Source organism: Hippopotamus amphibius, chromosome 1 (genome assembly GCF_030028045.1).
Source record: "Hippopotamus amphibius kiboko isolate mHipAmp2 chromosome 1, mHipAmp2.hap2, whole genome shotgun sequence".
Classification (NCBI taxonomy): Eukaryota; Metazoa; Chordata; class Mammalia; order Artiodactyla; family Hippopotamidae; genus Hippopotamus; species Hippopotamus amphibius.
In genome coordinates, this window is record NC_080186.1 from 144,849,591 (window position 1) to 144,993,769 (window position 144,179).

Sequence of the window (144,179 nt, forward strand, 5' to 3'; positions counted from 1 at the left end):
CTCTTTAGCACCAACTCTATAGACATTAAAATTTTTTTAAATTAATTAACCAGAGTGACTGGATTTTTCAGGTTGATTACCTTGTTTTTTTAACAAAGGAAACTACCCTCTTTGAAGAGGGTATTATAATTTGGTGACTATAGGCAGAGGCCCAGAAATGTGCAATTAGGAAGAAGTTTTCAGCACATTTTTTGTCCTTACCTGCCAATTAATAGCAAAGACTAGGCCAGCCAAGCCCCAATTGCTAGATCTCATTCTCAAGACTGGACAACCAACCTGCTCATTTCCTTCACTTAAAATGAAGGAAAAATGCAACATATTTCCAAAAGTCAAAACTTCATTCAAGCCTCAAGACGCCTCACCCTTGAAAATTAAGGGTGCCACTGTTAGACTATCAACCTAGATAATCATGAGACATGCAAAGACCAAGTGGATGAGATCCAGAAATCCATAAAGTTGAAAGAGGTTGGAAGATATCAAAAGATGAGAGAAGTTGGTAAGTCTGCACAGGTTAACAATAGAAGCCACCGTTTTTCAGAGTCAGGCACAAAGTCTAATATGAAGTAAGCACTGATGTTAAATGAAGGGATGGATGGATGGATGGATGGATGGATGGATGGATAGACAGAAAGACAGTGAGTTAAGAAGAAAACAATTGACATCTGATCTCAAGGAGGAAAATCCTAGAAGTGGGAGTGGTAAAGGGGTAGCCTAGGTACCCTGATGGGGACCACAATCAGAAGTTGCTGAGAACACTGCTAATGAATGCTGTCCCCTAAGGGACAGAGATACTTTACCAGAGATCTAGTAAGGCCTAGACTCACAGATAAGCTCTTATTCCCCAAGTGAACTTACAGAGAGTACTCCTAGGCCTGGCCAAAGCTTTGACCACTCATCAGTATTTCCAACAAGCACTGCCAACTTCTTTAGAAATGTGTCGAAAGATCTCCACTTTCTGAACCAGAGGGACAGGATGTTTCAGCTTAATCCTCTCTGGAGGCCTGAGATCTCACACCAAGAACATGGTGTCTTGATTAGGCACTCACTGAGACAAAGTGAAGCCAGATGGATGTCTAGCATGCCAGGTACGGTCTATGGGGGAACAGAGGTCTCTTACTTAGGCCCAGTAATTAGAAAGTGGGTCTGATACAGGAGAAAGAACACTGGGTGGGAAGTTCTGCTTTTAGCGTTGCTAACTCCAAAATCAGGCCAAAAATACCAAGTAGGACAATTCTTTTTGCAACCTCTCTTCCCCACTTTCTCTTCTCTTTATTGTGCTCAGAATCTGTTTCCAGGCACCTTTCCTCACTAAACATCCCAGACATTCCTTACCGTTGACCAGCTCACAACTATGTAAGTACTTAGCAGCATTAAGCATTTTGCATTCATTGCTTCATTCATTAATGACAACCTGGTAAGGGAGACAGCATAATTATTCCCATTTAGCAGATAAAGAAACTGAGGCTTGGCAAAATTACATCATTTGATTAAAGGTAACCTCACTGATGTTGAGGTTTCACATCTGGTCCTCCGCCTGCCTTGCTTGCCTTTTGTTTTAATGGACCCCCTAGTACCTAAAAGACATGACCTTCTCTCCAGCCTGTCAGGTTTCTATTCACCCAACTAATGACTCATGGCTTGCCATGCTCTGCAGACTGGTAATGAATATCAAAGTATTTTATAAACCATAACAAACCATATAAATGTGAAGTCTTATTTTACTGTGAGTGTGTGAGAGAGAGAGAGAGAGAGAGATGCATTCATCTCTGCTTCTGTCTGGTTTCTGACTTGTTACTTGTAGTCATCTGAAATTCAGACTCCCTAACTAGAGTAATGCCCACCTCCTAGGCTAGCCCACATACACTTGTAATATGCCTGTGTGCTCCCAGACCTAGCCCCTTTCAAATCTGGAAATGACCTGAGGCCATTTCTGTGCTAGACCCAAGGGTGAGGTGCTGCCTTGTTTTTGGAAATTCTTTATAAAGCATCCTCTTTTCCAGCATTCTATGACTCCCTCATCTGTCCCTATGTCCCTCCCACTGAGTTCCACTGCTGTTCAAATTGGTCTCATATGCACTCCTTTAAAGCTTGAAATTGCCTTTCCTACCATCTCCCTATATCAGCAACAACAAAAATGTCTATTATGTCCAAGGAAAACAGCCACATAATCATAGCTAATACTATTTGAACACTTATCAATACAACATTCCTCACACTGGGCTAAGCATCTTACACATAGTATCTCATTAAATCCTCACAATATTTCTGCGAGATTTCTACAATTGTTATCTCCATTTAATGGGCGGCAGAACTGAGGTCAAGAATGTGCCTGAAATCACACGTGTTAAGAGGCAAAGCCAAGGTTTAAATCAGATCTTACATATGTTTCCAAAACCTCATGCTCTTAATTAGTATGCTATTCTCAACAATATGAGAGAGAATTTTTTTTTATTCTCTGAAATGAATGAAGGCTTTCCAACTCTTCCAGATTCACCAGGAGTTTCCTATAATCTCCAACAGTGTCCCATCCTGACTCCCAGGTCAAGCATATTCCCAGTGGGGAACCACACATAGAACAGCCTATGCCCACTCTTTGTGTCAGCCTGAGACTTGGTTGAAGGTGTGGTGAAACAACAGTTCCCTGATCACCGATCCATGCAGGATGGCACACAGCTACTGTCAGAGATCATGGAACAAGAGGACACTTAGTACACCTGAAAGAAGGGAACTGAGTGCAAGTTGATCTTCCGCATGAAGGAGAAGCACGTTGTCGTTTGTTTTCCCTCAATAGGGCTCATTTGCTTTCTGGATATAGGAACTCAATATTTAGAAACCAGTGTCTTCCATTCCAGACTCTAGTGCACATTTCAGTACTCCTTCAGCCCATCAGGACATTCCTTAAGTGATGGAAAATAACAAAGTCACTCAGGTTAGAGGAATGACATACAGTATTTGCATTTAAGAGTATTTGCTTCAATTCAATTGACACAAGCTATTGTTATGAAGTCTGATCTCCTAGGTTAAAATTCCTGCTTTGTCAATGTTTTCAGCCTTTCTAAGCCTCGGTTTCCTTAGCTGTCATGAATATCAAATAAAATAATGCAAGTAAATTGCTTAGCCCAGACTGACCTTCACAGGTAGGTAAAAAGTACACTCAGATGCTAAACCAAAACAAAAGAAAAATAGTAAGAATATATAAATCAAGCCAATGAGTAGGGGAGAGAGATCATGGATGGCCGAGCTGTACTTCTCCAACTTATCTGTCACAGCCAAAGGAAAAAATATATATGGGAAATTAAATAGCAATGAAGAGAAAAATGGTACGAAGCTCACATTTTCCTAGCCCTCCTAAATGGAACTGGGAGTCAAGATGGAGCCTCTGCGGAGAGGCCAGGTCTCTGAGTTGGCATGTTTATCTCCCTGTCCCTGCAGGTCAATGGTAAGCATGAGGCCTGCAGGCAAGGAGGGGAGTGTCTCAGCCTAGGTCAAGAGCCTGGTCTCTTAACCCAAGTCTCTCCTTCTTTCGAGAAGGAAACTCAAGAAGGAAATGAATAAGTAAACAGAGGAGAGGATGGGGTGGTGTGAGTTAGCGGAGAGTATGCAAAATGTCTGAGTGTGCTTTCAATAGAAAAGAAATCTTTTGAGCCTACATACCAGATATCTCTGCCTTGAATATGATTTAGGACAATCACATTGCATAAAACAAACAAGGAGAATAAACAAACCCAGAGCTGTGGAACACATTCTTTTACAGAGTCCAAGAACATCTCCCATGGCCAGTTCCTCAGGGGCAGAAATCTTAGCATTTCACTGTTTGAGGGCCCGTGAAACCTCTGAGCAAGGCACAACTCGTTTCCGGGCTCTCTCTATTACAATTCCTTCTAATTTAAAATTTATAATGAATGTGAACAATAATCAGTTTGTAAATACTGTTTTTAAGTTCACTAGAGCTTTGCCGAGATACTCCTTCTAGGTAACAAGTATGTGGCTCATTACTCTCTCATTAGCAAGATAGAAATAAAGATGAAAAAAAAAGGAAGAAAGAAAAGAAAAAAAACACCCTCTCCAAAGATATTGTTGGAGTCTAATTGCCTGCAAGGAATTCTTAATAATGTTTACTAATGCCTTTTCAGCCTTGCCAATTTTATAACGCTCATTCCAGATTCCAGGTGTGACGTCTGTGATCCCTGCTGTGATCTTAGCTAGTGAGTTTAGACACCTAGAATAGCAGCTTTGGAGAGTTTTTAGCCCCATCTTATGTCCCTAGGATGCAATCACACCCACTGGGGCTTTAGAAAGCAAATGTGAAGCTCTGGCATTTTTATTTAAAATGAAATATCTAATTGGACAGGGACTGCTGTCTATCTACACAAGACACGACACCATCTCGACCTGGCTCACTGAGAGCAAGGCTCCAAGAGAGGACCTTTTGCTAGACATTACAAGTGGCTAAAAAGTGTTTTTTCCCCTATCTCCTGGAAAATCTGGTTGGGCAGATTATTCTCTTGTTTGAAATACAGATTCTTTGTTTTTAATCTTATTTGGTGTTCTGGAAATCCAAAAACAAATGGTTTTACAGAATCTATGCCAAACATTAGTTTCTTGATTCTCACCACTATTAAAGCAAAGGATGGCAAGAGGACTCAAAAAGAAACTACAGTAATTTGGAATGGGGTGGTAGTGGGTGAAGCAAGGATTGTTTGTTTCCCTTCTAAACAACGTATGATTATTTAGGAATAATATTTAGGAAATAACTCACTGACCTTTGCAAGAACTTCGCATGTGAAGACACCAAGGCAGGGAATTTGTAAATTCCCTGCAGGTGAGGGACCATACCTATTAGAGGTTTGTCCTCATTATTCTGTTCTAGTCCATCCCTACTCTTTCCAAGCCACCTTTCTGCCTCTTTCTCCTGTCCTCTAAGCAGTTGAAATGATATTCCTTAACCTCATGAGGGCGAGGCTGAGATATGAAGCTTTTGTTTCTGGAGTTAAATATGAGAAGCAACTTTGAAATGGACTTACTCCATTTCCTTTATGCTGGTAATCTCTGTCTCTTTTAGTTTTATAATAAGGAGGAGGAAAGGGGGAGGTGCATCACAGCTCCATCAAAACTCCTTGCAACTCTAGCGTTTAAAGAAGAACTTTTGATATTGACTTGTTTGTATGAGTCTGCTGTTGATTACATGGGGAAACCAAGCAGAAAACTGTGAACAAGTTCCCCCAACAGGGTTCATAAAACAAGATTGAAAAAGATATAAGAAGCCATAATTTCAAAACCACCAAGCCAAAATCAGGCACTATTCCCAGATCTGGGGTCCATTCCTCAAATAAGCCAAAGCCTCCAACAGACAAGTAAAAACTCCTTTTAGCCTGGGAGAGTAGACGAGTCTTGGACTAGGGTTCAGGAGTTTTGGGTTTTGCCATCAACTAGCTATGTGATCTTAGGCAAGGTGCTTGGACTCTCTGAGCTCCAGGGTTTGTTTTGTTTTGTTTTGTTTTTGCGGGGGGAGGTGGCCGCTCTGTGTGGCTTGTGGGATCTTAGTTTCCCCAACCAGGGGTTGAACCCATGCCCCCTGCAGTAGAAGCGCATAGTCCTAACCACGGGACCACCAGGGAATTCCCTGAGCTCAAGTTTTAAGTAGCTATAAAATGAACGTTTAACTTAAAAAGTGGGAGAATTTTGAGTCCTGGCCCCACCACTTCTTAGTTGTGTAACTTTAGGTACATTACTTAACCAAAGTGCCTCAGTTTCCTGACTTGTGAAAGAGGGATAACTATACGACTTCCCTTACAGGGCTGTTGTGAGGATTAAAGGAAAAATAATACAGGTAAAGGGCCTAGAATGGTGTCTACAGTGCAACAATCAACAGACTTTGAGTGCTGCTAACAGGTGCAGGAAGGACAAACCAGTTATCTCAGCTGATTCTGGGCAAAGGCTCCTGATATCCTAGCCTTATTACTAATTCACTTCTGTAAGGATTCAGAAATCCTGATCCCTGTCTCTATGAAGAAGAATTTGTACCTGCTCCTTTTCCAAAACCAAAGTTTTACTCCAAATTCCCAGTCCACACTTGGCAAACACCAACTCTTGTCCTGGCCTAATTGCCTTCAAAGGCTCTCTGCATGCTCCTTTCAGAGAGAAATCTCTAGTTCTGAACTGGCTTTTACATTTCATTAGCTGTATGGTCTTGACCAAATCATTCAACTTTTTGATCAATTTCTTTTTCTGGAAAAAAAAATCATAAAATCAGCATCTGGCTTGGTTCTAGAGATGAACAAATGGAGATAATAATAATAAAATACAACTACCATTTATTGAGCAACTACTTTGCACCAGGCACTGTGCTAGAAATTTTACATATATTTCAATTAAATAATCCTCACAACAACCCTAACAGGCAAGTAATAAAGAGCACTGTCTTCCTCAGGTCAAAATCCTTGAAGTCATTCTTGAATCTTTACCCTTACATTCTTCACCAATTTATAAGCAAATCTTGGCTCTACCTTAAAAAAAAATAGATACAGACCATTTCTCACCAATTCTACCTCCACCACCCTAATCTCACCAACCTGCCTGTACACTGCAGTAGCCTGCTAACCGTGGCCCCCAGTCTCATCTGTTCCCCACCAGCAGACAGAGCAACTACTTTAAGGATATAAGTCAAGTCATATCTTTTCCCTGCTAAAATCTCTCCAACAACTGTCTGTCACACACAGAATAAAACCAATTTTCAAGCATAGCTTATAGGTTAGCCTCTGCTAACATTTGCAGGGGCCAGGGCAAGAATTCAAAGGATGATCCACATACCACATTCTAAATTTTTTTTTAATTTTAAATCAAGATAACAAACTGTTTAAGAAATCTTTTCTATCTATTTGATAAATATATGAAATAGTGAAACCTAAAAATATGTGTAAATCTATTTTTAAATGACTAAAAATATAAATCTATGGTTTTTAAATACCTGAAAATTGGCAAAATACTAAAAACTATTCATTTTCATTATTATTATGCATTTTGGGTGTTTTCTTGACATACTAGCTATGTTTGGATGAAAAATATGTAAATAACTGAAAAATTATTATCCATTCATTCCATATTTTTTCTTGCCTTAATATCAGCAAAATTAATAACTATTATTATAATCAAGATTTTCATATAATTTATGTTCTATTAATAGAAATGATCTAAATATTAAAATGTAATTTTATTCAAAGTATATTTGAATAAACTTTCATGAAAAATTTTAGTTAATAGAAATTAAAGTCAAAATGCTTACAATTATTTTCAGTATGCAAAAAGCTATTTTTATTGTAAAATATTCCAAATTATCTACTAACATTAAAAGGCAGAATGTTATCTATATTAATGAATGTCAATATTTTAAATCAAATTATTTAAATAAGGCTGAAATTTATTTACTTTTTGAAAATTTAATTAAATCCTAAGTAGTTTTATAAAAATTAAACTATTTGCAATTCTAGACTGAAGATTCATCTAGTTGCCAATGTAAAGATTCAGTATCAGGGCTTCCTGGTGGCAGTGGTTAAGAATCTGTCTGCCAATGCAGGCGACACGGGTTCGAGCCCTGGTCCGGGAAGATCCCACATGCCATAGAGCAACTGAGCCCGTGAGCCACAACTACTGAAGCCCACGCACCTAGAAGCCTATGTTCCACAAGAGAGGCCACTGCAATGAGAAGCCCATGCACCTCAATGAAGAGCAGCCCCCGCTCGCCACAACTAGAGAAAGCCCGCACACAGCAATGAAGACCCAACACAGCTAATAAAAAAATACATAAAAGATTCAATATCACATCACACTTCACACTTTTACCACTAAATGTACATAAAGATATTACACAAATTTAAGAGTAATATGAATTTTTTACATTACAAAACATTCTTCAGCCACCATATGCAATTGTATTCATGAATAACACATTTTGGAATATGAAGAGAAGCAAGAAAATAGATGCTTGACACTATCGGGAAATAATTTTGCACTTTACTATGCAAAAATTTTTTGATATCTGAAGTATCTTAGAGGAAAAATTGATCAAATCAATTTGTCTTTTATTTAAATACTTCATCGACTCAAATCCTTTCCAAATTCCAAATCAAATCAGTGTCTGTTTCCAAGGTCAGCAACAGCACAACCTTCAATCAAACCTTTACGGCTTTTGGAGGCAGTGACCTTCTGAGGACAAGGGCAAGTGTTCCTCTGGGGCCTGAGTGGTGTTAGTTACAAGGGCGGATGTTTAGGGTCTGGGTTGCTCTATGTTAACACTGGGCACTGAGTGACAAGGGACAGAGGCCTATGTGTTTGTTAGTAAGTTTTGCTTTCTGTGACTATGGTGTTCAGGACCCTCTAACGCTCTCGCCTGGGAGTGAGGGTAATACTGCCTACAAGGTCCTGTATAATGTGGCTCCTGGGTACCTTTCCAGCCCATCTCCTGTCACTCTCTTCCTCGATCATGCTGATTCAATGAACTCTGCCTTCTTGCAGTTCCTTGACCACAACATCCATGTTAACACCTCAGAGGATTTTCTGTCTCCTGTGTCTGGAATGTCCTTCCCCTGGATATTGGTGCAACTCACTCCCTCAGGACCTCATGTCTCTGCTCAAATGTCACCTTATCACAGAGGCCTCCCCTGACCACATTATCTAAAGCAGTACCTTTATCACTTACTATTCCCAAGCCCTACTTTATTTCCTACTTCACAGTAATTATCTACCTGACATTAAATATACTATTTATATCTCTATTGCCTGCTTTTGTCCCACTTTTGTTCACAAAATGCAGTATAGTACATTTTCAGTAAATGTTTGGTGTGTGGGAGGCACTCAATAAATATGCTGCCCTGTGTCCTTCTTGCTTTTGGGGCGGGGGGGTGGGGGGTGGGTATTTTTAGGTGGGATTTCTCAATCTTGAGGAAGAATTAGTTGTAGTTTCTCAGACATTTGAAAACAACAGAGATATACTGGTGTCGTCTGACCTACACCCCCAAATGAGGGACAGAAGACAGAGGTGACATAGCATCTCAAAGTCACAGGAAGAGAGTCCATTACAATGGCTATATTCTCTAAGACCAGTTGCCTTTTGCAAGTGATCCACACATCTGGGTGTTACCACTGTTGGATCTAGTTATATGACTCCCTGTACCCTGTCCTCCACAGACATACCGCTTTCTGTTGTAAGAAAACTGAGGTCAGCTCTCTTGCTGTCTACATTCTCCTTTTTCTTTTTCCTACCACTTATTGGAGCATCAAGCATATGCCAAGCACTGTGCTTAGTACTTGCCATCCTTTGTCTCATTTAACCTTAACATCCAACATACAAGCAGCTATCACTGAAATCCACAGAGGAGGAAGGTGACATTCAGAGAGAGAACTTTTTTTCAAGGCTAGTAAGTAGCAGAGGCAGATTTCTAATACAGTTTTGTTTCCCTCCGAAGCCCATGCTCTTAAACCACTATGTCTTCTGCCTCCTCAAATTCATCTAGACTCTTCAACTAACATTCACCAGGCACCTTCTAACGGAATGCTGTGGTAGGTGCTATGGGGGACACAAGAATAAAAAGATGCAGTCCATATCCTTAAGTTGCTTTACCCTACAAGGAGAGGCAAGAGTCTCGTATACCAAACCAAGAACAAAAACTACAGTATATGAATTCTTGGCAACATGAATGGTATGGACAATAGGTGCTTTAGATAGGAAAACAACAGTGGACTTTAGAAAGATGGAGAAGTAAAGAGAAGTGAACATTTGAACCTAACCCTAACGGATATGGCAATCCAATAAAATACTGCTATTTGTGCAGGGATACATGTGTAGATGATGTTTCTATTCATTTGTATATTTACTGCACGATATTTATTGATGTCTTACCATGTGTCTGTCAATCTGCTGGGTGCTTGGCAAACTAAAATAAGTGCTTTGTAGAGGAAAATTAAACGGCCAGGGAAGAGCACAGATCTGGGCTCTGTGAGGAACAAGAGGCTGCCTTCCTGGCTCCAAAGATCCCATTAGGAAAAAATGTGTTCAGCATTCTTTCTCTATTGCCTGGAGTATGAGAACACTTTGTAATCAGGAACCCCTAAGTGGACCCTGGAGAGCATCCATCCAGTACCAGGTCAGATTTCAGTGGTGGCTCTTCCTTCTGACTCCCCTGGTAAGACAAACTATAGTGGTCAAAGGAGCAGGCTTGAATCCTGGCTTCAACCCACAGTTGTGGGTTCCTGGGCAAATGACTTACCTTCTCTGAGCCTCGTTTTCCTCAATTATAGAAGAGGGAGGATAAACCTTACTTCACAGGGTGCAGCGAGGATTAAATGAGGTAAGACCTGTAAAAATGCTGGTATAGAGTTAGAGCCCCCAAAATTAATCGTTCCTTTCCCTGCTCCATTTTTTCTGGAAAATAGTTTCTTGCTTTCTGAACAAGGAACTGTTCAGTGTAAGGAACAGTGGTCTGACTTTTTTCTGAAGCTCTAACTTTACTGAATTCACCCACTCCTTCCACCTGCTTCCTCTGCAGCATCTCACCACCCTCCGAGCTCTCTCCAAACACATTTCCCCAGCCCCCAGCCCACTCCCACTTGCCTTCATCTTTCTCCCACATTTAAAGCTTCGGCTTCCCTATCCAGGATAAGAATCTGCATGGAGTGTCTCAGACGTATTTAAACTTGTGTAGCAAAATCATTATAACAGGGCAATCCTCTGCTTTCCCCCCACAATAATCAGGCTCCCTCATTGGGATAAATGACTTGGCCATCAGGTTTATAGTTTACCCATTTGGGAACTGGATTATTGCTTCATAAAACTGTGTTACATGGTACTATTATCATTTAATTATGTTGCCTAAATTTAAAAATTTTTTAAATTAAAAAAAAAAAAAAAAGGATTGCCTTTTGGAGCACTGGTCTCCAGCACCACTTTAAGTTTATTGGGTACCTGGGTTCTTCAGGAAGCTGATTTCTCCAGCACACTTCCTGGCTTCAAATATCTTTCAGGGTGGAAGGTCATTCTGTTTGGCACACTTTCCTTTGCCAGGCACCACTCCTAAAGGGGTAATCTGATCTCTACTTAACATGCTATTTTAAATCCCCCAGAAAATTGTGCTAGACTATATGGCAATATTTTCCTTCCCAAAAGTATTATGTATATACATAACTAAATTCTTGATGGGCTACATGATTCCTCAAAAGGGCACCTATGGAAATTATTCTTCCATAATTATATGATAAATTACCAGTAGTTCCCCTTAAAGATGCATCCTTTTGGGTTAATTTATTTTGTCTATTACAATGCAATGGGCCACATAAGATGTCTGAGGTAGAACGGAGTAGTTGGGAGTACAAAAGAAACAAGATTTGCCTTGAGTTGGTTACTGTGGAGGTTGGCTGGTGGCATTTAGGAGCTCAATACACTATTCCCCCCACTTTTGTATAGGCTTGAAGTTTTTAAAAAGCTATTGCCCTGGGAAGGATAAAAGGGTCTGTTTCATTTACATTTTAGTATTAATTAATTTATCAGGTCTGGTAAGATCCTTCAAGAGATAATGCAAATAAGGGGGATGGGAAAGTGAAGAATGAAAAGCTTTATGCCCAGCTCCGCAAGACTGCCCTGTTTCAGTTCAAATGTGGGTTATACCCCATGGAACAGCTGGTAAAGTATGGCCCCATGAACTGCGTAGAATTTTGGAGGTGAGGGAAGTCAAGAAAGATTTGAATAGCTGGGTACTTCAGGCTGTTTGAAGGAGAGGTAGAATTCAGATGGACCTAAGAAGAAAGGAGAATACTCCAGAAGAGGAAGGTGAGGTAATGAGAACAGCACAAACTGTTTCCGGCATTGCTTCCTAACCGGTCTCTTGCCCTCAGTCTTGTCTCCACACTCCAGTCACTGTAATCTTTCTAAAACACATGCATGATCTTCTCTTGATCCTACTGAAATTCCTCCTGATTTTCTCGTTGCACTCAGAATAAAGTCCCAAATCCCTGGCACTGGCTACAAGGCCTTGTGTGTCTGGTACCTCTCCCTCCAGCCTCATCTTGCATTCTTTTCTCCTCACTCCCTTCTCTTCACCCACAAAAGCCAGAAAATACACTAACATTTTAATAACAGCTCTCTTGGAGTCATTGGTTTATGGGCAATTTCTATATTTCTTTTTGCTTACCTTTCAGTTACTAAATTTTCTACAATGAACCAAGATTATGTTTTTAGTAATAATAATTTTTTTAAAGCCTTGAAAGCTGTATGAAGGGAAGTGGTAAAAGAGGCAATTTTCTCAATAATGCAGGAGGCTTTAGAGAGGGCAGGTAGGATAAGGGCTAACTGTGAACAGGAGACACAGAGCTGCAGCAACGAAACAGTCCAGTAGTGACAGAAGTCAGTCCTGAAGGCAGACCTCAAATCTCCCTGGAAGCACAGCATGACTGTGGTAACATGTAACATCTATTCTTCTGAAGAGCATGTGGAAATAAAGGTGAGAAGAGTTAAAGTACTTTTTGTTGTTTTTATTTGGTTTTATTTTATTTTGGTTTGGTTTTCTAGCTTGAAGATATTTCAATATGTTTGCGAGTGAAGGCAGTATTCACTAAAAGCACTTGCCCTCTCTGTCTACATCATGTGTGGCTCTTCAGTTGTTTGAGGGATGATTTTAAGGTTAGGAGATATTTCAAACAAACTTTGTTTTCAACAAACTTTGGCCAGGTTCCATCTATTTAGTAAATACATATCCATAGATGAAAACATCATGAGGATTAGTGGTTGGAAAAGGTCCACCTACTATCAACAAATGATTCAAGTCCCACTGGCATCCAGCCTGCTTCACTACTTATTGTTACTCTCACCCTATTTCCTTTCAGCCTCTGGAACTCTATATTGATGCTACCTGAAAACACGGTTCCCAGTGACCCCCTGGAGTCTTTTCAGTCCAGCTTACAATGATTCAATGAGCTAGGGGCTGGATAAATACATATTTTCAGAGAGCATCTCCCAGTGGTCTCAAGAGCTGGAAAGGGTTATTTAATTACATCATAAAGAGGCCAAAGAAATCGATGCTTGGTATCTTCAAGCTACATGGCACTTGAAGAATTAGCTAGCCCAAAGTCCACTTTTAGGGAGGGAAATGGAGCCACAGTGGGTAAAGGATCTGTCCAATGGCCCCACAAATAGATGCTGAGCCAGACTTGAGAACTCAGGTGCTCAGATTCTCAATCTAGTGCTCTTTCCATAAGCAGTCATTTTACTAACAGTGCTCCTGACCAAAACATCTCTTCCCTAACCCTCCAGAATTACAAACTCCCTTGGAAAATGGGCTTGATGGAGTTATTTTTAGTATTAGAATTTATTATTTTAAAAGAAGTCTTCAAAAAAAAAAAAAGCTGCCTTGATAATGATAAACAAGGCCTTAAGCCAAATAAATTTCCAAGCATTGTCAGAACCAGAGATACCCCTTAGTGTTATCTGTCCAGGCACTATGTTATGTATACCAATGAGACCTATATACTTCATGCAGCAAAATGGGAGTTGACATTAGCTAATTATTGTTTTTAACAATCTATTGGCCAGCATAGCCACTTCTGTTTGTTTGGGTCTTTTTTTTTTTTTTCCCTGTAGCTTTAGATTGCCTTGGAGCTAGATCTCATGCTCAGGTGCAAACAGCTGGCTGCGGGATAGCCTCCCTGTCCACCTGCCCAAGTGGAGTGAGAAGAGTCTCCTCGCTGCAGGCGGGGGTAATTCTGCCTTAGGATACCTCCCTAGTTCCTTTCCCTGGCTCCCTGCAGCTGTTTCTAAGATGCCCCCCCCCACACCCGCCCTTCTAAGTCTTGGGCCCGCTTCTTAGGAGCTAGCCTTTCTTAACCCCATACCAACTTCTCTGATGACCCAGTGATATCATGAGGTCAGTGCAGGCCATAAAACCACATAACTGGCTCCAAAGGAGCAGCCCTGAACTCCAGAAGATCAGGGGATTTACAAATCCTGACAGGGATATGAACCTGACTCAGAGGGTAGGGGATGTGCCTTGACTTTGTGCACTTTTTTTCTTTTTAATTGGCCTTGTTATGACACAACCCAGACATTCAGTCACCGTAGAGACAGCGTAAAAGTAATGTGATGAAACTTCTGTCTTTTAAAGGGTGAGTGAATGCATTTTAATAATTAAGTAAAAAAAAAAAAATTAAGTTACCAGGGCTTTGATGAGAGAAAGCCAGGACCTCAAGAGCAACATGGTCCCAAACTCATAAGCAGGACTTCAAAATAAGTTAGCCCCATCTCCTATCAATTTTGCCCTTTCTCCCCCATGAATTCAGCCAATTCCAAAGCCCATTGCTCAACGAATGGAGACTGTGGTTTGGATAAGAGAGTCTGAACACTAGAAGGCTCAAATGTCAACCTGAGTCAGTTCAGTACAATAGAACTAAGCGGCATCAAGATTTCCCACTAAAACATAGTTAAACCTGACTTTGGGGGACCCACCACCAGGTGCCAGTAAATCAGGACAAATAATCAAATACCTTCAGTCATGGGGATGGTGACTTTATACCCAGATTTATTTGATTTCATGTAGTTCTATTATTTTCAGTAAATCAACGGATTCCCAAATTGTATCTAGTGTATATGCAAACATGAACTGGGAAACAGAATGGTAAAGTGACTAAGTTAACAGACTTGTGAGTTGGAAAGACATGTCATTTATAAGTTTGGACCCCAGTGAAGTCTATTAACTTCTATAAGCCTTGTTTTCCTCATCTGGAGAATAAACATATTCCTAATACTTACCTAACAGGACTGTGGGGAAACTAAAGGAGAAAAGTCATGTAAAAACCTTAAAACACTACTTCTTCATTAAATAAATCACTAAATAACTAAACATGAGTTTCTTTTCAAAGCTTTATACCTTTGTTAAAAATAAATTCACAAGTCAAATAACTCATAACTATTTTTCTGACCACCTGATCTAATGTTTAGTTTGGAAAACAGTCACAGTAGACACAGACAACTGGAAGAAACAGGACAAAAAATGTAAATGACTCAACAATGCTCTCCTCTGTAAGTACATCATTCCTGTAAGACTCTAAATCCATTCATCAATGTCTTTTTCTACTTATAAAAATATAATGCCATAGAGTTTAAGAACAAATCAACAAGGAAAGAGAAGAACTGAACACAGGTCAGGAGAACTTGACTCTAAGCCAGCCCGTGTCACACTCTATGGGAAACCTTGTGGCCTCCTCTGTAAGATAAGGGCTTTGGAATGTACCTGAAGGTCCTTTTCAGCCCTGTTGTTCCAGTGACAGCTATTTCAGTGATTCAGTAAGACATAAACAGTAACAGAGAACTCCGACAACAGACAGTGGTTCACTTCTGCTCCTTGCTATATAGAAGGCCACGTGCAAGATGACAAACAAGCATCCAGACGAACAAGAGACTGAGCAGGGTGGAGCTGACAAACTCTGCAAGGCATGCTATTCCATCCTCAGGATGGTAGCGTCCTGGGTTAAGTTTACGAAGGCAGTAGCTAACCCTGCAGCCAGTCCCTCTGTCTCAGAGATAAGGGCCTCCACATACCTATTAGCCCAAATCCTTGACCACGTGAAGTACCAACAGTAAAGGAAATCCTGGCTCTAATCAGGGACACCAGGCAAACCTCATCAATATATGAGAGTAAGTCCTTAGCTTGTTGCAACATCATTGCTCCTGGAAATAAAGCTGGCATCAAAATGTCTTCAAATGTAATGCAGCCATGATGCAGCCCTTGAAAGTATGGCCAAAGAAATGCTTCTCCTGATGCAATCCTCAACCATGAACCAATAGCAATCATCATCAGTTCATCACAACACCAAGGACCCATGAGATCTCAAAACCCTTCTAAATACCAGTCAATCTGATGCACACAGGATTTAAAACCTATTTGTTACCATCAACGCAATTTTAAGTTGGACATAATTTTATACACACACACACACACACACACACACACACACATACATATCATGAAATCAATCGTTTTTTAAAAATGCTAAGGTTATCTCTGCATGGTAGGATTATGTCATTTTTAAAATTTTACTTTATTACATTTTCCAAATTTTCTACAATAGGCTTGTATTACTTTTACATTCAGAAAAGAAACAGTTTTAAGAGAATTTAGTTTTTTTTCAGATCTTTATTGGAATATAATTGCTTTAAAGTGTTGTGCCAGTTTCTGCTGTACAACAAAGTGAATCAGCTCTATTTATACATACATTCCCATATTCCCATTAAAAAAGCACCTCGATTACTCACTCTTGAAGGAAGACCACCAAGCTTCTCCGCTCATTTGTGAGACTAATTTGAATGAACTGAATGCTGTCTTGAATTTGCTTCTGTGAAATATCATCTATGACAGTTTAAATCAAAAAGCAGGGTGATATGGTTGAAAAAACTGAAAATCAGAAGGCCTAAATTCTAACCCTAGTTGTCCCCTAACTAGCTGGAGATTGTGAGCAAGTTATAGCTTCTGTGGGCCTGAGAGTATGGGACTAGAATCAAATTACCCATGTCCAAATTCTGCCCCACCAGCTAAAAAGCTGTGTGACCTCAGGCAAGTGACTTAACCTCTCGAAACTCAGTTGTCAATTCAGGAACAGAATAATAATTTTCCCTGCCTGGACTGCTGTGACGATGAAATGAGATAGTCTGCATAGGCCTTTAGCCTCACACCCAGCACTCTGAAAGTGCTCTAAGAACATTAGCTGGAATTGTTATTATTACCTTTCCCGTCCCAAAGCCGAGGGAAAGCTACCATGTTCTGGAGAGGGGCCTTCCACAAGGGCAAGTGTGTCTCTGCCTTTCAGTGCTTTCCCAGAGGCTTAGTCAGTTCTTCACCACAGAAGCCCAAACTCTCTACCACAGCCAAGTTCTGCCTTTCGTTGCCATTCATTTATTTCCCACTCTCCTCCCCAAACAGCCTTTAAGATCTGCAGTCACCCTGGGGGCCAGGAAGGAGTAAAGGAAAGCATGTGTTGCCTGCAGACATCCATAGAACATCAAGATGACCTCCTCTACCTTTCAAAGAAATGGTTTGTGTGTGGCCCAAGACAAAGGGAGCACTGTTGACTTTTATTTGTCAGAGACTATCTCGGATTCCCTGAGTTTGTTTGATGAATTGTTTTGGGTAGATAAAATAGCCCTGTTCCCACTCTCCCTGATTCTGCCACTGAGAGCAGATTAACAAAAAATGTGCTCTTCACATCAGAAAATGCAGCCCTACAAAAACAGTTCTTGAGGGAGAACACTTTTTTTTTTGTCTCTGCTGATAATTTTCCCACGCTTTGTGGACAGCCCAGGCTGGCCTGAGCTCGGGGTCACCTTCTCTCATCTGGAAGCACCAGGAGGACATAGGGCTGCAGACCCTGCACAAGGTTTGCAGCTAATGCTGGAACAGATGGGCCCAGGAAACCCATAGGAAATGCAGAAGACTGACTCCCACCCTCTGTGAACCATGAGCCTGCAACAGGAGAGGAGGGATGAGAAGGACCTTTGGCTGCAGGAAAGCAGAGCCCAGAGAAAGCACAAAGAACAGTGGCCAAAGCCTGTATAGTCCAGGGGTTCAATGCATGGGCTTTGGAGTCAGACAGACCTTGGTTCTCATCCCAGCACTGACCCTCACTCAGGTAGGTACCCTTGCTGAAACTCAGCCACACAAGACTTGATCTCACAAGACTTGTTGTGGGACCCAAAGAAGCTGATGTCGATCAAACACCTGAAGGGTGAAAATTGTGGCTTTGTTAATAATATGTTCACCCTTGAGTAGGGGCCCCTCTCTAGAGTAGGAAACACTTTACCATTATAGCAGTCCCGAAAAGAAAACCCCATTTTCTTTACACGGGGTTTAAACAGAGCCATGGAGAACCAATGCAACCCTTGCACATGCTTACTCTGTAATTGTAGCTGATGTTACATTAAATTATAAAAAGCTTTTGGTTACTGAGCAGTACTATGGACCGGGAACCATTTGAGGTGTTTTTCAAGCATGCTCTCATTTGAACCTTAGATAAACCATTATAATAATAAGTATTATTATTATTATCCTCATTTTATACAAAACTGGGTCTTAGAAATTTGCCCAAGGTCAAAGGCAGAGCCAAAATTTATCTATGCACATACATGATCCATTTCATACACCTTACTGGTTGGAGTCACTGAAGACTCCAATTCTTTTCTGTGAAGAAATGTTGGGATGGCCTTTTATCACATTACATTAGCCCTTAATCCATGACCAGACTCACATCGCACTCTTATGCCATGCCTTCAGTTGGGACCTACTGAAATGACTATAAATCATATTGAAAAGTTTCTCCACCCAAGTCCTGAAAACCCTTTATTTTACATAATCATTCAATGATACACCTCAAGGACCTTCAGAGATCATCACTCAGTGCCCTCCTTTCACAAATGAGAAAACAAGACTCAGAGGTGAATTGACTACAACAAAGACACACAGCTAGGTCCCAGCCCAGCCTAGTCTAGAAAAACCCAGCTATCCAAATTCCTCACTACCATTTTGTGCAGTCACCTTTCACCAGGGTTAACGGTACAGTTGGTATTCCACTTTCCATCCCTCATTCCCAATGTACGTACCCATGTGACAACAGGGGAGCCTTCACCGGAAGTCTGACAAGCTGACACCTGCCACCCATGAGAATGCCCACTTTCCAGCATCACCCATAGCTGTCCTAAGGATAGGCCATCCCTCTCTTCTTCCCACTCTATTTTTGCAGCCTATCCTCACCCTCTTGTTACCCCGTTGGGACCATACTTAACCATCATGCTAAAGCATAAATCCACTGTGGATATTTATCTTCTTATCTACAGGCTTTTGCCACTGGGTTCTGTGATATAAGGGTCATGAAGAAGATGAGTGTCCATTTATTCATTTAGTAACAGGACTGGGCTGTGTGCTGGAGTATAGTGAAACACCAAATGTGAACCAAAGCCCACTAGGAGACACAAATATTAAACAGGCAAGCACACCAACAAATAAAGTAATCGTGAGAATGCAATGAAGGAAACCAAACAGGGTGCTATGGAGACACTAATAGGAGAGATTCACCTAGTATCAAATACTCAGGACAAGGTCTCTCTGAGGGGGTAAGCTCTGAGCAGATGCCTGAAAACTGCTTGAGTTGTCCATAAGAAAGCACAGATACTTCTCATAATTCTGTCCCTGGTCTCCATTCCAGGTTTCAGCTTGTCCCAAATCATGTTTAATATTTTTAATTATAAAAATAAGATATATTCATTGTAGAGCATTTAGAAACTCAAAAAAAGATAAAAAGAAGAAAACTTAAACTGCCCACACATACTCCTATTATTGCTAACTGGTATATATATGCACACATAAACATATATATAATTATAAAAAGGAAACTTTTATTATTGAAAAATGTGTGGATGGGGTACAAAAAAATGCAAGGCATAAAAACTGGTATAATAAAAATTAAGTCACTTTTGCACTCCTGCCACTACCACCCCCAGATTTATTCCACAGAGTAACAGTTTTTTATGTGGACTTCAAAGATTTTATATATATATGTATATATATATATATATATTTTTTTTTACATAAAATGGTATCATTCTATAGACCCTATTCTGCTCCTTGCTTTATCATTTAACTATATCCTGAAGAAGCAAATATAATCCTTATTCTTTTTTAATGACTATTATTTTTACATAGCTAAGATCACTTTGTATAATAATCTTGCATCCTGCTTTTTCACTTCATATTACATCATTAAAAATTCTTACTTCATTTAAAATGACTTTTGGGAGCCACGGGAGGCAGGGGATATGGGGATATATATGTAAATACAGCTATTCACTTTGGTGTACCTCAAAAGCTGGTACAAGAGTGTAAGCAATTATATTCCAATAAAGAGCTTAAAAAAACATGACTTTCAAAAACTAAAACAAAAAATTTTAATGACTGCAAAACATTCCACTCTATGAGTAAACCATAATTTACATAAACACTACCTGATTATGAATATATGGAATATTTCAGAAAATTTTATTAATGGCTTGAAAGAACAGTATGCATAAAGCCTTTACTGTGTTTCTGTACTTACAGAATCTTGAATTTATTTCTATAAAAATTTATTGAGACTTCTCATGAACACAGCATTGTTCTCTAGTCTACTGCGATACCAAAGACAGATATGATGTACATATTAATATTGTTAAGAATAAGAAGAATATGCACTGTGCTATAAACAAATGCTCTTTGGATGTTCCCATCTCCAGGTGGCCTCGATCAGCTCTGCTCTAGGAGCAAGACTAACACTTGTTCTTGCTGTTTTTGCTGTCTGACTTGTTCCTCCCAAAACTAACTTTGCTCACCAATAGTGATAAGATAAAGAGCATCGAGGGCTCAGAGAAGGGAGCAAAGGAGGCCACCTGGCCATCTGAGATTCTAAGACTGGGTCTCCTTCTGTTTTAGGAAAAATGTGTCCTCCATGTGACCGAGAGGGTTCTGCATTAAGGTAGAAGGCTAAAACCTAAGGTTGTAATAAAGTGTCCCTTTATCTAGCCTTTTTAGGGGCACATATCTTTTGGGAATCTTGCTGGGATTAGTGGGGAGTAGCGAGAAGAGACAGAACTTGAATGCCTAGCTAATAATATCTCCACTCGACAGTTCTCTATCCACTTGTACATAATTACTAGTTCAGCATATATAAATGTAGGTTCTGGAGCCAGAGGGTCACTACTTCCTAGACAAATTATTTAACCTCTCTGTGGGTCCAATTTCTTCATCATTAAAATCGTAATAATAATAAAACCTACCACATAGGACTAACGTGAGAATTTCTTGAGTTAATTTCATGTAAGTAATTTAGAACTATGCCTGGCACATTAGAAGTACTCAGCAAATGTTTATCATTATAATTCACAACAGGTGAAAAATGAAGTTGAGTGCTAAAGTTAAAAAAAAAAACCACATATTAAATTCCAACAGCATGGTTTCTTTTGCTGTGCAAAAGCTTTTAAGTTTCATTAGGTCCCATTTGTTTATTCTTGATTTTATTTCCATGATTCTAGGAGGTGGGTCAAAAAAGATCTTGCTTTGATGGATGTCATAAGAGTGTTCTGCCTATGTTTTCCTCTAGGAGTTTTATAGTATCTGGACTTACATGTAGGTCTTTAATCCATTTTTGTGTATGGTGTTAGGAAGTGTTCTAATTTCATTCTTTTACATGTAGCTGTCCAATTTTCCCAGCACCACCTATTGAAGAGGCTGTCTTTTTTCCATTGTATATTCTTGCCTCCTTTGTCAAAGATAAGGTGCCCATATGTGCTTGGGCTTACCTCTGAGTTCTCTACTCTGTTCCATTGATCTTCCTTTCTATTTTTGTGCCAGTACCATACTGTCTTGATCACTGTGGCCTTGTAGTATAGTTTGAAGTCAGGAAGACTAATTCCACCATCTCCATCTCTCCTTCTCAACATTACTTTGGCTATTTGGGGTCTTTTGCATTTCCATACAAATCGTAAGATTTCTTGTTCTAGTTCTGCGAAAAATGCCATCAGTAATTTCATAGGGGTTGCGTTGAATCTGTAAATTGTTTTGGGTAGTACAGTCATTTTCACAATATTGATTCTTCCAATCTAAGAACATGGTATATCCCTCCATCTGTTTGTATCATCTTTGACTTCTTTCATCAGTGTCTTATAGTTCTCTGCATATAGGTCTTTTGCCTCCTTAGGCAGGTTTATTCCTAGGTCTTTTATTCTTTTTGTTGCAATGGTAAGTGGGAGAGTTTCCTTAATTTCTCTTTCTGCTCTTTCGTTGTTAGTGTATAGGAATGCAAGAGATATCTGTGCATTAATTTTATATCCTGCTACTTTACTAAATTCATCAATTAGTGCTAGCAGTTTTCTGATAGAATCTTTAGGGTTTTCTATGTGTAATACCATGTCATCTGCAAAGTGACAATTTTACTTCTTTTCCAATTTGGATTCCTTTTATTTCATTTTCTTCTCTGATTGCTGTGTCTAAAACTTCCAAAACTATGTTGAATAATAATGGTGAAAGTGGGCAACTTGTCTTGTTCCTGTTCTTAGAGGGAATGCTTTCAGTTTTTCATCATTTAGAATGATGTTGGCTTTTGGTTTCTCACATACGGCTTTTATTATGTTGAGATAATTTCCTTCTATGCCCATTTTCTGGAGAGCTTTTATCATAAATGGATGTTGAATTTTGTCAAAAGCTTTTTCTGCATTTATTGAGATTATCATATGGTTTTTATCCTTCAATTTGTTGATATGATGTATCACATTGATTGATTTGCATATATTGAAGAATCCTTGCATCCCAGGGATAAACCCCAGTTGATCATGGTGTATGATTTTTTTTAATGTGCTGTTAGATTCTGTTAGCTAGTATTTTGTTGAGGATTTTTGCATCTATATTCATCAGTGATATTGGCCTGTAATGTTCTTTTTTTGTGACATCTTTGCCTGGTTTTAGTATCAGGGTGATGGTGGCCTCGTAGAATGAGTTTGGGAGTGTTCCTCCTTCTGCTATATTTTGAAGAAGGCAACCCTCAGAATGGGAGAAAATACTTGCCAACGAAGCAAAGGACAAAGGATTAATCTTCAAACTATATAAGCAGCTCATGAAGCTTAATACCAAAAAAGCAAATAACCCAATCCACAAATGGGCAGAAGACCTAAATAGACATTTCTCCAAAGAAGACATACAGATGGCCAACAAACACATGAAAAGATGCTCAACATCCCTAATCATTAGAGAAAGGCAAGTCAAAGCCACAGTGAGGTATCACCTCACACCAGTCATTATGGCCATCATCAAAAAATCTAGAAACAATAAATGTTGGAGAGGGTATGGAGAAAAGGGAACTCTCCTGCACTGTTGGTGGGAAGGTAAGTTGATACAGCCACTGTGGAAAACATTTTGGAGGTGCCTTAAAAAACTAAAAATAGAACTAACATATGATCCAGTAATCCCACTCCTGGGCATATACCCAGAGAAAACCATAATCCAGAAAGAAACATATACCGTAATGTTCACTGCAGCACTATTTACAATAGCCAGGACATGGAAGCAACCTAAATGCCCATAAACAAATAATGGATAAAGAAGACGTGGCATATATATACAATGGAATATTGCTCAGCTATAAAAAGGAATGAAATGGAGCTATATGTAATGAGGTGGATAGACCTAAAGTCTGTCATACAGAGTGAAGTAAGCCAGAAAGAGAAAAACAAATATTGTATGCTAACTCATATACACGGAATCTAAAAAAAAAAGAAAAAAAAATGGTACTGATGAACCCAGTGACAGGACAACAATAAGAACGCAGATGCAGAGAATGGACTAGAGGACACAGGGTTGGGGGGGGGCGGGGGACGAAGGGGAAGCTGGGACAAAGTGAGAGAGTAGCATAGATGTATATATACTACCAACTGTAAAATAGATAGCTAGTGGGAAGTTGCTGTATAACAAAGGGAGATCAACTCGATGATGGGTGATGCCTTGGAGGGCCGGGAGTGGGGGGAGTTGGGGGAGGGAGGGGATATGGGGATATGTGTATAAATACAGCTGATTCACTTTGGTGTACCTCATAAGCTGGTACAAGAGTGTAAAGCAATTATATTCCAATAAAGAGCTTAAAAAAAAAAATTCCAACAGCAAGACAGAAAAGGCCCAAAAGGAATCAAATACTTCATAAAATCAACTGTAAATAGTCAACATTTCTCAATATATTATTTGAGCATGGGATCAGGGGAACAAAGTTAGAATAAAGTAGTGAAGCTTTGTTTGATATGTTGAAATATTAAGACCAAGGACTACACCAAGCCATATAATTTCCCTTTATCTATCACATGAACTCATGATAGAGAAGATACTACTTATTATTTCAATCGTCTAATCATTTCAATTATCCAATCTTATTTCTAGCTCTTCTAGGAAAAGGTTGGGGTATAAATTTCTCTAAAAGGCACTCCAGGCAGAGGGAATCATCCTAGCCAAGCATGGAAGTATACTGTGTGCTCAAAGGATGACAAATGGATCACTGGAGAAGATACCGGAGCCTTTCATATGGTTGAAGCCAGAAACTAGCAGAAGAAGATGACCCTGAAAGACTGGAATTAAGTCAAAATATGTGGGGCCTCTAAGGCCACGTGGAAGTGATCACATTTATCCAACAAATGTAAGAAAAGGGGTAACTTTTCATATCTCTATTTTTATATAACATTATATGAGGCCATGTGGAAAATGTACCAAATGGCAGAAAAATTAGAGGCAAAAAGGCTACTTTCTTGTTATTAAGAATCCAGGTGAGAGATGATGAGAATTTAGAGTAGGGTGATGCAAAATTCAACTAGAAGAGAGAAAGGCATCTAGAGTTAGGGTAGGGTGATGAAAAATTCAAAAGGAAGAGAGGAAGGCATCGAGAGATATTTCAGAGATAGAAGCAGTAGTCTTAGTGACTGTTTAATGTCACAGGCAAAAGAAAAAGAGAGAAGAGCTAAAGTTGTTCTGAAGCATCATATGGGAAAGATGAGAGATTAGAGCACAGCACAGTGAAGCACAGGTGGTTAGGAAATGTTCATTGCAAATGGGAGTGTGGAGAAGGGCATGTTCTAGTCACGTTGAGCCACAGAGGAATCCCTGGGTATCTGAGTCATTGGGTTCCCGTGGGCTCAGGAGACACATGAAGTGGAGAGAAAATCATTGAAACCAGAGATGGAGGATGTGCCAGAGATAGTCTTTATCCATTTGACTATTGTGCCAAGTGTTGTGCCTGCCAGTAAGAGTTTCCTTTCATTGCCTTCCAATGCCGTGACATTCTCCCAAAGCCTCCACATTGCCTTTCTCTGCCTCCCACCAAGAGTGATGTGTCCTTCCTCTATATCCCCATGGTACCCAGCATGTAAGATCACAAGATGTTATAATTATCTGCTCCTCTATCTATTTTCCTCTAGACTATGAGCTTCTTATTGGCAAGGAATGTGTCTTATTTATCTCCATAATATCAACACCTAGCACAATGTCCAGCACACAAGCTGAAATCAGAATTCTTTGATGCAGGATCCCTTTGTTGCCTAATACACAAAGACAATCATGTGCAGTTTCATAAGCCCCTCACAGACTAATGTCCCTTGACCTACTGCAGTTGATAGAAGATGTACAGTCTGACCATTTTAATCAAGACACTCAGATGTTGTCTGCTCACTGTAAGTGCACCATAGACTCATCTGCCTTTTCTCATATTCCTGCCCACAACCATTTTGTTATCTCTATTTCTGGAGTCCCACAATAATTTTTTTTTAAATCTTTGCCCTACCAATACCCAGAATAATAACAATAAAGAAAGTGGAGACCAAATTCAAAATGAAAAGCTGATGACAAGCAACATATTTTTCTCTTTTAATTATTTTATTTATAAACCTGTTAGAGGTCTGAATGGATTGTAAAGACTATGCCAGGATTTCGAGATTTAATTTGGGTTTTACAAGCAGTGAAAGCAAATGAGGCGTTCACCTTAGAGTTAATGTCTCAGCTAGTATTATCGTCCTCAGTGTGCTGACAAGGAAACCAAGACACAGGATGGAGAAGTAAACAGTCCAAAGTCACATGCAGAATCTGAGAAGAGTAGGAAAGGGAACAGAATTCCGGCTTCTGAACACAGACCAGTGGCTCTTAACCTTGAGTGGACAGGAAACCGCCTGGTGCTCTTGTTTTCAATGCAGATTCCTAGGCCCCGGCCCAGACCTGACAAATCAAGACTCAGGAAGCTGCACTTTTCCAGGCTTCCAGGTGATTCTTATGAACACCTAAATTTGAGTGCACTGAGCGCCAGTGGTCAGGGGTCAGAAGCCACACTGCAAGGAACACTGTGCCAGATTCTTCAAATGGTTCTGCTCTATTTGGCTGAATCAGAATGCCACTTTGTGAAGAGTCTCCAGGAAGGCAGCCAGCAGGGATTATGAGAGGCTCCTCCCAGTAAGCTCTCAGGCTCTTCACCATGTTCCATCTTAACCAAGCCACGCCTGGCAAATAGGAACCAGCCCCACACTCACCCATCCCCACGTCCCAATACCACTGCGCCAACAGGAGAACTCTTCCCTTTGGTTCTGCTTCTAAAGGGCTGCTGAGATGGGACAGCTCCCCATTCCCAGGCCTTCCTGCAAGTTTTTTTTTTTTTCCTCTGTACAATTAATTAGCTAATAATTTTTGCTTCTGATCCATTCCTCATTAAAAAGCTGAATTCCCGAGTTGGGGCTGTCAGAACAAAGGTAGGAGAATTTATGTCTTAATTTTGGTTCATTATGGCAGGAAGCCTCTTGCTCCCATCACTCTCCCTCCTCAGCCCCTCCCCTCCGAGTTCTGACGGCTCTGTGACCCTAAATGCCTCTCTTGTGGCAGCCACCATGGAGGCACTGTCTCTGCCCTTTATCTTCTGCCGCCTCATTAAGAGAAATGAACCTGAATCTAAGAAAGACGACACAGGGGAAATAAAAAAGTAATCCCTTGGTGCCACCTATAATGAATTGTTATGAAAACCATGAAAATATCTGTCTGTGGATATTGTTCTTTGATTTGAAGTCAGTGTTGTAAGCGGTAATTTTTGTCATTAAAGCTGTTAATCTGCTCAGAGCTCCTCATAAGTTTTTATGAAGAAAAACAGCCATGCTGCCTCCCTGCTCATTGCAGGGTACTTTGGAGGCCAACACACATGCAGAGCACCGTGGAATAATTAGCTTTAATTATGGCTGATACTGCTGTCTGTTGAAAGTGGAGGGACTTCACGCTGCTAGGGTTAGAGATGGGGCCTGCTCAGCCTTTGCAAGGCCAGAGGACAGGGGCCTACGACTTTGAGTCTGCAATCCCAACCACTGCAACCACAGACACCAGGCACCACACCCCACCCAGGGGAGGTACACTCTGGCCATCACATGCTCATACCCAAGCATGGACGTGCACACACACACACACACAACTTCATCTCCTTCATCCCTCAATCATCTTGCCCAAGTTCAACCACCAAAAACACACATACTACCCATGATCCACATACACTAACCACAGTATATGTACACCAACTCATGACATGACATGCGCCAACTAAGACTGGCACCACAAAATCTCAGCATATGCAACCTGCTACAGCAACATAAATATTCAACTTTATCATGTGCATACCCCCATTCCCTCAGCCACAACTGACACCAACCACAACACGCATACACCCACCGTGATATGGGTGCCTAGATATATAAAACCAACCCCAAACTGACACATAGCCAACTATAACACACACTTGTGCACTAGTGCTAAGAGGCAGTCATATCAAACACCTCTTTTATGTGAAAAGCCTAGAAATAAGCTCTGGAGGAGCAAAATGCTCTTGACCTCAGAGAACTCATTATATGGTCAGAAATAAGCATTTAGACTGAAAACAACTGGCAATTCATTTAGCGTCTAATGACGCACTGAGCATTGCTTATGTGTCAAGCACAGGGCTAGGCACAATGGAGCCTTGATGGACACATAAGACATGGTCTGTACCTCAAGAAGATTGTGGTAGACATAGATTTCCTTTCAAGAAATAATCTGTCCACCAGCTGGGACTGCTGTCTGCAGAGAGCCTTTAGCTGTCTGCTGCTCCATGGGTTACATCAACTGCAGAAAACTGCTTCACCCAAGCTCGCCCTCTGCCCAGGGAGGCGACATTGCTGATGACTGATCGCTGTATGGGTGTAAGAGCCTTGCTACTTCAGTCAATGCCAGACAACTCTGACCAGCCACAGCTTCCCTCATCAGTGGAATTTCTAGTAAGGTCTACATCTCAGGTCAGTTTCTACCTCTGCCCACTCCTCCTTTGTTTTTCTCCCTTCCACCGATGTTGGTCCAAAGGGCACTCCCTAATAAACATCCTATCCCACTTAACTCCATCTCAGAGTCTGCTTCCCAGAGAATGCAACCATGACAGAGCTAAATTCAACATTATGAATGCTTTCTACCAAGTAGGAGTACCAGAGAGTAAGTGCTAAAAGGATTCTTTGGAAAGGGAGAGGAATTGAATAGTAAGAGAAGGCTTTCTGGAGAAGGTGACATTTAAACTGGGTCTGGAATAATTGTTAGCATTTCATAGCTGAGGAAACATACAGCTTTTTAGAGAAAAACAACTTGGGCAGGAAGTACAAAGTGTGTTCTTACCTCAGGGAAATAGTGAGATGTGAAAGTGAAACCAGACTGTGGATGGAGCTTGAATTGAAATTTTTTAAAAGAGTTTCATTTCATCTGTTAGACCAATTGATCTCAACACTTGGCACTGCAGATTAATCACAAAGGGTACGTAACCCAAAAGTACATCCAGCACGGTTATAATTATAGTCATGGGAGGACATCATAAATTGAGGAATATTAAAAAAAAGAGAGAGAGCAGGTTATGGTCATATTCCAAAAGGCTGGCAACCATTGCTATGGCAAAGGCAATATTAGAGTTCTCCTGCTTGGGTCCCCCCAGGCCATCCATCCAACCATTCGTCAATTCAATAGATACTCGGGCACATACTGTTGGCAAGTCACGTTCCTAACAAATGCCCTCATGGCATTCACTCTCTAGCTGTGAAGCCAGACATTAAGCCAAGAAATGAACAAAAATATAGAAATGACTTCATTTTGATTGTGATCATAATTGTGAACACAGGGTGTAATATGAACAGATCAGAAGATTCAAACTGACCTAAATTGGGGCAGGTCAGGTGTCAAAGAAGTTTTCCCTGAAAAATTAAAATTTTAAACTGTGGGACCATTTTAGTACTCATTACTTAGCTTGGTCCTCAGAGTGCAGAGGTGAATAAGACCTGTCCCTTATTGAAAACACAGAAAGGGAGAGAAATGCAAAACTGTACAACTGAAGACAAACTTCGCCTATTTCACAACTTTTCCATAGGAAAGCACCTACATGGAAAAGGAAAAGCAGCTAATGCCATTTTCTTTGTCATAATGACAGGGGGAATTGTGGAAGGACTGCACATATGTGCTTATTCCTCTTCAGAGAATATATCCTAGGAAGTGGTGCCTTGAGCTGGATTCCTAGTGTCAGGTCGACCAAGGTTCATACTCTGCTTAAGTCCTGGGGTGCTGCTGGCGCGAAGGATCACCCGTGTACTGCAACATTAGAAGCAGGAGCTCAGGTCCTGCTGCCATGTCTGGAATCTGGCCGGCCACCCCCACCCCAACCCCAGCCCCCAAGCATTAGGCCTCATATTACCAGGGACTTTGCATGGATGAAGGCTTTGTCCCCAGCAGATTGAATTTAGAGACATTTGAAGTTCTCCTTTTGTTCCATTTCAACAGTATTCAAAAATATATAACTTTGGTGCTGCTTTGAACTAATTTCCTAGGGAGTTTTCACAAAGAGAAAAAAGGCTTTTTCTTTGACGCATCATTCAATTAAAAATAACATTTGGGTTTGGTTTGAGAGTTCAAAAAATTAGCATTCATTTTTTCAGTGATTCATTTAATCAGTTCAAGTTCCTGTAGTTGGCCTAACCCAGAATAATATATACAATGAGGTACTGTGGTTGCTTAGGGTTCATCCAAACTTCCCAACTACTCCTTCCTAGGCCTGGGTTTATGGGCCAAGGGGGGAATGGAAAGATGGCCCCAGTCTGAATAAATGAGAACAGTGACTTCTACTAGAGAGAACAAACAAATCACACTATAAACTTTTAACTAAACTGGAATCAAAAGAAACTTTCTTAGTATAATATTTAAAGTATATATCAGACACTAACAGCAAACATGCATAATACATAATGGTGACACACTAAGGATGTCTCTATTAAAATTAGGAACAAGCAAAAATGTTACTATCACTGTTATTGAGATTTGTTCTGGAGGTCTTAGCAAATGCAATAAGACAAGAAAAAGAAATGTTGAATAAACAGTACAAAGGAAAAGACAAAATTATTAATTTGCGATTATAAATATCTTCCTAGAAAATTCAAGGGAATTAACTGAAAAACTAAACTAGCAAAGGAGTTCAACATGAGGTAAGATGCAAGACAAATAAACAAAAATTAATAGCTTTCATATACACCTGCTAATATCCTTTGGAAATTTTCATATTGAAGAAAGATTTCATTCACATAGAAATAAAAATCTTAAATTTCTAAGAAAAACTTAATAAAAAAAGATCAAGATGTATATTTTTAAAAATCTTTTAAATAAGCCCAGGCATGACTGAAAAGCATCAAATTACCTGAAGCTTAAATTCATGATACCCTACAGGGATTATGAATTTGAACTCCCTTCTGGCATTAATTTTTATTCTTGGTGTATTCTCTATTCAAAAATAATGGTTTTGCTTCATTAACAACCAGCTCTTTCCAGCCTTGGGTCATGGAGAACAATAGAATTCAGTTTTAACCTTTTGTCTGCTGAAAGCCAATCAAAGGATATGGCTCCGAGGTTGCTGAAGCTCTGGCCAACGACACAGCCACCTAACTATTCAAACACACTTGTACTCATCTGAGAAGTTTGCAGGTAAATGCCTTAGATCAAAAGTTAATGAATAAAAGTTTATATGTAATATAAACACATTAATTACCTGTTAAATGAATAATTCTTTTTACAATGTGTCCACAATTTTCACGTCTCGATTATAACTATAAAACTACGTACTTTTACATGGCACCTTCACATGCAATGTCTGACCTCATCCTCTTAAAAACTCCATAAAGTGAGTAGTACATGTATGATTTTTAAATACTAGTATATATGAAGCATTTATCCTGTTTCATGGCATACACAGTGTGCTAACCTTTTACATACAATAACTCATTCAATGATGTCCTCATGACATCTCTCTGAGATCAATGTTGTTATTATTATTATGCTTATTTTATGGATAAGGAAACTGAGGTTCGGACAGGTTGAAAATCTAATTACAGAGCCACTAAGGGGCAGAGCTCTGATGAGCCCAGCTAAGGCTGCCCTGAGAAGCTTCACTCTTAATCTTTACACTATGCTTCCTCTTTTGGTGGCAGTATTATTATGACTCTACTCACAGTCAGCAGCAGCAGCAGCGGCAGCATTACTACCTACTGCATTAGTTTGATAAGGCTGACATGACAGAATACAATAGATTTGGTGGCTTAAACAACAGAAATTTATTTTCTTACAGTTCTGGAGGCTCCAAATTCAAGATTCCAGGTGCCAGCAAAGTTGGTTTCTGGTGAGATCTCTTTGCTTGGCTTGCAGATAGCAGCCTTCTGCAATTTTATATAACCCATGTAAAATTCCCCACATAGCCTTTCCTCAGTGTGTGCACACCTTGATATCTCTTCCTCTTCTTACAAGGACACCAATGCTATTGGATAAGGTCCCCATCCTTGTGACTTCATTTATCCTTAATTACCTACTTAAAGGCCCTATCTTCAGATACAGTCCTATTAAGGGTTAAAGCTTCAACCTATGAATATCAGCACATAACACCTATACTTAAAGATAAGGAAACTGAGATGCAGGGAAGTTAATGGACTTGCTAAAAGCACAGAGCTATAGAGGAACTTCGGCTCAAACTTAGATGTATCCCAAGTCTAAATCCCATGTTCTTTCCACTTCCCCATAGTAATTATTCACGCTGTGGGAAGGGAAGTAGTATGTAAACAATGTAAAAGAACAGATAATACAAAACTCATTTTCATTCTGCTTTGGAACACTCTGGATACATTTTCATACCCCGTTTTATCTTCACCATTATTTCCAAACTGCTACTAAAATGAGTTTGCATTGCCTTACTGTGTCTTCACCCCTACACCCAACTTGAGAACAAAGAGCACAGCCCAAAACAAAATTGACATGTATTGCAAAGACAGCAGGATATTTAAAATCTACCATAGCTAACCACACACATATAAACCAGAACTGACTATATGCACTTTGATATGCTTAGAGAGAAAGGGCTATATAAATTCAAATTGCTCTCCTACCTAGATATCTAATTCAACTTCACAGGGACCTAGCATGCAGGTACAGAATTATCTTCCAAATATGTTCATTCATTTGTTTATTCAAGTAGCATTTACTGAGCAGGGTTCACCGATTAATCAGCCCCAAATTAACTCATTTAATCAACAGATGGCAGTTACTCTTCTTACTTTCCCACAGATACAGACTCTTCTGGTCAGGAAAGGGACCTTTCTTGAGGTCTTCCCCACCCATACCCTTCCACTCCCAACCACTACACACCAAATTAAGATGATCTATCTCTAGTAATAGGTATTGTTATTGGGCCTATTTTACAGATAGGAAACCTGGACAGAAGGGATGAAGTTCAATGTCACACAACTTATAAGTGGTAGTATCAAGATTAGAACCCAAGCAGCCAAATACCATAGCCTACACTTCTATCTGCTATGCTGTATAAACTTCTTGATATGCTATATTTCTTCAATTTGTTTGTCAACATAAGAACAGAAGGAATGTTTAGCCTTGCAAAGTTTAGGGAGACTTACCTAAAGAACAGAATTCTTAAACTGGAAAAAACAAGGCCTGAGAAGTCAAGGAATTTGTCCAAGGACACGTGTCCAAGAACATGGATTCCTTGCCTTACTAATCTGACCCACTTTCAGGGATCTAGCACTCCCACAATCCTGGGACCCTAGTCTGGAAGGTAAGTGGAACCTAAGCCCAAGCGCACTATCCATTGTCCACGTGAGCACAGCATCCCCTCCATAAGTCAGGGTGATCACAGGGAGGGCATGCATATCCTACATAGGGCCCCATTATGGGCAATTCCCCCTGATGGGGGGAGGCTAAGAATAAAAAATAAATATAATAGATGAGTTAATGTATAATACGTGGTGCTAAGTGCTAAGAAAAAGAAAATAGAGTAAAGTAAATGGGATAGAGAATGCCACCTGTGAAGGTGAAGGAGGGGAAGAAGTTATAGCTTTAACTAGTGTGGTCAGGGTGAGCCTCATTGAGAAGGTGACATCTGAGCAAAGACCTAAAGGAGACAAAGTTCATTGCTATGCAGATATCTGAGCAAAAGATATTCTAGGCACAGTGAACAGCATGCTGCAAAGGTCCCAAGGCGAGTGGACAGAGATCTGTGAGGAAGTTATTGCAGTGTCCAAGCTAGAGACAATAGTGGCTGGAGTGGCAGCAATGGAGGTAGTGACAAGTGGTTGAATTCTGGATATATTTTGAAGGCCAAGTCCACAGTATTTCCTAACAGATTCATTGTGGGATACAGAGAAAGTATTCAAGCATGCCTCCAAGCTTTGGGTTTGAGCACATGGAAGGATGCAGATGCTATCAACTGAGAAGGGAAAGGCTGTGGTTAAAGCAGGTTTGGGGTGGAGGTAGAAAGGAAGGTCAGGAATTCGGTTTTGGACAAGTTGAGTGTGAGATGCCTATCAGATAACCAAATGAAGAAGCTGAGTAGGCTGTAGAATGTATGAGTCTGAGGTTCAGGAGAGAACCCTGGCTCAAATATAAATTTGAAAGTCATCAGCATAGAGATGGTATTTTAAGCCAGGCAACTAGCCAAACTCTGAAAATGAGCAAGTGAATATAGAAAAAAGAAGATGACTTAAGGACAAAGCCCTGGGGGCACTCCAACATTCAGATGTCAGAAATATGAGAAACAGGAAAGGAGATCTGGAAGCAGCAATCAGTGAGGTAGGAGGAGAACCAAGCAAGTGTGTGGTGCTCTGGAAGCCAAGGGAAGAAAGTGTATCAATAAGGGGGAGGTATTCAGTTATATCAAGGAGGAAGTGTTCAGCTGTATCAAAAGCTGCTGATAGCACTATTTATAATAGCCAGGACATGGAAGCAACCTAAACGTCCATCGACAGATGAAGGGATAAAGAAAATGTGGTACATATGCACAATGGAATATTACTCAGCCATAAAAAGGAACAAAATTGAGTCACTTGTAGAGATGTGGATGGACTTAGAGACTGTCATACAAACTGAAGAAAGTCAGAAAGAGAAAAACAAATACTATATATTAATGCATATATATGGAATCTAGAAAAATGGTACTGATGAACCTAGTGGCAGGGCAGGAATAGAGACACAGACGTAGAGAACAGATTTGTGGACACAGGTAGGGAAGGAGAGGCTGGGATGAACTGAGAGAGTAGCATTGACAGATATACACTACCATGTGTAAAACAGATGGCTAATGGGAAGCTGCTGCATAGCACAGGAAGATCAGCTCGGTGCTTTGTGATGACCTAGAGGGGAGGGTTGGAGATGGTAGGAGGGAGGCTCAAGAAGGAGGGGATATATGTATACATATAGCTGATTCACTTTGTTGTACAGCAGAAACTAACACAACATTGCAAAGCAATTATAATCCAAGAAAGATGTGGGGGGGGAAAGCTACTAATAGGTTACATAAGATGACTTCTGAAAAAGGCCACTAAATTAAGCAATAATTACCTTCTGTTAAGGTATCCAAATAAGGTCACTTGGATACCTTAACAGAAAACATTTTGATGGAGAGAGAGAGGGCAAGAGCTTTGACTGGGGTAGGCTTAAGAGAGAAAGGGAGAGGAGAAAATGAAGACAGCACAAGGGAGCAGAAAGATGGGGACATAATTAGCATAAAAGGTGGAATCAAGAAAAGGATTTTTTAAGATACGAAAAATAAAGCATATTTAAATGCTGATGGGAATGATCCAGTAAAGATGAAGAGACTAAGGCTATAGTCAAGAGAAGGGGAAATTGCTGAAATAATGTCCCTGAGTAGGAAAGAGGGGGTGGGGTTAGAGCTCAAGTGAAGGGATTAGCTTTAGATAAAAGCATGAGTAACTCATTTACTGTAACAGATCCAAGACAGAGTATAGGGATGCAGATGTAGTGGAAAGGGAAATATATAGGTGCTGGGGAGAGGAGCTGTCAATAAATAAAGTCTAAAGAAGGAAGCAGGGCCAGACCATGAAGGACCATGTAAACTTCCACAAGTGGTCCAGACCTCATTCTGAGTACAATGTAGAGCAACATTAAACTTTTAGGCAGATTTTCACTTTATAAAACTTATTCCCAGGAATATGTAAAATAGATTTAGGTGGACAAGGGAACCTAAAGGCAGAGAGACTGATTAGGAAGATGCTGAAGATGTCTAGATGGGAGAAGATACTGATTTACATAAATAATGGCAATAGGAATAGAAAGAAGTTTTAAAATTTTAAAGCAATGGGCTCCAAAGACCCTGATAATCAACTGAATATGATGAAAGGGGAGTAGGGGTCAGAAAATGACCTCAGTTGCCTGACTCGAGGAACTGGAAGGATAGTCAAGCTATTCACTAAGGAATTCAGAGGAAGAACATGGTTGGGATAGAAAATAAATGGCTGGTTTCTAAACCTCATTGGTTTTAGACATCTGTGGGGTACCCACAGTGAGGATGGCTCCCAGGTTACGGAAAATGTAGAGCAGGAGCTGAGGAAAGACCTCTGAACTGGAGCTAAAGATTTGTGAGTCATTCTAGGCAGTCACTTCTGTAACATAGATAGGATCTAAGGAATTAGTTGATGTGTGTGGTGTTGTCTGCTCCTGTACTCAATGGTCCAGACCACTCTGTTTTCACAGGACTTCTCCCTTTGATTTTAGTTGTCACCCTGATGTCAATGGAATCTGCTTTTAATCTGCCTTTATTTTAGATTTGCTTTATCTGTGTAAAAGCATGAATGAAGCTTGTTCTGCAAAATAAAATAATGAGCCTTTGTCACAGTAACTCAGAGACCTTTTCCACTTTCATTTTTATGGATGTGTTCTTGCTAGCTGATGTTTTAGACAAAAGGATGCTACTATAAAATGCATTCTGGTTCTTAACTATAAACAGCTTTTTTATCATATGCTTCTGTGGATGAAACAAACATTCTTTGTCTCCATCTATAAGATTAGCAAAAAAAAGCTAATGATCTAAAGCAGTGTTTCCTAAAATGTAAACACACAGCCCTCCCTGTGGACTCAAAATGTTTTTAGGTGATGTGGGAGATGATTTTAGATGGTACATAAACATGGCACTAAATAACATTGACTGTCATTGTAAAAAAGTTTATTTCATTTTCCATTTTCTTTCAATTCTCCTAACAAAGCCTGCATAAGGGGAATGACTCACTTTGATGCTAGTATGTCCTTAATTTTTACTAATATCCCTTTATAACAGAGATAAAATAGGGTTTGGGTTCAGAGTCTTCCACAAACTACAGTTTCTAATTAGAATTCAATAACGTTGTTTCATTTTAATTGTATTCATTTTTATACTTAACTTCTATATATGTCAAATGGTTTCCATTTATAGCACTGATACCAAATGTCCTTCTAAAATAGGTTAAGTATTTTAAAGTGAATTAATTTCAAGAAAGATATTTAGTAAAAGATGGTTCTTAGATATATCCCAAACTATGAAGATGGTAGTATTAACAGATAATTTCCAGCAAAAAAAAAAAAAAGTAAAATTATGACTCATATACACATAAAATAACACGTTAAGTTTTATTTATTATTTAACTCATTACTTAAGTGAGCAAACCAGGTAGATGATATAACCAGTTCAAAGGAAAATCTGAAGAAGCACAAATTTGTATGACTTAACATAAAGTTAAAGTGATTGTAGAAATGGACACAAAACTGGCTTTTGAATGGGATGGGGAGTGGGGGAGAAGGTCATCCCTCCACTGGACAGAAACCGTTTGCATATCAAGAAAACTATTTTGCTTTGCTTTTTATCTATAATTTTCAAAATAATAAAATAGTTAAAGGGCAACGGAAGGTGAGAATCAAACACCCTGGAAGGGTATGCTCTAAACAGTGTAGTTTTCCATTGAAGCAAGACAATTCATAGTCCAAATCCTAGGAAGGCAGCACTGAATAGAAGAAAATGTACATAGCGAGGTCTGGAAATTTGGAGTCTTGACCCTGCAACTATATGAACTTGGGCAAGTCATTTTTTCTTCCCTTTTGGCCTCAGATTACTTATCTGTAAACAAAGGACCTGGACAAGATACTTTCCAAGGGTGCTACGTGTTATAAAATTCTCAAATTCACGACACTTGAATGCCTAGGACTTTAGCTGCCTAAGACTGGCATTTTGAAACAGTACCTCTTATTTGTAGGGTTCTCAACCTGCAATTGACCTGCTCACCAGCCTTCCTAGAGCAGAACTGAGAAGCTGCCTCTGTTTACTCAGACCAGAGTGTAGTCAATGGACAGGTAGTGACCACGATTCATACACTAATGGCTTTGTTAGAAAGAGGATGTCTTCCTCTGTGTTCATCTTGTAATTAAGACTTTGCTGAAATCCAACAAATATACTTCATTTATCACCATCGTTATTGCTATCATTAATAACCAGAATAAAAGTCCCAGCTTTCACTGGTTACCGCATCACATCATTAACTTCCTTCTCCCTGACCTAGCTGCAGGTCCCACTCCTGCTTGGAAAGCTCCTGTGCCGTGGAAAGCATTAACATAGCTATTTTAAAAGTAATTTTATATGAGAATTTCAGAGATGCACAGTTCAAGTTTTATACTCCCTTCTGGGTTTTTCTGGACCATCGTTTTGAGGAAGCTGGATTAATATCACTTGCACTGAGTTCAATACATTCTTTCCTCAAATTACAGGGCATAGGGACAAGGGCAGAGGTTAAGAGGACTATACTCCATGACCTCACACCAGGAAAGAACTCAGGAAGAACCAAATAGTGCCTTTTTCTCCTCAAATACTATTCATGTATTGTCCTGATACCCTGCCAGAGCTGGGATGAAAAACTAAGAGGGTGGGCCCTGCTGCCAACAAGCCTTGAACCTGCTGCTTAACTCAAGTGAGTTCATTCATTTCTCTGCGCCTCAGTTTCCTGATCTGTTTTTTAAAAAATTAGAACATCAACTACACTTCAATAAAAAATAATAATAAAATAAAATTTTCAAATAATAAAAATTAAAAAAATTAGAATCACAGGATTCTCATGAGGCTTAAAATTAGGTGTGTAAAACACTGAGTACAATGTCAGTAAGCACCCAATGTTACCTGTTGTTGCAGTTGTCATAGTTGCCATGACCCTGGCTGAATGCACTTGGAATTGGTAATCAGAAGTGACCACAAAAACAAGCATTCTTTCATTCAGTCATTCAACAGGCACTTTCTTCCTTGCCCATTTTTATTATTTTCCATTACAAAAATTGTAATACAGGTTTATTAACATTTGTAGTCAGTGTTGGAAAGGATATACACCAAAGTACAAGAATAAATCTCTGAAGTATGGGATTAGGAGAATTTCCATATATACTTGCAACACTGCAGGGTTTTATTTAATAACAAATATATATCATTATTATAAATATTTTTAAAGATTTCCCTTTTGAAAAAACTGAGATGCAAGCACCAACTTGCAAAAACAGAGAAAGAGGGAAGAAAAGAGTCATCCTCCTACTACTTCAGCTATCCTTGTTCTGACTACTCTGAAAACCCAGAAAGATTGGAGTCCTGTAGAATGTTAATAAAGGATCCTACACACAAGTGTAAGAGCTCTGGAAAGCTGCAGTTCTTAATATGTAGAAGATCGTGAATCCCACTAAGTATCTAATGAAACCTGCGGACCTTCCTCCAAGGAACAGCGCATACATGAAATAGCTATACACAGCTAACTGCAGGGCGGTCCAAAGCCTCCTTAGATTTGCAGAGGTACGACAATCCCTAATATTAATGTCCATGGAACACCACTAACAATGTCCTCCACCCGTTTACCTATTTGATTAAAGACACACCAAGAAGGTCCCATGACAAAAATATCTTCCGCACAGGCCTGATTCTGGTGCCTCTCATGATTAAGGAATTCCTTTGTATCAAGGCATTATTACCTATACAACTACAAGCATCCCTGAGAAATATAACATATACCATTTTTTCATTCATTTTTCCAACAAATATTTATTGAGCACGTATTATATTCTAGGCAATAGGGTAAACAAGTCAGCTCTCTTTGAATTCGGAGTCTACTGGGTAGGAGAGGAATGACAGAGAGATGGACAATAGACGTGTAAACGAACTAAATGGTGCTGTAATTGGTTAATGATGAAAATGGAACTGGCTATGAAGAAAATAAAGTAATTGAATAGGAAGATTTGGGGGAAGCACAACTTTAAATATGATGCTCAGAAAGGCTTTCTGTAAGACCTGCCTGGGGAGGATAAGCCAGCTATATTGAAATATGTGAAGAAATACATTTCATGCCAGTCATGAAAACGTTTATTGAATTCACATATTACATTTTTTCTCAGATGAAGGCAGTTTCTGAAAATACAAAGAAAGCAAGTCCAGAAAAGAAGATGTTGCAGAGAGAGAAGAAGGAAGGCGACAACCACAGGAGAGTCACAAATACAGAGAAAGACTGAGAAAGATTGGTAGAGAAGAGAAGTAAAAGGCCACACCTGGCATTTGATTATAGTTTGGAATACTTAGAATCTTTTTAACTGCAAGTAACACACATCTGATTCAAACTGGCTTAAACAATAAGAAATTTTACTAATACAGGTGGAAATTCAGAAGTAATGTGGGATTTGGGAATGATACCATCAGGGCTCCAGCTCTGTTTTCCTTTGATCTCAAGCTATGTCCTCCTCAGTAGATACAGAAAGAGACAGGAAGGGATAGAGACAGAGACAATAGAGATGGAGATAGAGGCAGAGACAGAGATAGAAATAGAGATTGGCAGAGATACTGATGATAGAAAGGAATAGAAATATACACAGCTATCGATATAGCTATCCATATATGTTCTAGTATTCCCAGGCTTTTCTATCCCCTTTGCTCTCAAAAATGTTTCTGGCTTTGCTCACTTGGTTTCTTTTACTCCCCAGCTCTTTGAGACACATTCTGCTGTCGTCACTAGTTCTTTAGATTTTGTGATAGGAGTGGGTAAGGGTAAATGGACAAAGGGTACAGAGGCTAGAACTGAAAGTGAAGCATTTCTGGGAATTTTATAAAATTACAGAAAAGGAGAAGCTAAAAGGTATGAGGCAATTAGATGATTAGATAAAAGGGGTCTTTTTAAAGGAGACTTTGGGGTATATGTATTCCCTTCTCAATGTTTGAGCAATTTAAATAAAGAACTTGCATTGTTTGGAATTGATTTTGTTGTCTTTTTTTTTTAAGAATTTTCACTGAGATACAGTTAACAGACAATAAGCAGCATATATTTAGAGTGTACCATTTGGTATCCCAATCTCCCAATTCATTACCCCCCACAATCCTCCCCGCTTTCCCCACTTGGTGTCCATGTGTTTGTTCTCTACATCTGTGTCTCTATTTCTGCCTTGCATTTCCTCTTTCATAGTTGTTAGCATTTGCCTTCTGTATTGAGGTGCTTCTACATTGGGTGCATATATATTTATAATTGTTATCTCTTTTTAACTATCTTCTCTGCAACACAACTATGAGACTGAACCCTGGTTTAGTAGGGTTACATGCTTGCTCACAAACATACACACACACACACACACACACAAATGGCAAAAGCTCAACAACCCTGTTTCTCACACCCCTTGGGAACAAGGTGGTCAAGAGCTGCTCCAATGCTGACCTTGTCTAGGCACGTCAGGAGGAAAGAGACTGGAATTTTGGCAAGCCACTTTTAAAAGGTCATTGACCTCTGGTTTCCACTATAGTTCAAACTATGAACTCTGTACTATAAATCACTATTATTAAAAACAGCTTGGGTGTATTTAAAAAGGTCTTGGATTTATGAGCAGGAGACATGGGCTAAAATGCTGTTCCATACCTCACTAGCTGAGAGATCTTTAGTACATATCTTAACATCCCTTTAACATCTGTAAAAGGGGCATAATAGTACCTACTTTACTACATTAGTGCAACTGTGAGTTCATTGAATATATGGGTTTACACATTGGAATACTCCTTATTCATTTCTGTATCCTTAAGACTTAGCTCACGGATGGCAAATACACAGCTCCCATGCTGCAACTCCCTACCCATGGAAAACACAGTTAATAAATAATAGTACTTTGTTCCACTAAACCTGCCACATAGGGCACTAAATGAGTAAATATTTGTTGAGAGCATGAATGAATGAACAGAGTGCCCTAGGCAGTCACTACCAACTGATCAGAGCTGGCTCCTAAGATGTAGCATAACTGCTATCCCTGGCCCGAACCTTTATTCCAGCATTATCACAATCTATGCAATTGATTGCTTGCCCATACCGTATAGACAAGAGACTCACCACCTATTTTTGTAAATAAAACTTTATTAGAACACAGACACATTCATTTGTTTACACATGGTCCATGGTTGCTTTCATACTACAATGGCTGAGTTGAGTAGTTGTAACAGAGCCCATATGGCACACAAAGCCTAAAGTATTTATTATTTGAGCTTTTACAGAAAAAAGAATTGCCAACTCCTGCTCTAGACCATGACCTCCTTGAAGGTAATGGTTGTGTGCTCCATCTTCTTATCCCCAGCACCTTGTAAAAGGCAGGCACTCGAAAAGGTTAACTGAATTATCATATGTTGGGAATTCCAAAAAGGATGATGGTTGACCTCAAATTATGATTTTACTACAACTAGCTATTTAATTTCCTCTCAGGAATCTCAGGTGATAGAAAACAAGACAATATACTTTCATAAGGAGAAGGGCCATGGCAAGCAGATGAGACCCAAAGACAAACTGCAAGTAGTGGCTTAGAGCACTTGGGTGGAGTGGAATTGACAGCAGGTGACAGAAGAGTGCAGACCAAGAGGAGAAGAGCATGGAGAGAACACGAAGGAGAAGTCCAAAGTCAACCTGGTCTCCCACCTATTTTGCTGGAAATCAGCACTGCCTAATAAATGGACAGTTGACCCTTGAACCACATAAATTTGACCTATTGGGTCCACTTATAACTGAATTTTTTTCAGTAGTGAATACTGCACAACCCACAGATGGTTGAATCCAGCGATGTGGAACCTCAGATACAGACGAACCACGGCTGGGGGAAACCACATATAGGGAGGGCCAACTATAAGTTATAAAGATTTTTGACTGTGTGTGAAGTGTCAGTGCCCCTAACCCCCCACGTTGTTCAAGGGTCAACTGTATTTTGGTTAAGAACCTCAAAGTGTTGTCTGTTGGCAACTTATATCAGAATCACCTGAGGAGTTTGTTAACATAAAAATTCCCAGGAATCATCTCAGACTTAAGAAGCTGTGAACCCTAGGGGTGGGGTCCAGGAATCTGCATGGTTAACAAACTCCCCAGGTACTTTTTATACCCACTAATTTTTAGAACTGACCTAGAGAATATACTCTTTTCCCAAGTGAGAATTCCTAATAAATATTTATCTCAGATGGCTCCTTTGTCACAACATATTTTCCATTTAAAGACTAAGATCAATGTATTCTCACTGAAGATCTGAGTACTATCTGTTACGAGACACTTTTATGGTGTACATACAATGCCAAATGTCCTATCAACCCAACCAAAAATACAAGATAAAGCTTTGCTTCAATGAATTGGACAATCAAAAACTGACTGATGATCCATGAGCCTCATGGAGTCATAGGCCCAGAGAGAGACAAGGACAGTTGGGGGGGATACGTGACAGAATGATTATATCTTATTGGAAAGTATCTTTATCCCAAAATAACCAAGATAAATGACTTGTGACTGTGACATAGGACAAAGAATTTCAGTATAACAGAGTTGATTATGGAAAAAATGCAACCAGTATAGTAAATCACTCTATGGGGAAAAACAAAAAGGAAACAGTTCAGAATAAGTGCCTCTAGAGATAAAAATCACCTCTCTAAGATATTTTTGTGAAAAAAAAAATTTCCTTAGAAATATTGGGAAATAATTTATAGTAGGAAAAAGGCCATTATAAACCAAATGGCCTTCCTACATGATAGCAAAGTATATTTTTAACATGGGTTCATTATACCTTATTTACTATCAGTTTTAACTAGGTTTTCGTTTGCTGCCAAGGTTTGGCCCCAAGAGTGTTAACACTAAAGCTAACCCTTTCTTCTCGAGGCTGTAAATGTCCCTGAAAGGGGTTAAGAAATAAAAATAGACTCCTCCCTGACTTCTTCCTCTGGGACTCATTTCCTGACTTTCAATGGCAGTCATTCATTACTTGTGTACCTGGAGTATCAAGCTACCTGCCAACTATTCCCACTCAGATTCTGGAAGCAGAACTCAAAAACAGTATATATTCCAAAGAATTCTAATTTTTTTTTTTAGAGAACTGTAAAAACGAGTAAAATTGTGTTGGGAAAATAGAATAATCAGTTAGGAAAATAAATGATTTTTGATTCCTAAATCAATCCCTACACCAAAAGGCATTCCAGATGAACCAAGATTAAAGTGCAAACTATGAAACCATAAAGATTCTAGAAGAAAACAATGGGGGAAATGTTATAATTAATGTTATAATTTTAATTTCTGTATAAAATTCTGATGCCACAATGATGTACGGATGAATTTCACTCCACAAAATTCTGCATGAAAGAAAATATCAGGGGGAGAAAAAGTCAAAGATAAATAACAAACTGGAAGAAAACGAGATCACAATGCATATCACAGACCAAAAGCTATTTTCATTAATATACAAAGAGTCCTTAGAAATCAATAAGAAAAATCCAACTACCAAAGGAAAAATAGGCTAAGACATATACACTTCATAGAAAACAAACTAAATTATTTGGAAGCATATTAAATTCATTCAACTTCCCCATAATAAGAGAAATGAACACTAAAAACTATACTGGGATACCATCTTTCACCTATCATATTGACAAAGATAAAAAAAAAGAATTATAGCTACTTGTATTGAAGGTAGGAAAATAGATGTTTCTCACACCTTATTGATGGAAATGTAAATTGACTTACCCTCTGAGAAAGGCAATTTGGTAATGTTTACCAAAATTTTAAATGCATACAGCCTTCAACTCAATAGTTAAAGTTCTAATGATTCATCTTGAAATTTACCTAAACTTGTACACAATAACCAGAATTGTTATCATATCATTGTTTATATTAGTAAAAGATTGAATGTTTATCATCAGAGGGCTGGTTAAAGGAATTATGGTAAATACATAAAGTAGAATATAGTATGAAGCTACTAAAATTAGAGGTAATTTTGTACAATTATGTGAATAAATCAAAAATATATATTAAGCAAAAAATGTGCAAAATAACACATAGTATTCATATATGATTATACATGCACAGAATATTTCTAGCAGGGAACAAAACAAACAGGTAAAAGTGGTTGCCTCTGGGGAGAAGTGGGTGGTTGGGGAATAAGGGTGGGAAAGTGACTCTTCAAGATATATCTTTTTCATATCTTTTGAATTCTGAACCATGGGCAAGTACTACCTATTCAAAAGGTGTTTTTTAAAGAGCTGCAAGAAAATTAGACAAATATCCAAACCCTCTCACCATATTCTAAAGAGGTCTTGAAGGCAGGTCTTTACCTGCATGATTTCAGTATTATCATCAGGTGGGAAAATCTTTAAAGATATTAGTGTCCTGTTTTATTTTTCCCTCCTTCCCTTTTCCAAACATGTATTCAGATCCTTAATAATTCCTTGCCTTAGGGAGTTTAGCAGGGTAGAAAACAGAAGATGCTTAGGTCAATGATTCTCCCATCTTTTGCAAAAGCCCCAGCACTTTGAAAGGATTATGGCAGTAAACCCCAGAGGGGAGGTAAGAGGTGCTTTTGAGGATAATAAGAGAGTGGAGAGGGAAGATTTATTCTTTATGTTTCTTTAATCAGAAAGAGGTGACATTAGGTAGCATGAACAGTAAAGCTCCTAGGAATGGCTATTTGGTAGGCAAAGCGGGTTTCTACCCAGGACACAGGGGCTCCCAGCTTATCAAACCCCAAGAGCCAGCAACTTAAGGGCCTGTGGAAGCAGTGAGAGCTAACCTATGGAGACCAATGGGGCCACCCCTACCTGGCATTAAGGAAAAGCCTAGGACCTTGGCAAATACCTAGGTGCAGGTAAGGGAGCAGCAGGGAAGGTCTAAAGGTACTCCCATAGTGACTGAAGTTGTATTTCCCTCCAGCCATCAGGATATAGGGCTTATAGATGGATTTAAGTTGATTTATCACATAGCTGATTTTGTGGGTGGAGAGTCCTCCATACTATATAGCTGGACGCATTGTAAATCAGTTGGTGTATAGTAAACACTCAATATGCTAGTCCCACTGCCTAATGTCTTTTTTGATACTACCCTGTGGAAACATCTTTCTTTTCTCTTTTTTGTCCCTCAAATCCTCCTTTGTCTCTTGTAATCTACCTTTGCCTTTTTCTCCCTATCTCTTTTTCCTTTCCTGCTGCCCAAGATGTAGACATAACAAAGGCACAAGCAAGGATGATCTGGCACGACCATAATCACTCAGAGATGAAGAAGCTCTCTTGAACTTACTAAAACCATGCCCCAGAATCTAAGAAATTTTCTCAAAAGGCCTGCGTCTTCTGGCCAGACTTCTCCATGAAGCTGGAGAAGACATTAACACTGAGGGAGATGATGAAGCTGAACCTCTGAGACTTTACAGGAACCTTCTAGAGAGGGCTAGTTTTCTAAATGTAGAATTGGCCTATGCAACTGGCCCCGAACGCAACAGTGCTTTTGAACACGAATTCAGGGAACTGATCCTCCTCGGGTCCTCACAAGAAGATAGTATGGGGACTACCCCAGAATCATTAATCATCAAAGAAATGCCACTTGGCTGTCTGAAGACACATAATGAAAAAATGGGGAAAGTGACTGGGGCACTGAGACCCTGGGGGTATAGGGAGTTCCCTACAGTGCTTAATTTAATGGGCAATGAAAGGCCCATTTTCTCAAGGGCCTACGGGTTTCAAAAACATTTTTCAATTGTGTGTTTTCATTTCAGTGATAATTTCAGAAGAAAAAAAAAAGGATCTACCAACTACAAGACCAAAACTTCTCTTTAGCAGTGACAATTTGCAGTTGAAAATTTACTAAGTCAGTATTTCCCAAACAGGATTGTTTTCTCTACAGTTGGGAGAATTTTTCTCCTTTAAAAGGGGTTCATACATTACACAAGTTTAAGAAGCTGTGGTTTTAAGCATTGTCTTTTCAGGAAAGTGAGATAAAATGTGAATGTTCCCATCTTAGCACTAACTAAGTAACAACCTGCCACACCTTTGGGAAGCAGGCTCCTGAAGGAGCAGGGAAGGCCTGGAAGAGGGGTGGTAGAGACTATAGCATAGCTGGGTAAACATGAGTAAGAGGTCACTGAGCAAGAGAAGGGTGGACACCAACGAACTGAGGAGGGTCTTGCAAAAGGCTGCTGAAGTATCTAACATAATGTCAGATGTCAACCTAACAGATTGGTCCATGGAAGACCCTGTGGCACCACCCAGAACTTGAGCTGTATCTACTAGGACAACCCCTCTCCCCCACCCAGTGTGTTCCAACTGCCAGCATACATACCAGCATCCCACAAGCCCAAAATGCAGACTAGCCTGGGATTCCTGCTCTTCTTTTTCAAAACCCCATTCTTTCTTGAAAGCTTACCTTTTCCCTGACCTCACCCCAATATATCATACCATTTGTGCCACACACTTTATCACTTACCCATAAACTGTTTGAATTGCTCACTGTTGATCAACCTACATTCCTCTTGTCTACCCAAGAATTCTGCAAGACCCATGTGGAAAGCCCTAGGAAAAGGCACCAAAAGGCAAGCCCTAAGAAAGCATCAGCCCCTAACAAAATCCCAATTATTTTCATTAACTACATAGCATTTGGGGGCATATTCTCTTGTTTTATTCAAACATCCATCGTACAAAGCAAACTGGAAAGAAATTACAATAGATTTCTATCAAGAAAAGGGAACATGAATCCCACAAAAGTCTGGTGAGTGGATTTGAACCCATTAATCAAACTCACAAGCATCTTAACAAACTCTCTAGTAGCCCAATTTCCATACTGACCTGGGAGTCTTTTAGATACCACATGACAAGCCTTAAAATTGTTCTTCAAAAGAATGGCGTACCTCCTGGTCTAGCATCCTCACTGCCTTGCCTTCACATTACTCATCTGGGTTGAAGTTTTATAGTTGTTTCGTAATTATGGCCTTGCCACGAAGTAGGTGTTTAATAAATACTTGCTAATGAATGGATTCTACACCTTCCACTAGACTGTAAGTTTCATGAGAGCAATGACACGTCTTGCTCATCGTCATAGCTCAGCTCCCAAATAGTGCCCAGCACACAGTAACTCCCCGTTAAATATTCATTCATGAATGAATGAATCAGTCAATTAGTCAACGCCTAAATGCTCTCCTAGGAAAAGCATTCGTGAAACCCACAAACAGATTTCTTTTAAAAATCTACTTTTCGTCAACTCCCCAAACCAGGGCAGTGAACCCAAAACGGAATAAAATTACTTCCAAGAAAATGAACTGTTCCCCAGTTGCAAATTGGCTTTGGATGCTGCTACTTCACTCCCATTTACACTCTTTTCAGGCAGCTATTTCAGGTGATGGCATTATCATCGATGGAATTCAATAAAGCGACCGGCTTCCCCCCTCCCCATGTTTATTTTCTATAATCCGTCTTACAGCGGGAGACCATTATCCAGTCAAACAATGTTCAGTTTCATCGGCATTACCACTTCAAGGAAACACGCAGAGGGTTTGCACAAACGGGTGTGTAGTAAATTTAGCCTTTTAATAGGTTCATTCTTTATTAGGTATTTATTTCAGGAGGCAAAGCCCTAATTAGATTAAATGGAGAAGCTAAAAAGCTATGGAAACACACAGAGAGACTCCAGAATTAGATGAATTTGGTTTAGGTTTCCAGTTTTCCTTTTATTTTATTTTCTTCAGATGGCTGGAGAAATCCACACTGCAATCTCTAGTCCCTCAGATAAGAGTCTGTGAAATGAAACCCTGCCAACGTTCTGTGTAAGGAAGTCATATTTGTCTTTCTCCTACGCAAAGTTATTGTGGGGCTGGAATCTAGGAAAAAGCAGCTCCTGGAGCCAATGGTGAACCCAATTTACTGTGGCAGATGAATATAACAAAGGTGGTGGTCTAGATGTTTGGCCTCAAGGCACAATTCAATTTTCAGCTGTTTCAAAGCTATTATGTCAAAGGCTGTTTGCATAAACATAATGTCGCTGGGGTAATCTTGGGTAGGCAGGACTGGAGACGTCTGCCCTCTACTGCCCAAAATGGAAATAGCGCCTGGACATCCCTTCAATTCAGAATCAGAGCTATGAAAATGTCTACAGTACTCCCAAATAATGGGCCATCTCAGAACTTTCTGACATTTTTTTCTCAAGCTTTAAAACCAGACATGATTATTCAGTTTTGTTTTGAGGGAGAAAATGAAGTAGATTGAGGATGTGATGAGTTGATTGATGATGTGGGAACCTAGGAGAAAGCTATTTCCCTTCTTAGAATTTAAAAGAAAATTCCCTTCACCACCCCCAATCCACCCACACATATATATTTATATCATCACATTGATATTTAATATGTTATTTTAACATAGAAGAAACAGACAATGACTCACAGGAAACAAATCAATAGATTTCAGAATGGGCTAAAAATGTCACTATAAAATATATATATACATATAATGTTTATGAGGGCAAGAGTGGGAGAGGATATCTTTTCAGTTTCAAGTAAAAATCTAGCTCTTTCTTTAGGTTTCTTCTCTTTTTCTTTGTTCTTTCTCTTTAATAAAAACTATGCCAAGATCTCTGCTCTGTAGTTATACCTGCAGAGAACCATTGTCAACACTTAAATGTTTTTCCTTCCAAATATAGAAACAAAGGATGGGCCACTTTAGGGGAGAATATTTTAGGTAGGGTACTACAGTGGAGGGCCCCAGACAAAGAGAAAGGTCACTGAAAATAGATAGAAGATGTGTTCCAGGGGGCACTGACCTTAACCCAAACCTGCATAGAGTCAGTCTTGAACCAGACTTGGAACAGAAAACTGCCCATTAGATTAATTCTGTCCCAAATGGCACCTAATTAATCCTCAATTGGGTTTTGTAAACTAATATACCTATGTCCAGAGCTACCCTTTAAATGCTTTAATCTAAAATGTCTAAACCTGGGACTTCCCTGGTGGCACAGTGGTTAAGAATCTGCCTGCCAATGCAGGGGACACAGGTTCGAGCCCTGGTCCAGGAAGATCTCACATGCCATGGAGCAACTAAGCCTGTGCACCACAACTACTGAGGCTGCACTCTGGAGCCCGTGAGCCACAACTACTGAGCCCGCACGCCGCAGCTATCAAAGCCCGTGTGCCTAGAGCCCATGTTCACAACAAGAGAAGTCACTGCAATGAGAGGCCCACGCACCACAACAAAGAGTAGTCCCCACTCGCCACAACTAGAGAAAGCCCATGCACCGAAACTAGAGAAAGCCCCAACTAGAGAAGACCCAATGCAAGCCAATACATAGATAGATAGATAGATAGATAGATAGATAGATAGATAGATAGATAGATAAACAATTTTTTAAATTAAAAAAATAAAATAAAATTTCTAAGGCTTGTTCAAGTCACTATACCCAAGATATTCCTTCTGCATGCCCAGGTCTCCAATAAGGCCATGAATCAAGACTGGACAACATGAACATAAGTACAGAATTTACAGTCTAGTGGAGTTTATAGCTCAGGAAAAGAGACTGACATTCATCTGATAACACAATCAAGTGATTAATAACAAAATGAAGAAGATTTTTTAAAATGATGTTCATAGAGCATGTTTATAGGGTACCTACACTGTCAGTCCCTATGATGGCAAAATATGTGTCTATAACAATAAAAATATCTACTACTTATTAGAATCTTTCCTCATTCCAGGCACTATATGAGGTTTTCATATGGTTTCCTCATAGAATCCTCACTACACCCCATGAGGTAGGCACATTATTACCCCATTTTACTGATGAATAAACTGAAGTTCTAAGGGGTAAAGAAACTTGTCCAAGGCCATACAGTCAATAAATGGCTCATATCTAAGTACAAGGCCAACACCCTTCACAGCTTCCTACTTTTCTAATTATGTACGCTAAATATTCTAGAAAATTCAGTCAAAGAATTTAAGTGGAAGAGCAACAATGTTCACATTAGACAGAGATGCTGTGTTTATTTGCTTAAGGTTTCAGGGGCAAAAAAAAAAAAAAGTTAACTATTTTTGAAGCAACCTAAATGTCCATCAACAGATGAATAGGTAAAAAAGATGTGGTACATATACACAATGGAATATTACTCAGCTGTAAAAATGAATGAAACTGGGACATTTGTAGAGACATGGATGGACCTAGAGACTGTCATACAGAGTGAAGTGAGTCAGAAAGAGAAAAATAAATATTGTATATTAACACATATATGCAGAATATATAAAAATGGTACAAACCAACCGGTTTGCAAGGCAGAAATAGAGACACAGATGTAGAGAACAAACGTATGGACACCAAGTGGGGAAAGCAGGGAGGCTTGGGGGGGAATGAATTGGGAGATTGGGATTGCCATATATACATTACTAATAAGAAAAAAAATACCAAATTGTACATTCTAAATATATGCAGTTTACTGTCTGTTAACTGTATCTCAATAAAAGTTCTAAAAAAAAAAAAAAAAAGGTAACTATTTTTAAGCAATAGGGGAATGGGAGGTGACTGCCCAGGGCAGTTAGAAGGTAAGTGTGCTTTCTGAGGCCAGACTGCTTGGGTTCAAATCCCAGAGCCACTAATTACCAACTGTGTGACCTTGGGCAGATTTCATCTTCCCATGCTTCATTTCCTTAACCGTAGAACAGGGAAGATAGTAATAGTATCTTACCTCATGGGGTTGTTTGTGAGGATTAAACAAGGTAACCCAGTGTCTATGAAGCAGTTAGAACAGTGTCTGGCACCAAGGAAGCACTCTATTTTGGATTCAGAATGAAAGCACAGGTGATGGTTTACCTCAAGGGACTCTTGAGAAGATTTGATGAGATGATACTTTTAAAGTACTCAGAACAGTGCCCAGAACCAAGTAAATACTTCTTTACTATTCAGTGAACTCTCCTGCTCGCTGTCCATCACCAGGGGAAGGGGGCCTGGTAGCCAATGTCACCTCTGCAACAATGATCACAGCTTTGAAATGAAGCGTGTGTGGGTTGGCATCTAGATGTCTGAGGCCACAGCATTTCTCAAAGGCTCTAGTCTAACTGAAGGGTTCTATGTTGCCCACTCATTTGCATTTGCTACAGAAGCCTCAGTGTGGCGACTCTACAGAACCACCCTAGGTGGAAAAAATTAATTATTAAATAAGGCAAAAGGTTCTTTGGTTTCTTTCCACATCACCAGTGGTTTGCCTCACCCACCCACAAAGAAACGGGAATTCAGGGATTGAGTAACTTCTCAGTTGGTGTATGAAGGGATAGGAAGTCAGGATAGAATAGTAATTTGGGACATGGAATCTGGAGTCAGGCAAAACCGCATTTAAAAGCCAGCTCCACCCTTTCCTTACATATGACCCTGACTGAGTAGCTTGAACTTTCTGAGCCTGTTTTCTCATGGGTAAAATGGAGATAAAAATAGTATTTTCCTTACAGATTTTTTTGGAAGAATAAAACATGATAACATAAAGTGTTAGTCATTACAAAACTAATATAAAAATAACAAAAATCAGCATTTGAGTGCTGACCATGACAAGGGACTTCTATGTTGTATTTATGCCTCACAATGATTCAGAATAAGTTCTGTCATTAGTCCCATTTTATAGACGATGTTTGAGATCATTGAGTCACTTGCTGGTCTAGTTGGGATTTTAAATCAAGTCTTACACCGCCTAGGAAAACGTTCTGTAAGTGATAGCTGTTATTTCCTTTCATGTCATCGATTCCTCAATGATTCAAATCCTTACTTCTTATATGCTTACCTTTATGGAGCCAGGGCCTGTGAGAAAAAAAACCAAGCAGGATAAGTCATGAATCCCACCTTCATAGAGCTTTTAGTTTCATTGTTTAAACAAGACACAGGCACCTGATGAATTATTGCTCCCGTCTCCAAATCCTCCCAGATATAACCAGAGTCCTCCACATACAATATTCAACTTATTTTACTCCCCCAAATCATATCTCCATTACATGAAGTTAACATTATTTACCACTGGCCCATTTGCTAGGAGTTCTGAAGATGATCTAACGTATTGGAAATACAATGATGAAAAGCATATATTTACTACTCTAAGTACTCAGCATAGACATCTATTATTTTTCCACCTAATATCCATAGATCCTTCTTCAATAAATAACATCCCAACCTTGCTCTGGAGGCCCCATCTCCAGCTCTCAGTCCTCATGCTTTGGAGAGAGTTGATTCCACTCCAGGCTCCAAACAGGCATTGGCTGGGGGTACGGGTGGAACTGATGTTAACTCAGGATTAGCCAATCAAAAAGCTGAGTTCTACAAGCCAAGCAATTGTTTTGGGGAGTTGGGGGAGGAGGAGGTGAGCTGTAACCTAATTAGAGCCAGAGAGGATTTTCATGGGACCAATGGGAGAAAGGCGTCATGTTTTCCCATGAGTCTGCTAGCAGTACAGAGAATCTGAGTCTGGAGCTTCCAGGGCCATCACAGGGAACCTGGGAATGAGGCCAACATGGCATGAGGCAGAGCTGAGAAACGGAGAGAAACCAAGTCCTCATGACATCAGTGGAGCCCTTGAGCTATGTGACTCTCAAAGCATACCATTAGAGAGAGATAATTTTTCACTCTTCTATGGAAATCCCTTCTCTACTTAAGCCAGTTTGAACTAGGTGTTTGTCTCCTTCAGCCAAATTAATCTGGACTGATAGAGGGCTCCATAAATATAAGTTCATTCATTAACAGTAGTAGAAGAGTGGAAATTGACTATATATACTCTTTCACACTTCTCATCCTTTAAATCATTGGCACATCCCTGTGAAATGTCTCTCCAGAGTTAGGAACGTTTTTGAAAAAATAAAATGAGCAGAATCTGCATCAAAAACTAGGAATGAACCAAATAAATTTCACTAAACCTTACTCCAACAACGCAAAACATAATGTTGGCTTTACCATCCAACAGGTATAAACTGTTTCTACGTTCAGAAAGTAAGATCACTCAAAACCCAGACTTGTGTATGCCACAAGTAAGTTAAGGTTAGGCTGGGTTAGGCTGAACCAAAACTGAGTTAAGTTATTAATTCCCAAGTAACTTATTTGAGAAAAGCAAAGCTTAAAACCCTAAGAATCTTCCTTTTTAGAAAAGCAGACACTGTGAGTAAAAGCAGCATTTTTCATAGCATGACAATCGTTTGAGAAATTCATTTATGTTCTTTTCCTTCCCGTCTTTTCATCCTTCCTTTTTCCTGTGTCCAATCAGTTACCAGACTCTGTGCTTCCCTGCCCTAGGGAAGGTCTGTGACTATAAAATACCTTTCTTCCCTGGCTTTTGTTCTCAAAAGCTTGCAGTGGCCATGGCAACCTGGTGGCCCATGGACATTTTACTTTGGCCTACACAGAATAATTTTAAATGCTTGAGCCAACAATTGACATAAAGGAGACTGCTCATAAAAGTCTAGATTTCTAGCTTTTCTTGAAAAATCAGAAGATCCAGCAACACAGGGCAACATGAGTGATGACAGCAAGCCAGACCTAGTAGCAGCCCCCTCTAGACAGACCACCTACTAAGCCCCTACCAAGCTACTTTACTCACTTCCATTCCTATCCAGCCTCTGCAGTCATTTGAGTTTGCAATTCTTGACCTAAATCTACTGAGGAGAGTGTCCTAGGAGTCCTGAAGGGATGGGAAAATAAGGTTGGAGACTAAAGGGAATTCCTCTGACAGAAGGAAGAAAAATAATTTCTCTAAAGATTAAAGAGATTTTCAAAAGTTGTGAAGGAAGATACAGGGCTGCATTCTCTCAATGATCAGCAGAGACCCAAGGGGGATGACTGGTAATGTTCTGGAAAAATAGCAAGACATCAGCAAGGAATGGCTGAGTAGTTCTCTGCTTTGACAAAGATGCTCTTGTTCCATTTGTGGATTAAAAGCAGCAGGGCAAGAATCGTACCACGTGGACTGGGTTCATGGTTCCCAGCAACCAAGGCACACTGATGGCCAATGACCTGGGGCCCTCCCCAAGAGATGTCCACAAGACTAAGTAAAGTTGCATTTCTAGCCCATCAGGGAATGAGAACCTAGGTTGTTTCAAAGAAAAGTGCAATATTTCTTGAACACATGAGATTAAGAATTGCTACAATTTCCAAGTATTCCAGGAAGTCACAAACACATCCTCCCCTGATTCTTCCCACCCCCCACCCCCCACCCCCGCCCCCGGTTTTGCTCTGGGTTTTTTTTGTTGTTGTTGTTTTTTCTTCATACATCTGGGTGGGTTTCTCAGATGGCCATCCCTATTTGCCCTGTTCCTAGGGCTGCTGTAGCCTTGGCCTGCAAATGCCTGGATTTTATAGTATCACCAGTCCCAGGATGTTTGAACCTTTCTCTCTGTTGCTCTGACCCAGACACTGTGATCTTGAGATGCAGCAGCAATTTCCAGATTCCTCACATACTGGAAGAAGCCCAGTGGACAGCTTCTTAGCTGACAATAGAGTTCAGCTCAGGCAAGTCTTCAGAATGGAGTGACAAGACACTCCCTGTGGTCTCTCTAAAACTGAGAAGAAAAGTGGAGCCCTTTTCTGGTTGCTCAGGACGCAATAATTCCACATGGCCCTTAAGAGCACCAGCTTTAAAGTCAGGAAAAACAAAGTTCAAACCTGGCTCTGCCACTTACCAGCTTTCTTCTTTTACCTTAGGCAGCTTCTGTTTCCTCAAAATAATCATATCATCCCACAGTTTTGTTGGGAAAGCTCTATGAGATAATACATAGAAAGTGTCTAGTTCAATATCTGTTCACAGTAAGGACTCATCTTATGGTTACCTACTAAAATAATAATATATTTTTGAAAGTTGCAAAGGGAATAGATCTTAAAAGTTCTCATCACAAGAGGAAAACTTCTTAAGTGAAATAATAAATGCAGATGCTGAACAGAGGGACCAGCAAATAGTAAGTGTTCAACAAATGCTATATTTAAGTGAAAAAAAAAAAAAAGAAAAAAATTTCTGTAATTATGTATGGTGATGGATGTTAGCTAGCTTTATTGTGGTGATCATTTCATAGCACATATTATACATATCGAACCATTATGATGTATGCACGAAAAAACATAATGTTGTGTGTCAGTTATACCTCAGTTTTTTAAATTGCAGCATATGGCCACTCCAACCTCTGCTAAACCCAACATAAATACTTATTTGCCCCTCACTGTCAATAGGGGAGAACCAGAGCTTCCCTATGCTCAAGGAAAATGGAAGCCAACACATGTAAGTTGTATGAGAAAGGAATTTCATGAGGACAATTGTCAGCTATTCCAGAGAACAGGAAGGAACCAAGATCAGCCAGTGGAGCCAAACAATGAGGGCCAGTGCCATCAGACAAAACTGTGAAGAAGACCAAGGTTTTGTTCATCTGTTATTCTGTTTTTTGGTATATTACAATGAACCCTCCCAATCAGACACTCAATGCTTCATATTGCCTTTAATGCCCAGGGTCTCAAAGTGGGCTAAAGTTCTCTCTCAAGTACTTTCATGTACCCTGAATCTTCAGGAAACATACCCCCTAGTCAAAACCTGCCAAGTGTTCCTGTCCCTTGAAACTCTGCTCTCTTTCCACTAATCTGAAAAACTAATATATTCAAAAGTATTATGAGTGGGTGGAGGTTTCCTCCATCACCACTTTTATCAAATCTGCATTTTTACCACACTTTTAATATACCAAAAGCAAAAATTAGGTCTACCCCAAGAGTAACTAAGACATTGGTGTGGAGCAGACAGGACTGGAATTACAATTCAGTTATGAACTATGAGGCACTCCGTAAACATGACAAGGGATGCGCTTTCCTGAGGGAGGCACTGTTTCCCATACCAAGGTGGGAAGGTGATACCCCTTGGTTCCATGTGGGCAAAGCCTCCTACTTCCTTCCTCCCACCTCAATCTCTCAAAGGTAGCCTAACATCCAGGTCATCTTGTGGAGAGAATTCACGGCCCACAGAAAAAGCCACTTGTAAAATCACCTCTGTCTGGTGCTCTCAAAACATGCAAGCATCTATGAAAAGATACAGGAGAATTTCCTTTTGAATTAACATCTGAGTTCCTGAATGTATTTCTTTCTTTCTTTCCTTCTTTCTCTTTCTTTCTTTCTTTTTTCTTTCTTTCTTTCTTCCTTCCTTCCTTCCTTCCTTCCTTCCTTCCTTCCTTCCTTCCTTCCTTCCTTCCTTCCTTCCTTCCTTTCTTTCTTTCTTTCTTTCTTTCTTTCTTTCTTTCTTTCTTTCTTTCTTTCTTTCTTTCTTTCTTTCTTTCTTTCTTTCAGCTGTGCCATGTGGTATGTGGGTTCTTACTTCCCCTACCAGGGATCAAACCCATGCCCCCTGCAGTGGAAGCATGGAGCTAACCACTGGACTGTCAGGGAAGTTCCATGTATTTATTTCTTTATCATGTCATCTGGATCTTCTTAGCCCCTTGAAATCTAAATAGGATTGCCTCAAAATCCCAATTCTGCAGTGTGGGGGAAGCCCTACCTCTCCCTAAGAGACTCATAATTTCCTCAAACACACTCAATTGCCCCTTTCTCCCTGATTCCCATGTCCAGGGGACCATCTCTGCTTTCCACGGAAGAGACCCCAATGTGAAGTTCAACCCCTCCTCGGGTTGCTGCCAACGATCCACCCATAGAGAGCTAGGGGTGAACCATGAGGATTTTTTCAGAAGATTTCAGAAAAAAAGACAGCACACAGCCTCCAGTGAGCTACATTAGAAACCACATTAAACGACCTCTACCTGACTGTCCACCGGATGTATCCAAGCTTCCCATGACCTTTGTATAACTCATAACAGATGCCCAAACATTGTTATCCCCCAACCTTGTTTGTGGCAGTTGTGCTGCTATTTATAATTATGTAATTTAATCAATATAAACAAACACAAAATGTAAGTATGAAAATACAGCTCTTGTTGGTATCAAAACTAAGTTAAGGGCTTCCTAGGTCGCGCAGTGGTAAAGAATCTACCTGCCAACGCAGGGGACACCGGTTCGATCCCTGCTCCAGGAAGATCCCACATGCCATGGAGCAACTAAGCCCGTGCGCCACAAATATTGAGCCTGCGCTTTAAAGCCTGTGAGCCACAACTCTTGAGCCCACGTGCTGCAACTACTGAAGCCCACACGCCTATAGCCTGTGCTCCACAACAAGAAAAGCCACGGCGGTGAGGAGCCTGCGCACCACAATGAAGAGTAGCCCCCACTCACTGCAACTGAAGAAAGCCTGTGCACAGCAAAAAGACTGAACACAACCAATAAAATAGATAAATAAAAAAATTAATTAATTAAAAAATTTAAAAAACAAACAAAAAAAACTAAGTTAAATGTTTTGTATAGACTTGATAAAGGTGTACTTACAGAGAAAATATTGTCATGTTCAATCTTTGAGAAAAAAGAACACTGTAAAAGATGGGGAATAATAGTAAACCTCTGGAAGGACTCTGTGATGAGATTACTTCCCAAGTTTAAGTTGACCATCCAATTTTAAAAAATAAACAAAAAAACTAGAATTCACAGATGATGCATTTGGAATGCCTGGTGCAAGAAAAGCAAGGAAGTCCAAAAGCAGCCAGTTGGCCAGAAAACAAAGACCTTGGTCAGACATCAAATGATGAGTCAATGAATATATTACATGTCTTAAGTTAAGATAAAATGTATAAATGTTTTTTTTTCTCTTTCTCTTTTTTATTTTTTTGTATAAATGTGTTTTTAATGATACTCTGATTTAACCATTTTTTACTTAACTGTGCAACTGCTCCTGTCATGTCAGATCAGAGGACTTTTGCTAGTATTCAAAATTCTCAGTTGACAATGATATTTTCAAAGTCCTGGGTGTCCCCTACCTAGTCCTTTCTCTACCCAACAACCAGCTGCCCCTGTAATTTCACATTTTCTCCCCTTTCCAGGCAGAATAAGCCAGAACTCTTTGACTAACAAACTTATAATCAGAAACTTTTAACCTGGGTTTTCACCCAACAGAAAGCAGCCAACACTTATGGAGTGCCAGTCACCGCCCAAAGTTCCTTATACCTATTAACTGAACAATCCCATAAGATAGGTAGCATTCTACAGATGAAAGATCTGATGCACAGAAAGGTTAATCGGCCACCAAGCTAGTTAAGTGGCAGTCGCATCCAGAACCCATGTTCTTAACCATGGTTCAATGGCAAAGATTTTCCACCTAATCTGCTCTGCTCTTCTCTGTAAAAGGAAGTTGGGAGGGAGGCTCAAGAGGGAGGGGATATGGGGATATATGTATACATATGGCTCTTTCATTTTGTTGTACAGCAGAAACTGACACAATACTGTAAAGCAATTATACTCCAATAAAGATTAAAAAATAAATAGAATTTTTTTAAAAAGACAGTTTAAAAATAGCAGCAACAACTTCCTATTATACAGCAGATTTATTTATATATGTAGGTCAGGCACTATGTTAGTGTTGGAGACAGAGACAGACTCAGTGCCTGGCTTCCCAAAGCTTACAGCCTAATCAGAGGCACAGGCACTTAACAAGTAATTATAAATATGACAAGATAACAAACCACTCTTCAGAGAAAGTGGCAAGAAAACCAGTGGGAAGAGATATTTGCAACATGTATAAGCAACAAATCTAAGCAATAAAAATAGAAAATTACCAAAAGACATGAACGGGCATTTTACACAAAAGGAAACAATGAATAGCAATAGACATATAAGATGTTCAGCCTTATAAGTAATAAGAAAACAATGTGTTAATTTCAATAAGATACTATTTCACATCTACCAGATAGGCAAAAACAAGTCTGACAATACCAAGTGTTGAGGGGAATGTGGAGAAATGGGAACTCCCATACACTGCTGGTGGGACTGCAACTTCTATAAACACCTGGGAAAACAATCAGCATAAAGTAGAAGATACATGTATTCTCCAATCCAACAATTCCACTCTGAAATGTACACATTAGAGAAACACTTGTCCTTGTGTACCAGGAAGACATATGTGAGAATGTTGACAGCATTGTCTGTAACAGGAAAATAAAAACAAAACTGGAAACAACTCATATGCCCCCCAAAAGTATCACGGATAAATAGGTTGAAATATATTTGTTCACTGGAACACTGTACAACAGTGAAAATGAAGGGTGCACATGTGTCATCAAATGATTGATAATGCTCTACTTCTTAGGCTGGATTGTGGGTACGTGGTTGTTTATTTACCATCACTCTTTATACTGTCTTTCTTGTTATATTCAGCCATGTATGTGTATATTTCACTCTATTTTCTAAAAGAGTGAAAAAACTAATAAGTGCTACAAAGAAAAAGGAGCAAGAGTTAGGAGAGTATATGCCTTTTTCGTATTTTCTACGTATCTCCCAGTTCTGATGGGACCATGACCTGCTTCATTCCTACGCTGAAATAATAAAAAGGAAACTTCAATCAACACAATCAATATGGACCATCAAAACAGATCACTGTGACCTCAAAAGGGATCTAGAAGAAAGGCTTGGATTAACTAAGCAAATGAATTTCAACAGAGAGACTACCTCATTTAATGCTACACACATATATGTACTAGTCTTCATTCTATCGACCAATGTACTCATCTACTAAAAACTCATTTTGGGAGTGACCACGGGGCCACCCCTCTCCCAACACCTATTTCCTGAGTCTCCTGAAAAGATCTTCACAATTTTTGCCAAAAGAAGAGTAAGTAAAGAACCTTGGAACCCGAATGATTTTTGAGAGCCTGTATTCTTAACTAAGAATTCATGGATAAGCTTCAAAGGATCCAAGAAATTCCTGACAATGTATGCAAAACTTTACGTTTGTGTGGACGTGTGTGTGTTTTAGAGGAAGAGTGCCTCTAACCACCGCTTGAGTTTCAAATATCACCTTCTCAAAAGCAGCCAGACTGCTACCTTAACAGGGCGACCAATCATGCCCAAGTCCCGATTTTAGATTAAAAGTTTTGCATCCTGGGAAAACCCTCAGACCTGGGAAAACCAGGATGGTTGGTCACTCTAATACAGGGTTGCCAGATAAAATGCACAATGCCCAGTTAAATTTGAATTTCAGATAAACAGTGAATTTTTTCAGTATAAGTATGTCCTGAGAATTATTTATTATTATCTGAAATTCAGATTTAACTGGGCATTCTATATTTTTATTTGCAAAGCCTGGCAACCCTTCCCTAACAGAATAATTAATAATAACAGTATAAATAGGAATAATAATAGCAATAGCAGTAACTAACAATTATTGAGCGCTTCCTTCATGTCTGGCCCAATTTCTTATTCCATCCTAACCATATCACAGGAGGTTAGGATTTACCTGCATTTCCATTTTATGGAGGCAGTAATTAAGGATTAAAGAGATGAAATAGCTTGTCCAATATCACACAGTTAAGTCAATGGCAAAGTCAGATTTAAACCACCAAGATCCATGTTCTACAAAAAGGGGAAGAGGGAAGGGAGAAAGCTGTACCTGGAGATGCCAAATGTAGCAGAGTTTACCACCTGAACAACCCCTCCCCCCCAACCCTCCCACCTTTATAATCAGTAACTTAACCCTGGGCTCTGAACACTTGACAGGCTGTGCATGGGAGGCTGACAGATTTGAAACATTAGCACCATGGCTTGGATAGCATCCTGTTTCCAAAGCCCTGCTCTAACTCCCCCACTTTTCTCATAGGCTTTATCAGGAAGATTTTCCCTGAAGCCTTTCAGCCCACGAGAGTTGACAGTGGCTTAGAACATCAGCTGAAATTCATTTGCCTCTTGGAGTTGCTTCTTGTTTCCCCAAATCTATTAGTACTTTGTCCACATAGTCTGTAGGTTGGAATGGGACTTTCATGGAGGTGACTGCCTGTCTCAATCTGCCAGGAACTGAGAGATTTCCAAGGATGCAGACTTTCAGTGCTAAAAATGGGGAAAATCCCAATAAAACTAGGACTGTTGGTCACCTAACGGTCTGCAGATTAACCACACACTTTCACTAATGTTATCTCACTTGATCATCAGCACAACCCTGGGAAAGAACCATTTTACAGACGAGGAAACTGAGTAGCAGAGATATTCAGTAATTGCTGAAGTGTGTAGGGTTGTGAACTGCAGAGCTTAACCTGCCAGATGTGCCTCACCCCAAAGCCAGGCCAACAAGTGGTTGGCTAATGTTTCAAATCTGTCAGCCTCCCATGCACAGCCCTGGGCTCCAGAGTCAGACTGCCTGAATCTGAACCATGAATCTGACCTCGAGTCATTTCATAAACCTCTCCTAGTATCGCAACTCCCTTATCTATAAAAATGAGGATAATATTAAAACCTGCTACCCCATTTTATGAAGATTATGTGAGATAATGCATTTAAAGCACTCAGCACAATGCCTGGTGCTTAACAAATGCTCACTGGTGGAAGCTATCATAACGTCATCTTATTGCTAAAAGAATGAGGTATGGAAACAGTTCTGTCTTCTCTGCATCAATCTCAAAAGTTGGAATATCTCCAAAACATCCTTCTTTCCCCTTACAACAAGTTCTCCATCTTTCATCTGTTTTTTCCTAAATATTTTTAAAAGCTACATTTTCAGCTTTTACTATCTCTTGTGAGTTCCACATTCTGATCACAAGCTGTGTCTACTACGGAGTCCTCTTATTCAACCTTTATTTTGCTGTATCTTTCACAAGCTCAAAGGGAGTAAAATTCAGTCAGGATCTGCTTAAAGAATAAATCCTTTTAGATCCTACCCCAAGTGACTTGGTGAGCACAGGGACCATGTATCTGCTTCATTCACCTCTGAGTTATAAATCACTGCATGTGCTCCATAAATATTTATTGAATTCACTAATTAATCAATCAATATCACTTCCTCCATTATCAACCATTCTTGCTACTCTGTATCTGGAATAAACCATTCCATTCTGTGAGTCTTGTTTTGCTGTAATTTTTAATTCCCATCTTACAGTTGCTAATTTTCTAAAACTTACAGTTAGACAAAGCTATTTACCAACTCAGTCACAAGAAGAAAATCATTCAGACTAAGTAAGAGTCAAGGAATGAATGTAGGGTAGAAGGAATACTAAACCGGAAGTCAGAAGAACTGAAGGCCAGATTTGCCACGCATCGGCTATGTGTCTTGGGAGAAAAAGAAAGGCAATGAGAACATTTGTGTAGCTCTTGCTACAGGCCAACTCTGGACTAAACACATTCTAAAGATTTTTTCAATTTAATTCTCCTGCCAAGAACTATTTCTGCCCTGGTTTTAAGAGTGAACAAACTAAAACTCAGAGAATTTAAGTATTTTTACCCAACTTACACCTAGTAGTGAATGCAAGACTTGAATCCAAGTCTATTGACTACACAATACAGATTCTTCTCATTTTTCCCATCACCACCAAGTTGCCTCCTTAAAATAAGTGATTGCAATAGAAAATTGTTTCATTCAATCAGTCTCTAATTTATGGGCTCCACAAGCTTCCCTTGAACCAGATCATGTCATCAATTGAAGCCTTAGTTTTTCTCGGGGTAAAAGGTGGAGGTTGATGATGCCTTTCATATTTTAAATCCTGTGACTGGGTGCCAATGTGCTGAGGTTCACTCTGAAAAAAGAGGCCGCTAGTTGGAGCACTCAGAAGAAGGCAGCTTGTGTGTTCAAGCATCCATCCTTCTAGCATTATCAATCTGCCACATTAATATGCTAATTGTGAGGGAAGAAATGTGGAACTAATAATTCCATGTATCTTTCAAGTAAGGGCATCCAGGTAGCACCAAGATACTAGAGGACTGAAATCAGCATGATTGCACTGACTTTGAGTGTGTCAGGGCAGGAGAACAGAAAATGGGTTCTTTCACCACAGCTCCTTAACACGCTCATTCCAAACAGTCCAAGAGAAAGAAAGCTCTTCTTTCCATTTTCTTCTGGTGTTGGCATTATGCAATACATAAACCATATTGGCAGCCTCCTCCATGCCTCCAGGAGCCCATCAAAAAGTAATAACCCTGACGCCTTGGAGCTGCGTAAATCTGCTGCTCTCAGACTCGCCACCCAGCTTGGAAGGGTTGGCTGACTCGAATAGATGGAGCTAAAAAAATATTGCATTTGGCTTTTTCAGAATCTTGACTAATTGAACCATCTGGTGGAGGACAAAAACCATGTCATTTGGGGCATGGTGATTTTAAACAAGCTGCCAGCATGTGCAGGATAAAAAAGGATCTGTGGCCTGTTGGCGATGGCTACAGGAGAAATTAACACATGTGTCAGAACGAACCTTGAAATAGAACTTCCTAAATGCAAAATCATCCTTTTTCCCTCCATGACCCCTACTCTAGTCCATAAAACCAAATATGTACTCACATATATTTGCCCAAATAAGGGCATTCCTAGCTTCGTCTTCTCCTTCCTTTACTAAAAACAAGCCTAACACATCAAGTCACCTACATGGCTCAGTTTGCAAGGCTGAGGAGGAGAAGTCCTCCTGACTTATCTTGCACATCACCTATTCACCCCAAAAACGTATTAAACCCTGACTTTGCCACAGTGGCTTATGTTCCCATTATATCCTTCCTTCCTATTAAATGTGTATGTATCTCTCTAAGATGTGGAAACCTAGTGTGTTAGGTGGGGCTCCTCAGAAGCAGACCTTGGGAGGAGGGTTCACAGGCAAGTGATTTGTTAAAGAAATGTTCCCAGGAGAAATCAGCAAGGGAGAAGCAGGATGGCAAGAGGGAGAAGCTAAGCCAAGGTTTGATTTCTGGCAAATCCGCATGAAGAGTAGATGCATCCGGATTCCACAGGGAGCCTTGGAATGTAAGTCACAGAACTCAGAATTTGTCTCAATTTGAGGCTAGAAAGCTGGGCTTTCACACTCCTGCACAAGTCAGTTGTTGGCCAAGAACAGCCGTGGGCAAGTAAACCCCAGACAGTTCTACAGCTCTGAGAATTTGGATGAAGCCACCCCTGTAGCACAAGAGTGTCCTTCAAAGACATGTCACAAGAGCAGGTCATAAAAGAAAAAGCACCCAAGAGAAGGTACCTGAAAAAGATCTAAGGGAATCTGGAGGAGCATAACAGCATCTGCTACACACATGAAGCTTTTCTCAGCCTTCAGTGGTTTAGGGCAAAATGGCTACCTGAGAAGAGAACAGGATCCAGGAGGAAGGGTGCAGATGCAGGAAAGTTAAGTGACAGAAAATGAGGAAATGCTCCTGCGTAAAAGGAAGTAGGGCTCTATGGAGAGGGGTGCAATCAAGAACTCTTGGGGGCTAAAGGAGAGGATGCAGTGGGGGAGAGAGGCAAAAAGACGTGGAGATATCCTGACAGACCCACATGTACATCTGCGGAAACAGCTACTGAGCAGTGCAAAGGAGGGAGAAAATAAAGACCAGAGGGAAGGGCGCTAGATCAAGATAGGGTTCTAGTCCTGGCCCCCATAAGCTCACTGTGACTCTGGACAAGTCATTTTCCCTCTCCTCATTCAGCTTCTCCTTGGTAAAATGAGGGTTGACCAGATTGGGACTTTCCAAAGCCTACTGCACGAAGCACTGGGGTTTTATCAGCTATTAATAGGTGTTCGTGGCAAAGGGTTCTGCGGACACAAAGTTTAGGGAACACTGCAATTTCCTCCTGGAAATCCACATTAACATACTAGAAGTCCTGCCTTTAAAAACTTATTTAACTGTTGAACTCTGTTATTTACTTGACCACAAGACTCTTTAGGGCCAGATATCTAGAATCTTCTCTCGGGACACCAATACTTGGGAAATTAAGGTTCCTTCTTGCTCTAATGTCGATTCTGTTTCACAATTTAACAATTCTTGCATTCAAAAATTAGATGAAATAAAAGTATGTCCAGTGAGGGAGACTTATGACTACCAAAAGGCAACCAAGAAACTCAGTGATAACATTTACAACCACCAGGTGTTGAACAGTTAACCTATGCCAAGCACTGCAGCAAGCACCTTATAAATATGTTTGATTTGATTTCCATAAGGACCTTGATGAGTATTTTTATCTCCACTTTCCAGATGGTGTAACTAAGGAGACTCAGACAGGTTCAATGAGTTGCCTTGGTCTTACAGAAAAGTTTAAAGCCATGAGCCAAGCCTTAGCAGCCTAATGCCATGCCCTGGTCTTCGTCATTAGCCCAGCTCTGTGGGGTCCTTTGTTTCTCATCCTTCTCAAGCCATTCTTCGTGTGTGAGACCCTTTGTCTTTCTGTCACTTCACCTTTGATACATCATCCATAAAATGAAGCTAACTGTCCTGGTCAACATATTTGGAAGCTCTCACAAAAATAACTGTGAAGTGTTTTTCAAAAAAAAGTGTTCTAGAATAATTTGAAGCTAACGTTGAAGACAAAAAATAAAATTCCATACACGGCTGTATGACTTTTGAGAAAACTGTTTCAATGAATCAATGAAAGGAATTATGTCAACACTATAGGGGAGAAACATGATGAGGAAGTAACAATACTATTTTAAGATGAAATCTGAGCTAATTTTACTGAGAGTCTCTTATGCTCCCTCTCATCCTTTTCTCTCACCCTTCTGGTAGACCATCTTGTACCAAGGTCTAAGAGAACTTTCCTTGCCAGCGTTCGTATCATTATTGTTCCTAGAAATGTCCTTTGCTATTTCTCCACCTATCCAAGGCTTTAAGACCCAGTTTAGGTCCTGATTCCTCTGTGATGTTCACCCTCTCTCATGTGTAATCTTATGGTCAGTACTACCCAGTGATGGCACTGACTGCTCCCTGTACTGCTCTGACATGCCCAAACAGATGGTAAGTGCCTATCTGGGCTCAATCACACTGCTATAACAAAAATACCATAGACTGGGTAGCTTAAACAACAAATACTTGTTTTTCACACTTCTGGAGACTGGGAAGTCCAAGATCAAAATGCCCACAGATTTGGTGTTTGATGAGAGCCCACTTCCTGGTTCATAGGAAGTTGTCTTCTCTCTGTGTCCTCACATGGCAGAAGGGGTGAGAGCTCTCCTGGGTCTCTTTTATTTATTTATTTTTTTGAGCAAGACTTACATTTTAATCTTGATTTCAACACAGATTTGTTGCCATTGTGAATATAAACAAATTCATTTTCTGTCTTCTTAAAACTGGAGTTGGGTATCAAAGAATTTACAAAAGCCTTTAAATTTTTGGATAAAATTGACTAAATGTTTAACTTTTGTTTGATATAAGCGGCACAGAATTTATCTGAAGCTGGTAACAGAAAAGAAACTATTATCTTTAACATTAACACATGCAAGAAAAAATTATTCATATTATATAGAACCAAAATTTTTTTATAGTAGGTAGATGTTTATATGCCACTACTACTAATAGCTTTCTTAAACCTGTTACACTGTTTTAGTACCAGCACATTGTGTGTGTGCTTTAAAAAACTGCACATTGTAAATCAGCTATACTCCAATTAAAATTAATTTTAAAAAGTTGCTTGTAAGTGCCATGCTATTGTTTGTCAATTCCTATACCTCATCTGATGACTGACCTCCTGTTTCCTCCATTTTCTTTCTTTTTAATTGTTATTGGAGTAACATTTTCACAATGTTGTGTTAGTTTCTACTGTACAGCAAAGCGAATCAGCTATACATATACATATATTCCCTTTTTTGGATTTCCTTCCCATTTTGGTCATCTCTGGGGTCTCTTTTATAAGGGCATTAATCCCATTCATGAGGGTTCCACTCTTAAAATCTAATCATCTCCCAGAGTCCCACCTCCAACTACCATCACATTGGGGATTGGATTTCAACATATGGATTTATGGGGGACACATGTATTCAGTTATGGCAGTGCCTCAAAGGAAAGAAGTATGCATTACATGTGTCTTGCATCACTCAAGCTCTGGATACTATCCCAGAACTGGATGCTAGAAAAACAAAATTTGAGCAATTTTTTGTTTTTTTCTCCTTGAGGACAGGGACATGTCTGTCCATTTCATCCTCAGAATCTAGCACAGTCCCAGCAAACAATTAATTCTTTTTTAAAAAAGTTGTTAGATAAATGAAAGAATAATTAAGTAGGAAATCCTCAACTGATAATAACAATGGCAACAATGATATTTATCGAGTATTTGCCACATGGCAGGCACCATGCTCAGCACCTGTATTATACTTACAGTCTACTCTGAACCTCACAACCTCTATAATGCCGGTGCTATCATTAAGGCTCCTTTAGAGATGAGGACACTGAGGCACAGACAACTTGAATGACTGGCCCAAGGTCACGTAGAAATCAAGGATTTAGGCCCAGTCAGTCTAACTCCGTGGCCCAAGCTCTTAATGATAAAGCTAATATCAACTTTTGGACATTCCGACCACTTTCATTATGCCCCTGATGATGAAAAGGATCCAGAAAGAAATCAGATTGTTCAAGGGATCTAAGGTATAAACCACGGGGCTAAACTCTCATAAACTGGCCCTCAGTGCAGTTCTCTAGTCAGTATGCTGTTTTATGATATGCTGACAGGTAACAAAGGAGGAAATTAAGAAAGTCATCACACCCCTGGAGAAGCAGGCAGGCAGAATGTGATGCCAACGCTGCATGGAGCTTCTGCCAGGAGGATTGATCCACTTATTCACTCAACAAACTTTTCTTGAGTACTCATGTGAGAAACACATGAGTATTAGAAATACTCTAATGAATAAGATAGTCAACATACCTGCTCTCACGAAGCTTCCATTCTGGTGGGAGGAACCAAGCATAATCCAGTAAACCAACCCAGATGATGTAAGACAGCGACAAACGCTAAGAGCAATAAAATGGGATAATAAAATAAATGGTGATGGCATGAGATGGAGACTACTCTGGAAAGAGCAGGCAAGAAAAGCCTTTCCCGGGGGTTGTCACCAGAGCAGAGACTTGAATGAAACAGAGAACAGATCCATGCAAAAACCTGAGGGAAGTTATGTGACCTGGTTTCAGTTTTTTAAAAATCACTATAGCTGTTATGTGGAGGGTGAAGTGTTATTGAAAAAGTATGGAAATAGATCAGCTAAGGGGGTTTTCTCAAAGACCAAGGAGGATGGTCATGGCTTAGACTCAGGTGGAAGCACTGGGGATGATGAGTGGAAGGCATAAGGAGGCACTGGAAAGGGGGGGAAAGGATGTCACCCAGTATGCAACCCTGGGAGCTGCATTTGGGGAAGACAGTTATGGGATCCTAAACCTATTTTTTTTTAATTCCTGTCTTCTTCCCTTAACCAGCCTATCTGTCCATTTCAGGAAATAATCAAGTTCATCAACATCAAGTCATTATCCAAATATGTCAACAGCCTAAAGGACCTTGAACTCTTCTACTACCAATGTGATCCTTTCCAGAGCCCAAGTCCAAATTCCTCCAGGACAGGGGTCAGTATATTTTTCCTATAAATTTCTAGAGACTAAGTATTTTCAGCTTTGCAGCCATACAGTCTCTGCTGCAACCACTAAGTTGTAAAATGCAAAAACTGCCAAAAATGATACATAAACAAATGGGTGTGGCTGCATCCCAATAAAAAATTTTATGGACAACAAGATTTTAATTTCATATAATTTTCCCATGCCACAAAATATTCTTCTTCTCCTTTGTTTTTTTTTTAACCATTTCCAAATGTAAAAACCATTATCAGCTCATAGGATGTACGAAAATAGGCAGTGTTTGGCCTGAGGGCCACAGTTTGCAGACCCCTGCTCTAAGAGGATGCTGGCTAGAAGAGCAGGATTTCTAAAAAGTCGCTTCCCTATTCAGTTTCTTATGTAGTGTTACTCCTATTGGCCCAATATAGGTCATACTGCATATCTTACATATAAATATAAGCCAAATTTTATATTCCCCTCCATGGTGTCCCCCTGGGGACTCAAGGGTCTAATAGCCAGAGTGAGCTCATTTTGCCAACAATCCCCACTTTCCATAATGGAATTTAATTATTTGGCCTGAAAAGCATTTAAGCTTCACTATACAGAAAGAGTCAAATAAATAAATAATAAAGGGGTACATTTTGATAGCACCTGCCTCAAAGATCTTAAAGGCACTGTCATGCCTGCTTTAATATTTTATGGTGTAGAAATGTGGCTGTTACCAGGTCATAAAAATATACTGCTTTTTATACCGGGTCAAAATCTAGGGCTAGTAGTCCTATTTTGCGGTAGGATACAGAAAGCCAGCCAGGAAAAAGGATAGAGTTACCTTTTTTGAAATCTGAAGAGAGCTATTTAAAGATGATGGACCAGATAAATGCATATTGGGTCATTTTTTTCCTCTCCTTCTGCATCTCAAAACAGAAGGTTTCAGAGTCTGCTGGCAGCTGGTGCAACATTCATTATTTACCACTGGAAAGCCAAGAATCTCAGCCTCTGACCCTCCATTGTTGCTTAGGCATATTCTGGGAAGAGCCGAGAGGCAGGTGTTTCCTCGAGCCAGTAACACATGGTTTCTATGCAAACACTCCAAATTCTCAAGTTGGAACTGACATTAGCAATGATCTACCCCAACATCCTACATCCTGGAAGAAAGACTCCTCCTGTATTGTCACTGACTGAGGACAATATGGGGTTGGGGTAGGGAATTCATCCCCTCCCTGAGCTGTCTTTGTCATCACTGGAGAGAGAACTGGTTGTTGTTTAATTTTTAAAGCAATTCTGGGAAACAGGGACCATTTTAATGTCCATTTCACAGAAAGAGAAACTGAGGTTATTTAATGTGCTCAAAAGTTACACAGCTAGTAAGTGGCAGAAGCTAGAGTTTGAGCCCCAGTGTTTCTTGGTTTCTCAAAGAAACAACAACCAGCCCTCTCATCCTCCTCGCCTCCCACCCCTCAAAATACTTCAGTATAAGAACTATGTGAGCTGCCCTAGTTCCTACCCAAGGAAAGTGACAATTTCCAAGATTGAGATGAAAAAGAACATGAGAGGGTGGGGCGGGGCGGGGGGGGGGTAGTAACAGTTCCACAGCTAGACTTAGGTACTAAAAAAGCTAATAACTGCTGTACAAGCAAACAAATGCAGAGAACGGTTTTTGGCACCATAAAACAGAGATTAATTAATACTAGATTACAATGGAATTCCTATAGAATTACACTTGATCCAGACCCCAGAGTAACAAAGGAATTCAACATGATTAATGCTTTGAATAGCAAGAGATGTCAGAATGATTTACCTTTTACTACTAAAAAGGGCTGCCAGATTGCTTTAAAAAGCTCTGCCTGACCCAGGATACTGGTATCTCCAGCGCAATCAGCAATCTGAGTTTACTCATTTGACAGAAGCAGCAAGTCTGTGCCAACTTAGCTTTGTTTTACATATCTTCTTTCCCCCCTTCACCTCCCTTGCCCCAATCTCTCTTCCAGTTTGCAGGAATTCTGAAATCCTCAACAAGCTCAGCTGGGTAACCTGGGTGTTCGGAAGAACCAGCTCCAGGCAATAGGCAGCACAGGCAAAACCAGCCCAGACACGAGTTCCAGCAAAAGCAGCCGTTCCACCAACTCTGAAGGGGCTCCTTTATTTTATCTTCTCATTTTTCCCCTTCAGAAAAATCGCTGCTGGTGAGTCATTTGTGGCTATAGGTGTTTAAAGCATTTATATGAGGAAAAAGACAGATTGATGCCTTTAGCACAGCCTGCCTGCTCTGGTCTAAGGAGAGGTCAGGAGGATGACAAGAATACTAAAGCTTAAGACGACAGAGTTGGCGCCAACATGCATTTAAGCAGAGACGAAGAGTCCAGAATTCCTGGACATCATAAAGAATCTATTATCATTGTGGTCACTTTCAGCAAGACTGATTTCATTACCATCTGTCTTCATCTACCGCCGCTTGGTGAATAAATATTAAATATGGAACTTTTCCTGGACTCAAGTCACTGAGGCCGAGAGGGAAGCAGTTATGTAACCATGTGATCCCTGCACACCTCATAACCAGGAGCAGAGCAGATGAGCCAGAGGGTCGGGTAAGGGGGGCGCTGGGGGAGGGAGACACTGTGGAGTGAGCTAAGATCATTAGCTCTACTGAGTTGAAAATAAGAGTTCAGTTCTCGGTTGAGTAATAATTCTCTTTTCAAGGTGGGCAATATTTAAGCAATCATCTCTTGAAAATTGGTCATTACCACCAGCTAATAACTGATTTGTTAGTTAATAGCCCAAGGTGAAGCCAAGGGCAGCAAATGCTCTGGCATACCATTCTCTGATGGCAGGATTAACAGGTTTCAAGGGCATTATTGCTATGATGAACCATGTTCATTGATTTATAACAACAGTAATATGTTTTATTTAAAAAAAGTGGGTGCAGTGTCCTGGGAAAAAATCATTATTGTCTGGTGCTTTGAAGCTGAATAGCCACTATACCATGTCCAAGAGAGATGCCCTTGGGTCCAGCTCTGGGCATCCCCAAGGTCTATAGGCTGGCCCTGGATGGCTTGCACAGTGTGGGATTAGAGAATACAGAGGAACATCACTCAGAAGGGCCCAGGCTGTAGCTTTAATTACAAAGACATTGGTCACTTCTTCCCTTAAACATTTTATGACCGTGTATTTTTTAAAAGCTGCCAGCATAACGTCTTGAAGAATAAACAGTAAGATTTTTGTCAGTGGCACCTCTTAGGATTGGGCTTGACCTAGGGGAAGGACAAGACTCTTTCATTTCCAATTTTAGAATTTCAGTTTCTTTTTTTAATATTTAATAGAGTTTGGTTAAAAAAAATCTTATAACTGCTCACGAGGAAATCCTGAGGCTCAGGGGTGAGAGTTTAGATACTGGTGAGACAAGTTATCCTCCAACAAACAGCACAATATCACTGGGTCCAAGACAGAGAAGTTACCATGGTGGGATAAGGCTTGGGGATCCCACTGGGAGCTGCCCAGAGGGCCTTCTGGCTGAATGATCACCGCTCCCACTCTTGAAGTCAAAGCTTTCCTAGGGAAACTGGAATCATATCCCCTTTACTTCTTGTGACAGCCCTTTTCTCCCTTCTCCCTTAAGGGCATAACTCTAATTTTATGCTTCAAAGAAGAGAGAGTTCCTCCCCACTCCCAAAGGTAAATCTTAATTAATCTAAACTAGTCATGGTAATTCCAATTCTCTTCCAATGATTGGTTTAAGAAGGGCATGTGACCCAGTTCAAGCCAATAAGATTAAGAGGAGATCTGTAGAGGGATTTCTAAGAAAGGATTTTTTTGCTCCTAAAATCAAATGTGCAAGATGACAGAAGACCATTTTTCCCCTCTAAACATGGCTGGTGTGAAGGTGATGCCTGGAACTGTTGCAGCCTTGTTGCAATCATGAAAAGATGTCAGTCCAAGAACAAATACGCTGAGGATGGCAGAGCAGAAAGATGAGAGTGACCTAGGCTTTCACTTGGTTGAGCCTCCAAATGAACCAACCCTTTAACTTCCCTCTCTTCAAACTTCTTATTATTTGACATCATAAAAAATGCCCAGATTGTTTACACCACATTTCATTGGGTTTCTTTTTACTTACAGCTGACAACGATCGATTTGAGACATTCCTCTAGCCTGCCTCAAGAAACATGGATAAGGAAAGGCTCACAGAGAAGAAAGTGGGGACAGAATCATTATAAAAGCTGAAAATGCAAGGTTTAGAAAAGTCAGAGAACATTTAAGTGAGTTCCATATAACTGAATGATGCCTTGTACCCTAAAGATTAAGTAGGGTCTTTTCCACAGCAAATGCCAAAAGAATAGGTACATTAGCCAGAAAAATAAACACTTATCTATGCCAAAGCGTGCAGCTAGTGAAAATCACCTAGCATACCTGAGAAAAATCAAGTTGGGAGGAATGTGTTATGATCAATCTCAACTCTCAGCTTCACTGAATTTGTCTTTCAGGGAAATCTATTTGCAGGGAAAAAGCATTTAGTGAAGGTTGTTGTTTGGGTCTCCCAGGGTGAAGAAAAACATGAATGGTGAGGCTTCATAACTGACTGGCTCACTAAATAAATATTTACTCACTGTCTGTCATGTATAAGTACTGTTGTCAAGACAACAGAATAGCTGAAGATGCCTCTGTCTTCAAGGAGCTCACAGTCTGTAGATTCCTAACAAAGGTGATTGTGGATTTCTTGGAGAGGCCAATGTAAAAACAGAAGCTTCAACCATTAGGTAAGTGAGACAGATACATACATGTATTCATCAAACTCATAACCGTGAAACATATCACTGACTGGCTCTCAACCAACACACATGCCTGAAATCAGCAGTTCCACATTAAGGGAATAGATTGTTACTTTAATCTTTAGCTGAGACAAGGTTTTTTTCAGCAGCTAAAGCTTGATTTTTGAATTTCTAAAGCTGCCAAAGTTGGAGGAGCCAGAGGAAGAGGAGAAAGATGAAGAGAAATATTTGGCCATGACATAGATATTATTTTGGAAAAACTTTTTATGTGATCATTTCTTCTGATTCACCGTTTTTTTGACTAAGATTAGTCAACCAATATCATCAGCTAGTTTTAGGCCTGACCCAAAACAGAAATTTAAATATCTCTGAATTCCTTCAGGAAAAGGTATGATCAATTTAAGAGCACAGAATATACATACCTAACTTATCCCATCCATAAAGAAAAAAACAGAACTCTTCCTTGCTATTAGTAACAGAAAGGTTAGTACTTCACCTCTACTCTGGAACAAAGCCCAAAAGATCTTTCATGAAAAGCATTCTGAACTTTTTTTAACTAAACCAAACTTGATGATGGGGCAAAGTTTGTCTGCCTACTTCCTTCCCCTTCTTAACTCCCCACAGTCCTATCTACCAAGCCCTCCTTGCTCTTTTTGCAACCCTCCCAGGCACTCAGCAGTCCTTGAATTGTAGTCTCCTAACCAGACCCTCCTTACCCTCAGTAAGCACCCTTCATTCTCACTCTCCCTACCCACTCTGCCCCCATCAAAATTTCATTTAACCAGTGTGTCACCCCTTTAACATCAGGTGCTCCGCTCAGAATCTGGGAAGCTAGATGCTCTTAGTGGATATGAGTTCGTTAATCTGGTACCTCTCCTAGGTAAACTAGATGCATTTTTACAGGAACCATCTGAGATAACAGTCTAACCCTCAAAGCATTCTAATAATGAGGGTTTTTAAGTACCCTGGGAAACTTGTGAAGGAAATTGGGGACTACTCCTAAAAGCACACCTGGCAAGTCACTGGAATCTACTTATTTGTAGGGCTGGTCATCTCCTGAGTTTATCCAAACAGTTACATGAGATGCTTCTTTGAAACAGCTCACATGTTAGCAATCCTGACTCCAGTGCTCACCTGGTGTTGGCTATAAGCTGATGACTGTGTCCGTTCTAGAAAGCACTGTTCAATTGAGTCTAGACATTCATTTTCCTTAAGGAAGGAATAAGATGCTCTGCCTGACAATGGTCAGCTTCCCTTTACATATTCAATAGGTGCGCTAACCATAGTAACAAAAACACCAACGCTCCAAAGCCTTAAAACAGTAAAGAGGTGTTTCACATAAAATTCAAGCAGCTCTCCTCCAACTAACAATTCAGAAACCCAGGCTCCTTCTATTTGGGATTCTGCCGTCTGCAATCCATAGCTGACAAAGTTCTCTGGGCTTCACCTCTGAGCCAGGGACACACAGAAGAAGGGCCATGGAGTCACAGGAGGTCTTGGAGCCAGGCTTGGAAGTGGCAACATTACTTCAACCCACATGCCATTGGCCAGAACTCAGTCACATGTCCATCAAACTGCAGAGGAGGCTGGGAAGTGTAGTTTAGATGAGTGCATAGTAACAAAGTAACAGTATAGTGAGCAGTATCTGCCACACCCCAAAACCTAGAAGGCTGATAACGGTACACTCACTCCACACAGGGCTATTACTGACCCGCAGCTACAGACAACTACATCTGACCAGATTCGAGACTTTTCTAACAGTTCTCCTGTGGGATTCAGTTTCTAAGACTTCACAAAGGTTCTTTGCTTGACCTAACTTTATTCAGGCTCCTGAACCTTCTCCAAGGCCCATCTGTGCACTTCCTTGTAAAATTCAGTTTTAGCAAGAGCACTACTAAGTCAGTTTAACCAGAACCCTCACCTGTGATATCTGATCACCTTCAATATCGGATCACGTTCCTCATCTTCCACTACCCCCAGGTGATGTCTGATCACCCTGGCCTGTCCTCAGCAAGAATCCTATTTGCTCAGTTTAGCCAGAACCCCCCTTATCCCTGATGTTTCTTCTTAGCAATTTTCCACCCACTGACCCCCACCCCACTCCCTGGCTATAAATTCCCATTTGCCCATGCTGTATTTAAAGTTGAGCCCAACCTCTCTCCCCAACTATAAAATCCTATTTCAGTTGTCCCTATACTATCACAATGGTCCTGAATAAGTCTGACTTACCATCTTTAGAAGATCTAAACAGACATTTCTCCAAAGAAGACATATAGATGGCCAAAAAGCACATGAAAAGATGTTCAACACGCTAATTACTAGAGAAATGCAAATCAAAACTACAATGATGTATAACCTCACACCAGTCAGAATGGCCACCATCAAAAAATCTACAAACATTAAATGCTGAAGAGGGTGTGGAGAAAGAGGAACCCTCCTATACTGTCGTGGGAATGTAAATTGGTACAACCACAATGGAGAATAGTATGGAGGTTCTTTAAAAAATTGAAAATAGAACTACCATTTGATCCAGTGACTCCACTCCTGGGCATATATCTAGAGGAAACCATAATTCAAAAAGATACATCCACCCCAGTGTTCATTGCAGCACTGTTTACAATAGCCAAGACACAGAAGCAACCTAAATGTCCATCAACAGAGGAATGGATAAAAAAGATGTGGTATATACAGTCAATGGAATATTACTTAATCATAAAAAAGGATGAAATAGTGCCATTTGCAGCAACATGCTTAGACCTAGAGATTATTATACTAATTGAAGTAAGACAGAGAAAGATAAATATCACATCACTTATATGTGGAATCTAAAAAGATGATACAAATGAACTTATTTACAAAATAGAAACAGACTCACTGACATATTAGGAGTTTGGGATTACCATATACACACTACTATATATAAAACAGATAATCAACAAAGTGCTACTGTATAGCACAGGGAACGCTACTCAATATTCTATAATAACCTATATGGGAAAATAATCTGAAAAAGAATGGATATATGTATATGTATAACTGAATCACTTTGTTGTAACCTGAAACTAATGCAACATAATAAATCAACTATACCCCAATATAAAATAAAAATTAAATTTAAAAAAATTGAAGTCTGCATTACCATCTTTAACAAGTATCATTAAATATTTTTTTCTTTAACAGATGAGAAGTATGATCTTTAGGTGTATCATACCTTTACACTCAGTTATGATGGGTTCTTCTGGAAAAATTACCTTCAGTTTGAAAAAAATTATACACCTTCCAGGATCTTTCACCTTTCCAGGGGAAAAAAAAAAAAGATTTTCCCTGTAGGAGTTTTCTGTTCCACTCCCAAAAAATATATCCATGGATATATAGGTCTGAGAACAATACACAAGTATAAGATATATAGGCCTCTGCAAACCCCACCCCTTGAGTCTGAATAGCTCTCTCTACTGTGGACCCACAGCATTTCTGTTTGGTTGGCCACTTCACAGAAAACCATAATCAAAGGAGGACTAATTCAAGGATTATAAAGACTCTTTGATCCAGGGATCACTTTTTCAAGGCATTCACCACTGATGGTCAAAGTCCATCCACTTCCTCCTCAGAAAACCTTCCAAGTGCCTGGGGGGATATTCACTGCTTTCAATGAGACACCAATGAGGTGATGTCTGGTTTGTATTCAATAGGATAATTACTAATTCAATATCAAATTATTAATTTATGCCAGAAACTAAAGTATGTATGCTGTCATCTTACAGCATAAATAATAGAGGAGACCAGACCTCGGACCACACTTTGAGAATCTCTAATATAATCGATTCCCGCTCCCAGCTGGCCCCATTCAGGCATAACCACATGACTAGTTCGCCCCCTCCATCTGAGCCACATTGATCAAAAGAGGAAACTACTATTTTGTGAATGGTCAACCTCACTCAAAGATGACATTTTTAACATTGAAGGTAAAAGCAAATGTTGACTAGTGAATATGTTACAAGCAAAAATGCTTTTCTGGCTTTAGGATGAAAGAGATTTTTTATTTCATAAGTATATTTATCCTCTAATCTCTAGATTGAGTACTTATTTGCCACAAACTATTCTAAAAGGCTTTACATTCCATTTACTCCTGAAGATAATCCAATGAGGTAGATACAATTTCTGTCTCCATTTAACAGATGGGTAAATTGATGCATATGTTTAAGGCTGTATTAATAATACCTCATATTTGTATCAGGTACTACAGATTATAAAAATATTTTTGCTTGCATTATCTCATTTGATCCTTACAACATAGGAGGTTGGTAGAGCATGTCATATTTTTCCCTTTTAGAGGTGAGAAAACTGATGCTAAGAAAAATTAGGTTACTTGGTCAACAACTCTCAGGAAATGTTGGGACCAGGGCTCAAATCTAGGTCTCCTAACTCCCAATCTCATTGCTCTACTATATCACACTACTCTGTTTTACAAAGCACTCAAAATACCCTTTCATTTCAAGAGGGTGGACTGAGTACTTTCCTGGTGGTGCAGTGATTAAGAATCTGCCTGCCAATGCAGAGGACATGGGTTCAATCCCTGGCCAGGAAGATCCCACATGCCATGGAGCAACTAAGCCCGTGCACCACAACTACTGAGCCCACTTGCCACAACTACTGAAGCCCACGCGCCTAGAGCCTGTGCTCCACAACAAAAGAAGCCACCTCGATGAGAAGCCCGTGCACCACAATGAAGTGTAACCCTTGCTCACCACAACTAGTGAAAGCCCGTGAGCAGCAATGAAGACCCAACGCAGCCAATAAATAAATAAATTTATTAAAAAAAAAAAGAGAGAGAGAGAGAGTGGACTGAACCAAAAAATTAAATTTGAAGCACATCTTCACACTCTTTAGTAGAGTCAACCCAAAAGTAACATGAAAAGAAAAGATAGATGATACAAAAGACCCTCTGAATAGTTAGTTGAAACAGTCCTCCCTTTGGTAGGGAGAACAGAATGTTCTATTGGAATCAGCTCCATCGTGTCCACTTTTGAGAACATATAAATTGGACTGGAAGACCCATAAATGTTGAACAAATAGTAAACTCGGCAATAAATTTCAAGGCCCAGAGGCATGAAATACTGGACAGTGCTCCTTCTCTCCTCCAGGAAGTCTTTTCCAACCTCCTCATCTCATAATGGTTCTTCCTTCTTGTGAATGTATATTTCTCTCATAGTCTCTCATAATCTAGTGCCTGATGATATCTGGGATTTACTATCTTTTACATATCACAAATAACTAGTCATTTGACTTCTAGAAAATAGAGACCATGTCTCTCTCTTACTTTTGTATCCACCATAAGATAAGCACCATTTCTGGGTCCAGATGAGATTACTAAAACCATTGATGAGCTTATCACATTGTATTGAGGTTTTATTCTACAGAGTTATATTTCAGCATACATGATTTGACCCATGTTAAATATTGTATAGCCAGAGCTACATAAGAAAGATGTATGTTTAAAAGAGTTTCACTATAATTGTGTAGATAATATCTACTCCTAAATTTTGAAATCCCAGAAATAAGAGATAAAGATGGCTTGTTAAATATCTGGTATTTATACACAGTGCATGTTAATCAATCATAATAAATGTATACTGCAGACATTTCCACCTAGAAATTTTAATGAAAACAAGCCTCTAGATATGTATTACTGTTTGAAGAAAAATGGAACTACTTCACAACTCAGTTACCTAATGAACTGTTCATATCTTTTCCTTTATCTTGGAGGATGAGTAGAAATGGATAGGCAAGGCCATGCTTGACAATGATATTACTAATTACTGGAAGATCTTTTACTACTGTCTTTACCATACAGATCTCTAATGATTTACCTCAAATATGTAAGCATCAATATATAAGAACATAAAAAATACTTGACAGCATCAGAAGACTGATGGTCAGAAAGAGCCAGCAGAAAACCCTGCTCATTGCCATTTATCACCCAGGAACAGAGGATAAGAACAAATAATAACTCCCTGTTCTTTGTATTCTGCAAAAATACCTCCCCATCATCTCTCTCACTCTGAGAACCAAGGCTGTGTCCATAGATACAAAAACACACTTACTTTGGCAAAACACCCTAGGCATTCAGAAACCTGTCAGGTAAGCCTTTGTGTGGGTATATGCCTGTTGTGTGCACATTTGCCAAGACCTTGAGAATGCTATTACTACATAACAGATACAGCTACATATTAGAACTACTGTTTCCAATCCTGCTCAATAATAGCGCAAGGAATCATATACAAGCTGCTCATGACTGCAGTTCTTGACCTAACTAGTCTCTCTGACTCACTGGTGTCTATGAGCTTGGGTCTCATTTATAACTATGATCTAGAAATGCAAGTAGAAGGAAACAGTCTTCTTCACAAAGCCGGAACAAATCCCAGGACTAGAGAAAATGAAGGCTGCCTGCCAGGCAGCCCCCAGGAGATGGTACACAGTGCCCAAGGCCTTTATTTGCAAAACTGATCTAAAAAACAACCCTAGATTCTGCTACTTGTTAAAGCAAATACTTATAGACAAAGAAAAGTGGTTAAAGAAGATTGACAGCCTACTTGGGGGATTAGAGGACAGAATATGGTTCCAACATAGCCTTAACTTAAAATGCTTGATCCACAGAGAGAAAAACCCTACGTTTAGACTCTAGTCCTGACTCTGTACAAACTATTGTAGTTAACAACCATAAGCAAGTGACTGAAACTCTCTGGGCCTTTGTTGTCTCACCATTCAAACAATGATGAGACTGTAGAATCATCTACAGTAGTTCTCTACTAACTTAAAAAAAATATAACCATTACACTCGTTGGTTATCTTAGTTTGGGCTGCCATAAGAAAAATACCATAGACCCATAGACCGAGTGGCTTATAAACAACAGAAGTTTATTTCCCACATTTCTGAAGGCTGAGAAGTCCAAGATCAAGGTGCTGACAGATCTGAAGTCAGGTGAGAGCCCATTTCCTGGCTTGCAGAGAGCAAGGAATGAAAGAGGCAAACTCTCCCATGTAGAGTTTCATAAGGACGCTGATTCCATTCATGTACGCACCACTGTCATGATCTAATCACCTTCCAAAAGCCCCACCTCCTAATACAATCATACTGGGAGTTAAGATTTCAACATAGGAATTTTGAGGGGGACATAAACATCCAGTCCATAACATTGACCAAAGGTTTAGCAATTTTACCCATTGATTTCTTCAAATTTTCGAGGCGGATGGTATTGAGTCCTGCAAGTTTTTATAGCTAGGCTACACCTTAAATCTAGGATATTCTGCAACACTACCCAAAGCCTGTGCTGTAGACTGCAAGTTCCAAAGACAATCCATGAAGAAAAGATTATACGTTAAAATAAATTTTGAAAACACAGCATACCATGACCTCACTTTTGGATATTCAGTATCTATATTAATATACTAAAGACTCTAAGAAGTGCTAAGAGATCTTTGCTTTGTTTAGCCCATATCCCTAGAGTCCAGATGACTTCCAATTGTCAGTATCTACACCTCTTTATCTGGGCTGATTTCTTTCTCTCTCTCTCTCTCCTCAGAAGGCTGTTCTGTCTGCTTGCAGAGCAGGACTAAAGTATCAAGAAATTTATACCCAAAAAAGCAGCCCTCAACCAATAATTGATGGGATTTGGGATGTAACTATCCCAGCTTCCTTGCTGCTTGGCTGGGATAACTGAGTCATGAGATTTACACTGTCTCTCACAGCTTCCACGTGGGATTAAGTTCTAGTCATCCACAGTGTTTGCTGGCTTGATAAGGTACCATTTATCAGATGATTTCCCTTCTCTGTCTTACTTCCCTACTCCCCACTTCCCAAATAAACTACTTGGACACAGATTCTATTTCAGAGTCTACTTCTGGGAGAACCAAACTAATGTGCCCAGGATTTCCCACACCTGTTTGATGACAGATTAGTATTTATATAACACATTTTCAATTAGCCAAAACTCTTTTGGTGGCAGATGAGAAATGCCCAGCACAAACTGGCTAGAAAAAATAATAATAATTTATTTAAGTCCAGCGATAAGCTGGCTTTAGGTCCGGCAGGACTCAGGATCTTAGACAATGTCACGGCTCTGGGTTCGTTTCAGGGCTCTACATTCTTTTGTGTAGGCTTCATTAAAGCAGGCTCTTCCCACAAGGCAGAAAGATGACCACCAGCACTGAGCTCACATCCTACCTCTCTTTCCAGCAATCCCAAAAAGGGGCTTCGTCCCAACAGTTCCAAAAAAAATCCAGAATGAATCTCACTGGACTGTCTGTGGTCACATGGTCATCCCTGTACTGATTCTCCAGACAGGCGAGATAGAATGTGCTGACTGAGCAGTCCTAGGCTATGTGCCCCGCTCTGGACTCAGTCACACCCAAACCACATGGGCCAACAGTGGGGAGGAGTAGTTCCTCAAAGGCAAGCCAGGGTGTCGTTACCAGAGATAGCCTCAGGGCAGGTACAAATAGCAGGAGTCCACTCAACTCTTTGACATTCTGTAGAGCTCATTTGGGGAAATGCTGTTCTACAGCATTCATAAGTACTTCCTCCAAAATTCTTGAGAAAATCTTCCTCAGAAAAGGCTGAAAGTACACTTTAAAATATGTCATCTCAACACACCCCTCATATATGACTATTTTATTGGTGTCACCAGTTCTCTACTTGGCTTCCTGGTTTGGCTATATTTAAAGAAGTACTGATTATCAGCTTTGGCACTTCTTGTCAAAAGAAAAATATACTCTACCAATATCTTTCCATCAGCCTAGATTCTCAAGGTTAATTTCTTTACTATTCCTATCAAGGAAGGTAATCAAATAGCCTTAAGCAAATGAGAGAACATGTTTACAACAATGAAAAGACTAAAGAATAATGGAGATTAGAAATGTATTCTATAAACCACCCATCCACTTATGGAAACTTTGTTTTTAACTTTCATGTCTTTCCCACAGGAAAAAAAAAAAATTAAACAAAAATAAATAAATAATAGAAAAATACAGAAGGATTTAACTGCACACTTGTGGTTTTATTGGTTTTCCTAGAATTTACTACAATGCCAGAAATTAATTTATAAATAATGGCAAGCATGGGATCGCAACCAACATCACGTGAAGAAAAGGAAAACACCTCAAGAATGTTCTAATTGGCAAGAAAACACTCATCTGTGGTTAGAATAACCAAAAGAAAAGGGCAAGTTTCACATACCAGACTTGGAAAGCATTATAGTTTTCAAAGCCTAAAACAACATAATATTGTCTTTACAATTTTTTTTCTATTTCTTTTCTCTGCTTCTAAGCTCACTCTCCTGAAGGAATCTCACTGAAGCAGGAACATTCATCAACATTATAAGAGGACCCAGGATGTCACCTTCTTCCATCTTGCTTTGATCATCCTCTACTTTTTGAAAGAAGGGTATTGTGTCATTTCTATTTTATGGCTCCCCTGACAAATGTAACTACTTATTTATCATTTAAAAAGATGCACTAGGACTTCCCTGGAGGCACAGTGGTTAAGAATCCTCCTGCCAATGCAGGGGACATGGGTTCGATCCCTGGCCCGGGAAGATCCCACATGCCACAGAGCAACTAAGCCTCTGCACCACAACTACTGAGCTTGCCCTCTACAGACTGTGAGCCACAACTATTGAGCCCATGTGCCAAAACTACTGAAGCCCACATGCCTAGAGCCCATGCTCCACAACAAGAGAGGCCACCGCAATGAGAAGTCTGTGCACCGCAGTGAAGAGCAGCTTCCACTCGCTACAACTAGAGAAAGCCTGCACGCAGCAACAAAGACCCAACACAGCCAATAAATAAATAAATAAATAAATAAATATGCACTATATATATAAATCATATGATTTCAAAGTTAATTGGGATGCCGATGATAAACGGTTTTTCAAATATATAACAAGGGCCCCCTTAGACTTTTCACCTGTGGTATCTCCAGTGCTCACAGGTGTGCACATTTGGGGAGGGGACATGGATTAATTAAGTGCTGTTATTCATGCCCTGGAGGTTGCACCCCTCTCACATAAGTGGACCCCATGTGGGCACAGCTCCATTTTTTGAGACACTACTGTACCCGAGGTACCCTAGAACAGCCTCAACTCAGGGCCTATGTAGCCCAAGCAAGGAGGAACTTAGCTATGAAAACATAAAAAGACTCAACATCAGGGGGCCAGTAAATAAATGTTGAAACATCAATTCCATTCAGCTATTTAAAAAACATTCTTCCAAAGAATATTTAATGATGTGGGAAAATACCAACAATAAAACTTTTAAAGAATGAGAAAAAAATACACTCAAATGTTAACAGAAACATTCCATCTCTGGACAATAAGATTATAAGTAGCTTTTTCTTCTTCTTCTTCTTCTTCATGTTTTTCTGTTTCTTCCATGTTTTCTACAATAAATATCTGTTACTTCATAATCAGAAGAAAAAAAAACAACAACAAAGGCTAAATATTGAAAAGTGCAAAAAAGTCTCTGAGAAAAAAATCTATAAAATGCTAGACCAGAGTGGTGGGACCAAGTAGGTCATTACTACAAAAATTAGAGCCCTACTCAAGAGGGAGGGGATATGGGGACATATGTACACATATAGCTGATTCACTTTGTTGTACAGCAGAAACTAACACAACATTGTAAAGCATTTATACTCCAGTTAAGATCTGGAAAAAAAATCAGAGCCCTCGATTCCCCTCCACACTATGAAACGCTTGTTGCCATCACCTCATCATATATACTTATGTCCCCCACAACATTAGAACCTCCTAATTGTCAGTGTCACATGTCAACTTCTTTATCCTCCCCAAAATGCCTAATACAGTGCTTTAGGTAAAATGGGTGCCCACAAAATGTCGTGTGAATTGCTTTATGAGCGCATGATGGTCACAGGATCCGTGTGATTAGGCAAAGACCATCAGAGGACAGGAAGCACTAAAGATCCAGGTGCTCCAGACCCTTGAAACTTCAAGTAAGTATCTGAAATCAGAAAAGCTGATGAAAGAGTCAAAGGTCCAGGAAGTCAGGCAGAGCTTATGGGATTGGCGAGTTAAAATAAGCATCTAGGAAGTCAGCTGAGTCGACAGCCCTGGAAGCCAAGACAGCAAAGCACTGCTGAGTCTGCTTTCAACTTTCTTCTAAGCAGGGTGGTCCTAAGAGCAAGTGTGCTGGTGGTTACCCAGGGTTGCCTCCTGCATACACCAGGTCCAGATGGGCTGACTAAAAGCAATTTGGCCACAGAAATTTAGCCAACTGAACAATCTGGGGCAACAATAGAGAATTCATTGGAACAACCTAGTCCCACAGTAGAATATCTTTTAAAATGTCATTTACTGTTTTTTTTTCCAAATTTCAAAGCCAATGCATTCTCATTAGAGAAACATCTTCGATGACTAATAAGCATATCAAATTTAATATGTTCAAAACCGAGCTCCTGATCACACCTCCCAAACCCCATCAGCCTGCAGACCTCCCCATCTCAATGCACTTCCATCCTTACAGTTGTCCCAGCCAAAAACCTGGATTCACTCATGACTACTCTCTTTATCTCATACCACCCCCCACAACACACACACGCACACACACACACATACACAGCATCCTCCCTTGGTAGGCCTCTTGCACTTGCTGTTCCTTCGGCTAGCATGCATTTTCCCTAGACATCCACCCGGCTCACGCCCTTATCTCCTTTAGGTTTTTATTCAAAAGTTACCTTCACAGTCAGACCTTCCCTGATGGCCTTATTTAAAACTGAGACCCCCTCCCCAACACTCTGTCCCTCTTCCCTGCTTCATTTTTCTCTGTAGTACTTTTCACTGTCCAATCTATTATTTATTTTATTTAATTCATTCAATTACTCTTTCTCCTCACTGGTATGTGCCTTCAGGAGGGCAAATTGTTCTTGTCTTTTTTCTGTTTTATCCCCAACATAGAGAATATGGCTAACATTTAGTAGGGCCTTAATAAAATTGTGTTGAATGGATTTAAAAAATACAAATAAGCAAAATAATTCCACTCAGGCAAACACTATTCAAACCTTGATGTATGATTGTTCAAATACTTTTCTATAAATTACCATTATTCTATAAATATAGGATTACACCATATATACTGTTTGAACTTGTGTGTTTATTTTATCAGACTAAGAATTGTTGGATGTTCTGGATATTTCAACTAAATCCTATTATCCCAACTTTCCACTTCAACAAATGTCAAAGAATAAGAATAATGGGCTTGAAATGAATTTGAAAAGTAATAGTAAATATATAGGGGAAAAATTAAAAAGTTAAATTTTAAACAAGCAAAAATCTTCAAAGATGAATAAAGAGTGCAGAGTAGTAGCCACAATCATGGACCAAAATTATCAAAGAATAGCATCTGAAGAACATTTGTTTTTTTTTTTTTTATTTTACCAAATAGTTATGTCAATCAACTTATGTTTTACTAAATTATTTTCAGTCTACTAATCTGGAGCTTGTGTTGGCAGAAGTCAGTAGACACATAGGGAGAATCAAAAGCTCTCAGGAGCATCCTAATTCTGGCAGAAGCAGGACCAGAGAGTTCAGAGTCATGAGAAGATCATCATAGATGTTCTCCTTGGAAGACTTCAGGTCCACAGACCACAGAAATCACCCCAAACTTCAATTTCACCATCTATCACATTAAGATAGAAGCACCCCTCACCTCTCTAGCTCCTCACTGATGGACAAATAAAGACAAGCCAGACTTCTCTGAGATTTTCAAAACAGTCTTGGTACTGCTCAGTGGGCTCTTGCAGAGCCAAAAGCCAATGGGATGGATTTTTGGAGTCCAGTGACCTTCATTTCTTTTTCCTTATACTACCTGGAGGTTCACATGGGGGCACTGAAAGGATCATAGTTTTTGTTCCACATCTATCACCCTTGCTGACCACTTTGGTTCCTTGGACTCTGCACTCATCTGAAAATCATTCAGTTGGTAGAAATTTTCAGAGTTTAGGCTGACTTTCCAATACCTGAATAAAGTGGATACTGTGACTTTTTTCTCTTTTCTAAGAAGATGGAAATCAGACCTTCTGTTTTGTATTATCAATTCAACTACTGAGTTGAGGTGTCCCCAACAACACTGTGGGGCTTTAACCATCTCCAAGAGGGGATTTCTAGAAGGGAATGTTGAGTTGGCACCTACAGAGGATTCAGTCTTCACATAAAAGGAGGAGAGAGATCGTTCATCCTTCAGCTGTTCAACTCAGGGCCCAGCTTCAAAAGAGATGAAAGGATGAAGAAAACAACATTCTGAACCTACTATGTGACATGCCCTATACAGGGGCTTTCACATATGTTATCTTAGTTAATCCTCACAACCACCACATTAATGTGATGTGGGTATTATTATACCAATTTTACTAATGAAGAAAATGTGGCCCAAAGAAACCAAATAATTTCTAAGAGGCAATGCCAAAATTTGGAATCTTCTTGAAACTTCTAACTCCTAGTTCATTGCTCTAGTCTAGTCCCTCCACTATGCTGTATTTTTGGTCTTCAAATGTAAATGGAATAGTGGCGTCTAGAGTTGAGGAAGATGGGAGGGATGAGATGTGACTGCTAAGAAGTATAGAATTGCTGTTTGCCCAACTGTGTGAATATACTAAAACCCATTGAATTACATACTTTAAATGGGTGAATTGTATAGTATGTGAATTATAATAAAGATGCTACCAAAAAATAACATTTAATAGAAGGCTTTTCCCACCAGTGAAGTCACAAAAATCTCTCATTTTCCCATAATCAACATATTCTGAGGTTCAAAGGCTGTGCTTTGTAGCTCTTTGTAATTTTATATGGCAGACAATAAATAAATAGCTCTTGATAGTAACGATGAAACAGATCCAAATTTCCTCACTCCAGTCAGTGGGGGAAATACGCATTCAAGGCAGCTGAATGGAGGTCAAGACCATAATACCAAGTAAAAATAAGACAGAAAATTTTCCTTAGCACAGTCCTTCTCCCAGTTCAAGAATCTGTCCCCCAACTCTTCATACTTCCTTCTCTTCAATCACCACCACCATGCTCTTGTGATCACACAATTTCAGAGTCAAAACTAGAAAGTAACTTAAAAAGCTACAGTATTCTTCTGATTCTACAATGTCATCCCTTTTACTTGAATCATCAATTTAACAACAACTTCCCAAGAAATAAAAAGGGAACATCACATTAAGCACATACATTGTACACTAATTCAGCATTTCAGAAATGTTCAAATGTGGGAGAAAATGCATCTTAGAATCAAAGAAATGAAGTAATTCCCATGAAGGTGGTAATCCAGTTAAGGCATGATTTCTCCACATTTAAAGAAAATCAAAACACTTTTTTTAGAATCAGAGAGGTAATGAATCTTTAATAACAAAAATATAGGCCTGAGATGACAAAAAAAAAGTGGTATTTATTGTTAGCGTGGAGGGGGCAGCTTCTTAGAACCTATCAAATGCTCAAAGGCCATGCCCTACCAATTCATTTTGGCTAGGATGAACCTTCATCCTTATTTTGCAGGGGTAACAGAGGAAGTGGAAAAGTGTGTGGCTTTGGGCATGCATGCTGAAATCTACATGTTCTCAAAGGCCTGGAGAGGTGTGCATGATTGCCGGGATTTCTTGGCTATTACTAGCATGCTGCAGAACTTTCAACAAAGGATTGGTAATTGGACCACCCAAGCTCTGAAGCCTGGTTTCTCATTGTTCTCCTTGCTCCAAGAAAAAAAAAAGAAAAAAGACAATTTAAGAAAAGGAACCAAATCCTACCTACAAATGAATGCTTTGGCTTTATAGTATTGGTCAGTCCATTACAAAGATGACTTCAGTTGGAGATAGTAAGGAAATCCTAGCATCTCTGTCCCTGGATTAATCATGGGAAGGATTTGCCCAGCCTAGCATCACTTGATTCCTTTCTGCCTAAAGAAATAAGACCCCCACCATCACCTCAGTAAAAGGGATTAAACAGGGCAGAGAATAAATCTTCGCTGTGCTGCTCTTGCAAACAACTTGATTTCTTGAATTCTGGACTACCTATATTCCCTGCCTACTCCATCCCCTACTGGATTTGAACCTATGCAAACCTCAGGTATTTGCTTGATGGGAAACACAGGACACCTCCAAAACCACCCATATATCCACATGACAGATGTTTCTCCTTGATAAAGAAAACACAAAATTTCAACCAAATGGTGATAATATAAGAAAAGATTTTCAATAACGAGTTCCATGAAGGCAGAAGATACTGTATTTGCTGGCACAGAAGTTGCAGAGATATTTTGGATATTTTGTATAGAGATTTTCCAAGAGAAAAAATTTTGATTATATTATCCCATAGGAGTTAAAAGTAACTCTAAATTGTAATTACAGAGAATAATATTGTTTTATTTTATAAATATAGCATATTATATACTAGAATCCAGTAGGAAAGTACATATTCTGGGTTTTCAATAATATGCTATTAACTTTGAGAAAATTATAATTCAAATTTCCAGAAAATTTACATTGGTATCACTGAATATGGGCATAAGCAGGGTTATGGTAAAGAAAAAGATCCTTGTTTTCATATGATTGAGACTGGTAGTTGACCAAACAATTTTTTAAGTCAGTTAATAATAAATAATTGCAAATAATAGTACTTAGATAACAATTTTTTTAACGTTAGACATATAAGTGTACACTTGTTCATTCATTCATACATTCTCATTCATTGAGAATAGGTCTGTTGGTTGAAATTGGTCATTTTCTTTTTTTGCACAAACTAAACTCAATGTGATGTCTACAATTTCCAGTTTAGGTGTCCTTAAAGAGTGATGAGATCTTAAAGACATTTACGAAGAATTCTTCTTGGTTTTTACAACATCGTTACACCAAATATTTTGCACTTATTTCTTATACTCCAAATTCAACAGCAATATACATAGTTTTAATGATCAGGTTAATGAGGCTTTACAAAGTATCCAACCTTATCCTCAAATATACACTAACTTTATTTCTACACATATATCTCATTGGATTTCTCACTGGCAAACAAGGATAATCTCTCCGCATTCCATGAAATAGTACATGGAAAAAGAAATGGCAGTTAAATTAAATCAATTAAATCTCAGTAGAACTGAAAAAACAAATGAACAATCATGCAAGCACACAAACAGTACCTTTGCAGCCCTTCCCTAGAACAAGAAGAAAATGTAATTAAACTGAAATGTGTGGTTGCCAAAGAAACTAACAGGAAGGCAAGTGTGGACTTACTTGTTAAAACAGACATGACAATGTGAAGTAAAAGAATGTATAATAAACTTAGTAGGTGAAAAAAAAAAGAACAGACTGTTCAGTAACATAAGATTTTATTCAAGAGCTTGCTTCACCTCTTTCTAGTGGTGTGACCTTAAATAACTCAATGCAGCTTTCTGGAACTTGCGTTTTCCCTAAATAAAAAAGATGATCCAAGATCTATAACTTTCAAACTATAATCCTAAGAGTTTTTTGTACCTGCTCCCAGCTGACAAATGCTCTGTCCTAACAGAAGAATGAATGTGAGGCACACACGCACCCACATTCACATACACAGCCGCTGGAGGTTATCTGCTTTACCTATCAGGCCTCCAGGTAAGATCTTTGTTTTCTGGCCTAAGAAGAAAAAATAATTGGAAACCACCGGGAATTCAGGCAAGCTCTAAATTTCTCTGATTCTTCCTTCCATGCCGCCATGTGTGCAGAAGGCATCCCAAAATATGAGTTGTCATTGATGTCTATCGTGAGCATTGCAACACCGAACACTCAGCTATCAAGAGCTGCTGGAATTAAGCCTCTCTCTACACGCAAGATCCCTCACAACTCTGCACATGTTTAAGATTTAAAACGTGCAGCCTAATTAGCAGAGAGAGAAAAAAATAGTAAAACCTGGCTGCTTAACGTTGGTGCTGCCTTCAAACTGTTTTCCCATTTACAAATTTTACCATTGGATTTTTTTTTCCTGATGTATTTGACATTTTATTTCCCTGTGAAGACTAAGCTCGAGAAAAAAGAGAGAGAGGAGGAGAGAGAGAGAAAGAAAAAAAAAGAAAGAACCAAACAAGCAGCCAAGTAGGAGGACAGAGGAGAACAGCTTGATAAAGATCACTGGAAGATTGCTGCCTCTAGAAAGTTCAGGAGCCTTGTAATAAATAACCCTGTATAAATCCGAAGAGGTCTGAAATGTTTAACTAGTTTTTAAATGTGGGCAAATACACATACACACAGCAGTTGAATATGCTTTAGCTTCATATCCTGAAAGTTATAAAAATGTCCTATTATTGGTGTTCACAACAGTTTAACAGCTTGAATAGATTATATTCCTTAGAGGCAGAAGGCAGCTACAATGCAAGGCTCAAGTTTCTGAAGTTCAGATGGGTTTAGGGCATTAAAAAAAATTTCCCATAGGAAGAATTAATTTCTCTGAAGCAAAAAAACAAGGAGTGAGAATTTCTTCAATTAATCCTATGTTTTGGACAGAGACAGTGGAAATTCTCAGTCTCATAGGTGACTTTTGCAGAAAGGCTTAAATCAGCATTCTCCCAGGAGACCACAGCCAGGTCTGTTAGAAGTGTATAAGCACAAAAATATGTAGGATATTTGCATATTCATTGCGCAAAGTTTACATACACTGACCATGTCTGTACAGATGATTCTTAGGCACTTTTCAAGTTGACATTTTATTCCTGCTACCTTCAAGTTAGTCAGTTTGAAAGTTTACTCATCTATATTCCTTCTCACTCAGCTAATATTACTGTCTTGGGTCCCCAGAGAGGAGGCACATTACTTAATTCATAGAATCAGAGGTAAGATTATGAGATGGGAGAGTTGAGAGGGTCCTGTTCTCTATTTCTCTGACATACAGAATTGGGGATATAACAGCAAGGTCATCTGAAATTTTCCTATGACCCCTCAGAGCTGGAAATAAACCACAGTTTGGAAAACATTGATCGAAAGTGGGGAAATGCATAGAAACCCCCTAAGAGTGAATTAGAGTGTGTGTTTTGGAGTCAAATAGAAGTGGGTCCTTATTCCAGCTCTACTTCTCGCCAACAGAAATCTGACAAGTTATTGAAACTTTTAGATGCTTTATTTTCCCACATGTAAAATTAACATGTAATTATGTTAAAGACTGTTTCATAGCATTGTGCAAATTGAAGGAGATGCCTGTAAAGTGTTTACTGTAAGGTCTAAACTTAGTTCATTATTGTTTTAGCATCATTAACTCTTTTGCTGATGATTTTGATGCATCAAAGGGGTCCTCACAGATAGAAAATTTCTCTTAACTTAGTAAACTTCCATAACCAAACCTTTCATGTTCCACATCAGCACAAGAACTAAAATTATTTACGGAGTAGGATTCATATACCCTAAAGAAGAAATTTTTTTTGCAAACTAAGGTTATAAGTTATTAACCCAGTTGCCAATCACCAGCACCCCATCCTTATCATCCTTCGACAGTGAACTAAGGTCACCATGCCGTTCTGTACTACCTTGTAGCCCCCCAGTACTTTTAATGGTCATTACCCTTGTCCATACCCACTTAAAAAAAAAAAAAACCACATGGGTCTAAGCCATTTCAGGAACAAGGGTACAATTAGGCATTATTTTCCCCTTCTCAGCTCTTCCATGTAAAGAGAGAGGATAAAGAAACTAAACTCAGCAGCTAGGAGGAGACAGAATGTTAGACCCAGCCCTCGACTGATTTTAATTTGAGGCATTTCAGTACGGTTATTTCTCAGAGTCATTGAGGGCTAATGGTGCAATTCGATTTTGCCTAGATGAATTTCCCATGACAAATGATATTGGCTCATCATTTGTGGTCGTGACTGAGTGCCAATATTTTTCTTCCTCCAAAGCTTGGGTAGGACAGCATGGAGCTCTTATGTTCCTTGGGACATTTGCTTCCAATTTTACAAACACTGTGAATGTGGTTATTTTTGTAGCTCTGTTAGGAAAGTGCATGGCATTTGGTTTTTCTTGTTGCAGTTAATTATAAATCATTAGGGTTCCAGTGCCCACAACAAAGGCCTTGGACCTTGAAGCTCAATCACTGGTGATTGCGATGGTCCTACCCACAGCCCTCCACCTCTTGCTTAATCTCTCCATTTCTCATTATGGAGCAGGAGGGAGGAGGGGGTGTTATTTTAAGATGTTTGTATTGGCTTCTAAATGTGAAGCTTTGGTTCCAAGGTCTTCTTTTTTCCCATAGCAAGATAAACTTCTTTGGGTTGTAAATCATGGGAGTTTTGCATCACTTGACAGAGTCCATGTTTAAAAGTCATTCCAATCACCACTCTGATGACTTAGGAAGCAGAGAGTCACCCACGCATTATGAAAAAGACCCTTTCAGTAGCACTGGGCCTATGCCCAGATTTGTTGCTTTAGGACAATAAATTATTTCTATTTTCATCCCCTCCCCACCTCCATCCTCTATTTACAAAAAAAGCATTGTGACCTAACTGATAACTTTAGGACCAGCCACTGGCAAAACTGGGAGACTCAAGATGGGTCTTCCTCCACCTCTGAACTGACTCTTCTTCCTGCCCACAGCCAGGCATTCACATCCTTGGGTTGCCCTAAGGCCCTGCTTAATTACCCATCATAGTCTAACTTTCCAGGGCAGCACCCACAGTCCCAAGTTTTTCTCATTAAAACATCCCTGTCCTGAATACTATTTTCCCATAGGGCTCTGTTTCCTGCTAACAAGCACATGGGTAGTCTAATTTTAAAACAAGCAAGCAAACAAACAAAACCCTCTGCTTTCATATATCAATAGGTGCCAACTGGATAACGAAGTGAGGAGGAGACTTGTTTTCTCCTTTTTTTAACCTCCAAACCCTCTCTTCATTCAAGGTCTTTTTGATTGAATCAGAGTGGGCAGCCGACACTCTGCCTTGTTCACCTCTATCCCCATCACTTGGAACAGCACCTGGCACCCAGCACGCTTTATGAACAATTTGATGAATAAATGAAGGCCCATCCTACTTTTCCTTCCTCCCCCTGCCCCTGGCTGACCCAGAGGGAGGCCTCTGGAGCAGAGCTTCCCCGTCACGGAGTCAATGAAATATATTCAGAGAGCACCAAGAATGCTGACCCTGAAGACCACTTAGTCCCAACTTGCCACTTCATAAATGAGGAAACTGAGGCACAGAAAATGGAAGTTTCCTGCCCAAGGTCACACAGCCTATAAGGCAACTGTCTGTAGGTATCCCACAGCAGGCTGATGTACCAGCACCAAAAGCATCTATTGCAGAGAAAAAAACAGGTGATCAAAAACCACCACAACTCCAAAACCGAGCGACTTACTCTTGAAAAAGTCCCATACAGAGTTGGAGGTGGAGTTTCAGAGGTACAAGGAAATCTTATGAAACACAGCAAGCAGGAGGCTGCCCCCTTCCTCAAACAGTAACTTTATTCCTAGAGGGCTCTTTCCTCTACTCATTCTTCAGGACTCAGCTTGAAAAAAAAAAAAAGTGTGATAGGGAGCCCTTCCCTGACCTGCTCTTGTGCCCTTCCCTTTGGTAACACTCTTGCTTATAAGCATGTATTCCATGTCCATCTTTCCCAGAGACTCTAACATTGTAAGTGCAGGAACACGTATGTCTTACTCACTTCCATGCTGCCAGCCCTTAGCACAAAGCCTGAACATAGATGTCCAATGACTATCTGTTATGTATGTTATATTTAATACAACTTGATTGTGGGTCATATTTGTTTAGTATGAATGGATTGAGTTAGGCCTCCTTGTTTGTTTTTACCTATTTTTATTTGGTCAGCTGAGATTCTTCTCTGGATGGTGGTGAAACAGTTCCTCAAAGAAGCTTAAGTCAGTAAAAATTCAGATGAGAGGATCTGATCCAGTTTCATTAAAGGAAATTTGCTAAAACTTCCTCCCTCTAAACCTCTTTACTGTCAGGACCCATTTACGAAGCACAGGGTTACTACTATAAAGAAGTTAATCAGGTTTCCTCTTTTCTTGAGAGGATAAAAACTTAGTTTCTGTATAGAGTAAGCTGTACGATGTTATCACTGCCTCTTCTGGGAAAGACAAGCCTGTCCCACCTAATAACTGGCATTTTCTCTAGATTTTATTTTCTTGGAGCCTTTCACAGCAGCTGGCAACAGCCAGAGCGAGAGGACTGGCAGGTTAGCTGCCCCCAGACACAGTGGAGGGAGAAGGAACAGCAGAAATGGAAAGCATGAGTCACTTTTAGGGGACCATCCTCCAATTTTCCGCCAATGTGTTTTTGGTCACGATAATTAATAGTAACTGACTCATAATAACACTAGTAAAGTGTGGAGGTAGTTACTGTAAGTATAAAGAAATGTGTCATGGGGAGGTAGGAGAATGTGAACAACCGGGAATCAGGAAAGGCAAGAAATAAGGTATCTTTGGAGTTTGACCTCTTAACATGCACACCCTATTCTCTCTCTCTCTTTCTTCTCCTCCTCCTCCTCCTTCTCCTTCCTTTGCCTCTTCCTCTTTGTCTTCTTTCTCCATATTCTCCTCTCTAGCAACCAGCTTGTACACGGTTTCTGCTTGAACATAGCTATCACGTTTCTCTCTTCATACATTAATATTTTAATTCTAGCTCCCACTGCTAACTGACCACTGGGTGCTTGTTTTTCAATTCCATATCCCCAAAAGAGGAATCAGATCTGCCCTGCTTGTTTGAACTGGGACAAACTCTAATAACAAGTTGTAGGTAATTGGCAAGCCCATAATAATGCTCACTTTGATTGACTCTGGTCCAATCAGTGTGGTAGAAATGAGAATGGAAAGAGCAAGTTCCAAGCCATAAAGCACAGACCTGCCCACTTGGGAGAGAGTGAAGTCAGAATTTCCTAAGAAAGCAGTGTAGATGGTACAAACAACCCAAAATATTAACTGCCCCAGGCCTCTCCCAACAGGGGCAGGCAGCTGGTGGATAAGGATGCAGAAATTTAAACCTTTTTAAGGCAGTTTTATCAGAGCCTCTGCCTCACTGTTCCTGTGAAGGCTGGCCACTTCCATCCAGCAGCATCTGTGACTCTCTGCCTGGGGCTTTTGCGGTCATAGGTGCACGCTCAAGGCAAGCCAGAGGTGCCTGGGAGATGATGGCACCAGAGGCAGCATTCAGTCAACAACAAATGGGAGTTGGTAAATACCCCAGATGCTCTGGCCCTTAGGTGGGACAACCCTGAGGCATGTTCTACCCTTTCTCTCAGAGGTCTGGAGTATGACTGAGCCACAGTTGCCCACAGAGATAAGCTGCTCAATAACAACAGTCTGTACTGGCTTCCTCCCTTCCTTGTCTCACTTCTCCACTCTACTGCCTGTGCCTCTGAGACTCACACATCCTAGTTCAGGCAGTGCTTCTTAAAAATTCCACCTAAGAAAAGAATATTCCAGATTTAAGAGTTCAAACCACCACTTTCTTCAGATCTATGTTCCCTCTGCCCTCTGTGTCATAGTTTCCTTTTCCTATTCTATGAAGCAATCACCACAAACACTTAAGGATGGCAAGGCAGTGGCAAAATTCACAAATCTATTGTTTCCTACAGTAGGGCGTATTTGCTCTGTGAATATCATACACAAGTAAGTAGTTAGCTCCTAGATCTTCTGTACTTGTGGGACAGGTTGTACCCCATGAATAAAAACAATAATTAAAGCCAGCTTAAGAAATGAACCAGGTTGTCAGTCTCAGAAATCTGTTCACAGTCAGAAAAACTCAGTCAATGACCAAAAAGGTAATTTAAAAACAATACAAGTTCTTCAAATGGAAAGGTACACTATGTCCATGCTTTAGAACTCAACATCGATGTCATAAAAATATCAATTCTGCCAAGTTAATATATAAATGTAATGCAATCCAAATAAAAATTATCAGCAGTATTTTTGAAGTATTTTCATACAGAAAAATAAGTAAGTAAAACTAGCCAGAAAAGTCCTATTAAAAAAATAATGAGGGCAAATTAGCCCTGCCAGATATTAAAATATGATATAAAGTTACATTAATTAAAGCAACATAATACTGGCCCATAAATAAACAAGGAATATTCCAGTAATAAACCCAAAAACATACAGGAAATTAATATATGATAAAGATGTATTATTAAAGAAATGATGTTCACCAAATGGATTAGCCATTTAGAAAAAAAATTGAATCCACTCCTCTAATCTTAAAACAAATAAATTACAGATGGAGCAAACATTTAAATACAAAAACTAAAAACGACAAAATTATTAGGAAAAAATAGAAGAAATGTTTGCACAATCTTGGAGTGGGAAGGCTTTCTAAGCATAATATGCAAATCAGAAGTCATGAATCAGAAGACTGCTTAATTTGACTACATAAAAATTTTTTAAATTTGCACAGCAAAAACCTCCATAAGCAAAGTAAAAAGAATACATTTAAAAGTGGAGTGGAAAGACTTCCCTGGTGGTCCAGCAGTTAAGATTGCATGTTCCCAATGCAGGGGGCCCAGGTTCGATCCCTGGTCAGGGAATTAGATCCCGCATGCCACAACAAAGACTCCACGCGCAACAACGAAGATCCTGCATGCCACAGCTAAGACCCCAAGCAGCCAAATAAATAAATAAATATTTTTTAAAAAACTTTATTAAAAACTGGGGTAGATATGTGCAATTCATATCATAAATGGCTTGGTTCCCTAGCATATAAAAAACCCCTAGAAAATATTATACAAAACCAACAACTCAATATTTGCCAACAGATGTGCAAAGGACAAGTAGAAAAAAAAGTACAAATATTCTTAAAATATGATTAGTTTCAATCACAATAAGTCAAAAGGAAAAACACACTCCTATATGACTCTCACACTACTCTATTATACCTCACTTCTGACACCAAATGTGTGGGTTTTCCAAACATTAAGCAATTCTTCCACCCCAGTTGAGTGTCTCACAATATAAACTCAATTCCGATACTTATCTACCTAGAGATAGTGGCAAATCCCACAGGTTAAGGGATCAGTCCTACAAGACTTCAAATACCACTTCATCATTTCAGATGACAATGTCACCTGTACTTCTTGACCCACTGGTTATAAAATCAGAGGTTTCCAAGAGCCACTCCTTGGGATCTATTAATTTACTAGAGCAGCTCACAGAATTCAGCAAAACTGTTTACTTACTGGATTACCAGTTTATTATCAAAGGACCTAACTCAGGAACAGCCAGATGGAAGAGATGTGAAGGGCAAGGTATGGGGAAAGGGGTGCAAAGTTTCCATGCTGTCCCACCCAGCACCTCTCTGTGTTCACCAATCCAGAAGTTTTCCAAACCCCATTCTTTTAATTTTACTGAAGTTTCATTCTACAGGAATGATTAATTGATTCAACCTCAAGGCCCTCTCCTCTCCAAGGGGGTAGGGGGAGGGTGGAAGAGATTGAAAGTTCCAATCCTCTAATTCTGGTTGGTTCCCATGGCAACGAGCCCCTCCTTTAGGGGCTTTCCAAAAGTCACCTTATTAACACAAACGCAGGTGTGGTTAAAAAGGTTTTGTTACAAATATCAAAAGACACTCCTATCACTCTGGAAATTACACTGGTTTTAGCAGTTTTATGCCAGGAATGAGGGACAAAGGCCAAATATATATTTTATTATACCTACTTCCTAATACTAAATCTTACTACTAATAAGGTAAGTATAGTTAAAACTATAGTGAAATATCATTTTCATCTATCAAATCGGCCACATGGGAAAGTTTGATGTTACTCTGTGTTGGTGGGGATACTGGGGAACAGGTAATCTCATACACTGCTACTCCAAGTACGAAGGGCAACATCTACTGAAATTTTCAATGCACATTTCCTTTGATCCAGCAAGTCCACTTTTGTGGGCAATTCAGAACCCTCTCTAGAATAGGGGTCAGCAATTTTTTTTTTTCTAAAAAGGGCCAAAAAGTAAATATTTTAAGCTTTGGGCTATGTGGTTTCTGTCTCAACTATTCAACCCTGTTGCTGTGGTATGAAATCAGCCATACATATTGCATAAATGAATGAGCATGGCTTTCCAATAAAACTTTTATACCAACAGCTACAGGTGGGATTTAGCCTGTGGGCCATAGTTTGCCAACTCCTGCTCCAGAAGGCAGTAAGTGCAGAAAGGCTGGGCACACCTTCATTGTGACAGAGACCACTACTGTCCCCAAACTCCATTTCTTCCCCATCGTAAAAGATCTGCAGCCAGGACTTGGATGTCCAGTTAGAGACTGCATTTCTCAGCCCTACTGGGAGCTTGGTGGCCATATAACTAAGCTCTCAATGATGTGGGAGCAGAAGCTCTGTTTCCACCTCTGGCTCATTTGCTTAGGCAAGGTTTCTTCTCTGTTCTTTTCTCCTTTCTCACTGGCTGCTGACAACGAGAGTGGCATTGAAGCCATATACTGAAAATACTGAAAACGGCAGAGCTGCCATCAACCAGAGTGCCTGAATGACTAGCAGGGGCAGAGTGGCCCACAGTGCCACACATAAGAGAAATTGTTCCAAACCTGGTCTGAGGGGCAGAACATTTTTGCTTCACAACCTCTTTCTGAGAAGTTAGCATTCCTGATAAAATGCGTAAGCAATTTTCTGTGAACTTTAATGGGATTAAGGTTTGCTCTAGGAAACCAATTACCCACATGCCCAATTACCCACACACTCCGTTGCCAACTGTCAATCAAGGGTCTAGTGACCTTTACCAGACTTTCTTTTCTTTCTGTGTCTACTCTAGCAATGATTATCTAACTGAACTCTTTTCCTATCTAATGTCCCTGCCAAAAGTAAGTTTGGGAAGTGGCCTTCTAGGATCCATTTCCCTTCTGTGCCTGATCATAATAAAATTTTGATATATGCTTACAGCTAAATTGTCTGAAAACTTTTTTTAACATTTGGAACACTAACCTGGTACCGTAACATGAGTGAAAAATAAATTTATGTTTCTTTGAACCATTAAATGTTGGTCTCTATTTCAGCAGCCAAATCTACCCTAATACCTTCACACTTTATAAATTTGCTTAAATTTACTAGGTGCTTACTTTGTGCCAGAGACTATACTAAGCACCTTACATGTGTTATATGTCAGTAAACTCCATTTCTTTCCCATAGTAAATACCTGCACCTAGGACTGGATGCCAGGCCAGGGACCACCACCACTAATAATAATAGTAGTTGTAGCAGCAATAACAATAATAATAATACTAGTTAACACCTACTGAGTGCTTTCTACAAGCCAAGCTCTGAGCAAAACCCTTTATACCTTACTCTTTAAAACCTTATGGGGATTCTTCTTAGAAAAAACAAGCAACCAATCCAACTTTTATCACTAGTGTTAATTCACTGCATTGAGAAAATGAAAGGAAACTTACTACTTTCCTAAGACAACCTCCTGACAGTAAAGCTCAAGACAATCACCTTGGTTGAAGAAGATCCAGAGAAAATGAAGCTCCTCTTAAAAGCGATATGATTCTCCCAGAGCATATTAGCATCACTGAGACAGAACTAGTGGTGGGATTTTTTTTTTTAATGCTTTCCTAAAAGGGACACCATCTTTATAGGCTGAGAAGCACCATACAGTTTTGCTATTTAGGGCTACCTCACTGGTCCTTCACAAGGCAAAAATCTGAAGGTGCTCTTCAAGACTTTTCTCCTAAGTGCCCCTACCCTTCAGGAGAAAGAAATCATCTAATTTTGTTCCCAAAGACTTGACTCTGTTCTAAACCAACCTCATTATAGGCATGGAGGAAGGATTAGATTTTGATCTGAAGAACAGTCTGAGCTTGGAATATTTTTCCAGCCTTTTCTCTAAGGAGAATTTAAGAATTGATATATTCATGTTGCACTTCAGTAGGGTTGAAGGCATTTTTTGGTTTTGTTTTCGCTTTTGTGGTTGTGCCCATGAACACAAGGAGAGGCTCAGTTCTGCAGTCTTAGGAGCCAGAGCTCTGCAGACACACTCACCCTGGTCCTGAAGGAGTGGGATGTCATCCCTAGAGAACCTCTGTGGCCTTCTCGAATGAGCCAGCCTTTTGAGACTACGCAGAACTCAGCTTCTCCAGTGACACACTTAGGCAGCAAGAAAGAAACAGCTGAAACAAGGTAGGGATGCCCCACCCCCACCCCAGTGTCAAAAGAAGACTGGCTGCCCCTTCTTTTGAGACTAAGAAAAAATCCTGGAATTTGTAGGCATTTTCAAGTTGCGGAAGTCTCAAGAGAAAGATATTCGGAATCCCTGCACATGAGGAAGAATTTAAGCAATACAAGAAAAGAATTCATCCATTCATTCATTTTACAAATAATTATTGAGGACTTACTATATGCCAGGCCCTGTTCAAAACTCTAGGAGAAGAGGGAGAATCAGGGAAGTATTGGTCAAGGGTACCAAGCTTCAGTTACTCAAGAGGAATAAGTCCTAGAAATCAACTGTACACCACAGTGCCTATAGTTAACAACAATGTATCGCACATTTTAAACTTTGCCAAACGGGTAGCTCTTATGTTAAGTGTTCTTATCACAAAAATAAATAAGTACAGAGGGTGCGAGGAAATGCTTTGAAGTGATGGATATGTTTATGGCATTGATTGTGGGAATGGTTTCACAGGTATATTCATCTCTAAACTCATCACGTATACATTAAATATGTACAGCTTTCTGTATAACAATCACACGTCAATAAAGTGGTTTTAAAAAACACTAGGGATACAACAGCAAATAGGGTAGTCAAAGAGATATGACTGCATTTGTAACCTTTGTTGTGGTTCATGTAAGCATCAAATACAAATTTTGTAATGTCACATGTTTTTTCACTTTACACTTGCATTCTCACTCACCCAGCCATGCTGACACATGTATCTAACCCTCACCCAGGAGTAGGGGCATCCATATACAATGTTGCTGATATGCAGCCAGACCGCTTGCCTCATTGGCCCTCCCCCAAGACTGAAATTCTCCTCAAGAAGTCATCCCTTTGGGTTCAGATGTGTGTAAATGTGGGGAATTCCCTGGTGGTCCAGTGGCTAGGATTCCACGCTTCCACTGCTGGGGGCCCGGGTTTGATCCCTGGTCAGGGAACTAAGATCCCACAAGCCTCCTAGCATGGCCAAAAATTAATTAATTAATTAATTAAAATACACAGGCTTGTGTAAATGTAACAGTCCCCATTTAAATGTAAATAGCCCTGCAGCCATGACACATTACATCATTGTCATTCATTAACACCTTTCAAGTGTAACAGCAACTGGGAAGTCTAAGAAATCCTGGAGAGGGAGAGAACCTAAGAGTGCTTCCAGGAAGAACAGAGCTCGCTGGCAGCCTCAGCAGGAATATGGGAAGGGGGTTGCCAAGAGATTGAAGAAAGGTGAACCAAACACATACTTCCACTTGGAGAGACTGAAGGACTACCTTGAAGGAAGGACCAGAAGGCAACAGGACAATCAGTAACAAACTGAATGATGTCTGGTATTGGACCATGTAAGTAGCTACTCGTGTATATTTTCACATATATCTGAACCTCTTAATGGTTCACAGTCACTTCTGGAAGCAGGCATGATATACCTTATAAAACAATATAAAGAAAAATCTACTTACCAGGAGAACCCACCCTCCACCAAAATTGTTTACTTGTATGAATAACTAAATTAGAAGCTTCGATGAGGAAGGAGGCCTCCAAGAGGTGCTTGATGATCACTCTGGGGCTAATTCCAGGGTTTGGTTTTGCTGACAAGGGGACACAAGCTGAACAGGCTGGATAATAAAAGAGTCTTCAGAGGCTGTTTGGAGTAAGAGAAGGGGAATGACAAAGTCACTGGCAGAGGACAGAACAGGGATGAGGGCTTTATTAGTTCTCTAATGTGTGGTCTCCAATGCAAATCATCTTCCCTATTTCCTCATGAAATCTTCGGTAAAAGTCCATTCTTGTTAATGTGTCCTGTTACTGGGGGTTCACCAAAGACCTTAGGGAATAGCATGAGCACCAGTCATCCACAGCAGTCTACCACATCTGGCTTTCAATTATAAATATTTAAAGAAATGCAGCTGTACAAGGTCCAGTGCATGGTGCCTGCTGCTTAATGCAGTGTTATAGGTTTAGAGATGGGATTTTTTTTAATTTTTTTTATTGAAGTATAGTTGACTTACAATGTTGTGCCAATTTCTGCTATACAGCAAAGTGACTCAATTATACACATATAGACATTCTTTTTTTAATGTTTTTTTCATTATGGCTTATCACAGGATATTGAATATAGTTCCCTGCACTATACAGTAGGACTTTGTTGTTTATCCATCCTATATATAATAGTTTACATCTGCTAATCCTACACTCCCAATCTGTCCCTCCTCCACCCTTCTCCCCCTTGGCAACTACAAGTCTGTTCTCTATGTCTATGAGTCTGTTTCTGTTTCATAGATAGGTTCATTTGTGCCATGTTTTAGATTCCACATATAAGTGATATCATATGGTACTTGTATTTCTCTTTCTGACTTACTTCACTTAGTATGATAATCTCTAGTTGCATCCATGTTGCTGCAAATGGCATTATTTCATTCTTTTTTATGGCTGAGTAGTATTCCATTGTATGTATGTACCACATCTTCTTTATCCATTCATCTGTCAATGGACATTTAGGTTGTTTCCATGACTTGGCTATTGTGAATAGTGCTTCTATGAACATAGGGATGCACGTATCTTTTTGAATTTTAGTTTTGTCTGAGTATATGCCCAGGAGTGGGATCGTTGGATCATGTAGTAATTCTATTTTTAGTTTTCTGAGGAACATCCACACTGTTGTCCATAGTAGCTGCACCAACTTACATTCCCACCAACAGTGTAGGAGGGTTTCCTTTTCTCCACACCCCCTCCAGCATTTATTTGTAGACTTTTTAATGATGGCCATTCTGACCAGTGTGAGGTGGTACCTCATTGTACTTTTTATTTCCATTTCTCTAATAATTAGTGATGTTGAGCATCTTTTTATGTGCTTACTGGCCATCTGTATGTCTTCTTTGGAGAAATGTCTATTAAGGTCTTCTCCCCATTTTTCAATTGGGTTGTTAGTTTTTTTGTTGTTGAGTTGTATGAGCTGTTTGTATATTTTGTAGACTAAGCCTTTGTCTGTCGTGGAGATGGGATTTTTAACGGTGGTGAATGTATTCAAACTACAATGCTTTGATGGGTCAATATCAAATCAGTGTTTTGTATTCAAAGCCAGGTTTATATTTTTCAAAAATGAAGATATCTAATCCTCAAAGTTAGGAAAACATAACAGGTATAATTTCCCCATTTTCAGGAGGCATGTGACGCTGGATTGGCAAGACTGGAGAACTCCACCAAGGTCACTTTTCCCAGTGAAGACAAGAATTAGAGAACCTGGCTCTCCACTGACAGACAGACAGAATCCATGGGGCCTGGGAACCACATTTGAACATAGAGCTTCATGAACTTGATCTCCTAAAAGTAAATTCCATTTTCTTCTCAATGAAAAGGCTGCTGAGACATCATTGGATGGCACTATTTCTTAAATTTTAAAATTTCAGACAGTCAAAGCCACATTTCAAACCCAGCAGCAGAAAGAATAGCAGAGCTTTCTCCAAGCTCTAGAAGACAGCATCCTACCGAGGTATATTGCCAATACGGCTCAACCAGGCAAGGTTTAAAATAAGTAAAATATGATTTCTTGGAAAACAACCCAACCCATATAAAAGACATTATCTACCAGATTCAATGAGCATCAGTATCCTCATTACAATTTCCATGCAACTTGACATCCTAAGGAGCTCTTTTCTTCATCCGAGATGGATTGCCAGCAATTGCCACTCACTTCTGTTTAGGGGATAATGGGGGAAGGCATACTGTTTTGTGGCTTTTCCTTTCCACAAACATGCTTAAGCCTTGGTTGGTCGATTACCCTCATGACTCCTGTATCCATTTACAGTAATTTCTATTAAGAAAAGTTCCACCTCTTTGCACGAATGGGAGCTCTGATGATCAACTCAAGGTACCTAGCTACTATGTTTAGCTGCTATCCCTGCTTGGACTTCCAAGACCTTTCTCTGCACTATAGAAAAAAATGGATCTTTGAGGAATATAATGATTTTCATTACTCCTCCTCTCACACCCACCTCACTAGTAGACAGAAATCAGCACAGGGGACGGCCAGCAAATCAACACTGGGAACAATTGTTACATTACCATTGTCTGGTATAACACACACAAGAACACATGTGCCACACGCAGTGGGATTTTATTCAACAGAATAACCCTGTATTAATTATATTTTTCACTATTAATACTTTTTCACTCATTTAAATAGCTCCTTCCATGCTGATGTCCCAGAGTAAAACCAGACACGTCCACTGCTAATTGTATTACAGTGAAAGACTGTACTATCACAATGAATTACATGTGCCACCTTTTTTCAGTGGCACGTTCCCAGCTCATGACAGCCAGAGAAACAACAGGAGAAGAGAAAGAATCAAAAACATAAGCCATATATAAAATGAAAGGAAAAAGACAATAGAAAAGTTTGATGCAATAGATATGACTGATGATGGGAGCCCTCCGCATTCAAGCCTGACTTCTAGAAAAGTGAGAAGAAAAGGCACAAGAGATTTTAAACAGAGTCCTCGCCTTGCTACTCAGTGTGGTCCATAGTTTGGCAGGAATGGCACTGCCTGAGAGCTTGATATAAATGCAAATTCTCAGGCCTTACCTAGACCTAATGAATCAAATTCTGCATTTTAACAAACACGCAGGTGATATCAAGGCACATTAAAGTCTGAGAAGCTCTGCTCTAGCTCGCTAGGGTATGAGAAAACAGAAGCCTGCTAATGATGGAGGGCCAGTTCCCACCATCTGGCTAGGATGAACCTAGCAGAGAAGGCTAAGACAGTAATGCTTTAATTTTTTTCAATGTGTTATGGAGCCTTTTGCCCATAAATTTTGAGACAGAGTCAACTGGACAATGTGTTGACTTTGACAAATTATTTTTAATGTCACTTTCTGCTTGTACTCTGAACATGTCATGTCTTATAGTGTAAGTACTTCCAAGTTGCAACATGACATAAAGATTTGTATTTTATTAGTGACTTTGTCCTTTTACATGATATTTTAAGTTCTATTGCTTATATCCAGCCTATTGTATCCATATATATTATAATTTCAATAATTAGATATTAAGATTGAAACTTAGAATGGATTTTTCTAAGTTGAAATCATGAAAATAGGGAAATTCTTCAAAAATACCTCAAAAGCTCACGTAGCACTGGTGGATCTTCTCGTTCCTTTAAGGGCCAGTGTGTGATGTTCAGAGATGCTCCCTTTTGCAGCAAACTCTGCCCCCACTTCCTTACAAAAAATTGATAAGACAGTGAGCAAAGAAGTTACTATCTAATACTTACATTCAGGGCTGATGCTCAGTGATAAGCATAGGACCACACTAGCTGTTTACAGCTGGTGGCCAATCTGATTGGTCAGTGCCTATGGTACCAGCTGTTAAGTATTTTCAATATCACCTAATCCTATATTCTACTTAGTGTTATAAACCAAGGAGCGGCTGGAGAGTGAGAACCACAGTCATAAAAAAAGCATGGGGACTTCCCTAGTGGCGCAGTGGTTAAGAATCCGCCTGCCAATACAGGGGGCATGGGTTCAATCCCTGGTCCGGAAAGATCCCACATGCCTCTGAGCAACTAAGCCCATGCACCACAACTACTGAAGCCCATGCACCTAGAGCCCATGCTGCACAACAAGAGAAGCCACTGCAATGAGAAGCCCAAGGACCGCAAGGAAGAGTAGCCCCTGCTCGCCACAGCTAGTGAAAGCCCGTGCAGAACAACAAGGACCCAATTCAGCCAATAAATTAATTAATTAACTTTTTAAAAAAGCATGAGTAAGAGAGTTCCCTTTCTCTCCATCATGCACAAGCAGGACCACCTTCCTTTCATGTAGATGCTGAAAGTAAGCGTGGTAGGAATGTGTGTACCTGTTCTGATGTGAGGACCCCTGGAAGAGTTCAAACATAGCTCCCTTTACCCAATGTTTGATTTGAGTCCCCAGGAAAATCTTAGTATCTAATTATTGAAATTATAATAGATGTGGATACAGTAGGCTAGATATAAGCAACAGAACTTAAAATATCATGTAAAAGGACAAAGTCACCAATAAAATACAAATCTTTATGTCATGTTGATACTTGGAAGTACTTACACTATAAGACATGGCATGTTCAGAGTATAAGCAGGTATATTTAATTAATTCATTTGTTCTACAATAGTTATTGACCATCTGCTATGTGCTAAGCAGGGTTCTAAGTGCTATAGATACATCAGTGAACAAAACAGACAAAACTACCTGCTTTCGTGGAGTTTACCTTCTTCTAAGGGAGACAGACAGTAATCAATAAACATAACAGTAGTCATATAGTATGTTAGATGATGATAAGTGCTATGGAAAATAACAGAACAGAGAGGAGCATTGCGGGCAATAGCGAAGAGTTTGCAATTTTAAGTGGGAAGGTCAAGGTAAGTCTTATTTGAGAAAGACTTATAGCAAAGTGGGGAGTGAAATGTGCAGATTTCTGAGAGAGGAGAATTCCAGGTATGACTGGCATTTTAAGTAAAAGACCGGAAATTAATGGAGCAGAATGATCAAGTAGAAGAGTAAAAGGAAATAAAGTCAGCCAGGTAACAGGGGTGTGAATTAAATAAAGCCTTTCATAAAAACTTCAGATTTTACTCTAAGTCAGATGGGAAATCAATGGAGCTTTCAGAGCAGAAGAGTAGCATGATCTAACATTTATTTTAACAGAATGACTCTGGCTGCTATTTGAGAATAGACTATTGGGATAAGCAAGAATGGAAGCACAGAGACCAGTTGGTAGGTTTCCACAATAATGCAGGTCAGAGATGACAGAAGGTTGGACTAAGATGGTAACAGCAGAAGTGGTGAGAAGTGGTTAGATTCTAGGTATCTTTTGAAGGTAGTACCTACAAGATCTGCTGATGCTTTGGATGTGGAGTATGAGATAAATGAAGGAAATCAAGGATGAAAAAAGTTTATGGCCTAAGCAATTGGAAGATTGGGAAACAGGGCAAGTTTGTGGGAGGAAGATCAAGAGTTTATTGTGCATGCGTTGGGTTTGAGATGTCTATTAGACAGCCAGGTGAGGATCCCAGATACAGGAGCTCAAAGATGAGGTACTGAGCAAAAGATATCAATTTGCGCATTGACAGCACATGCAGGTACTTAAAACCATGAGATTGGACAAGCGCCCCTAGAAGAGGAGTAGAGATTGCTAAGACTGAGCCCGAATAATAGGTCAGGGAGAAGAGGGAGAACCATCAAAAGAGAATGAGAAGGAGCAACCAGTGAAGTAGAGGAGAACCAAGATCTGACCGAGCAAAAACAAATCATTCTACTTGTTTCCCTACGGCAAAATTAAATTTTGGAGATTAATCAGTAAAATGTTTGACTTTTGTTTCTCTTTGTCAGAGCGTGATGTTTTCCCCTTCGTCACTCTTCTGTTTAAACAAGATCTTGGTCTTCATTCTTTCTAGGAAAGGTAGACACAGAAGAAACACAAAAAAAGATACACGTCAACCTTAAGTTTCCAAAAGTCCTAACACAAACAAATGTTTTGTGGGAAACAACGGCTTAGCTACTTTTTTATTGACACAATGAGAAGAGAAAAAAAAACTTCTCTGGGAACTGGGCAAGAAGAAGAGTTAAAGGGGCTGCAAAAGATGTGAACACTTCCAAAGAGCCTTTACCTCCAGTTCTATCGCTTATTGGTGTATGACTTAGGGGAGGCATTAAGTTTTATAGGTCTCAGTTTCCCCATCTCTGTGAAGGAGCCCTGCATTTGGCCCCTCCTTGTGTAGTCCAAAAATGAGGAAATGATACACAGACAGGCACACATATGCACCCACACATGCACAAATACCAGAGAAGTCCATGATACCACAAGAGCCCTTCAGAACTTGGATGTCATCTAGAGGTAAGGAAGGAAAGCTGAAAATACTAACTTGACAGTACAGCTAGAATGAACTAATACTGTATTTTCTGCTACCAAGGATAGTTTCAAAAATGAGACCAAGTTGAGCTATAAAAACCTAAAGTGACTGTTTTTTGCACAATTAATTATTAAATACACACCTTTACTATTACTAGCCTTCAAAGGTCACTTCACATTTTCTCTCTTCTATGAAAACCTTCTTGATAGGCCCACTAGGCTATGTTATTCACTTGATACTCAGTACACATAGTCTTGCATTGTTAGTTATCTTTTATGAATATAGCTTATGTTACCTCCTTGAATTCATCAATACCTTCAATTGAACAAGGCTTTTTTTAAGAGCACTGCATAGAATTGCTTTCAGCCACAAATAACAATGGATATGGCTTACACAGTTTCACAATTTAATTCTGTTTCTAACAATTTCAAGGCTGACACAGAAGTTTACCAATGTCAACTAGCACCCAGGCCCTCTACCATTCTGCTCTGCGATCCTTACCATGTTATCTTTTTATATTTGGCCTTCTTTTTTCAAGTAATATGGCTGATTTAGCTGCAAACATCACATCTTCACACAACCACATTTAAGACCAGAAGAAAGGAGCTGATCTCCTTACCATCTCTTTTTATTCAGAAGCAAAAGCCCTCCCAGAAGACTTCCCCTTATACCTAATTAGCCACAACTGACCTTAAAGGATTGCTGTGAGCATGAAATGAGGTGACATATATAAAGCTCTCAGCAGGAGTACTAGCACTCAGTAAGTAAATAGTCAATGTCAGCTATTACTACTATTTGTCTGTTCTTCATGGTAAGCAAACAACATGCTAGGTGCTCTTAAAGGTACTGGGACCCAAATGAGAAATGATCTCTGTTCTCCTAAAACTCGCCTTTCCCTGATCCCAAGCCCACTCCTCAGCTTAACCACTCTTGACAGTTTGATGTCTACCCATGTATATGGATACTCTCTCATTTATTTTTATTAAAATGCTATCATATTATCATTCACTCATTCATTCAAATAAATATTTACCAAACACTTACTGTATGCCACGGACTCTTCTAAGATCTGGAAATACAAGTGAATGAAACAGATTCTTCAGAAGCATGGCTTATTAACAATGAAGTAAACAGTCTTCTTTCTCAGTCTTCGTGAAGATCTATCTCTTTCTTATTAATAGCTTTCTGCTATCCATTGTATGATTCTACCAAAATGTATTTAACTGTTCCCTTTTTAACAGACATTATGGTTCCACTTTTCTACCATTAATTACATACAAGATCTTGATGAACTTCCTTTAAATGTATCCTACAAATACACATAGGGATTTTCTGTTGGCTAGCTTCCTGAAGCAGCTTGCTATATCACAATTTTTCCCTTTTCTCAACACTTAGCACAGTGTTTTACAAGCAAAGGGTGTTTCAGCAACACTTACTCAACAATCAGTCTCCACAATCATCCCGACCTGATCAATAATCCCTTGAACTTTCTGCATGACATTTTTTTTAGGTTTCGATGAGAGACAATTCTTACATTGAAACAAATAAAAATGGAAAACCCTAATTCTATTTTGTAGGATTCAAGTTATAATTCACTCCAACTTATTAAAAGGCTGCTTTGGGGTTCTCCCACTAACAACTTGGCATTTTTAATATGTTCTCATTAATAATTTTTTTTTAAACTGTGTTTTTAAGGAACAAATTTTCAAACTGGCTTTTGAAAGGGTCCCCAGAGAACTGCTGTGGATTGCTACTGACGTGAAGAAAACCAAACATTTACCATGTGGAATTATTATCTGCAAATCCACAGCAGCCCTTCCCGGAGGCTGTCTGGGGACCAGCGCCCCTGAATTGCATTTACGCTATGTGATTAACAGCAGGGAAGATGTCTTCTTCCGTGTCTTGCCCATCTGATGTGGGCGCCAGTAAGTGACAAACAAGCACAAATGGTCTGTTTGTGTTGAATGGGATCGATGTGGGCTATCACTTATTAAAGTGCTTATTAAATGTGCACTTTTTTGCGTGTGTGTTATTTAATAACAAAGGGGAAACAGAACTTCAAAGGCACGCACCCCACAATTTTATAAAATTGCATGTAGGATCAGTCAGCAATGGCTATGAGGGGGCAAAAAATGTCGTACTTCAGTAATCCGTGAACTTGGAGGATAAGGGGATATTTGAGAATGAAGAAGCTAGCAATAATCACTTAGGTGCATAAAAGTTCAAATGTACAGGGGGAAATGAACCTCAGTGGCTTAGAGCATTTTTTCAAACTTTTTTGACTGCAACCCACAATAAGAAATACATTTGACATCATGACCCCATGCAGACACACATATACATGCCACACACACGACAAATGAAAGTTTCATAAAATAATACCCTTACTACATGATATTTTCCATCTTATTCCATCCATTTCAATTTTTAATGAGGTTTTTGACCCACTAAATTGACTTCAGGACTGACTAATTGAAGGTTTATTATTTTCTTTTATAAATTTATTTTATTATTTATTTTTTGGCTGCATTGGATCTTCGTTGCTGCGTGTGGGCTTTCTCTGGTTGCAGCAAGCGGGGGTTACTCTAAGTTGCAGTGCGCAGGCTTCTCATTGCAGTGGCATGGGCTCTAGGAGTGCGGGCTTCAGTAGTTGTGTCACATGAGCTCATTAGTTGTTGGCACAGGGGCTCAGTTGCTCCCAGGCATGTGGGACCTTCCAAGGCCAGGGATCGAACTCATGACCCCTGCATTGCAGGCAGATTCTTAACCACTGCGCCACCAGGGAAGTCCCCAGTTTATTATTACTGATGATCAGTAGCTATCCACTAAAATTAGGGTGGGAAAGTTAACTTCATGAAAGAAGGGAAACTCAAGAACATAGTCGTCACCTACCTCAAGTTTTAGAGTCACCAAGACCTGGGTTTTAGTCCTAACTCTATAACTAGTCTATCACCTGGGAAAGGTGCTTAAGTTTCATAAGCTTCAGTTTCTCCATCTGTGAAATGGGGATAATAATAGTATCTATTATATGACAGGCTCTCAAATGATAGCTACCATCACCAACATCAGGGGGGTGACAATAATGGTGATGTACTCAGCTTGTAATATGTCTCAGAAATGTGAACATAATCTAGGGGAAAGCAAGCCCTACAAAATGCAAGAAACTTCTGTGGTGGTATCATTCTATTTAAGAATTACATAGTCACCAAATAAAGGTCTTCTGGAAAAAGAGTTCACGTTTTCCAAATCCTAAAAGGCACAGTTTATAAGATAATGCTAAGACAAGTACATACACAGGTATGTTCATAGCAGCACTATTCACAATAGCCAAAAGGTGAAAACAGCACAAATGACCATCAACAGATGAATAGACAAATACAGATGGAATGGAATTCAGTCATAAAAAGGAATAAAGTACTGAAACATGCTACAACATGATCCTCCAAATCATACTAAGAGAAAGAAGCCAAACAAAACTGTGTGATCTTATTTGTATGAAATATCCAGAGAGATAAAGCCATAGAGACAAAACATAGATTGATGGTTGCCAGGGGGTGAAGGGAGGGAGAAGAGGGACAAAATGCTCAATGGTCAGGGGGTTTTACTTTGGAGCGATGAAAATGTTTAACCAGAGGTGGCAATTGCATAACATTATGAATGTACTTGATGTCACTGAACTGTTTGCTTTAAAATGGTTAATCTTATGATATGTGACCTCCACCTCAATAAATTATTTTTCTTAAATGAGAATGCCTAGTACATAGGAAGAAACTCAATAATTATTAGTAAATTGTGTTACCAGCTCCCTCCATATAAATGTAATATTATTACTACATCATTATTCTTAAAAGATTGGAACAATCCAGAGGCATTAAGTCTGCCTTAATAGCATTCTGACTAAAAAGAAATTCACAGATTCTCCTCAAGAGACAGAAAGAGAAGGCAGCATCTAAAGAAAGCAATGCATTTAATAGCACACAAAACTCCCGCCAGAGTCACACAAATAGATGGAAGACAGAGCACCCAGCCAAACTTGAATGCAAAAATATGGCACAAACCTAAAGGAAGAAAGTCAATATTCACGAATATTTTTAAAAAGCAAACTCACTTACTGAATCTGGAGATACTGCTCTCACAGGACCAGCAAGCTGGAGTAGAAAAAGAGAGAGAGATTGAGAGAAAATACATTTTTTTAGATTTTTTTCTTTTTGAGATACATTTGACATACAACAATTTGTAGTTTAAGGTGTGCAACATATTGATTTAATACATTTATATTGCATTATAATTACCAATGTAGCATTAGCAAACACCTCTACCAAGTCACATAATTATCTCTTCTAGTGTTAGGAACAATTACGATCTAGTCTCTTGGCAAATTTAATTTTTTTTTGAGTTTATAATAGAGTTTTGTGTCTATAATCACTGTACTGTATATTAGGTCTCTAGGACTTATCTATTAGTTGCACACAATAAAAAATTAATAGGAGCAATGTGACACCCTATATTTACATGTTTTAAAACACCTAAAAAGTTATAAAATCGGACTCAGAAGCTATACATTAAAAAAAAAAAGACATGGGGTTTCAATTAAGTAACTGCTGTGTGGCTGCTTAAAAAAATAAAAGGAAAGTTAGATTTCACTGATAGGAGTACAGTGCCCATACCCAAAGAAAGGAAGATAACGGTCCCACTATAATCACTGTACCAAGTACCACATTTAAAAAGAGACATTGATCCAATATAATATATTCAAAGAAGAATACATTTGGTTGGCAAATGGTCTAGGAAAATATTCCAACAAAAACCGGAGGGATATTGCCTAGGGGAGAGAAAGCAAAGAGAAATACAGTACAAAGAAGCTTAGGGGTCACATTCTTAATGAACAAGAAAAAAATTGCAGTGAAAATTATCTACTGTAAAATCCTCATAAACAACAAGGGTTTACTGCATAGCACAGGGAACTACATTCAGTACCTTGTAATAAACTATAATGGAAAAGAATCAGAAAAAAAAAGAATATAGATGTATACATATGTATGTACAACCAAATCACTTTGAGGTACACTTGAAATGAACACAATATTGTAAGTCAACTATACTTCAACTTTTAAAAAATCCTCTAAACCACGTATAGAATATATATATCCCTCCACTATATATGTATACACTTTTGTTTATACACACTGAAGTTTGAAAAACTAACAGGGAACAAACAAAAGGAAAGTATCTATGCAACTGAATGGGCTTCAAATCTTTAAGATAATTTATCAACTCCTAGAGGTGAATGGGAGGTTGTATTAGCTTCCTAGGGCTATTGTAACAAAATAGCACAGACTAGGGGGCTTAAAACAACAGAAATGTATTTCCCCCACAAGTCTAGATGCTAGACATCTGAAATCAAGGTGTCAGCAGGATCACATTCTCTCTGAGGCTCTGGATAAACTCCTTCCTTGCATTTTCCCAGTTTCTTATACTGGTATCAATCCTTGGTGTTCCTTGGCCTTGTAAAAAATTAGTAAACAGAAACTTCAATTAAATTGAGTCAGGAGGGGGACTTCTTAGGTGGTGCAGGGGACACAGGTTGGATCCCTGCTCCAGGAAGATCCCACATGCCTCGGAGCAACCAAGCCCATGCACCACAACTATTGAGCCTGCACTTTAGAGCCCGTGAGCCACAATTACTGGGCCCACATGTCACAACTACTGAAGCCCACGTGCCTAGAGCCCATGCACTGCAACAAGAGGCAATGAGGAGCCCGAGCACCACAATGAAAAGTAGCCCCTGCTCTCCACAACTAGAGAAAGCTTGTGTGCAGCAACGAAGACCCAACGCAGCCAATAAATAAATTAATTAATTTTTTAAAAATTGAGTCAGGAGACCAGAACAGGGAGCTCTCACGCTCTGGGATGATGGCAGAGCCCAACAGGAAGAAGAAAGACCTCCTCTTCTCTCCTGGCAACAACTCAGCCAATGAAAAGCCATGGATTCTGTGTTTACTACAGCCCTCTGACTTCCTTTTCCCCTCCATAAAAATGCTGTTCTTCCCTTGCTGTGCTGGGACTTGCATATGGCTTGCCATGGTTGTAGACCCCAAACGGCAATTCTTTCCTGATCTTGAATAAACTTGTTTTTGCTGGATAAATAACTGGCAGTCTGTCTGTTTTAGGCCAACATCCTGTAGCTGCATTACTCATATCTCTGCCTCCGTTGCCATGTGACATTCTCCCTGCATGTCTCTGTCTTCACATGGCACTTTACTTTTCTTATAAGGACACCAGTCATATTGGATTAAGGCCCACCCAAATAATTTCATCTTAACTTGATTATATCTGCAAAGGTTCTACTTCCAAATAAGGTCACATTCACAGGTACCTGGAGTTAAGACTTATCTTCTGGATGCACACAATTCAACCCATAATAGAGGAATAAGCATAATAGATTCTGAAGTAAATTTGCACACAGCAAGGTGTCCACCATTAGTTTTATAGTAAGCCCCTATAACATCAATAGATGTTACAGATATGTTTGTTGATGTGACAATTAATGTTTGCTAGACTTCCATCTAAATTTTCCTTCTTCCAACCCACATGCATACTGCATGAAACTCTGAAAACTGGAAAGTTTGGGGAAGGAACTTGGCCAGCTGTTTTCCGTCTTTCTAAACTGACATTCTTCTATGCTGATCCTAGTAACCAGCTTTACTCTCCTGCTCTCAGGCATCTTTCTAGGGAGGTCAGGTTCTAAAGCCACCAGGTAAGTACATTCAGATGAGATGGAACTGTCTCGGCCTCACTACTTAATAGCCACAGGCCTTAGTCACCTCATATATAAAATGGAAAAAATAATATACCCGCCTCACAAGATCACTGTGCATAAGTGAGGTAATACCTGTGAGAAGTACACTGAGAACAAATGCTGGCCCCTTGCAAGTACCCAACAAATGGCAGCTATGTTCATTATTATTATTTAAACAAGCTCTATTGTGTGAAAAGAGACTTAGTGAATTCTACAGTGATTTTAAGTGAATTCTTATTTACAGTAGTAAGTAAGCAATTACAGGGATCCATAAGCGGTCTGGTCTGCTTTGCAAAACAGTTTCCGGTTCATAGATACATGTAAACAGAGGCTGTGCCCATCTGTCAGGGATGCCACAGGATGTCTGCTGTCATCTGAATATAGAGGGATAACAGCTACCTTCCAGGGTTATTGTAAAGACTAAGAAAGTTACAAAGGAAAAAAGACGTGACCCAGTGGTTGAAATATAGCGAGGTGTTCGGGGTGGTATTACTATTGTAATCATGTCTGTTACTAGGTCATTGTTAGAGAAGATTCTTGCCCAGAACAAAAAAATCAATCAGAAGACTATCTTCCAATTCTCAGCTGACATAGTTTTACAGGAAGACCTATTGCTGAGTATATTTTCCAGTTTATTTAATATCTGCCTTTTGAATAAAGAAATAAAGTCTGGGGTCTAAGGGCTGAGATTTTGAGGGCTCATAAAAGTGTTTATTCTGAGATATTAATTGTAGCATTGTTTATAAAAAGTTAAGACTAAGAAATAACAAAAACACACAAAGTTAGAGAACTGGATTAAAAAAACAGGAGTACATGACTAAAGACCACCTCTGGAGTCAGCCAGCCAGGTTTGAAGCTCTACTTAGCCTTTTGCAAGTTAAACTCTCTCAGCCACACTTTCCTTTTATTCAGGAGTAGTTGTGAGAACTAAATCAGGTAAAGCATTTAGCATAGCACCTGACATGTCGATAATAACAAGCCTTCAGTGATGGTGATGGTGATGATGATGGTTATGATGATAGTGGTGATGCCACCACCATGAAAAATAATGCTGTGAGCCTATCTTTTCTTGCTTCATAAATAAAACTAATACGTGTAGCTAAATTTTTTAAAGTAGGTCATACAATAGAGAAATGGCAATACACTAACTCAGTGTGAAAATTAGCATTACCAGTGGTCACTGTGTACCTCTAAATGTGATACACTGAGACAGATATAACATCACCCAAGTAGAATTCTTAGCAGGAACACATAATCTGAACACAGTCAAGAAAAACAACAAATAAACCCTAATTGAGGGACATTCTATAAAATAAATGGCCCTTATTCCAAAATGTCAGTCATGAAAGGCAAAGAAAGGCTAAAAAAAAAAAAATAGTTCCAGATTAAAGGAGACTAAAGAGACATGACCACTAAATGCTATATGTGATCCTGGACTAGATCTTGGGCTGAAGGCAAAAAAAATGTTGTAAAGGACATTATTGGGACCATTGACAAAACTGGAATATGAACTACACATAAAAGCATTGTATCAATTAACTTCTCTAAATTTAATAACTGTACTGTGGCTATGTAAGAAAATATCTTTGTTATTAGGAAATAGGCAGTGAGGTATGAAGAAGTAAAGGGGCCATAGCCATGCAGCCTACCATCATCTGCTCCAAAACATTAACAATTTTATGTATATGTGTACACATATATACACATATACAGAAAGAACAAGAGACAGAATGATAAAGCAAACTTGGCAAAATGCCAAAAATTAGTGAATTTGGGGAAAAAGTATTTTGGTATTTTATATACTAGAAATTTTCCTTAAGTTTAAAATTATTTCAAAGTAAGTAGTTTGTTTTTTCCAGTCTACAGGGAAGGGAAAGTACTGGGAGCAGAGGTGAAACAAGATTGGCCATGAGTTGACCATTGCTGAATCTGGGTGATGAGCACATGGAGTTTATTATACTCTTTCTGCCTACTTCTGTATATATTTTTAAATCAAGTCACAAAGTACCACGAATAAAATGGTTGTTTTGTAAACTGTGTGTGTGCTCATACATGTAATTGTGGTATATGTGTGCACAAGTCTGTATGCGTGTGGGTGACTATGGTGTGTGCAACTTTGTACACACACACGTGTACCTATTATTTTTAGGTAGTAACATCATCAGTAATTTTTGCTGCCTCCTTTACACCTTTCTTTATTGCCTGAACTTTTTTTTTTACAGTAACTTCATAGTTTGAAAAAAAAAAAAAGAACTTTTTTTATTTTAGCAAAATAATGGAAGGAAGGAAAGATTAAGAGAGAAAGGAAAGAAAGGAAGAGGGAAGGGAAGAAGTGAAGATTTGCCCTCTAGGGCTAATTCCCTACAGCTGAACTCTTCATTGGGTCATTTTAATTGGTATTATTTGAATAAGACTTGAGGGGATTTTTTACAAATTTTTTTGTAATGCAAATGGTCTCTCCCTGGTGAATCTGTCCCATAATTGGGAGTTGGAAGTTTCTTAAAGGCAATGCAAACATGAGTGCCCATTCAGATACGGGCTTTTTCTCTTTTCCTAATTTTAATTATGATTAGTTTTAAACACACAAAAGTTAAAGAATAGTACAATAAACACCTCTATAGCTGCCACTTAATTGCAACAATGATTAACATTTTGTCATGTTAATTTCTCTCTCAACATACACATACACACACAGATATATACAGCAATAGATTAGATAGATAGATAGGTAGATAGTTTTTTTCTGAACCAATTAAGTTGCAGGCATCATCCCACTTTGCCTCTAAACACTTGAGCATGACTCACTCAAGAGTAACAACCTTCTCCTCGATAACCACAGTAGTGTTAGATAAATCACATTCTTACATCAGTAAACTCTGCCATGCAACTATTTATTCATTCCACAAACATTTATTGAGGACTTACCATCAACCAGTCAGTGAGCTGTAGTGATGAACAAAATAAATATGACCCCTGCTCATGGAGTTAGAGATAGACATTTAAAAATAGTCACCCAAACATTAAGCGCACCAACATTCGAATCATAGGCATCCCAGAAGAAGAAAAAAAAAAGAAAAGGTCTGAGAAAATATTTGAAGAGGTTATAGTGGAAAACTTTCCCAACATGGGAAAGAAAATAATTAATCACATCCAAGAAGCACGGAGAGTCCCATACAGAATAAACCCAAAGAGAAAAACACCAAGGCACATATTAATCAAACTAACAAAAATTAAACACAAAGAAAAATATTAAAAGCAGGAAGACAAAAGCAACAAATAACATATAAGGGAAAACCCATAAGGATAACAGCTGATCTTTCTGCAGAAACTCTGCAGGCCAGAAGGGAATGGCAGGATATACTGAAAGTCCTGAAAAAGACAAACCTACAGCCAAGAATACTCTACCCAGCAAGAATCTCATTCAGATTTGATGGAGAAATCAAAAGCTTTACAGACAAGCAAAAGTTAAGAGAATTCAGCACCACCAAACCAGCCTTACAACACTTGCTAAAGGAACTTTTCTAAGTAGGAAACACAAGAGAAGGAAAAGACCTGCAAAAACAAACCCAAAACAATTAAGAAAATGGTAATAGGAACACACATGTCAATAATCACCTTAAATGTAAATGCATTAAATGCTCCAACCAAAAGGCATAGACTGGTTGAATGGATACAAAAACAAGACCCTTCTATATGCTGCCTATAAGAAACCCACTTCAGACCAAGGGACACATATAGACTGAAAGTAAAGGGGTGGAAAAAGATATTCCATGCAAATGGAAGTCAAAAGAAAGCTGGAGTAGCAATACTCATATCAGACAAATTAGACTTTAAAGTAAAGACTATTACAAGAGACAAGGAAGGATACTACATAATGATTAAGGGATCAATTCAAGAAGAACATATAACAACTGTAAATATCTATGCACCCAACATAGGAGCACCTCAATACACAAGGCAAATGCTAACAGCCATAAAAGGGGACATCGACAGTAACACAATAATAGTAGGAGACTTTAACATCCCACTTACATCAACGGACAGATCATCCAAACAGAAAATAAATAAGGCAACTCAAGCTTTAAATGACACATTAGACCATCTCAACTTAACTGATATTTATAGGACATTCCATCCAAAAACGACAGAATACATTTTCTTCTCAAGTGCACACGGAACACTCTCCAGGATAGATCACATCTTGGGTCACAAATCAAGTCTCAGTAAATTTAAAAAAATTGAAATTGTATCAAGCATTTTCTCTGACCACAATGCCATGAGACTAGATATCAATTACAGGAAAAAAACTGTAAAAAATACAAACACATGCAGACAAAACAATACACTATTAAACAACCAAGAAATCACTGAAGACATCAAAGAGGAAATCAAAAAATACCTAGAAACAAATGACAATGAAAACACAACAACCCAAAACCTATGGGATGTAGCAAAAGCAGTTCTAAGAGGGAAGTTTATAGCAATACAATCCTACCTCAAGAAACAAGAAACATATTGAATAAACAACCGAACCTTACACCTAAAACAATTAGAGAAAGAAGAACAAAAAAACCCCAAAGTGAGCAGACGGAAAGAAATCATAAAAATCAGATCAGAAATAAATGAAAAAGAAATGAAAGAAACAATAGCAAACACCAATGAAGCTAAAGCTGGTTCTTTGAGAAGAGAAACAAAATTGATAGACCATTAGCCAGACTCATCAGGAAAAAAAGGGAGAAGACGCAAATCAACAGAATTAGAAAGGAAAAAGAAGTAACAACAGACACCACAGAAATACAAAAGATCATGAGAGACTACTACAAGCAACTATATGCCAATAAACTGGATAATCTGGAAGAAATGAATAAATTCTTAGACTCTTCCAAGACTGAACCAGGAAGAAATAGAAGATATGAACAGACCAATCACAAGTACGAAAATTGAGACTGTGATTCAAAATCTCCCAACAAACAAAAGCCCAGGGCCAGATGGATTCACAGGGGAATTGTGTCAAACATTTAGAGAAGAACTAACATCTATCCTTCTCAAACTCTTCCAAAATATAGCAGAAGGAGGAACACTCCCAAACTCATTCTATGAGGCCACTATCACCCTGATACTAAAACCAGGCAAAGATATCACAAAAAAAGAACATTACAGGCCAATATCACTGATTAATATAGATGCAAAAATCCTCAACAAAATACTAGCTAACAGAATCCAACAGCACATCAAAAAGATCATATGCCATGATCAAGTGGGGTTTATCCCTGGAATGCAAGGATTCTTCAATATATGCAAATCAATCAATGTGATACATCATATCAACAAATTGAAGGAAAAAACCATATGATAATCTCAATAGATGCAGAAAAAGCTTTTGACAAAATTCAACATCCATTTATGATCAAAACTCTCCAGAAAATGGGCATAGAAGGAAATTACCTCAACATCATAAAAGCCATATATGAGAAACCAAAAAGCCAACATCGTTCTAAATGGGGAAAAACTGAGAGCATTCCCTCTAAGAATAGGAACAAGACAAGGTGCCAACTCTCATCATTATTATTCAACATAGTTTTGGAAGTTTTAGCCATAGCAACCAGAGAAGAAAATGAAATAAAAGGAATCCAAATTGGAAAAGAAGAAGTACAATTGTCACTCTTTGCAGATGACATGATATTACACATAGAAAACCCTAAAGATTCTATCAGAAAACTGCTAGCACTAACTGATGAATTTAGTGAAGTAGCAGGATACAAAATTAATGCACAGAAATCTCTTGCATTCCTATACACTAACAATGAAAGAGCAGAAAGAGAAATTAAGGAAACTCTCCCACTTACCATTGCAACAAAAAGAATAAAAGACCTAGGAATAAACCTGCCTAAGGAGGCAAAAAAGACCTGTATGCAGAGAACTATAAGACACTGATGAAAGAAGTCAAAGACGATACAAACAGATGAAGGGACATACCATGTTCTTGGATTGGAAGAATCAACATTGTGAAAATGATTATACTACCCAAAGCGATTTACAGATTCAATGCAATCCCTATCAAATTCCCAACAGCATTTTTCACAGAACTAGAATAAGAAATCTTACGATTTGTATGGAAATGCAAAAGACCCCCCGAATAGCCAAATCAATCTTGAGAAGGAAAAATGGAGTTGGTGGAATCAGGCTTCCTGACCTCAAAATATACTACAAGGCCATAGTGATCAAGACAGCATGGTACTGGCACAAAAATAGAAAGGAAGATCAATGGAACAGAATAGAGAACTCAGAGGTAAGCCCAAACACATATGGGCACGTTAACTTTGACAAAGGAGGCAAGAATATACAATGGAAAAAAGACAGCCTCTTCAATAGGTGGTGCTGGGAAAATTGGACAGCTACATGTAAAAGAATGAAATTAGAACACTTCCTAACACCATACACAAAAATAAACTCAAAATGGATTAAAGACCTACATGTAAGGCCAGACACTATAAAACTCCTAGAGGAAAACATAGGCAGAACACTCTATGACATACATCAAAGCAAGATCCTTTTTGACCCACCTCCTAGAATAATGGAAATAAAATCAAGAATAAACAAATGGGACCTAATGGAACTTAAAAGCTTTTGCACAGCAAAAGAAACCATAAACAAGAGAAGAAGACAACCCTCAGAATGGGAGAAAATACTTGCCAACGAAGCAACAGACAAAGGATTAATCTCCAAAATATACAAGCAGCTCATGCAGCTTAATACCAAAAAAGCAAATAACACATCCACAAATGGGTGGAAGACCTAAATAGACATTTCTCCAAAGAAGACATACAGATGGCCAACAAACACATGAAAAGATGCTCAACATCACTAATCATTAGAGAAATGCAAGTCAAAGCCACAATGAGGTATCACCTCACACCGGTCAGAATGGCCATCATCAAAACATCTAGAGACAATAAATGTTGGAGAGGGTGTGGAGAAAAGGGAACCCTCCTGCACTGTTGTTGGGAAGGTAAGTTGGTACAGCTGCTTTGGAAAACAGTTTGGAGGTTCCTTAAAAAACTAAAAATAGAACTACCATATGATCCAGTAATTCCACTCCTGGGCATAGACCAGAGAAAACCATAATCCAAAAAGAAACATGTACCATAATATTCATTGCAGCACTATTTGCAATAGCCAAGACATGGAAGCAACTGAAATGCCCATCAACAGATGAATGGATAAAGAAGACGTGGCATATATATACAATGGAATATTAGCCATAAAAAGGAATGAAATGGAGCTACCTGTTATGAGGTTCATAGACCTAGAGTCTGTCATACAGAGTGAAGTAAGCCAGAAAGAGAAAAACAAATACTGTATGCTAATTCATATACACGGAATCTAGAAAAAAAAAATGGTACTGATGAACCCAGTGACAGGGCAAGAATAAGGATGCAGATGCAGAGAATGGACTGAAGGACATGGGGTTGTGGGGGTGGGGGGCGAAGGGGAAGCTGAGACGAAGGGAGAGAGTAGCATAGACATATATACACTACCAACTGTAAAACAGATAGCTAGTGGGAAGTTGCTGTATAACAAAGGGAGATCAACTCAATGATGGGTGATGCCTTAGAGGGCCAGGACAGGGAGGGTGGGAAGGAGTCGTGGAAGGGAGAGGATATGGGGATATATGTATAAATACAGCTGATTCACTTTGGTGTACCTCAAAAGCTGGTACAAGAGTATAAAACAATTATATTCCAATAAAGAGGTTAAAAAAATAAAATAAATTTTAAAAAAATAAAAATAAAAAGTCACCCAGATCACTATATAATTACAAATGTGGTGTCATAAAGGAAAGTGTCACACAGTATTTACTTCAAACTTACTTTTGATTATCTACTAATAATAACAATGACTAACACGGGTTGTGGTATTAATTAGGAGATTTCCAGTTGTGATAGAAACCCAACTGAAACTAGCTTAAGAGAAAAAAGGAAATTATTGGTTCACCCTAGGCACACCCAGAAGCAGAAGCTTAAATGATAATTCCCTTTGAATTTCCAGACCCCATCTTCCTCCTCAGTGTTGATTTAATTCTCAGGCAGCCTCTCTCCATGGGGCCAAAGAGATGGTTACTAGAAATACAGGTATACAAGGACCTATAAAATTCCAGATCCAGGGGAAAGAAAGATACCCTCTCTCTCAAGGTCCCTGTATCAAACCCCTAAAGACCTGATATTCCCAATTTGGACCATGTGCTCTTTCTGAAACAATCCTTCAGGCCAAATGAATGAGTGTTCCCATTGGTCAAGTTGGATCCTATGCCCACCTATTGTGCCTGGGGGACTGGCAGGACTGATGGCATCCAAACTCAAAAGAATACCAGCGTAAGAGGTGTTGGATGGTCAAAAGCCACCTGGCCACCCCATGGCAGTATGTGAAATTCTGCCTCTTCACAAAGGCTTCATAATAGAGTGCACAAACTCCAAACCAAATTCAGGCAGGTAGGGATAGGAGGCAAAGGCTTCCAGCTTCTAGCTTGGTCTATGTCTTAACAGGCTGAGTCCACCAGAGGTCAGGGCAGAGCACAAAGCAGGAATGGTCCAGGAACTGGCTCTTTAACCCTGCTCAAATCAGCAACTCACATCCCGGTTCCTGGGAACACCTGAGACCGCAGTCACCAGAAACAAAACCTGGGCTGCAGCAAGGGACCAGATTTCCTTCAGAACTGGCTTCCTAAGGGACAGGTCTAGACTGGAGCAGGGGCAGACAGGGAGAAAGAAGTGATTTTTAAAACGTATTCTGCAGCTGCACATGTTCTACTGAAGAAACACAGCCACCAGAGCTCCAGAATCATGCAAAAAGAGACACAAAATGGATCAGGATGGAAGCGACCAGAAAAGCTGGATTCTGGTCTCTGCCCCTGCCTGCTTCTCTCAACTCGACTTCCACCACACTTCTGCCTGTTCACTACGTCAGCCACACTATTACCTTTCTGCAATTCGATCATACCAAGCTTGTTCCCACCTCCAAGCCTCTGCCCCTCTGGTACCCTCTGCTCAGAGAGTCCTTTTACTAGATCTCTGCATATCAGGCTCCCTTCCTGTCAAAGAAGTCTCATATGAAAAGTTAGCACCCACCTAAAGTGACGTCCCACCCAGCAGCACTAACACATCACTGTGCTTAGTTCCTTCATATCATGTATCATCCTCTCAACATGTCTGTTAGTATGTTAACTGTTGTTTCCTCTGCCCCACAACAAAGCACAGCAAACTGAGGGACTTTGTTCTGCAGCTTACCCAGCACCCAGAATACTGCCTCCTCAGAGCACAAGGGCCCAGGATACATCTGATGAATGAACAACCTAATGAATGAACCCCAGTTTCCCACATATAAAATGAGATGGTTAGATTATGCTATATTAGCAATGACTACCATACATTGCCCCTATATTTCATGTGGGCACGTTGGTAAGGGCTGTGAGTAGGTTGGTTGTAGATGGTTGACCTTATATGGTTTTCAGCCGTAAAAAGATCTCAAATATTCTCAGGACCTCAAATATCCAAAATGATGTTTTTGATGCCAAAATTCCTCACTTGGCCATTTACACCTTCAACTTAGTTCAGAACCTTTCAAAATACCTTTTTGATGCAGAAACATTTGTTCAAATGTAATTTCACCTGAAGGCCCTATATGAAAAGCAATTGAAGAAAAGTATGTGTATTAGCTCAATAAAAAAGCCTTCAACAAATTTCAGGAACAGGAAATCATAAAGATTATCATCAATGACCACAAGGTAATTGAGTTGGTGGGGAGATCTTTCATTTGCAGAAGTACTCCAGCTAATAAGTGAAGGGATGATAGATTTAGTATTTTGCTACTTGTCATGATTTAATGGATCTTAGCAATGAGCATGGAAGCCTGCTAACATCACAAAAAAACAGACCACCAGTCTCCTATTAAAAGAACATACCACCACCCGTGAAGGAGTCTCACCAAAAAGATCACATTTAAATCTGATCAACCTTGAGATTTAACTATCAATTTATAGGAACTACAGAGAAACTTGGTAATGTACACAACAGGAATACAACCAGTAGAATCCAAACAGTGGGAAATTAACAACATGAATTCCTCAAAAGTAAACAAGATGTGGGGTGGAGAAGATGGAGTGGAAAGTGATAGACTGAAAGAGGCTTAAATTCATATCAAACAATTACAACGTATGAAAGATTTTTGGACCCTAATTCAAGCATACAATCTAAAAAACAAAAGTTTTCAAAATGCATAAGACAAAAATTTTAACACTGCATAGTGATGACATTGAGGAATCGTTTTTAGAATGGTATTTTAAATAATCGTATTTCTTATAGAGAAAATTTTATCTTACACATACAAACTGAAAATGAGCAAAATGAAAAAAGAATTTAATAAAGACACAAATTAAAAACCCCCACATATTTGGACATTCGAAAATACACTGAGCCAAAAATTATTACAACTTTTCAAACTAGAAATAAAAAAGCCACTGAAGCATGATACAGGTCTTAATTTCTAATAAAGTAAATATTGATAGCAATAATCCACACAAAAGAGAAGCTGTTTGCAGTTCTCAATAATTTTTTTAAGTCTAAAATGGTTCTTCAGGGCTTTCCTGGTTGTGCAGTGGTTAAGAATCCGCCTGCCAATGCAGAGTACACGGGTTCGAGCCCTGGGCCGGGAAGATCCCACATGTCGCGGAGCAGCTAAGTGCAGGCGCCACAACTATTGAGGCTGTGCTCTAGAGCCCACGAGCCACAACTACTGAGCCCATGAGCTGCAACTACTGAAGCCCGCACACTTACAGCCCGTGCTCTGCAACAAAAGAAGCCACTGCAATGAGAAGCCTGCGCACTGCAATGAAGAGTAGCCCCCGCTCTCTGCAACTACAGAAAGCCCGCATGCAGTAACAGAGACCCAATGCAGCCAATAAATTTTTTTAAAAATAAAATAAAATAAATAATAAAATAAAATAAAATGGTTCTTCAGGGACTTCCCTGGTGGTCCAGTGGTTAAGATTTCGCCTTCCAATGCAGGGGGTGTGGGTTCAATCCCTGGTCAGGGAGTTAAGATCATGCATGTCTCAAGGCCAAAAAACCAAAACATAAACTAAAAGCAATATTGTAACAAACTCGATAAAAACTTTCTAAAAAATGGTCCACATCAAAAAAATCTTTAAAAAAGAAAAAATGGTTCTTCAGACCAAAAAAATAAGGAAACCTCTGTGGATTATCACTAACCATGATAGGTCCCTTTTTTGCTATGACCTCATAACAAGCCATTGTTATGGAATTCTAAAAACCCATGTCCTGGTTGGCCTAGGTTTGTGGTCCTTCTAGCTCGGAAAGCTGGTTTCCAATGACCTGAGGGACATTTGACCAAAGTTAGCTTGTTTCCTCCTTGACATTGTGGGCTTTCTGTATATTTCATTTGTTACTAATTTTTTTCTTTTTTTTTTTTTCTCTTTTTCATTTTCCTTTTTTTTTTTTTCTCTCTCTTTTTTACTTTATGGTTTTCTTTTTTTTTCTTTTTCTCATTTTTTTTCTTTTTTACTTACTCTCTCCTCATTTCTTTTCTACTTAGTTTTTATTTAGTTTATTTTTGTTTTAGTCTGGCATTGTGTTTTGATTCCATTACAAAGATCAGGGGCTACCTAGGTGGCGCAGTGGTTAAGAATGCACCTGCCAATGCAGGGGACATGGGTTCGATCTCTGCTCCAGAAAGATCCCACATGTCGAGGAGCAACTAAGCCCATGCGCCACAACTATTGAGCCCATGTGCCGCAACTACTGAAGCCCATGCGCCTAAAGCCCGTGCTCCACAACAAGAGAAGCCATGGCAATGAGGAGCCCACACACCACAATGAAGAGTAGCCCCTGCTCACCACAACTAGAGAAAGCCCGTGTGCAGCAACAAAGACCCAACACAGCCTATAAATTAATTAATTTTAAAAAAAAGATCAATTCATCAGGTGGTCTTGGGAAGTGATTTTCTTTTGAGGTGACATGGACCAATCTCACCAGCTTTTCCCAGCTTTAAGCTGATCTTGGGACACCTTGCCTTCAAGTCCTGCAGCAAATCTAACATGCTGCAGGCCTCTACACCGTCTCTGCTGAGGAGGAAACCCATCCACCTACTCGAGACCACCAGCAAGGCTACTGCCATAGTAAAGATGGCCTGACACATCCTGACTGGGAAGGAGGTAGCTGTGAAAATCATTGACAAGACTCAACAGAATTCCTCCAGTCTCCAAGGACTATACCACAAAGAAAAACTCATGAAGGCTTTGAATCATCCCAACGCAGTGAGTTTATCTGAAGTGATGGAGGCTGAGGACAAGACTCCTTGTCATAGAATAAGCTAGTAATGAGAGTACCTAGTGGCTCTCGGCAGTTTGCAAAGAAAAAGAGATCCAAGTGAAATTCTGCCAGATAGAGTCTGCTGTACAGTACTGGCACCATAAGCTTATTGTCCATGGAGACTTAAAGACAAAACCAGCTCCTGGATGCTGACATGAACACCAGGACCTTGGCTTCTGCACCAAATTCACTTTCAGCAATCATCTGGATACCCTCTGTGGCAGTCCCCTGTTATGCTGCCCTGGAACTCTCCTAGGGCCAAAAGGATGATGCCCCTCCATGGCTATGTGGAACTTAGGAGTCATCCTTTATACTGATCAGTGGATCCCAGCCTTTGATGCACAGAACTTCAAGAAGGTATGGGAGGGAGTACTGGGCAAAATATACCATGTTCTCTCAGACTTGTGCATGGAATATGAAAATCTGCTCAAGAAATCTTTCATTTTCAACCCCAGCAAGAGAGGCACTTTAGAGTAAATCATGGAGGATCCGTGAATGAACATGGGTCGTGAAGATGAGGCACTAAAGCCTTATGTAAAGCCACTCCCTAAACTACAGGACCCTACAGACTGAGCTGATGCATCCATATGTTACACACAGAAAGGGATCCCAGGATCCACTTAGGTTAATTGCAAAACACTGTAGCCCAGCACAACCTCCACTGTGTCTCTGGAGCCTCCTCCTCCACCCACAATATCAGCAGTGATGCTGGGACCCCAGGTGGAACAAGTTGTCGCCACAGTTTATCCAAAGGAAATTAGCTACACACTGAACAGCACATAATGGGATCAGCAGATTTTTGCCCCAATGTGATCCCAGCCTCTCCCTCTGACAATAGCCACGGCTAGCACTGGGCCACTGGAGTCTTCTTCAGCAAGTTCTCCCTCAAGTTTTATATGAAGATATGTTTACTTCAGATGTGCCGGAAGGAACCTGCATAAACCTGCAAGCAAACACCATAAGGAGATGCTCAAAGCTAGAGAGGCCAAGCCACACACTGCACGTTACATGGAGTATGAAGATCAGGAGTTCCACGGAGCCCATGAACATGACATGAAAATTCAGCAAGGTGCTCGACACAAAAAGCTACCAGTATGAGCTGAACAAGAAATGGGGCTACTGTGCATGCATGGCACCCCAGGGCCAAGAAGGCTTCCTGCGATGGGAGGCAGAGGTGCACACTCCCACAGTGGTCCCTCAACAGGGTCATTTAAACACACACCCAGCACCTCCATAGCCCTCAAAAGCACTGCCTCTAAAATAAACAAGGAGCTTAAGCTTTAAAAAACTGTCAGATTTTTACGGCAATGAAACTACATGATACTCTTAACGGTAGATTCATGTCCTTGTACATTCATCTGTCCAGAAACACAGAATGTACAACACCAGGAGTAAATCCTAATGTAGACTATGGACCTTGGGTAATAATGACGTGTCAATGTAAGGTTCATCAAAACAACTGTACCACTCTGGTGGGGGATGTTGATAGTGAGAGGGGCTATCCATGTGTGGGGATAGGGAGTATATTAAATCTCCATCTTCCCCTTAATTTTCATGTGAACCTAAAATTGTTCTTTAAAAAAAGTCTTTTTTTAAAAGGCTGCCAGGAACCACCTAGGAGACAAGATGGGCCAGCTGGCTCCATCTGCCAGCCTGCCACCCAGCCCCACCCCAAAGGCGGTGTCTATTTCCCCTGGGGCACTTATCCCCTCCCCTGCCCTTCTGGGTCTTTTCTTCCTTGTTTGTGAGAGAGGGCAGATGGTTCTGTAAAATAAAGATAAAAAACAAAACTCTTCCTCCTTCCTCCCTTCCTTGCCCCTCCTCCTCCCCCTCTAGCGTTTTTTGGCCTACACAGCAAAAATTTGGTTACATACAGAGGGAATTGAACAAATAAATAAACACATCAAGGGTAATAAAAACCATGTTTCTCACTGGAAAAAGAGTTACAAATATGGAAAAGACAAAGGCAAGAATAAACCCTGTGGTGTTGGATTGTAATTGGAGGTATTGGTGTGAACTCACGGTTTTAACAGATGTATAGAGAGATAGATATATATGTGTGTACGTGCCCATTCTGCCCACAAAGAGAGACTAGGAGTATGACATACCAGTTAACAGTGAGTACCCCAAGTGCTGAGATCTTAGTTTCTATATATCATCCTAGATGCAAAGAAACCAAGGATCTCTGAAGGAATGGCTGACTCTAGGGTGAAAAATAAAAGATAAGCCTGCAATATCTTTTTGCTCCAGAAAGTAAGGAAGGGCTCAAAGAATAATGAAGACATATCAAAAAGACACAGAAGGGACTTCCCTGGTGGTCCAGTGGTTAAGACTCTGTGCTTCCAGTGCAGGCGGCACGGGTTTGATCCCTGGTCAGGGAACTAAGATTCCACATGCCATGCAGCCTGGCCAAAAAATGAAAAGGAAAAAAAAAAAAAAAAAGACACAGAAATATCTATAAATAATCTAGAGTAATGGGAAAACACTCAAATCATTGTTTAAAATCATGAATGGGATAGGATCCCACTAATACTAGTTCTGTTGACATTGTAAAGGTCTGAACCAGTACCAGAAGGTAAGAGAAACTGGAGTTCTAAGAATTGGAAAAAAAATAAATCTATAATTAATTGCATATTATAGAATTATTTCTAACTCAAAAAATATTTAGACAGAATTATTTTAAAAAATAGAGTATAACAAGTAATCCGGTTATAGAAATATTTTTATGATGAAAAAATTTATATTTAGAATTAGCCAGCTGGACTCAGTTTAGGTGATCCAAATTTGTTGGCAATATTCAAAGCATCAATAGCCAGAAGCAAGTAGAACATATGCCTCCTCTCTCCATCAGGCCTAACAGGGATGTTGACCTAGGCCACATCAGCATCACAGAGCTTCTTCACATCTGGTCTGATCTGGTGCTTGAACACAAGGGTATTGCAGTCTTCTACCTTCTTAATGGTCAGGGGGAACTTGAGGATAACATAGTGGGCAAGCTGTTTCTCCTGGGGCACTCTTCTGAGGATATATGAGCTGCCTTCTGAGCTGCAGTCTCTTGGGCTGCTTGGAAGGTGGGTGACATGCACATCATTTTTGTTGTGCTGTGGATGTCTGAAAAGCACTGCCTGTTGCCTTTCAAAGCCTTTGCTTTGGCTTTGGAAGGAGAAGGGGCTTCCTTCACTTTTAGTGCCATCTTCATGAAAAGGATTAATATTATTTAAGTTGCATTTCAACACATAAGCAATAAAAAATTTTAATGTAATTTTTAAAATCTATTTACAGTAGTTCAGAGAATACCAAGATAGGAGAACTAAAGATGTGTCAGAACTACAGAAGAACCTTAATTAGATATTAAGAAGACCTAAGTAAAAAGCAGAAATATGTACCATATCCATAGGTAAAAGACATTATTGTAGAGATATCCATTCTCTCCCAAGCTACCTACAGATTCAATTCAAAATCTCAACAGGGTTTTATGAAAGTTGAGAATTCTAAAATGTACAGGGAAGAGAAAAGGACCAAGAATAGATAGGTTCTTCCAAAGTAGAGCAGGGCAGGGGACTTGCCCCACAAACTATCAGTAGTATTATGAAGCTATAGTAATTAAGACAGTCACATTGGTGCAAGTCGGATACATTAACAAGTAGAATGAAATGGGATGGGATGAGATGGGATACAATAGAACACAGTAGAATACAATAGAATAGAATACTCAGAAACAAACCCACACACTTATGTAATATTGATAGATGACAGAAGTGACACATCACTAGGGACAGGAGTAACTGTGCATTAAATAGCACTGTAAAAAAAAATTGCAATCTATGCAGAAAAGGAAGAAACTGGATCCCTACCTCACATTATATCCAAAAGTCAATTCCAATGTATTAAGGGCACGTATTAAAAAAAAACAAAACTTTTATTTTTATTATTTTTTATTATAGTTGACTTACAATATTGTGTTAGTTTTAGGTGTACATCATAGTGATTCAGGGTTCTTATTTTGCAGTTTATATTCCATTATAGGTTATTAGGAGATAACTCCCTGTGCTATACAGTAAATCCTTGTTGCTTATCTATGTTATGTATAGTAGTTTGTATCTGTTAATCCCACATACAATCTGTTAATTCCAGAGGGGGAGAGGGACAAATTAGGAGTATGTAATTAACAAAACTTTTATTTTTAAGTAGAAAACATTAAGCGGATTTTTTTTAACCTTCAGGTGGGGAATGATTTCTAATCAGGACATAAGCATTGACTGTGGGAAAAAAATCTGTTGGGACTTCCCAGGTGGCACAGCCTGCCAATGAAGGGCACATGGGTTCCATCCCTGGTCTGGGAAGATTCCACATGCCGCAGAGCAACTAAGCCCATGTGCCACAACTACTGAGCCTGTGCTCTAGAGCCCACAAGCCACAACTACTGAGCTCGTGAGTCACAACTACTGAAGCCCGTGCACCTAGAGCCTGTGCTCCGCAACAAGAGAAGCCACCAAAATGAGGAGCCCGTGCACCACAACGAAGAGTACCCGCCACTCTCCGCAACCAGAGAAAGCCTGCCCACAGCAACGAAGACACAATGCAGCCAAAAATATAAATAAATTTATTTTTTTAAAAAGATATATAAAAAAAGAAAAAACTCTGTCAATTTGACTGTTTAAAATAAATAACATATTAGTTATCAAAAGACCTTAAGGTATATGAAATAAGTTACAAACTTGGAGCAAACATTCTCAATACATGCAACCAGCAAAGAATTAGCATCAAGAAAAGCTCCTATACAACAATTAGAAAAGCATGAACAATTAATTGTAGAGGTCAGCACACTTTTTCTTAAAGGATCAGATAGTAAATACTTTAGTCTTTGTGGAATATCTGGCCTCTGTCACAACTACTCAGCCATTATTTTTCAAAAGCAGCCACAGAAAATACATAACAATTACTTTTTTTTTTTTTGGTGTGGTGAAAAAATTTAAGATTTACTCTCTCATCAACTTTCAGGTTTATAATACAGTATTTTTTTTTAACTTTATCACAAACAAATAAAACAATTTAATTCTCAATGTTTATAATACAGTATTGTTAACAGCCAACATTCTGTACATTAGATGAGGTGATAGAGATGATGTTAACTAACCCTGTTGTAATAATTTTGCAATACATACATGTATCAAATAATCATATTGTACACCTTAAACTTTAACAATATTATATATCAATTATATCTCAATGAAACTGGAAAAATGCATTGCAAATTAACAGTGTTCCAATAAACCTTACTTTTCTTTTGCTTACTTTATTTTAAACTTACTTATTTGCTTACTTTTATTTTAAACTTACTTTTATTTTGCTTACGAAACAGAGGGCCAGTCCCATGGCCTCAGTTTGCCAATCTTCCTAACAAACTTAATGATTGGGGTTAAAATTTGAGTTTGCATCATCTTTGCTACATAAGAAAATACTCCAAAACTTGGTGGCTTAAAGCAGTAAATATTATATCTCATGACTCTGTGCATCTACTGGGCAGTTGCTTTGCTCCAGGCCAGCATGGCAAATCTCCATCATCAACTGGCAGGTTGGCTGGGACTGGAGGTTTTAGGTTGTACTGTAAACTGAATGTTTGTGTCCCCTCAAAATTCATATGTCGAAACCTAATCCTCAATGTGATGGTATTTGGGGGTGGGGCCTCTAAGAGGTGGCAAGGTCTTGAGGGTAGACCCTCATGACTGGGATTAATGCTTTTCAAAAAGAAACCTCTTTAGGGAAAAAACTCTCCTCAGTATCTCCTCTTCTCTCACACCTACACTTCACTTGACTTCACTTCTAACACCAGATGTGTAGGGGTTTTTCCCACACCAAGCAATTCTGTGACACCAGCCTGATGCCCTACAATTTAACACAATTCTGAAACCATCTACCTGGAGTAAGCATCAGATCCTATGGGTTAAAGGGCTCAGTCCCACAAAACTGCCCCCTGCCCACCCCCAACTTCGTTCGGATGCTAAGCTCAAATTCAGGTTGTTACCTGTACTTCTGTCAGACTGACTATAAGTCGAAGGTTCCCACAATCCCCTCCTCAAGTCTGATTAATTTGCTAGAGTGGCTCACAAAACTCAGGAAAACAGTTTACTTACTAGATTCCTGGTTTACTACAAAGAATATTAAGGATGCAAAGGAACAGCCAGATTAAGAGATACATAGGGCAAAGGCCAGAAGGGTTCCAAGCACAGGAGTTTCTGTCTCCATAGAGTGTGGGGTATACTGCCCTCTGGGCATGTGGGTACACTCTTGTTCACCGACTTGGAGAATCTCCAAGCCTCATCCTTTTAGATTTTTATGGAAGCTTCATTACCTAGGCACAATTGATTAAATCATTGACGACTGGTGATCGAACTCAATCTCCAGCCTCTCTCCCTTCTCCAGAGGTAGAGGGATGGGAGGGGAGGCAGAAAGTTCCAATCCTCTAATGCTTTAATGGTTCCCTTGGCAACCAGCCCCCTTCCTTAATGGCTATCCAAAAGTGATCTCAATAACAGAAATTCGGGTGTGGTAGAAAAGTGTGCTCACATTACTTAGGAAATTTCAAGGGTCTTAGGAGCTCTGTGCCGGAAACAGGACAAAGATTAAATATGTATGTATTACAGATCACAACATCACAAGACCACAAGAGCGCTCCCTTGTTCCTTCAACCATGTGAGGACAGAGCCAGAGGCGGCCATCTATGAACCAGGCTCTCACCAGACACTGAATCTGTCAGCACCTTGATCTTAGACTTCTCAGCCTTCAGGAATGTGAGAAATAAATGTCTGTTGTTTATAAGCCACTCAGACTCTGGTATTTCATTATAGCAGCACAAACAGACTAAGACAGGATGGCTCATTCACATGCCTGGTGGTTGGCAGAACAGTCAGTGTAGGGGCCTCTTCTGGGCCCCTTGTCTTTTCTCCCATGTGTTTTCATCTTCGAGGAGGCTGATCTGGATTTTGTCAGTGGTGGCAAAAAGACTCCTAGCAGAAAGAACGGGCAAGCCCAAAGCACAAGTAGTTTTCAGACCTCTGCTTGCATCACATTTCTTAATGTTTCTTTGACCAAAATAGGTCATACAGACAAGCCAGATTCAAGAGATAGAGAAACAGGCTCTATTATCTCTTGATGCAAGGATAAGCAAAGTTACATGGCAAAGGGGAATGCAACCTGGAATGGAAGGAATTCGCAGCCATTTTACAATCTACCTAACAAACATTTAAACAGCATGATGTAAATGCATATTCTAGGTAGTCAGTGACTGCAAATACATAAACTACTAACTTCTCCCATTGGACCTCTCTGGTTTTTTATTCCTAAAGGGAAGCTTTTCCACCAGTAACGAGTTTATAGAGCAATCCATGATTTTGCTTTTCACAAGCTCTCTTGTGCCAATCTTTTGTCCAAATGGGTCAATTGACACATTTCTATAAACTATATATGTCAATGATTACCAAGAGAACAAGCATTCCCTCCTCTTGAACCTCGCATAGAGAGACTTATCAGACTTGAGGTGAAAACACTCAAACAGACCACCCAATTCTGTAGCTAGAAAATGAAAAATATATAACTATTTTTTATAATATAAACTACAGAATGTATCACATTTACAAAATGGAGGCATGGTTTTTAAAATTTGAGAAATACCAACCTGATACTAAAGAGATTCCAATTTCCCTGAGCTCTGTAGAGGCCATTTCTCTTCAAAAGAGACCCTGTGGTCACAGGGTCCAGAGAGACAGCATCCCTGGGATAGCCAAGGATGCTGTCTCTTCTTCTCCTGGCTGAATCCATCCCCTGGCTGGTTGGCACTTGGCAACCTGACAAGTGTTTTACATTCAAAAGGTCAAGCTCTGAGTGAATCTGCCCAGAGCCTCTGGTGAAGGGGGCCTTGCCACTCACGCCTGGATGCCCATGCCTGGCGTCTGTCCCCTGCCCCTGCCATTCTGACAGCTGTGGAAGAAGGGACCCAGGCTCCCAGCTTGGGCTGTCAGCTCAGTGACGGCAGCCCTTTCGCTGAAGGTCAAACTCTAATTCTCACTCCAGGGAGCCTTCCTTCTCTTGTTCTCTCTTTCAGCCTGTCCATCTTAATAATTGTTTGTGTTTTTCTGCTGCTTTATAGTCTTCAAAACATTTTCCCTTTCACACTCTCATTTGATCCTCTCCAATAGGAGGAGGGTGTCAGAGCAATCATGAATTTCCCTTTTGTAAGAATAAACAGATAGACTAGGCAATTGAGTGTTGGGAGAACATATAACGTAGCAGTTAAGAACAAAGCCTCCAGAGTTAGATTCCTGCCAGTCACCTACCATGTAACCTCAGGCAAACTACATAATCTCTCTCAGTTTCCCAGTATATAAAGTAGAGATATTAATCTTTCCTATTTCATAAGGTTTTTGCAAGAACAAAGTATAATACGAAGAATGTCTGGCATAGTACAATAGCACAATAAACCATAAGGATATTTTTATTATTTGTACTGCTTCTGTTGTTATCACATAGCTAGATTATAGCAAAGCAAGGACTAGAATACATATCCATGGGTCTGAAAGCCGTACTATCTGCATCCACCTTTCAATAAAGAAAGTAGGGGTTCTGGCTGTTTGCTCTCCCAAATGAGAAGCAAATTATCCCACGAAGGAATAGTCTAGAGGACCCACCTTCTTAAAAGAAAACCTTTTCTTACAGCTTGCTAAAACTTCAGAAAGGAGCCTGAGGGCCCTGAACTCTTGTAGTCACCTCCAAAAGACAGGTATTATAAAAAACTAGGTTAGTCTCAGAATACTGTTAGCCTTTCCCCCCATTATTCTAATCCAGGAAAGTCAGTATTCCCAGGAAAATCAGCACTACTGACAATCAAAGTTCTTGCTTTTAGCCAGGAGTTTCAAATCCTTTCCTAACCAAACTTTCATCAAATTTGCCCAAAATCACCAAATTTTAATTGTTCAAGTTCTTTTTCCTCCTTCATCCTGGGTAATTACCAATGAATATGTTAGTGAACAGGAAAAGGTTATAAAATCAGCAACAGGAAGAAGAAGGTAAAAATTTGAGTCCACATTACCTAATAACCCAGCTACCAACCACTGAATAATCCACAATTGACTTTGCCCACCATAAAGAAGATCAGAAATCTGTAGTTACAGGACACAGAAACAAACAAATGAAAGCTTAGAAATAGAAAAGAATTAAATTTCAAATGCAACAGTGCCAATATAGAAAAAAACCAAATGGGAGAGAAAATGAAGAGAGTCGGAATTCCCAGGAAATACATTAAACCATAGCTTTGAAAGACAAAGAAAATAGAGAGAAAAAATAACACAGAAATCTACCTTCATTGCACCGTGTCTGACCAAAGAACAGTATAATGAATCTCCCACTACCATTAAATTAAACACAAATTGCTTTTGTTTCTAATTCACATCGGCCTGAGACAAACGTGATGTGTGAAAGTCTTCTTTTTTAATGCCTCTGCCATGCCACAGAAATATTACAACCAGAATGAAAGATTAAGGATGCTTTCCAATAGCTTCCTCTAAAATATAGGCCAAACCTTATAGAAGGTATATGTGAGAGTCATTTGAATTCCAAATGCATTTACAAGGACCAGCTCTATTACAGTGCATAGCAAATGAATCCATAATGAGGAGATATTCCAGACCAATTGTTTCCAAATTATGCTTTAGATTATCTTCATTTCTCTTTTGAAAATATGCCTTGTTATTTTTAGCATGGCATAAGAAATCCTTGACTTTTCTGGTATCAAGTGACATCTCCATTTTCTCTGGCTGCTCTCCCTTATTCCTTTACATACCAGCTTGGCCACATCAGACTTAGACCCTTTTCATTCTCAGTAAATTCCTACCAACCTGCAAAGCCCTGCTCGAATTTCACAAAACCTTTGCCAGGTGGCGTGAGAAATCCCTCCTGGGTGTTCCCACCACCTTAGGTTCATGCAACTTTTGTTCTACAGGTGGCCTTCAAGAATCTTCTCTTTCCATGTCTGGACTCACCAGGTTATAGGTCTAGCCCCAGTGCCCGTATAGATGGACTGTATTAACAATCAGGTACCAGGAATCTATAGGAGCTAGCTTACATTTAAATTTAACGGGGGGGGGGAAGGTGGGGTGCTTATCATAAGCATACACAGGAAGCTCACGGAATCCAAGCCAAGGCCCAGGAAGAGATGATACAAGAAATGGAAACCCATCAGGAATCCAAAGGTCACTCTTGCCTACCTTCCATCACTCATTCACCCCTATATTTGCTTTGCTCTTTAATCATTCACACTGACGTTTCCGTTATGAGCCTACATAACAGAAGAGCAGGGTGGTGGTGAAGGGACTCAGTTCCACCACTGTTTTTGTACTGACGGGGCAAGAGTTCAGCCATGCAAAAAAGGATCCCTTGTTGTCTTCCCTTTGGTCCCAATTCCAAATTCCAGAGGAGGAATCAGATTGCCCAACTTGAATCAAGTTCACAATGACCCAATCTGCTGAGTTTAGATGGTCAGGGCTATGTGGTTCAAATTCAACTAGTGGGGACACTGCAGAGGAAGCAAAAGAGAAGGGAGAATCACTGTAAGGTAAGCAGACAACCCAAAAGGTGACTCCTACACAGACATTCTATTGACTAGAACAGAGAGAGGAAAAGAAGGAAGAAGGGAGGGAAGGAGGGGGAATACATCCAAATACATTTGGAGGGCTTCCTCATGGTGATGAGTCAAACCAGAAGATTAGGAACTTAGTGTCTCACCGGTGATGCTCATGAAATCCAGTGGTAGTGACATTATCAATGTATATATGCATGTGATGAGTATCTACAGGTAAGTAGCCACTGATATAGACTCTTACCTTCAAGAACATGTACGTCGATCAATAGCAGGGATCTGCAGCTTAGGAAAATTCAAAACTAGGCAGGGTTCACTGAAGAACCCCAAACCAAAAAACCATGTATCTGTCAGTGGCATCTGCTCCAAACAACCTAAAAGTCTATGGTCTGAATGTTTAGTAAGCATTAAAATCTCTGGGAGGCATAAGAGAAACCCACATCTATTCACACAAAAGTGTAAATGTGTGCTTGCAGCACACAATTAACTGCCCTTTGGACATCACACATCATCAATAACATTAAGGCCTTGGTACGTGGTCAAGGTTTCCCAAAGTGTGGTTCACATCGGAATCTTAGCCAAGAAATCTGCATACTTAATAAGCTCCTGAGAAGCTTTTCATGCACAGCACCACTGTGAACTAGGTCACTCACACCGGGGGAAACCATAGGATGAGCAGCCCTATGGAGAGAACTCTGTGGCAAGAAACTGAAGCCTCTTGCCAACAGCCACATGAGTGAGCTTAGAAGTGGATACTCCAGCTCCTTCAGAAACTGCAGCCTGGGACTTCCCTGGCAGTCCTGTGGGTAAGGCTCTGTGCTCCCAATGCAGGGGGCCGGGGTTCAATCCCTGGTTAGAGAACTAGATCCCACATGCATGCCACAACTAAGAGTCTGCATGCCACAACTAAGACCTGGTGCAGCCAAAATAAATAAGCAAATAAAGAGAAAAGAAAGAAAAGAAACTACAGCTTGACTGCAACATCATAAGAAGCTCTGAAATCATAATCACTCAGCTCAGCCATTCCTAGATCTCTAACCCTCAGAAACTGTGAGACAATAAATGTTCATTGTTTTATTTTTTTATTTTTATTTTTGGCCACGCTGTACAGCTTGCAGGATCTTAGTTCCCCAACCAGGGATTGAACCCAGCCACGGCAGTGACAGCACCAAGTCCTAACCACTGGACTGCAAAGAATATCCAAATGCTCATTGTTTTAACCTGCTATGTTTTGAGATAATTTGTTACACAGCAATAAATTACAGATAGCTACTCTACAAAGACTACCCCTTCCTGTCCCTGATAACTATTTCTCATGTCAAGAGATGGAGTTTATTTCTCCTCCATTTAAAGCTGGTCTGGCCCTGTGATTGGCTTGAGTAATAAAAGGCTACAAAAGTGACATTCTGCAACTTTTGAGCCCACTTCTTTTTCTTTTAATTTATTTATTTATGGCTGCATTGGGTCATCATTGCTACGCACAGGCTTTCTCTAGTTGTGGTGAGCGGGGGCTACTCCTCATTGCAGCGTGTGGGCTTCTCATTGCAGTGGCTTCTCTTCTTGCGGAACACAAGTGCGGGCTTCAGTAGTTGTGGCAAACGAAGTCCACTTCTTAAGAGAACTAGCAGATTCCACTTCCTACTGCTTGGAACCTAGACACATGTTATGAGTAGCCAAAGCCACATGGAAAGGATATATAGAGGAGAAGTGAGGTGCTCTGTTTGGCATCCCCAGCTGAGCTCCCAGCCAACACTGACTGTGGGCCAGGTGAGTAAGCCATCTTGGACGTCCCACCCAACTGAGCCCACCAGATGACTGCAGCCTCTCAACACCATGTGAAGCAAAACAACCTAAAGAATTGGGGAAAATAATAAATGGTTGTTGTTATTTTAAGTCACTAATTTTAGGGGTAGTTTCTATGTAGATAACCAAAACACACTGTCTTAGGCTAATGAATTTACTCATTAATGGTTGGATTCTGAGCATCAGTCTATAAGTGAGGTATAGATATCTGTCCAAAGAATTTTACTGGACAAAGAACTTACGCATGTAAGATAGTCCTACACCTTGACTCTCCTTTGGATTCACCATGATGCTGGGTATCTACCAGAGGCTCATGAAGACTTTTTGACATTGGTTCCCATAATTTCATTCCTGCTTCTAATAATATCATGAAGAACTAACACTTCCTAAGCTCTAATATGTAACAGGCACTTCCCTAAGTAGTTTCCTTCTCTTAACCTATTAAAGTATTGGGTTGGCCAAAAAGTTCATTTGAGTGTTTCCATAACATCTTACAGAAAAACCCAAACAAACTTTTTGGTGAACCCAATATTACAGCAACACTAAGAGCTAGGTCCTATTGTTATGTGTAGCTCCATCCTCCATATGGGGAAAGTGGGCCTGGAAAGGTAAAGGACTTGCCCAAACTCACCCAGAGCTAATAACTGATGGAGCCTGGACAGTCCAACTTGGCATCCCTACTATTAACCACTGCTCCACAATATTCTCAACCCTACGAGGTAGATGCTGCTATTACATCTGTTTTAAACACAAGGAACCTGAGGCTTAGGGAGTCCCTGGCACAAAGTTCACACAGTCAATAAAGAGAAAAGCTACAAGGAAAACTTCCTCTGATACCAACGTTCTTAAAACAAAATCCTATTCTGCACCCCCACATTTGGAGAATGTGCAGACTGTAGCAGGGTCTGGTCCAGTCATGTATTCTCAACTCTTCTAGGCTCTACCTTATCAGGTATTTTAAGAACAAGGCTCAGTGAATCATGCACCCGTGATATAAACTCAGCAGCTCCTTAATCCTCGCTGCCTCCCTTTTGGAGGAGAACATCATAACTTAGAAATATTCCCTTGAGTTCTTTAAATACTCTGCAAACAGCTGGCCCATTTTCAGGAAATCAGAAGATACATACCATATTTAGAAGTTCAGAGAGAGGAAAAAAAAAAAAGTCAACAAACTCACAGATCTGCAAGAGAGAAGTATTTCTTCTGTAACTCCTCTCATCCTGAAAACTCTTTTGCTCTCTCCTAGTTTTAACTATGACCCTCACCCTCATCCAGGAAATGTACTTTTCACCTCCATGCCCTACAAACAGTGAAGAAACAAAAGAAAGCAAATTCCCCACACACTATTTCATTTGATTCTCATGAGTTTCTTTTAACAGCAAAAGGTATTTCACATATGTAGCATGATGATTTATTGAGAATTTACTATAGAATGATAATCTACTGAGATATTTCTCTGTTACTATTTCTTCTTATCTATCAGGAAGGAATGAACAGTATTTACTCCTTCCCAGAAGGCTTTTCTTCCAGGACCAAAAAGGAAAGCTGTCTAAAAGGGATGGGGGGCGGGGGGTGGTGGGAGGACTCTAATTACAACCCAAATCCTATTTGTCAGTTTTGAAGGCCTTACTCAGGTCAGGCCTTCAGAAGAGACAGATGTTTTCTACTAGGGCTGTAAATACTCAGTCAGTTGGCCAGAGGAGATTTGGGCAAAACATTCTAGGTGCAAATAGTTTGCAACTAATGAGGTTGTTCCAGAATGCAGAGGAATAGGCACTTGGTGTTTTGGTGTGCTGAGGGTAATCTGAGGTGAGATTCCTCAGGCCTGTGGGTGGAGGATGAGGAAGAATTGGCCCTCCTCACATTCATGGTCTCTGAGGCTCTGGTCTGAGTCCCCAGTGCTGTGACCTTGGGAACCTCAACCACAGTTCCACAGTAGCACTTGACATCATCGTGACCACTTTGCATTGAGTGCCAGAAACCTTCACCTTTCTCCTGGACTGCATAGGCCATGAATCTCCAACCAGACTAGGATAGGGAGTCACTGCTGCCCCCATGCCCACATATACACACAAATGACTGGTATTGTCTGCCTAGTCAACCTTGACAAGTAGGGGCCTGAGCTAGGCTTAAAATTTTTAGGATATGTAAAAACATGGTATTGCCTGTGCCCCACTTTATGAAACAAATATATTTCCTAAAACACATAGTTCCTACCGGCACAAAGGAAAAAAATTTTACTTTAATCTCAATTTCTTTAATATTAACCTTTTCCTCTCTCTCCTCCTCTTGGTTTGCTGATATCATTCCTGTTGCATAGGTAATGCTTGAGGCAAGTCACTTCTTGTTTCTTTTATACATTTGCTTGTTTCATCCCCTCCGCTCCTCCAGAAAAAAATTTCCGTTATATAGCATTTTTCCTTTATCAGAATATTTACAGAGTGTCAACTAGCTTCTGAGCACTGATTGGCAAACTAAGACCCACAGGGCAAATCCTGCCCGTAGCCTGTGTTTGTAAATAAAGTTTCACTGGAATACAACCTCTCCCATTCAATCATGTATTATCTATGGCTATTTTTGCACCTTATCACCACATCTGAGTCTTTGCAACAGGAACCCTCAAAGCCTAGAATATTTACTACCTGGTCTCATTCAGAAAAAGTTTGCTAACCCCTGGTCTAGCAGAAGAAAAATACATGTTGTACTGTATATTATTAACCTGTACTCTACCCATTTTTTGGTGATGCTTTAAATAGAGGTCAATGCAAACTGTTCTGGGGTACACCATTAGATTTTAAATGGTCCCAAATACATGGTTTATAGCTGCCATCTATATGAAGCTGAGGTTTCCTATTGCAAATAATAAACTATTCAAGCTATATTTAGTCAAATTTTATAAAATAATATGATGTTGGTTTCTTCTCTACCAGTCAGAATTTAATTAGATAACAGAACCACTCTCAGTATTATGGAATATAAAATTTATTAAGTTTATTATAGAAATGATATTTTGCACAATTGTGGGAGTTGCTGGGGAAGAAAAGATCTGGAAAGGGCAACTTGGAGGACCAGGGGAAAGTCATTAACCAGGCTTGGCCTGGGGGGACAAGCCGGAACAGAGCAGGGAAGCAGTGAGGGTACAGAAAAGCTTGTGTCTACTAGTGTCTACGTTGAAATTGACTGTTAAACCTCCTCTCCCTCTTCCTTTATAATAATCCCACTTGTACTCACTCAAAGAACAGAAATGCACCCCAAAATTCTACCCTTTGGAGGCGTTATGACACTTTGCCTTACAATGGAGTGAGAAGGGTCCACATTCAAATTCCTCATCTTTATCCCTTTATGTAAGAACTGACGGTGATACTCCAGTTTTACTTCTCTGCAGGAATTTCTGTCTCACTCGGAATAAATGTTAAGTCTGGACTTTACTGATGTTGCAAAACTTTCACTAAAGTGATTGGGTGAGTGATGGTTTTGAAACATGTTTGCAAATTCATTGACACTTCTCCCAGGAAATGTGGAGTCTAATTCAACCTCCCCTTGATTATAGACTGGCCTTGGTGACTTCTTCAAAGGGATAGAATGCGGAGAACATGACACTATGAGACTCATGTGACCAGGTCATAAAAAGGAATACACTGTCTACTTGGCTTTTCTTCTGTCCTTAGAACACGCACTTCTGGCACTTCTGGAGCTCCGAGCCATTATGTACAAAGTCCAATTAGCCTGAAGGTACCATGCTGAAGAGGTTACATAGAGTGACCACAAAAGCTAGAGAAAGGTATCTGATGAGCAGTGGTTGACCAGCCCTCAGCTGTTTAAGACTCCTAGCCTAGGCTAGGAGCAACTTTCAGATGATTCCCCTCTTCAGCCTCCAAGCTGCCCCAGCCCACACCAAGTAAAGAAGAAATGAGCTTTCTCCACTGAGTCCTGTTCAGACTGCAGATTTGTGAGCAAATTAGACGTTGTTGAGGGGTAACATCATAAGTTTGGGGATTGTTTGTTGTATAGCCATAGTAACTGAAATAGGATGCAAAGCAATTTTTCCAACTAAGCTATGGAGTTCTAACTCAGAACAATTATGTAGAGCTGCCAAAGATAACAAAGTACATATACCAATACACCACTATAGAAGTTTATTCATCCACACCATTCATCATCCGTCCAACGAATATTTATGAAGCATCTGCTTTG